The sequence below is a fragment of the Pangasianodon hypophthalmus genome, chromosome 12 (assembly GCF_027358585.1).
Source record: "Pangasianodon hypophthalmus isolate fPanHyp1 chromosome 12, fPanHyp1.pri, whole genome shotgun sequence".
Classification (NCBI taxonomy): domain Eukaryota; kingdom Metazoa; phylum Chordata; class Actinopteri; order Siluriformes; family Pangasiidae; genus Pangasianodon; species Pangasianodon hypophthalmus.
The window spans coordinates 21,825,149-21,930,129 of NC_069721.1; the positions used below are offsets into that span (position 1 = coordinate 21,825,149).

At 38.0% G+C, this 104,981-nt stretch overlaps 6 protein-coding genes across 12 annotated transcripts; 2 read left to right on the top strand and 4 right to left on the bottom strand.

The window, feature by feature from the left end:
* Positions 1-2,644: 2,644 nt before the first annotated feature.
* btbd17a (BTB (POZ) domain containing 17a) lies at positions 2,645-11,853 on the bottom strand. The gene is made up of 3 exons (XM_026915716.3): positions 11,451-11,853; positions 6,681-6,966; positions 2,645-5,176 (listed from the first exon to the last, which is right to left on the bottom strand). Exons 1-3 carry the CDS (start codon positions 11,557-11,559, stop codon positions 4,156-4,158), a joined length of 1,416 nt encoding a protein of 471 aa, XP_026771517.2. The 5' UTR covers positions 11,560-11,853; the 3' UTR covers positions 2,645-4,155.
* Positions 11,854-20,855: 9,002 nt separating this feature from the next.
* Positions 20,856-35,035, bottom strand: synpo2lb (synaptopodin 2-like b). Its single transcript, XM_026914869.3, has 4 exons — positions 34,709-35,035; positions 30,995-31,146; positions 28,989-29,710; positions 20,856-25,286 (listed from the first exon to the last, which is right to left on the bottom strand). The coding sequence occupies exons 1-4, from the start codon at positions 34,808-34,810 to the stop codon at positions 22,645-22,647; spliced, it is 3,618 nt and encodes a 1,205-aa protein (XP_026770670.1). The 5' UTR covers positions 34,811-35,035; the 3' UTR covers positions 20,856-22,644.
* A 3,675-nt stretch (positions 35,036-38,710) lies between these two features.
* On the top strand, positions 38,711-61,537 carry itgb3b (integrin beta 3b). Its single transcript, XM_026914870.3, has 15 exons — positions 38,711-39,091; positions 42,000-42,085; positions 43,866-44,070; positions 44,530-44,782; positions 46,895-47,057; positions 47,155-47,316; positions 47,430-47,525; positions 48,632-48,721; positions 49,625-49,759; positions 51,112-51,538; positions 54,127-54,349; positions 55,922-56,022; positions 56,116-56,235; positions 58,702-58,868; positions 60,325-61,537. Exons 1-15 carry the CDS (start codon positions 39,007-39,009, stop codon positions 60,391-60,393), a joined length of 2,382 nt encoding a protein of 793 aa, XP_026770671.3. The 5' UTR covers positions 38,711-39,006; the 3' UTR covers positions 60,394-61,537.
* A 1,887-nt stretch (positions 61,538-63,424) lies between these two features.
* nat9 (N-acetyltransferase 9 (GCN5-related, putative)) lies at positions 63,425-69,018 on the top strand. 4 transcript variants are annotated; one of them, XM_026914659.3, is made up of 7 exons: positions 63,425-63,481; positions 63,716-63,809; positions 65,195-65,304; positions 66,511-66,651; positions 67,408-67,467; positions 67,557-67,651; positions 68,384-69,018. In XM_026914659.3, the coding sequence occupies exons 2-7, from the start codon at positions 63,733-63,735 to the stop codon at positions 68,555-68,557; spliced, it is 657 nt and encodes a 218-aa protein (XP_026770460.1). In that variant the 5' UTR covers positions 63,425-63,481; positions 63,716-63,732; the 3' UTR covers positions 68,558-69,018. The 4 variants fall into 4 exon arrangements, with proteins under 4 accessions (XP_026770460.1, XP_026770458.1, XP_053094874.1 ...); XM_026914657.3 differs by lacking the exon at positions 63,425-63,481 and adding an exon at positions 63,488-63,636; XM_026914660.3 differs by lacking the exon at positions 63,425-63,481 and adding an exon at positions 63,490-63,554.
* Positions 69,019-70,508: 1,490 nt separating this feature from the next.
* On the bottom strand, positions 70,509-75,547 carry lrrc59 (leucine rich repeat containing 59). Its single transcript, XM_026914734.3, has 8 exons — positions 75,386-75,547; positions 75,054-75,153; positions 74,388-74,447; positions 73,361-73,519; positions 72,075-72,179; positions 71,827-71,899; positions 71,543-71,734; positions 70,509-71,408 (listed from the first exon to the last, which is right to left on the bottom strand). The coding sequence occupies exons 2-8, from the start codon at positions 75,150-75,152 to the stop codon at positions 71,152-71,154; spliced, it is 945 nt and encodes a 314-aa protein (XP_026770535.1). The 5' UTR covers position 75,153; positions 75,386-75,547; the 3' UTR covers positions 70,509-71,151.
* Positions 75,548-76,449: 902 nt separating this feature from the next.
* On the bottom strand, positions 76,450-104,768 carry rnf157 (ring finger protein 157). 4 transcript variants are annotated; one of them, XM_026915514.3, is made up of 20 exons: positions 104,245-104,768; positions 100,289-100,407; positions 95,821-95,909; positions 95,586-95,732; positions 95,148-95,265; positions 94,211-94,277; positions 94,074-94,117; positions 93,908-93,955; positions 92,702-92,773; positions 92,299-92,458; positions 91,973-92,085; positions 90,501-90,736; positions 89,873-89,990; positions 89,350-89,458; positions 89,062-89,243; positions 87,217-87,282; positions 87,066-87,114; positions 83,309-83,428; positions 81,733-81,767; positions 80,390-80,528 (listed from the first exon to the last, which is right to left on the bottom strand). In XM_026915514.3, exons 1-19 carry the CDS (start codon positions 104,330-104,332, stop codon positions 81,733-81,735), a joined length of 1,980 nt encoding a protein of 659 aa, XP_026771315.3. In that variant the 5' UTR covers positions 104,333-104,768; the 3' UTR covers positions 80,390-80,528. The 4 variants fall into 4 exon arrangements, with proteins under 4 accessions (XP_026771314.3, XP_026771316.3, XP_026771315.3 ...); XM_026915513.3 differs by lacking the exon at positions 81,733-81,767 and having other exon boundaries at positions 76,450-80,528; positions 104,245-104,767; XM_026915516.3 differs by lacking the exon at positions 83,309-83,428 and having other exon boundaries at positions 104,245-104,767.
* Positions 104,769-104,981: the final 213 nt, after the last annotated feature.

Genomic DNA, 104,981 nt, shown 5'->3' on the forward strand with positions numbered 1-104,981 from the left:
TGGAGTGGAAGAACTCGAGTGTCCTGCACAGAGCCCTGACCTCAACCCCACTGAACACCTTTGGGATGAACTGGAACACCGACTGAACCTCAGACCTCCTCACCCAACATCAGCGCCTGACCTCACTAATGCTCTTGTAGCTGAATGAACACAAATCCCACAGCCACACTTCAAAATCTACTGGAAAGCCTTCCCCAAAGCGTGGAGCTTATTATAACAGCAAAGGAGGAATAAATCTGGAATGGGATGTTTAAGCACATATGAGTGTGATGGTCAGGTTTCCAGAAACTTAAAGGCCATATAATGTATTTTATCTATAGTGTATAAGTTAACACACACTCTGCAGTGAACTATTTTAAAAACCAAAATTTTTCTGCAGATGTTCATGCACAGTTTCTTTATATGTGATGAACTTAAAAAATAAGAAAAAAAAATGTGCAAAAGTTTGGACACCCTACTACGTCAGTACTTAGTGAAACCCCCTTCGATAGATATCACAGCTTGCAAATGTTTTTTTTTTAGCCAGCTAGGAGTCTATCTACACTTGTTTCTGAGATATTCTTGGGCTGTTTTGCATGCACAGCATGTTTAAAATCTCCCTACATATTTCAATGAAGTTCAAGTCAGGGGACTGTGAGCACCATTCCAAAAGCTTCAGCTTGCATTTCCTGAAGTAGTTCATGGGGGCTTTTGAGGTATGTTTTGGACTATTGTACTGTTATATAAGCCAATCTCTTTTCAGCTTTATTTTCATGACTGCCAGAGTCACATTCTCTTTCAGAATTTGCTGATATTTACTGGAATCCATTCTCCCACCTACCTACGCAGTGTTTCCTGTGGCTACTGGCTATCACATAACCCCAAAGCATAATAGAGCCACTCCCATGTTTAACACTTGGCAATGTGTTCTTTTCATCAAATGCTGCTCCTTTTTTCTCCAAACTTACAGTACCTTTGGTGATTGTGGCCAAAGAGTTCCAGTTTTACTCCATTGGTCCACAGCACTTGTTTCCAAAATGCCTCTAAAAGCTAAAAGCAGAACTAAAAGCAGACATTGAAATTAAGCCAGGTAAAAACCTCCAAAATTCCACAAACCATGCCAATTTCCTTATGCTTAATGTGATTGAGTGGAAAAAGACCTGGATAGGCTTGAGCAGGAGTTCATAAGTTCAAGGCTACAGCAGAGCAAATAGCAGCGTCAAGAGTTGGATAGAAATTCAAAGCAATATCCTGTTTAGATCAGCTAGAGGTCACAACTTGTAGTTCCCAACCTCCAACCAGGAAAAGCCAAAAAAAAATGCCTTCCTACTCTTCAACTTCTTCTCAGCTATGAGTTCTCCACAAACTGGAAAGAACTCATAGTTGAGAAGAAGTTGAAGAGTAGGAATTTCGAGTTGAGAAGGCTTTTTTTTTTGTCTAATCAACATGGCTGCTCACCCCATTAAAAGAAAACAAAACCACACTTCTTTACTTTTAAATGAGTTATACTGTACAGGTATTTGCTTTAGATCAGCCAACATACAGACATATTTACTTGTTAAATCTATAACACTGACTAAATCGATCGCTGTTTAACAACAAACATGGAGGCGTCCATGTTTTTTTTTTTTCACTCCATGTGTCGAATGCAACGAGGTCGAAAATGACATCATTCTGACCCACGATTTACCACTTTAAATCAAATACAGCAAGTCGAATGCAGCAATATAACTGATTGCCATGTGGGTTGGCCTTATAGAATGTTTCCAGTACTTGCAGAAACTTGGGTCTGAGATATAAAACCTATAACAGAACCTGACACGCAAGCCCATCTTATTCCGTGCACCTAAAGAGGATGGAAGGATGGATAGATGGATGAATAATTGAACGGATGGATGGATGAATGGTTGCTGGATTGAACAACTATGTGTCTAGTTGTCCAATCCTGTGTTCTAGTTCTTGGTAGAGTGTTGGGTACTTTTTGAAAATAAACATGGTCAAAAACCACCTACTTTGACAGGAAGGGGAAAAAAAACACCTACTTTCACCAAAGCCAAGTTTACAATATATATCAGACAGTGTGGGTGGAGCATCCATCCATCCATGAATTTGTCCATCCCTCATCTATCCATCCATCAGTCTGGTCCTCTATCCATCCATCCATTAGTTCATCCATCTGTCCAACTATTGATACATGCATCCATCCAACCATCCATCTATCCACCCATCCATCCTTAAATATGGTAAAAATCCACCTACTTTCACTAGAGGCCATGACCTGAGAGCCCCAGTGTACAAAATATACTTTCAGACAATCTGTGGGTGAAGCATCCAATCATCAGCCACCCAATCCATCCATCCATCCATCCATCCATCCATCCATGCATTTATTTAGTTAACAATCCAACCAACCATCCATCCATCCATCCATTCCTTCATCCATCGTTCTATCTATCCATCTGTCCATCCATTCAACAGTCAATCCATCCAGTGTTTCATCCATCCATCCATCCATTTAATTATCTACCCATTAATTCATCAACTGTATCCATCTTGACTAATACTATAATATTAATATGACAGGATGATTGGGAGTTCAGTAGATGAATGGTTTCATCATTCAGTGGGTTTTTTTTCCAGTACATTTATTATGAGCTTACAATGTTTCTAATGTCACTTACATTATGGTATTCTTACAGGGGTTTTCAGCAGTTCTCAAGGGACAAGGAAATATGAAGTTTGTTTGATGTGTTTTAAGTCATTACAGGAAACAAAACAACAACAACAAACACAGGAGGATTTTACATGGCAACAAGCTCAAAAAAGGAAATGTTAAAAGGAAGACTGACAACTTTGCACCTGCTGGCACCTTCCACATCACTTATCCCAGCCATAAAATGGCACCATATTTGTTATCCCTTCATGTGCCAAAGTAAACCAAAAGTCTCCAGCAGGTGTCTCTGTTTTACATCTAACATGTTTACACATATACTGTATAATTACATATTGCACCTACACATGGTGCTAAGTAAATTACGAAGCAGAAGTTCAACTCTCACTGGCTTTATTTTATTAGGAAGTAAACAAAAAAAGCAGAAGATTGGTGAAGTTACAGATTTTCACATTGAAACTGTTTTTTTTTTTTTTAGAGTAAACATTTCTGAAATGCATAATGTACATGATTACCACTACTGCATCAGGAGCGTTAAACCTGTACATTATCCATATGAATCACTGCCATATCACCAGAGATTAGAGATTTTCGCCTTAGAGATTTTCCAATGTATTTATTATACCTTAAATAAGGTATTTAAAGACCTGCATAAATGAGCATTTAGACAACAGATCACTGACAGTACGCTCAGATTACTGCAGATTTATGTCAGAAGTTGTACTAGCCCTACTCCATGGTGTTAACTGACAAGCTGCAAATGCAAACTGAAGTGAATGGAGAGTAGCACAGTGTAAAACAGTGGTAAGTAACTGTATCATTTTGTGTTTAAATATACATTGCTAATATTATTTTTTGGCTACATGTAAGATTGCTTATGGTGTTATTTCTTCTGGAAAAAAAATGTTTATGTTGTTTATGTTAGAATCTCAGGTACACTAATCATGTCGCCAAAGTTTTAAATCTCATTGACATCTGTCACTGTTTATTCTATTGTTTTCAAAGCTGATGCTCAGAAATTTTGTATGTGAACATTTTTTAAAATATTTAATTAATTATTTAATATATTTTGTAATGGCATGAAAAACAAATGTGGTTTGCTCTGTTCTTGTACATAAAGTCAGGTATATCTATGAATTTGCAAGCATAAGAAATTCAAAAATAAAGTAAAAACCCCAGTAGGGCCAATCGACATTCAATTTGTTTTGTCCATTTTATACAATTTATAATCAAAACATTTTATAATCTCAGATTTACGATGTAATTTTCTCAGGAAAATAATGTTTAACTCTCCTAAGACCTTTACAAATTTGCTGAGGTATCTCAAGAGAAACAACATTTCTTATTTGCTGATTATAACATAAAAAATTGGGATTATGAGAAAACTAAAATTAATTAAAATGGGAAAAATTAAAATAAATTAATTGTCATGGGAAAACAGAGTACATAAGAAATGTAAATCCTTCCATCACCTGTATTTCCTGTATTTATAGCAAACCGTGTTTTTATTTTATTTTTGTGGAGATAAGTGTCTGATAGATGGGTTTGATGATAACGTGCAGGTGCAACCAGCCATTCACCAAATACTCAGAAGTGCTCTCATGTAGGTCACCGTCAGTCAGAAAGTCGCCATTCTCTTCTGTGCTTTGGTGGAAGTTGTACACACGGCGTACCACCAGCAGGCCCTGCTGCCTCACACACACGATCACCGTCTTCTGGAAGATGACACCCGCGAAGTCGGGGCTGGAGGAGGCGGGTGTGATTACGATACGTGGGTTACCGTCAGAACGTGAGCGTGGTGAGAACTGTGCATTCCAAATCACACGTTTGCTGGAGTCATGGGCACTCGGGCCCAGCTGTGTGTGGAAGGTAGCCGTGCGGTCATCACGTACTGGGTTGTTAATGAGCCACGCGCTGCCCCACGCTGGTGCTAGGTAGTTGCGTGGGATGAACAGGCTGCAGTTCACATCGAAAAACTTGGCAAGCAGTGGTGGGGGCGCTGCATGGAACTGGTAGGCCATGTACAGGAGATCGCGCACTGACTCGTAGTAGCGCAAGAGCACCTGCGACTCACGTTGCAAGCGGAACAGCTCACGTGGTGGGATCATAGGGTAACGCACTGCACGCAATACATTTTCCACTGTCAGGTTGTCTGGCTCGTTGTGCAACAGCCAGGTCTCGACGGCCTTAAACAGTTCGAGCTCGCTGTGCAGCACCAGGTCAGAGCGCTGCAGTAGCGCCATCAGCAGTTCGGCGCTGACCGACGACCACTGCGAGCTCCACAACACCGACGTCAAGTTCCGCAACAGGAACTGCAGGCAGCTGGCACGAAGGTTAGCATCGCCCTCGGTGGTCGCATACTCGTACCAGCGCACCACGTGGCCACTCAGAGAAGCACTGGCCAGATTTTGGATCATGTATTCCGTCAGGCCATGCTGGAGAACTGAGATACCGTATTTGGTGGCCAGCTCATGCAGAGCGGTGGTTTCATCCAAACGTAAATGCAGTTCACCACAATATAAATACCTGCAGAGAGACAACACTGTGTTTGAGTTAGGAATGTACCAATCACACTTTTTCAGATGAAAAATATGAATATCAGAACTTAGAGGAGCCAAATCGACTCTGCCAGCTTCTATTGCCATATTTACGTGAACCATCAAAGGCTTTAAGACGTGTGTCATAAGACCTTCACCCTATAAAATAGATCATAGATGTCACTGGATCTTAGCGGAACTCACCATCATTTTAGTATGTGTTTATATATTGTTTTTATATCTTGGGGGGACCAAATTTTTCCACAAAGATAGGAATACCTGATAGTTTTGATGTTGTCAGGGACATTTAACTCATCCCTACTAGGGAAACTCATTTGCATGGTTAGGCTAACCTGTAAAAGAGAATGGTTCATATTGTTTTTTAAGCAACGTGAAAGGAAAATTGAACAAAACTGAATAACTTTGTAATCAAACATGTTGTTGTTCCTCTTTGGGCTGCTCCTGTTAGGGGTCGCCACAGCGGATCATTGGTCTACGTATTTGATTTGGCACGATTTTACGCCGGATGCCCTTCCTGATGCAATCCTCCCCAATTTTTATCCAGGCTTGGGACCGGCCCTGAGAGTGCACTGTTGCACGCAACCCCAGTGGCTGGGGTTGGATCCCTGGCCAGGAATCAAGCCCGGGCCGCAGCGGTGAGAGCGCTGTGGCCTAACCACTAGTCCCCCAGGGACCCCCAACTTTGTAATACAAAATAAACATAAACCTAATAAATCAAATCTAAGTTACTTTACTTATCCAGTTTGTTTTATAAAACACAGATTTATATTGTGCTTAATTATTTTTGAATGAATAAAGTATTTGTTTCTAGAAGCTGATTAACATTTTAAACTCTCTAAGACCTGTAAACAGTCCAGATTTGGGATCTCTGGTTTGATCCTGAGTCTGCATGGAGTTTCACATGTTCTCCCAGTGTCTGCGTGGGTTTCCTCTGGGTTCTCCTAAACATTCTGGTAGGTGGACTGACTACTTTAAATAACCTGTAGATATTAATGTGTGTGTGCATAGTGTCCTGTGATGGACCAGCGTCTCATCAAGCATGTATTATCACCTCGCACCTAGTGTTCCCAGGATAGGCTCTGCATCCACCATGACCCTGACCAGGATAAAGAGCTTACTGAAGATGAATGAATGGGTAATTGTCTCTTGCTGGATTATGTGGCTGACCACTAGATGTTTGTTTGTGTGGAAGTAAGAGAATATTCACATCTAACAAGTGAGTTAACACTCAGTAATTTTTCACAAGAATCTACTGTTTGAGTAATTCAAAGAACTACATGGTTTCTTCTGCTGGTTTCAGGGACGCCAGATTCCCATCCTGGATTTTAGCATCATACCTTCTTTAACGTACATGATTCAACCAAGGCTGCAAATGTTTGTAAGGCCCTCCATGACCAAAAATGGATACTCTTAATCTATGTAAAACAGTAAACATGTTATCTGTCCTCTAATCTCAGTTAATAAAATTTCACCTGATAAATTTCTCGAAAACAGCGATGCACTCTGGACTCTCTCTCAGCACCAGCGTACTGCCGTTCCTCTTCTCAAGCAGCTTCTGGAAGGTGCGGCTCTGCAGAGACAAGATGAGCGTGTGGGCTTGGATCACCTTCACCTCATCCCCGCCTTTCGTCTCCACACGCAGAGACACATCGCTGCTGTTCCCATGCAGCAGTAGAGCCTCTAGCTGCGCCTTTAAATGCTCAGAGTGACTGATCACGGAGACGCTGTTGTCCACTTCTTCATCCAACCTCACCAGACCTGCATTGGATAGAGGGAGATATGGAGCATCTGTATCTGTTCCACTCCTACAGAACAGTACAGGTCCATAAATCTGAATCGACCACTGATGCCTGTTTTTCCTCTGTTATGAAAGTAACTTCAATAATATTAAATTAATAAAGCAAACAATGAAGAGCTGTATGGGTAATGCATAATGCATAATACATCCAGGATGCACTAAGAGTCCATAAAGTGTTTGTTATCAGGATTAGACAAAAAAGCATTCACTTGTATTTAGAGTAACCTCTTCCAGCCAACCAGCAAGAAATACATGATGGATTAAAAGTATAGATTGTGAACAGTGTGAGATGAACAAATAAGGAATAAACAAAATAATGCAGCATCTATCATCTATGCTATTACACTGATTAAGATTAATTAAATTAATTCAGCAGCTTAAGTTACTGATTTAAAAGGGAATATGCTACCTCTTCGCTAGACAAAATATTTTAAAAACAGAAATAAAGACATTTTATTACTGAATCCCTTGGAAACTCTTGTTTAACTGTTATTAAGTGAATGTAAATGTGCTGATGGTTTATTGTCAAAATATGTTTTAGCTTGTTATCAGAGTGTCTATCTTATCTTCGCAGGTGAGTATTCTATCAGAGGACGTCCTTCGATTATTGACCCATCCACGATTATTGGGTTGTATTCAGAGTTGAGATAACACAGTGCTAAATCCCGCACAGTGAGGATTTAATTCCAAAATTGTGCACATCGGTACTCAGACATAACTACAGACTTAAACACTGTTTAGAATAGTTACACAAGAATTACGAAGACGGTGTGGAGTTTGTCTAAACGGAGGTGTTTCTCAGTTATGTGCAATTCTGACATTGGATTTAAACCAATTTTTCTTGCACCTTCATGTGATTTGCATAATCTGAATGGCCCAACCAGAAAATCAACTTAAGCAACTGTGCAATATGTATACGTATAACTGAATACGTATAACTCTCCCCATATAAATATTTAGATAACATTTGGACTTTGCATCAGAGTCACCAACTCTGAATATGGTCCATGGTGTCCACAAAAGTCATTTAATAAGTAGGCACCAGACAGCAACATTTGATGGAACGGCATCTCATCCAGGGTGTATTCCCACTTTGCACCTGACCCCAGCTAGGAAAGAGCTTTTACTGAAGATGAATTAATGAATGGATGCATGAATGAACAACGTGAGGGAGGTCATATATAGAGCTACAGCTCTCTAGGAGTCCAGGTTAATACTGCTATTCAAAAACATCAGTACAAAACTATAGCTGTAGCTATAAAACTATAGCTAGCCCACTAGTCACACAAATCTCACACAAATGCGAGCTAATTTACTAGTAGCTAACATAACACTAGTGAAATGTACTTTGACAGGTTTGGCTACTGTTAAATAAAAAATCACTAAGAACATGACAATGCAACCCTAGAGTTATAAAATACTAAAATCTTGCTTGTGTGTGCTACAAATACTAGTGGTTAGCTAGCTGGCTAGGTACGTTAGCTAATATTAGCGATGTTAGGTTTAATATTGCCATAGAGAGCACTAGAGCTTTCAGTAAATTATGTATCATGTTACAGTGTACATCATATACTATACAGTGTGTACAGAGATTATATTACAGAGGGTGCACCAGATGTCACTTTGCATTGTTTGTCTTAATCAGATATATGATATTTAAATCTAAATTGTTGTTAGTGTTTTTTTTTTTACATTATTTGATGTATAATAAGCTTTTAATATATAACAATGAGCCTAAGAGTTTAACATCATAATTATGACACTCACAACAGTATTATGAAGTTGTTGAATGTTCGGTGTGTCACATGCACAAGCTTTTCGATGTGCACATGCAAATGTGGTTTGTAGCGTGAATCCTCTCTGCACTTCCTGATTTTCATTGTTAAAATTACATGCTCAAGTACAGGTTGTCCTCACACTTCCATTTCTAAATGAAACCATACAAGCTTGAGTGAACACGCGTCAGGCTGACAAGATTGATTTCTCTGTGCTGTGCATGAAGTTTCGAAGTTGTGCACTGGGGTGTGTTAATAGAAATTGGCTCTGGCCATGGTGCATTTGCGTGTGTGTGGTACCACACCCATGTGAACAAACCTACGTTTGTCCTAGTTACCATTCGCCTGTTATAAATAACCACATGATCATGACCTATAAAGTGAATCATAAACTAATCAGCAGCAGCAGAAGGCAAACAGGATTAAATAAACGTCCATTTCGCACTTCACAACCCGTTTATCCAAACAAGTAAAAAAAAAATTTCTATAAAAATTTAAAGGAATATATTCTGCTTTAGTATCTTAGACACACTTACACACTACACATTACATGGTAAGAGTAGCAGTGGTTGCTCAGTGGTTAAAAAACAGTCAAAAATGAAAAAACAAAACCAAACAAAACCCATTTGCTTCTTTTTTGCACCATAGCTACAAGTCTAGTGTAGCTAGCAAGTAAGGGGAGCACATAGCTACCAGTTTAGTATTGAGCAAACACCTACACAAGTAGTTTTTTTGTGCTTAAAGGAAAAATCCACCTAAAACAACTTGCATAATTATCTTTATAATTAACATGTGATCTTCAGTGTTGTCCAAGATTTACTTTGTCATGAAATCCTGAGGTGACTTCTTTCACTGAGTATTATCAATTCAGTTAAATGTTTCCTACATTACCCATAATGCCATTCTGATAGTGGTTCAACGAGATTAAGCCCCCTGCTAATCTCTAACTAAAGAGACAGTGCAGCAGTGCTTTAGTCTTTTATTCTGTCCAGCTCACTCACTTCCTCATCTGTACACTTTGCTCAAACAGATCAGCTTCCAAAGCTTCAACTTTCATGCTAATACCACCTGCAGTGCCATCACGCTCCGCTTGTCATCTTATAGATCGCCAATTAGCCGAGTTGAGTCTCTGCCGTAACACAGAGCAGCTGTACCGTGTAGTTGTATGACATTCTGGGACTTTGAGTCCAGCATTTTAACCAACATCTCCACTACTATGCTGGGTTTCTCATTAATATGATGTTGAACATCGCTGGAAATTGATGAGTGAGAGAATAAATAATGTCAACGGGAATCTAATGTCATTGTGCTAAAAATGAAATAAGAAAAACTTTCTGGCTTAGATAATGTGGCTAATTTATTTTCATAGTTTTTCTTGTAAAATAAATCTGTACTGGGGAGCAGGGTGTAAATTATTATTTTTATTTTTTTGTATTTTTGTATTTTTTATTTATTTACTTTTTTTTTAATTAAAAGGGTAAATATTAAATACCACCAGATCAGTCCATAAGCATTCTTTCACAGGTAGATGATTACCATAAAAAAAGTAAATAAGCCACAAGACACATTGGGATCAAAACGTTCCATTAAACTGCCACTACAGACCACCAGAAACTCATTAAAAACCATTAGGAACCACTACAAATCTCTAAAAGTTAATAAATTTTGCAGTAGAGTAGATGAATAAATTGTGGGTGTTACGGTGTACTTCGAGAGGTTTGGCTACTGTTGAAAAAAATCTATAAGAATATGATGCAAATTGAGATGTGGATACTGAAATCTATTTGTGTCTACCTATAAGAAATGCTAGCAGTTAGCTAATGTTAGTGATATTAAGCTATTTAAGATGAAAGATGGTCAACTCGGCGGAAGTTTTAAAAATTGCATATTAATATACTATATTCTTCTTTCTATTAAGGCTAAAAGTGTGGAGATTTTTCTAGGCCATTTTTAGTAGTCTCTTGTATTTATAAAAACATATTAAACAGTTTATTATTCTACTGTGAATAGTTTAATGGTTTACAGTTACATGGTCATGGATACTTTAAATCAAAATGGGGTCTGGTGACCCTCAGGGATCGGTGAAGCATAGCTAGGAGGGCCTTGTTTTTTTTTATTTTTATTTTTATTTTTTTATTTTGTTACAGTCATGCAAAACACAACCAGCTATTATTCAAATTATTATATTTTTTATTGAGGACTTATAGTAGTTATTAGCCTGTTTGACTTGAAACCTTAATACCTCAAAAACAAGCAGGTCTATAAATCAACTTGAAGCTAATAGCAATTTTAATAAATAATGTGTTCCACTGGTAGAAAATTCAGGAATAGAAAGCTCTGGAGCTTTAATAATTAACCAAAATATTATTATACACATTTACATAATGTTCTTGCTATAAGAACAAAATGTGCTAAATATTTGCGAACCCCAGCTTTAAATAAGTAAAAGTAAGTAAGTAACTGTTAAAAGGTTGGAAATATAGTTATTGAAAAAAAAAATCTATTCAAATCCCTGTAGTGCTCTGACATCTCCATGCTTCTTCTTAGAGCTCCTTTCTGAAGACAGCCTCCTCCTCTGACTCTCTCTGCATCTCGGCCAAGTCTGGCAAATCTACCTCCTTTTCTTTGATTGAGAAAATGCCACACAGGAAGTGGTACGATCCTCTTACCTCCGCACAGTGGCCTGATGTAGTGCCACATGGCCATCAGCAGGATCAACAGGTAGACGTGTGAACAGAATCCAGGTCCAAACACACACATCATTCCTCTGTCTTTCATGCAATCTCTTACGTCTTTCACGCAAGCTCTTGTTGTTGCCCTGGTTGGAGGTGTGATGGTCACCAAACAGCACTCTCACTATTGGATGCTCTGGATTAAGTGGGTCAGCCGTTCCCCTTCACCAGTCCAGTGTTTGAGCCTCCATTGATGAGCAGATCTGAAATAGGACGACAGTTACCATAGTGACAGCTCTGATTTGGACTTTTCTGCCTGTCGGCACTGTACAATATCGATCAGTAGAGGCAGCAGCTGTGGAGAGGAAGTAGCACCAGAGGTCACAGTGTGTGTGTGTGTGTGTGTGTATGTGTATAGCATGTGTGCAAACACATGGAACATCAAATTGGCATCAATAGTCAAATGGATTTACATTACCTCCAATGATGTAGTTTCGTCCACACACACACACACACACAAACACAAATCATACAGGATAAGATTTTTTTTTTTTTTTTTTTTTTTTTACAATACTGTGGTATAATAGGAGAAGTTGTTTCTCTGTCTTCTAAAATGTCATTAACCTGTGTTTGGCCCTAGAGGACAAATTTCTCCTCACACACTTCCAGGTGAAAAAAAAATTAAAAGAGTTTGAGTCTGAGTATATCCTACAATCCCCTCCAAAAGTACTGGATTTTCTTTTTTGCTATACACTGAAGACATTTGCGTTTGAGATCAAAAGTTGAATAAGAGCTCATAGATCAGAATTTCAGAGTTCGTTTCCTAATAGTTACAGATGTGTTAAATAACTTAGAACATGGCAGACCACCCAACTTTTAGGTGAACAAAAGTATTGAAACTGATAGTCTTGGAGTAAATTAAAGTAAATAACACTGTATCAAGCTGACGACCCACTGACATCACCAAACTAATGCATTCTTCTTTACAATGCTTTTCCAGGCTTGTACTGCAGTCTTCAGTTGTTGTTTGCTTTGGGGGGTTGATCCCTTCATTCTCCTCTTCAGGAGGTGAAATGCTGCTCAGTTGGGTTAAGGTCTGGTGATTGACATGCTCAGTCTAAAACCTTCCATTTTTTGTCCCTGATGAAGTCCTTTGCTGTGTTGGCAGTGTGTTTTGGGTCATTATCTTGCTGCATGATGAAATTCCTCCCAATTAGATTGGATGCACTTCTCTGTAAATTGGCAAACAGAATGTTTCTGCAGACCATCATGAGTTACATCATCAATAAAGATTAGTGAGCCTGTTCCAGAAGCAGCCATGTAAACCCAAGCCTTGACACTACCTCCACCATGCTTAATCGATCAGCTCGTATGTTTTGGATAATGAGAAGATCCTTTATTTCTCTGGGTCCTTCTATCACTTTGGAAGAATTTAATCATGGGATAATCTTGGGAGAACTTTTGTGGCTCATCTCTGTATTTCAATATGGCTTTGTGATTATTAATGCTGATGAACGGTTGGCATTTTGTGGTTATTGCATTGGGGGAAATTTAGTTACAAAATACAAGATCTAAGATTTTTACAATGTTGTGGTAGATCGGGAAAAGTTGTTTCTCTTTTGTAAATCTACAAGAGCAAAAGTGTGGAAAACTTAACATTTAAAAAAAAAACTTTTAAAACTTTTTTTCTGCCTGAAAAAACAAACTTCCTCTCACCCAGGAGTAATGACACACTTTCCGATAATTTATGCTTATAACCTAAAACTTATCTATCTTAAATCTGGGGTTAAGATAGATAGTTTTTTTTATTCGACATTTTCAGAATTAATAACTCAAAGTCATATGTTACATTCAAATTTATGCAGTTTTATTTTAAAAATATGTGCATTATAACTGTCTGGTAATAGTTATAGCAGACCTTGTTTTTTTTTTTTTTCCACTGTGCCACAACACATGGTGTCCGTCGCTGTGCTATTTTAAGCGTTAAGCTTAAGTGGGCAGGTGGAGCGTCAGAGCTGAGCCAGTGTAATATCCATTTCCCTGGTCTAGTGTACGTAAGGATCTTTAGCTCCTTTTCTTCTAGTCAAGCTGAAAGAGCAGCAGCTGGAGGAAGCCTCTCTCTAGATGTGGAGCTTATGTTACTTGGTTACTGCCAGCTAGAGGATCAGAGACGTGCTGAGTAGAAGACAGCTATGACACACACTGGATAGAGAGAGTGAGAGAGAATAAAAAGTGAAATGCTCTGAGGTAAATTATATCAGACAGATCCTGACTGTCAGACGGAGTCTGGTCCAAATCTAAACAAACAAATTAAGACAACATCCTGTAGTTCCACTAGTCAGCACATGAATATATAAGCATTGATTTGAATTTTACTGACACAGAGTTCAGGCCGAGTTGAGGTCCAGGTTTATATTTGTGTGTGTTTATGTATTTGTGCATGGCAGAATATTAGATTAGATTTACCTCTGTCTGTATACTGTTTATCTCAGCTTATTGCACCATAATTCTTATTTATTTCATTTAACTTAATTGCCATTTGCCTTACTGGTATGCATCATACTGTTTACCTTTACCTGTACACTATCATATTAACTTATTGCACCACAACCTTATTTATTTCAGTAGTGGTAGTGAAGTGACGTGTGGCCAAGTATGGTGACCCATACACGGAATTTGTGCTCTGCATTTAACCCATCCAAGTGCACACACACACACCGTGAACACACACCTGGAGCAGTTCATTTACCTAATTTGCTATTTGCACTACTGGTTGGATGCTAACCTCATTTCATTGTCTCTGTACTTGTACTCTGACAATGACAATAAAGTTGAACCTAACCTAACCTAACCTTAACTTTACTGGAATTGCACAAATTACAAGTACAATGAAATACAGTTTAGCATTGTATATAAAGGGTGAGCTAAATAAAAACCTTAAAAGCATGACATAAATTAGCAACCAGAAGAATATTTTAAGGAACTTGTTAAGTGTTTAAAAACTTGCACTGAACGAAATGGAGATTATGTAGGAAAATGATACACTTTTGTAATACCTATTTGCAATAAACAATGCAAAACAAAAAAAATTATGTTTTCATTTGACTCACCCTTTATATGCAGTATAGGTACAAAAGAAGGTGCACTTTATTTATTTTAGAAAGCTTGCCAGAAACTAGAGGTGTGCATCATAATTGGGATCTCATAACAAAAGGTTATGCATGTGAGAGGATTTTACTTTCAGACATAAGTGAGTGGCCAGAAACTTTGGAACAAACAAAGACCATGTTCATTAAATAAAACAATCAATTGGAAATAAAACAATCAAGATGTGATCAAAGTGTAGACTTTCAGCTTTATTTTAAGAGGTTCCACAAATATATGGCATTTACCATTTAGGAATTACAGCCATTTTAAGCAAAGTACCTCCATTTTCAGGGGCTCAAAGGTATTTGGACAAAGTGACATAATTGTAAATATAACCATAATTTTAATACTTGGATGAAAATCCTTTGCAGAATCCTTTCCTTTGCTGTAAAAAAACAGCAACTAAATAAGAATGCTTGTGTATAATTCAGAAACATATGATTCACTGGTAAAATATGAAGCTACAACTGGATTTGTAATTGGCTCTTTGCAACAAGAAGCAAGTCTCTATGCCAAATAATTTTTGGTCAAAATATTATTGGTCAATATGTAATGTGTGTGTGTGTGTGTGTGTGTGTGTGTGTGTGTGTGTGTGTGTGCTTGAGCTGCACTGCACTAACTTCTCTAAGCATGTTATTCTCAAATTTTGTCATTTAATTGATATTTGACATTGATTTAGTAATTTAACTGCTGAAGTTTTTAATTGATTGTCTCACTATTTCTTTCTTTCTGGTTTCCTCTGGATTTCTGTATCTAATGTATGTAATAATTTAAAAAAAATTATAAATTGTAATTTCGTACAATATGTAAGAATACACAGTATACAATAAGGGTATGTAATAATAATGCTGTGTTTTGCATGCATGTTCCCAATTTTCCTAAAATAATGCAATGTTCCACAAGAGGGCAATGTTTTCCAAGTGAGATTGGGAAATAAAACAGTAACTCAAAAATGCAGAGACTGCTAATCTGGGTACAAAAATCCCTCACTGACCCTTTTAATAATAATAATAATAATAATAATAATAAGAAGAAGAAGAAGAAGAAGAAGAAGAAGAAGAAGAAGAAGAAGAACAACAACAACAACAACAACAACAACAACTTTATTTATTTATTTATTTGCTTATTTGTTTGTTTTTAAATTATATAGACCTATTTATTCATTAAGTGGCACATTTGTTCAGAATTTAACATTGTCACCTCACAGCACCCATCCAGGTCGTATTCCCCCAGAGTGTTCCCGGGATAAGCTCCGGATCCACCGCAACCCTGACAAGGATAAAGTGCTTACTAAAAGTGAGTGAGAGAGTATTAATTAATTAGAGATCATGTTAGTGTTAGTTCAGTATGGTGCAGAGTAGAGTTAAGGCCAGGGCTATAGCCCAGGGCCCTGGATGAAAGAGGGCCCCAAATCAATCAAACCTGCTGGGCTTCACTCCCTCCCTCTGCAGCTGGATCGTGGACTTCCTGACTAAACCACCACACTGTTCGGATCGGATGTGACACTTCCTGCACAGTCACACTGAGCACTGGCACACTGCAGGGCTCCGTGCTCAGCCAGTTGCTGTTCACACTGATGAAGCATGACTGTGTGACTCAAAACGTATCATCAAGTTTGTAGATGATCCCACAGTAGCCAGACTAAGATAAGATACGTAGAGGTTTGATTCGGCTAAGCTGGTGGATTTTTGTAAGGTAAAGTTAGTTTAGGTGGTCAGGTCCAGCTCACTGTTAGTTCAGTGCCTGGGAAGGCTGCTCTTTCTTTTTTTGATGTCTGTCCTCTTTTTCTCCGTGTGCTCTATACTGTTCTTTTGTGAGGACTTCTCTCTCTCTCTCTCTCTCTCTCGCTCTCTCTCTCTCTCACCACTTTCCGCTGTGAATATCAAGTTCATTTTAATCTTTTTTCTAACTGTTTAAATCATTTAATTGTTTTTTTGACATTTGTGTCTTTCCTCTTACTCAATTCCGCGTTCAGTTCCTGCTCTCTCTCTCTATCTTTCTCTCGCTCTCTCTCTCTCGCTCTCACCACCTTTTGCTGTGAATATCAAGTTCATTTAAATTTTTTTTTCTAATTGCTTAAATCATTTAATTTTTTTTATATATTTGTGGTTTTCCTTTCCTCCTATTCAATTCTGCTTTTAGTTCCTGCTCTCTCTCTCTCTCTCTCTCTCTCTCTCTCTTAGTATTATTATTATTATTTAGGAATCATGTTAGTGGTAGTTCAGTATGATGAACAGTAGTGAAAGGCACTATGAGCCCCTTCACACTGTCCAGGATGAGCTCAGTGCACGAGATGTCCTGTCTTTCTTCACGGCTGAATGGCGGGATAACGGAGGAAATAACGAAGAGGAGGAAAAGGAGTGTGAGGATGAAGCTGCACACTGTAACCAGCATGTCCTTCACTCTGGACTGTCTCACTTCACTGTGAGCTGTTGTCACTGGAGCTGGAGGAGACTTCTTCCTCGTCATCTTGCAAGCCCTTCTTTCACGCACGCGCAAATGCGCCCTCTCGCGCGCCGCTTGTTCTGCACCCTCTAGCCGCGTTGCGGTTTCCTCCGCGTGCACGGAGCAGTTCTCATGTAAAGCTAATAATTCCTGAATCTCTGCATTTCTCCTCCTAATGATCTCGTCTCTGTCAGTGAGGGCGTGCTGCACCTCGTGCACGCTACGTTTGGCTGTGAACACCGCTCGCTTGAGATGTTCTAACCTTAACTGCCTGTGTTTTTCAGCTCTTCTGATGTATCTCAGATCCGCGAGCGCGTCCTCGAGACACTCGTTTTCCCTCTCCTCCTCTTTCAAGCGCTCCTTCACTTCCTGCTCTCTCGCGCAGGACTGATGGAGAGCCTCCAGCATAGTGCGCTTCTCTTCTTCAAACTCTGGGACGTCGTTCAGTAAAATCCGCAGACGCTCAGCATGCTTCCTCAGGCCCTTATTCTCCTGGAGCAGCTGCGACTTCATGGAGCGCACATGCAGGTCATGGCCACTGTCTGACTCCGACATGGAGAAGTCCTTAGCACTGTGTGTGTGTTCCATCATCCGAATAATCAGCTAATCTGACAATAATAATAATAATAATAATAATAATAATAATAATGCAGTAATTAAGCTCAAAACAAATACAGCTCGTCGCAGCAAATGAATTCCACTGGACGCGCGTGAGCCGGTCCTTTTCTATCCAGCGTCTGTGACGTCACAATGGTCGCAAAGGTGACATCACACACGCGTTTTTTTTTCTTTTATTTTTTTCTTCTTCTATTATTATTATTATTATTATTATTATTATTATTATTTTACTACTACTACTACTACTACTACTAATAATAATAATAATAATGTCACTTGACATTTAGGGGATGAAGTCACAAGTTTTTAAATCTATTTTTCATTGTTTCTTTCTTTCTCTTCCCCTCTGGATTTCCATTTTAATGTATATGCTATTTAAAAATATTATAATTTGGAATTTCATGCAATCTGTGAGAATATACAGTATACAATAAGGGTATATAATAATAATGCTGTGTTTTGCATGCATGTTCCCAATTTTCCTAAAATAATGCAATATTCCACAAGAGGGCAGTGTTTTCCCAAGTGAGATTGGGAAATAAAACAGTAACTCAAAAATGCAGAGACTGCTAATCTGGGTACAAAAACCTCTCACTGACCCTTTTAATAATAATAATAATAATAATAATAATAATAATAATAAGAATAATAATAATAATAAGAAGAAGAAGAAGAAGAAGAAGAAGAACAACAACAACAACAACAACAACAACAACAACATGAACAAGAACATTTATTTATTTATTTACTTATTTTAAATTCTGTAGGCCAATTTATTCATTAAGTGGCACAGTTCTTCAGAATTTAACATTGTCACCTCACAGCACCCATCCAGGTTGTATTCCCCCAGAGTGTTCCCGGGATAAGCTCCGGATCCACCGCGACCCTGGCAAGGATAAAGCGCTTACTAAAAGTGAGTGAGAGAGTATTAATTAATTAGAGATCATGTTAGTGTTAGTTCAGTATGGTGCAGAGTAGAGTTAAGGCCAGGGCTATAGCACAGGGCCCTGGATGAAAGAGGGCCCCAAATCAATCAAACCTGCTGGGCTTCACTCCCTCCCTCTGCAGCTGGATCGTGGACTTCCTGACTAAACCACCACACTGTTCGGATCGGATGTGACACTTCCTGCACAGTCACACTGAGCACTGGCACACTGCAGGGCTCCGTGCTCAGCCAGTTGCTGTTCACACGTAGAGGTTTGATTCGGCTAAGCTGGTGGATTTTTGTAAGGTAAAGTTAGTTTAGGTGGTCAGGTCCAGCCCACTGTTAGTTCAGTGGCTGGGAAGGCTGCTCTTTCTTTTTTGAAGTCTGTCCTCTTTTTCTCTGTGTGCTCTATACTGTTCTTTGGTAAGGATAATTATTCTTTCTTCTCTGCATCCTTCCTTCTAATGATCTCTCTCTCTCTCTCTCCTCTTGACATTTGTGTTTTGCTTTTCCTTAATCCATCAGATGCTTAATTCATTGTTTTTTTATTATCATGTTCTACATATCTTCCAGGTTATCTGTACAAGTGAGGAATAAAAAATGGACTATTGCATCTTTGATGAAAATAAAACAAAGTTGTATTCTTATGTAGTATTTTTAAAACAAAATTACAGCAACAGTTCCACAGGAAATAGCCATTAAACCCTCTCTGGTGATAGCATGAAGTAAATATTTTCTCTTATGTCTCATGGAATGTGATGACAGTCAATTATTATTGGTTACAATTGATTATAAATCAAATATTATAAATTATAATTGATTATAAATTGATTATTATCGAAAAAGGACTTCATACTTAATTTTTAAACTTATGTGTAAATAATTCAACAAGCTAGCGAGGTGATTTTCCTGTAACTCTTTTAAACACTTTTAATACCTTTAAAATAGTTGTTCCCTGTGTCATCATCATTTGCAAATTAATGGTAGGTCGACCCCTGATTCTGAGCAAAGCTGGTCACATATTGATGGGAGGCTTGTACATTTATTGTATCGTGTCATATCGTAACAAATTCAGTGGTATCATCAAATATCGAATTGTTGCGTAATGAATCTAAATTGGATTGTGTCACCTGAGGTTTACATCCCTAGGTGCCAAACATACACCTGCTGGCTGGATCTGGCCCAAAAACTGTTCTAATCTAGTAACTAATCTAGTCCACCAAATGGATTTATTTAAAATCATGACCATAATTGAATGGAAAGTTCAGCAAAATAAACTCAGCTACTGAAAAAATGTGCTGTAATACTTTTTTAGCAAGGTAAAAATTTGTAATATAGTCAATGAAGTCTATTTCATATGTATATATATATATATATATATATATATATATATATATATATATATATATATATATATATATATATATATACACACACACAAAACCCAGGTTAAGCCTGTTTTTAGTTCCATTTAGAAACATTGCAAAATGTGGAAAAGGTTTTCTGGTAATGAAGTGCAGTCTGTTCCCCTGTTCTGAAGGTGATATATGTTCAATCGATTGTGCATTCAGAATGTACCTCTGAACAATGCTGATAAATGAACACATTTAAGAGGTTGTTGATGTTGATATTGGTCTACAAAATTGATTTTTTTGGTCTGGCCCACCTGACATTGTGGCTCATAACCTAAAAAGGAGTTTGACACCCCTGCTCTACAAGCTAGGTCTGTGATGCTGTCTTACTGGACAAGTAAAATCTTCCCAACATAACTTTGGGATGATGCCAGTGCAGAAAACTGGTGTTCAGTTAATAAAAGTACAGTCTCTCTGAACTTTGGGTCCCTGGAGGGCTAGTGGTTAGGCCTTGGCGCTCTTGCCGCCACGAACCAGGTTCGATTCCCATCCAGGGAACTGACCCCTGCCACTGGGGTTGCACAAGACACTGCACTCCCATTGCGTGTCCCAAGCCTGGATAAACATTGGGGAGGGTTGCGTCAGGAAGGGAATCTGGTATAAAAACTGTGCCAAATCAAACATGCAGACCAGTGATCTGCTGTGGCGACCCCTAATGGGAGCAGCCGACAGAAGGACAACAACAGTCTCTCTGAACTTTGATGCACAAATAGAGATGAGTGTAAAGTTGCTTTTAGATTGCAAATAGATGTGGAGTTTATCCATGAAGATATGATATATGATTGTGTTTGAGGAATGTTCATATGGTGTGGAGACAATGAAGGTGAATGTATCTGTAAACTGACAAGAAACATGTAATTTTTTGTTTTATTTTATTGCTCTGCTATAGTTTTAGTGTCTCATCTAATCAAGAAAGCAGTTGCCATCTGGCCAGACACAGAATACAATATCCAGAGCTTTCGTATTTCTGTTAAACAAGCTACTACCTGTCTTGCTGTGTTTTATTCATAGCGAAAGCTGTTGTTATGTCATTATAACAAAGCAAATATTTACCTTTAATGCATATTTTAAAAGAAAACTAAAGGCAGATAATACAATAGGAAAATTAACATCTTAAAACATCTTATCTTGGATTGTAAGACACAAACACACCATTGTCTGTGCCCTACAAGCCAAAATAAAAAAGGAGGGACTACTACTATGGATACTCTCAACAATATAGCCAACAACCAACTACCAAACCTCAGAGGAGAAATGGCACCAACCACAAAATTTGATTTTAGTTGACTATAGTGCTTGTTATGCTACAGTCTATACAGTCAGACAAAGGTACTAAGCTATACCTATCTATGTCACTGGGGTATGAATACATTACATGGTAATGTCAAAGCACTTTAAAAACCTAACTTTAAAAATGGTTTAAGGCACATATTTGGACCTTAAGGACTACTCTTTTACCTGTAATTATTTTTTAGAGTAAAGATTTAAAGGTACAATACATGCACTATTCCAAGCAAAAGATGTATGCTTGAGGGTACCACCCCAGGGACAAGGAAATGTACAGTTTACTACCTTTTTTCTACAGTTTACTACCTTTTTTCTTCGTATCTACATATATAATTTTTTACACATTTGGACAATTTCAGAAAAACTAAGTTCATTCACACGTGAAAAAAATATTTGAGATGCAAAAATACACACAAGAATAAAAAAGCAAAAGCATGAGCGATAATAAAAGCCAAAGCAGCAAAACTGAAAAAGATGCAACATTCAGTTGGTGTTTAAAAATGACACAATGGTTTTTTTCCCATCTTGTCATGCAATCATCTCAACTCCTCACAGGTGGATTCACATGCATTGCAGATTGTAGAAGAAGGCAGCGACAAGCGATCGGCAGGCTGAATCAGCAACAGACGCAGATGTGCACATGCATCAAGAAGCCACACTGATTTGTATCCAGATATGAGTAACTTTGGTTTGTACCATCTCTCCTGGTGAGGATGTCAATCATGTTTCCACACAGAATCCTTCAAGCATCTTTCCTATATCGCTTTTGTCACAATAACTGTGTCTTGCTGTCCATCACTGCTTCAAATATATCCACATTCTTTATAACATCCGATGACAAGTCCTTGAGTCAGTCACTGACAGTCCACAGCTCTTGACACTGAGAGCTGCACATTTTCATCTGTCTTTATTTTCATCTTCATCTTTCAAAGTTCCATCCCTCTTTTCAAACTATCAGTCTTTTTTTTTCTAGTGCTGCCTTTTTCGACGGCTTAAACAATGTCCCTGGTAGTTCCTTCTCCTGATAGATCCAGTTAATAAAATACCTTTAGAGCATTTTGTTGTTATTTAGCTGAAAAATATCCAAGTATTACCATTATACATAATTTTTTGTGCATCACACATTCATAAATTTAATAACAAGTGAAAGGACAGGAAATTTGCAGATCACAGCTGCAGCTATTTAAAGTGATGTACAAATGTTTGACAAATAAATCATGTTCTGAATAAATCATGTAATCGGTGACTTGCTCCTACTGTTCTGGTAAATGATTCACAACCAAAATGAAGTGTAATACATCCGCTTCAGGCAGGGTCTCTGATGCGGTTGGTGGTGGTTTTTATGACAGTCTATTGCTTAGTAGAGCATGGAGCCTGGCCTCCACACATTGGGCTGCAGCCCCATACTAGAGGTGCTAAAGCGTGGTCTAGGTGCTTGCAGATTTTGGCTACTTGCAGACACTGCCGAGCGCATACCACTTGGGGAGAGGGGACTCAGAGCCGGAGCGCTTTTAAACTGTTTGGCTGCCTGGAAAGGTGCATTGGCTTGCAAGGGAACAGGTCCTGGGATAGGCATTGGATTGGGTACAGGGGCAGTGGAAAGGATGGGAAGTGCTGGTAGGGCCCCTGTAGGGGGAGGAGGTGGTGGGGAGAAGGGTGCAGCAGATCGTGGAGTAACAGGAGGAGGTGAAGCAATGTCAGAACGCCACAGGGGCTCAGCCAGAGTGGTGGCAGAGCGTGGTACAATCACAGTGGGGTTCAGGGCTGTGGGTGCTGACATTGGTGTGGGAGTGGAAAAGCGCTTGATCTCATATATGCGTGGTGCTTTGACAGGCACTTGTTTCGGTGAGTTTAAGGTTGTGCCGACTAGCCCAACTCCATTTGCCATTGATGGCTGCTGCTGCTGTTGTTGATAGGTGGTGATAGTCTGGGGAACTCCTCCACCATAACTGAACAAGGAGGAATTGAGCTGATATGGCTGTCTGCTTAAGAAGTCCAGAGCTTTGATGCCTTGTTTGTGCTGACCAGGGTTTGTCTTTATTCCACTTCTTGCAGCCTCATTGGCCTTACCACCTCGTTGGGCCACTGGGGGGCAGGAGGGGGACAGCAATGGGTTGTAGCTGATAGGTGGAGGGGCACGAACATTGGAGGAATATTTCCAGTGAGCTGGAAGAGATGGAGTGGGCGAGGGATCTCGTGGCTTGGCTGGAGACTTTGGTTGTTTGTCCACCACATAGCGATCCATTCGACTCTGTCGACGAGCAAACAGATCTGCTCCTTTTCCTCCCATCTGGGGGATATCAATTGTACTGTTTGATGGCTTAGGAGCGACCAGGGGAGGTATCTTGCTCCTTTGAGCCTGCATGAAGTTGCAAGCCTCAGCACCCAGGTTGAGGTGATCTTCCTCTGGACCTGACTCAAATCCTGGCTCTGCCCCGGAACGGGACCTCTCATCCAGGTTCTGCACTAGAGACAGCAGTTCAGGGTTGTAGGACACAGGTTTCTTCTCTTCAGTTTTATTGAACATAGGCTTCTTAGTGCCACGGCGGCGGGCTTCCTGCAAGATGCCTGTTCGGACAGCAGGTACAGAGATACGCTGCTCTCGAGAAGAAATTCCTGTACTCGTATTGGAAAGGGGATACTGATGGACTATGGGAGACTCTGTTGTTCCAGATGTTGTGGTTGCCACTGAGATATATGGGTTGAAAGAAACTTTGTGAGGTGATGGTGGTGGTTGCATGTTTGGGCCCTGAGAGGCCGGTGCAGGTACTTGAACAGGGGTTGGGGCTGGGACATGGGGAAGGGATGGGCTAGGGGTATACGTGGATAAATATGACTGTGATGACACAGAGGGTGGTGGTGGAGGTTGAGCCATGACAGGCGATGGGCTAAAGGACATGTTTTGTGTTGGTTGTGAAGAAAAAGACTGGGAACTCATAGCTGGAGCTAAGTTAGATGTTGGAGTAGGGGCAGCTGGAGGAGAGTGATAAGCAGGCATGCCTGAACTCTGTTGTGCAAAAGGTGTAGCATTTAAAGAAGCAGCAGAAAATGGGGCAGAGGCTACAGAGGAGGATGGAGACAAGACAGAGGCGGGGACACTGACAGTGGATGGTCTTAGGGGGATGTACAGGGATGTACTGGCAATTGCTCTCTTCCCATCAGAGCCAATAGGAGAGAAAGAAGCTGGTACTGTTGCCACAGACACTGCTTGGGCCTGAAGTGATGTTTTCTTGGCGGTATTGGGCTTGAAGGCAACTGGGGCTGTTGCAGCTCTTTGGCTGACACAGCCTGGGGCAAAAGGCCTTGCAGTTCTGTTGAGAACTGAGCTTCCAGAGGAAGCATCTGACTGCTCTGGAAAGGCTCCTGACATAGTGGGCATGGGAGTCTGGCCTGGTGAAGACAACACTAAGCTGGTTCTGCTCACCACCACAGGCTCCCCATTCACCATGCTGGTATTGTGGGAGGAGATTGGGGTCATTGGAGTAACAGACGTGTAGGTCAGCATGGTGTCAGGCTGCTGCTGGGGCATGGGGGTCGGTGTAGGAGTAATAGGTGTTGGTATATGTTTCTCAGCCTTCTTCCTCTGCTGCTCAAAGAGCTGTGCCCCTCTCCCTGAAGTGTCACTCAAGCCCAGGCTACCCTCTGCCTCCCCATCAGACAGCACACATGCCGATGTCCTCCTCTCTAAAACGTCCAGGTAGCCACTGTCCCAGGTAGGGTCTGGTGCTGCAGAAAGGCTGTCCTCGTCAATCTCTGACTCACTGCCAAGGAAAAGGCTCTCGTCCTCCGTCTCGCCGTCTGTGTTGCTGCAGGTGTCAGTGTCAACACTGCCAAAGCAGGTGAGTGTGTATTTTTTAGCCCTCTGCCGGCGCTTTTTGAACATAAGCACACCTTTAGAGTGAGGGTTCGGAGCGTCTGTCAGCAAAGACGCAATGGTGCGACACTTGGATCGAGCCTCCTTCACCTGCTTGTCCTGTACGCTCTCACTTCTGTGCAGTTCTAAGGATGAAAGGAGACAGTTAGAGTTCCTACTACAGTCAAAACAAATTATAGGGGATAATAGGTTTTCAATGGTCAAAGAGAGATTTTTTTTCTGATATTTTATATGTCCTGATGTAAAGTGAGATCATTCCCTGAATTTGTAAATGACAGGTGCCTTCCTATAACATCACAAGAATTGGTGAGTTTCAAATGCAAAATATCACTTCGACAGAATATATGGGTTTTGTGAACAGACATACTCATTACTAAGCGCCAGGCTAAAGTTTAATAATTGACCAGATAAATAGACAAAATCCCATTCACTATTTATTTCAAAAATACCTAACATTTTAACTTTTTTAAAGTTTGTTTGAGCTACTGCTGAAAATGATTTTAATATCTAATGTAATAAAAGAGCTGAAATAGGACATTGTAATGTGCTGAGGTAGTTGTTGAAAGCGTGTCTGGCAAAGATATGCCTATGATAAATCTATGAGCTCACTCTTTACTACAAATAGCCCTACACATTCTAACAGTAGGAGAGAGTGACCTCTAAAGAGAAAAACTGACAGTCTTCACAGTCGACAAAACCTAACTATAGATAACAAAGTATTGGCATATGTTGAAACATTTTGTGTTACACTTTCATGTAATGCCTCAAGCTGAAAATGTGTCTTACTGTGTAAGACAGACACTAAATTAATCTATTTCAAAATACAATAAAATGTAATTTACTTATCAAAATTATCAAACATGAATATGAACATATGAATGCGTCTATATCCACTGAGATGTACATAGTGACTATTCAGTAATCAAAACTTCTAACTGTATGAGACATCATTTCCAGTTTTCAAAAAAATGTCTGAAAAAAAAAAGTTTGTCCAAACAGCTCAGTAACCTAAAACTCGGTAGATAAAATATTTCATTGTTTACTTAAGTTCTGTCCAAAATCTTCCTTCCATTTTTTGTTTTGCTTGGGATTAAAAAAATAGGTCCCATCCTAAAGTATGCCAGGATACTCAGAGTTATAAAAGAGCTCAGGTTTTACCTGTGTAGACAGTGGGTGCTACATGCGCAAGCTCGGAAAGTGATGTGAGGTTCTTCATGATGTGTTTGTTCTCCTACCTTCCCAACGTCAGTTTCGAATGGAAGGACACATACACTCACATGCTAGTAGAGAGCAGCCAGGTGGAGACTCTGTCCACATCACCCTCAAATCCTTCTGCCTATAGTCTGGGGTGAGACCTTTTAAAGAGCATTCATCTACCCACAAGATCCTGCCACAGGCCCAATGAAACCCTATTATGTCATTGAAACTATTTCAGTCGGTGAGTAGTGCTGATGAACACTGCCCACCTGTCCAGGCACAAAACTGGGCACTGTCTGCCCTGACTGTTTAGTAATACCCCATTGGCTTTAAGTATTGTTTGATTCACAGAGTTGTGAGGAACAAACTGCTCATGATTGCCATCATCATTCATTACTGTCGTCATCGGTGTCTGTGTTGACACATAACACCATACTGCTATGTGCAATTTCGTGCACCCTGTCTCATGCCTTGTAAACCAGTATGAGACTAGCAATAAGAGAAGGTTGTCTTTGAAAGCAGAAGGCTTAACATTATCTCTTTTCCAAAGCATTTGGTCATGTTGTTATTCTCAGATAGATTAGTCTAATAATAATGCTTCAGATGATCTCCATCTTCACTTGGGACACTACATTTCATTGTACCAACTACCCTAACAAATTCCACCAATGGTATTGATGTTACATGGTCAAATACATCAGCATTATTCCCTATGGCTGTTCCCAAATCACATTCTGGCTATTCACTATTAAATCTGACAACAAAGATCTCCCAAAGCTCCCCAGTTCTCTAATGTTCTCATTTTTTATTTTTTAAAAAGAAAACAAGTATACAAACGAGAATTTGAGAGAACGTGAGTTTGTATAAACCTCTCTGAAATAATCATTGACAGCAAGGTGACCTTCCATGATTGGATATGGGCGCTGTGCCCTGTGCTGAGAGCCGAAACACTTCAGAGATAAGAGTCAGCACCTCATCATCCAAGATACTAGATACGTAGTATTAACCCCCGCGTGTCAGCTACACATAAAAATAGATAAGTAATATATGTATGTATGTATGTATGTATAGCTATATATCTGTTAAAAATAGCTGACTGGCCTTGATTACATTTGTCTTATTAGTTGATTTAAGAAGAATAAGAAGAAGAAAAAGAAAGCTTATTTAACATAGTTTTGACATGTCTTTCATCTAGTTCATGTTTCTAAAATGTTATGGTCAAATCCAATCAAACAGTGACTGCATAAAAACCATTATCTTTCAGGTTGTTTTTCTGAAAATGTTGAATGAAAAAATCTACTCAGTGAATCTATTCAACACACATCAATCATATTCAATCATATTACACTTGCTGGTGTCTACGTTTAGGTCATCTGCTTACACAGTGATCTAAATATACCTCATGCACATTTTACTGTGCCCAGCAAAGGAAATAACAAAACCTTGGGACCAGAAATAGATATAATATAGATAGATAATATGCAAATAAAATATAAAAGTCTGTTCTGTGGGTGTTTAGATAAAAATGAAGGTGGTCCAAAACAGAACAACACATGAAACAAAATCAGTGACAGAGGCAAAGCTCCTAAAACGTGCAACAGACATGGAGCAGCAACTGGACATGCCATTCCAGGCATGCAACTGAAGTACTTGCATTATTAGACTGAGTCAGATGGAAAATATAGCCTCAGGTTCTTCCTCTCTCCCTCCTGCCTTTCCCGTACTGCCTGTCACCATAAAACTAATTCAACAGGACTATAGAAGAACCCCCATTGCCACATATATGAGCTCACCACTCCACCATACTCCAGTTACAAAGTCACAGCGCAGGAACTTATAGAGCAACCACTTCCAAGTACCTATATGTGTACAGATACCATAAACTATATACAACTGAGCATGTTCATATTATTTTTTTTTATGTATTAAGTTTCACTTATAAGTATAGTTATATGTATCTGAAATCTTTTGGGATATATTAATAGTAATGTCATTCATGTCAGCGCTGTTCCATTATTATAGCACCTGACAGCGTTGTGTGGTTAAAGATAAACGCTAGCGATTTAGTCTGAAATTCATGGCACTTTCAATAAGTGGCCACTGGGGGGCAACATGAGAACTGCTTGTTTCTAATTAGAGTGTATAAGGTAAGACAGGAAAAGACCCTAGAGGGAAAAAAAAAGCAGCCATCAGCCCTTTTTAGATATATCTAAAAATTTCAAAAGGATTTGTGGTACAGTAGTTTTGCAAGCCAGACTTCTAGCTTTTACTGAAGAGTCTGGTATGTTTCATAAGTAAATGTGGCCAAGAATTGCCTACATGTACAGGACAAGGCAGGTTCATTGACACTGCAAACATCCAACTACATGTACTGTTGACTGTCTTCAGTCTAGTGACTATATATTTGCCCAAAAAGATCACTTTGTCATGTTTTTTTTTAGAAATTAGTTTTCAGTATACAGAAGTGTAGAGAGACAAGCAGTCTTCAACCTTCAAGATTCTGAAGGTTGTGGCCAGAAAAGTGTACAAAACCTACAGGGCATTTAAGGACTGATATACTGAATAGTGCCACAGTAATGTGTGTATGTATAGCATGTGTACAAGGTGTGTACTGTGGGTTAGGTACTCACTGGCTTCCTTGGCTTTATCCATATATGTCATGGTGAGCTCTTCATCTACAGGGTTATCCACAGGACCCACCATTGGCACCAGCTGTGTGTAGGATTTGCGCATGAGTGCCTCTTTGGCCCGCATTGGGGATACAAGTGGAACTGTAGGGGGTTCCTGGAATCCATTATCCATCTCTACAGCACCTGATGGGTTTTGATCAGAATTCTCAGAAGAGTGCTCAGCCTGAAGAGACCACTCCACCCCGTTTGGCTGGTACACCACCTCTCTTCGTGCCACTCCAGGTAAACTCTTCTGCTGCGGAAGCCCCGCCCCCTCATGTGTGCCATTAGGAATGGCCCAGGATGGAGTCTGGGAGTATGCAGACATATCAGATGTGCTCTCACAGCCACTCATCTCAGAGTTGTCATCCTGAAGGGGTGAGCTTCGGCCAAGGGCTTTGGCTGGGGAGCTGCTGGGACTGCGACGCTTCTGCTTGCGCTGTCTGTCCTGAGCTGCAACATCTGCATCACTGTCCGTCTCACCATAATATGCTTCACTATCAGGAGGGGATCTCAGAAATTCTGGACCATTGGTGGGTGACATGAGTGATCCTCTATGGACAGATGACACTTTCGAGGACACTGGAGGAGATAAAGCTCTGAGTGCTGCTCGGTATTCTTTATCAATGCGAGGAGAGGGGGCTCGATCCAGTAGGACTACTGATGGGAACCCCACAGGGGCCCTGAAATGAAAAATAAAATTGCAAAATTAAATATAGAGCATGGCAGCCATTATACAACACTTAAAAAACTAGCATGATGCAAACTATTCTAATATTGTTGTCACAGTTTGTTATCAGGATTTGTGATCAACTGAGAAATATAGTGTTTGGAAATGTAATGAGTAGTAATTATAGTTTTTTATAGTTCAGATGAAATACAAATGCTTCAAAACCACACTATTAATACACTAATTAAAAAGTAAATGTACTTTGATACTTCCCAGCTCTGCTCACTAGGTTATAATTATATAAACTAGTTTTTATAATCAGATCTTAATAACTATTGTTGTGACTAGCCTTTACTAGAGGGTCTGGTATTTTTCACCAATAAATGTTGCCAAGACTCTCCTTCTGAGAAAAAAATCTTCTGAGAAAAATCTTGGTTGACTGACACTGGAAACATCCAACTATGCATATGCATGAAATGCTGTGCACTTTTGTCAACCTAGTGACTAAATATTCTTCCAAAAAGGAATCATTTTGTCATGTTTTTCAGAAGTTTGTTTTTAAGTATCTGGAAGTGTAGGGAGACAATCAAAAATCACCCTTCAAGATTCTGAAGCTTGTGGCCTGAAAAGTGTACAAAAGTTATCAGAAACTCCGTGAGGCAAAGACAAAACATTTGAGAGCTGATACTGCTTGAAACTGTCTTATAAGTTATATTATATCTGTAGATTATACAAAAATATAGTTTTTGGAAATGTAATGAATGGAAAGTATAGATTTCTTTTTTGAAAGTAAAGATGCTTGAAAACCATACTTTGGTATAATAAATAAGTAATTGCACTTTAATACTTCCCGGGTAGGGTGGTTTGTCACCCTCTAGGGCACATCTTCTGTGTAGAAATTAAGTTATTGTCTATAATTTGACCTTAATGACTATTGTATCTTAAATAAGTAAAGCTGCATTATATTAACTTTTCTGGGCGAAAGGTACTAAAGGTACAAAGAACATTCAAAGGTCAAGTTGATTCTCATGAAAATTTTAATAGAATATTCTTTGTGGGTAGAAAGTTCAGGAATAGCTAGACTAGTGCCAACAAGTAGCCAAAAATCAATCTTTCTTTCTTTTACTTCTTAAATTTATTTATTTATTACTATACAGTTATAGAAGTCCCTGGCTGCAAGAACTTTGATGACCCCCGGATTACAGTGTACCACCACAGTGACAAGAAAGTACAGTTCCGTACCTTTTTTCTGAGAGCGACGTGAACCTTTATCATTGTGTTGCATACAAACTTATACCTTTTAATCCGTAAATGAAGGGTTCCCCGGCCACTGTCGATCAGATTCATGGCCTCAGCATGAGACAGTTCACCACACAGCACATCATTAATCGACACCAGTTCATCAGCCTCCCGAAGACCTGCTCGGCAAGCCTTACTGCGCTTCCTTACCTACACCAGCAGGGGGAGACAATGTCAATACAAATAACATGAATAATAAAACTCTCACACTTTCAGCAACTCATTTCTCTGAGCTCACTCGTGAGGTCACTCATTAACACATATCATCTTAAAAATTATCTAAAACAACAGATATTCACATGAAAGTCAAGTTACTTTGAGTCACATATGTTGCTCAGCTGTTTTCTTCACCATAGCACCATAGGCTATTCATTTGTAAAGCTATAATTAGCAGCTCTCTGTGCAGATATGCTAGAATCAAAATAAATGAATGTCATTTACCACCTAACTGCTCCATCTGTTACCTGAAAACCCATCATTAGACTCTGTCATTCAACAGGGGACTTAGTGAGGATGGAATCAATCCAAGCATACCATAAAGTAATTTCAGCAAGTTGACGCTAATGCTATTGTCAGCTATCAGCTGTATTAGCATTAGCATAAAATAGCATAAAAGCAGTGTCATGTCTTTGAAAGTAGAGAGCTTAAAACCAGCTAAACAGTACATGTTTGAAACATGAACGTTTCTACAGCTATCTAAATTTGTTTATCTACTTTTCTTTCTTTCTTTCTTTATTACTTTCTTTCTTTCTTTTGGACTGTCTGCTCTGTGTAAATTGTGTGACTGCGTAAATCAGCACTAGCTAATGCTTAGGCTTGTGCTCATGCTCACACTTAGCTCCAAAGATATATGTAAATCAAATGATGCAATTATTGGTTTTAAAAGGCTATGATTACAGTTTTCATATAGGTTTCTTTCTTTTTTTTCAGTACTAGCACATCATTAATAGTGGTTATAACATTTACATTTATTTTAACAATAATTTTTAGTAAGTCTTCATTCCAAATCTGAAGAAGTAACAGACATGCCTCAGATATCATTTACATTTGTGATCATTCTAACACAAATGAAATTAGAACTTTTCCCTGAAATATTCCTTCAAATGAGCTTATAAGGCTAATTCTATAACAGTAAACAAGCAATTATAGACTAATTGTCCTAAAGGCAAGGACATACAGTAACCTTGAGATAACAGCTCTTGGCTCTGTGTTCTCGTTTGTCATGATGTGCTAGAATCCACCTGTCAGATAGGAGCATGTTGTTCTATCACCCACTTCACCAGCACATGCCATCTTTATCCACTAGCCCTGATATTAGTATCTGCTTCCAACAGTAGGGATTTTCCTTTTACAAAGTGCAGCAGTGTGGTTGATCATCTATAAATAAGACCCAATTCTTAGTACAGAAGTAATTCTGAATGTTTCTCAAACAAATGTGATGTCCCACAGTATTGTGTATTTAAGAATTGTAAGAATTTGGAAATAAGAATTTGTTCATAATACACACAATACTCCACACAGGCAGTAACCCGAAATCAGGATCAAACCAGGGATACCTACTGTACATATACTCTTACCCGCCACTTTATTAGGTACCCCTGCTGATTCAAACCAATCATGTGGCAGCAGTTCAGTGCATAAAATCATGCAAATATAGGTCAAGAGTTTTGGTTAACATTAACATCAAACATCAGAATAAGGAAAAAATGTGATTTTTTTTTTACTGACCATGGGATTGTTGTTGGTTGGCTTAAGTATTTTAAAAAAGTTTTGATCACCTGAAATTTCCACCCAGAAAAATCTAGAATTTACACAGAAGCGTGTGAAAAACAAAAAACATCCAGTGAGTTGCACTTCTGCGTGCTGAAATGCCATGTTGATGAGAGAGATCAGAGGAAAATGGCCAGACTGATTTGAGCTAGACAGGAAGGCTACAGTAACTCAAATAACCACTCTTTACAACCCTGGTGAGCTGAAAAGCATCTCAGAAAGCACAATACATCAAGCCTTGAAGTGGATGGGCTACAACAGTCAATCAAGTTCTATACCTGTCATACTCACCAAAACCAGACAGATGAAGATTGGCAGAACATTGCCTGGTCTTTTTCCAAATTTTTAACTGTCCAGTGTTTATGAGACTGTGTCCACTGTAGTTTCAGATTCCTTTTTCAACTTTTCCATTCGTGAGCAACTAGCATATAACACTTTATATGAGGTCATTCACATTCCAGTTAAATCATGAACATACACTTAAGCTAAACCTAAGCTAAACGCTTAATCATGATTCACCTTGGCTTGATATTTAGTTTTATCTAATGGGCAAAGAATGTGGACTAAATGAACAACATGCACACCTAGTGCCAGGGCAGCTGTTCCCTCTCTACATGGGGCATGTCATGAATTCACCATGTGTTCCCCATAGAGCCTAAATAAAGTCCTCAGCATTTTGTCAGGAGGTAGTTGTCAATCGGCTACAACAGGTTCTTTTTGACAATGCACTGCAGCTTGTGGTTCGAGTTGAGCCCAGGGACTAACATCAAATCATGAAGTATTTAGGAGCCGACATTGGTTTTGACTAAATGTGGCTCACTGGAACATTTCAAAGACTAAATGTTGTTGTCTGTTTAAATGTCACCAAGGTTGTTCCGCATGTCTATGTTAAAAGAGGCAATCAGGACGGCCGGAGGATCTGAATATCTCATTTGGGAACAATACTAGCAGTGGAAAAAAAGGTCATGTCACAGACAGATAAAACTCCACAGAGGTGACCTTGTTTCTAACAGAAGAGACAAAAAGCAGAATGGGGTAGGGGTTGTTCAAGAAATTGGCTTTTTTTGTAATTGTCATAAAACTGGGATCATAAGAGCATGAGTGCACACTACCATTTATTAACCTACAAGTGCAGACTAGACTATACCCAGCTATGGCTCATCCCTCCAAAATAGCTCCTAGATCAGGGAAAATGTACCACACATCATCTAAGTCATCGTTTAGCAGATGTGCCATGGTGTATAAATATACAAATACAAATATAAATCTGAGGCTGTAATTTTACTCAGTCCTGAGATAACATCCGCATTTAGACAAGCCATTGGAAAGTTTTGGGTTTCAGGGAAAGCCAAATAAAAAGCTGACAATGTGATAAGAGCAAAGAGATATGCTGTAAAGAGCCTGGTTTATCTGGTGCACGCAAACTCTCTGACCTCAGACCAAGACTGAATCAAAAGTGATCAAACACAATGTTGTGGATGGAAATTTGTAAATAAATCTGGTATCACATAAGATATGGTATTATAATAGTAATTGTAGTACTGATAACAGCATAAGATACACTATAATTCTTTCTTTAATAGCTAATCACTGGGTTTTTTTAAATTCCTTATCATAATCATCAGCAAATAAGTGGTAAAATGTTCACAAAATCACAGACATGTGTATAACATTGATGGATCGACTAAAAAATTCCCTCGTCCTCCCTAAAGGTAATACCTAAAACATGTGTTTGAAGATTACACCTGTTGGCTTCATGGATTCATACTAATGGTGTGGGCCCCACTGGTATGGCTCTCACCATCTCTCTCACACGCACACACACGCACGCACACACAAAACCAAATTTAGAATCCTGAAACAAGATCTACGTGCAGTAGAACTGTAAATAGTTTTACAGTAGTGAAAAGGAAATCAGCAATATAAAGCAATACAATCTTACCTTAGACACTTGAAGGGGTTGCTTCTGCTCTATTCCTCCTTGCAGTCGAAACCCCCAAGGGGCTCCACCTGAGAGGGTGACCACTACTTCTTCTGCCACCATTTTGCCAGTATTCGTCTGAATGTGCGCCTCTCTGATCACGCTCAGTCTTCTCGTCCCATCACTGGAACCGTGGCCGTAATCAGTGGCCCTGTGTGCTCTGCTTCTGCCGGTTCACTTCACTATCAGTGTGAGAAGGTTGGGCAGAATGAGAGTGGGGTAATGGAGTGGGGTGGGGGTAATGAAGGATTTCCATGACTGCTCTCTCTCTCTCTCTCTCTGTCTCTCTCTCTCTCTTCTCTGGAATGCCGTGTTGGAGGGTGGGGTGTTGGGGAGCATGGTGTGGATCCAGACCCTCCTTCGTGGCCACACTTGTCCTGTCAATCCTCAACTAGAGGATGCTGATAGACCCTCTAAAGATAGCCTAAAAGCCACCAGTGGGCTTTGAGTTTTGTCTGTGGTAGCCCTGAGTTAGAAATTGTGATAAGGATATGTATTTCAAAAGGCCATGGTGAAAACATGTTTGAACTAATATACAGTTGTAGTCATAAGTTTATATCTGCCTTGCAGAATCTGCAAAATGTTATTATTGCAATATTGTTATTATTTTGTCTTCTGGGAAACTATCTTATGTAGCTTCTGAAGGGCAGTACTGAATGAAAAAAATAAGATCATTAAACAAAATAATAGTAATAATTTACACCAATCACCCTGTTCAAAAGTTTACATCCCCTTGGCGCTTAATGTAATGTGTTGCCTTCTTGAGCATCACTGAATGTTTGCACCTTTTGTAATAGTTTTGTACGAGTCCCTCAGTTGTCCTCAGTGTGAAAAGAGGGATCTCAACATCATATAGCCACTGCTGGAAAGGGGTCAAATATGCAGAAGATGCTGGGAAAGCAAAGAATGTGCAGAACCTTGAGGATTTTTCTGAAGAAGTGGGCAGTTTAACTGCTGAGGACAAATAAGGGACTCATGAACAACTATCACAAAACATAAAAACAGTCACTGATCATCCAGGTAACAACACACATTATTAAGGATTGAGCATGTGTAAACTTTTGAACTGGTTGAACTTTTGAACATCTGCAAACAAAATGCAATTGTTATGATCCCCCTTATTTTTTTTAATTATTAACATATTGCAGATTCTGCAAGGTGTATGTAAACTTATGACACCCAACTGTAATACATATTTTATACAGTTGTTTCTCACATTTTTCTCACTTGTTCAGTTTAACAGCATTTTACAGTGCCTTACATAAGTATTCATCCTCTTGAATATAGAGTTTCTCCCATTTTTTGTGTTATAGCATGGAACTGAATGTACTTAATTAGGATTAAACATCATGAATTTACACAAAATAGCCCATTACATTGAAGTGTGTGTGTGTGGGGGGGGGGGGGGGGTGGATTTTAAATAATATGCAGAAATATTAGCCAGATGGTAGAAGCTGTTCACAGGATAGTCGTAGCCTGGACACTCCACAAAACCAGGCTTTATCGCTTTATTGAGAGGCAAAAAAGAAAGAACTTACTGAAAAAAATCCATATGAAAGCTATAGTTTGAGAATCAGCAAACATCTCATGGTCTGCTTTTTGGCCTTGTCGCAAAGCACTTTGTTTTCTAAAAAAAAAAAAAAAACACTGCTCATCACACTAAGAACACCATCCTCATGGTGAAGCATAGTGGTGGTGGCATAATGTTGTGGGAAAGCTTTTCATTAGCAGCAATTGGGAAACTTGTGAGGGTTGAGGGCAAGATGGATGGAGCCAAGTAGATGGCAATCCTAGAAGAAAACCTATTCCAGTCTGCAAATGACTTGAGACTGGTGCACATGTTCACCTTCCAAAAGATTGACCCTAATCGTATTGCCAAAGCTCCAATGGAGTGGTTCAAAACCAAGAACGTGAATCTGTTAGAATGGCCCAATCAAAGCTCAGACCAGAATCCAGTTGTGAGTCTGTGCCAAGACTCCATCCAATCTGACAGATCATGAACAGTTTTGCCAAGAAGAATGGGCAAAACTATCAACGCCCAGGTATGCAAAGCTGATAGACACAAATCCCATAGGCATACTTATTCAACCAACAAATTTCTCCTTTATTGTATAATTAACCTTTGACAATAAAAAAACATATTTGCATATTGTGTTGTCCATCGATCTCCGTTCCAGGTTGTAACATGACAAAATGTGGAAGTTCAATGGGGGGTGAATACTTATGCAAGTCACTGTAATACTGCTCAAAATTTTGCATACACATAAAAAAGACAAAGAATTTGCATTTCTTAAGTAATAAAAATGGTCAAACAGTGCTAAAATATAGAAATTATGATAAGACATATCAGTTCTAACTATCTGCCTGATTGCTTGGCCAGTTTTTGTCCATTTAATCTTGACACATCTGCTAAACCCCAGATATCACACACTATTTTTAAAAAATATTTATTATGCAATTATTATGCAATCATAACTTTAACATTCCTCCTGCACATGTAATTTTGGGTTGCAAATTTTTAAGATTTAATATTTGAGTGCTGTTAGAGCATGGAAGACACTAAAGTAATACAAGCAGAAAACTCAGCTTAATTTAAAGGTGTAGTTTAAAAATAATTTTAAAAGCTGTTTCAGAACTGTGGTTTGTAATATTACCAGGCAGTGGATCTCGTTAGTTTCTTCATTTCACATCCTGTTTACACTTCTCCAGAAATTAGCTCCGCCCCAGACAAAACAGAGCGACACAACAACTCTTGAGTTTCAAAAGATAGGCAGCACTGGATGACTGGAAAGTAAAAATTCTGTTCAGTGTTTTTATTGCAATTGCAACTCACCACCGGTGCAGCAGAGGGCTCTAAAATTTACAAACTGCTCCTTTAGAATATGAATATGTTGTGAATATTCAGTAACCTGCATATCACAGACATAACTTATATTCAACAAGTAATGATTTGAAAATTATTCATCATTCATTCATTCGTTCATCATCAGTAAGTGCTTTATCCTGGCCAGGTGGATCTGGAGTCTATCCCAGGAACACTGGGAATGAGGCAGGAATACACCCTGGATGGGACGCCAGTCCGTTGCAGGCCACCATGCATACACACATTCACACATTCACTCACACCTAGGTGAAAATTCAATTAGCCAATTCAGTCTGTATTCTGATTTAAACCTGAAGAGGGCATGGTCTTAACATTTTAAAATTATACATGAACCTGGAAACACCGGAAAACATTTTTTTTTTTTTAAAAAAACCCAGATGTAGAAATGCCAGCACTGTCAGTATGGTGTGTGAATCCTGACTCTAACAGTTCCTCAAACTCAGCTACATCACTCTAGGCCATAACTGGTCGCAACTAGAGATGTGCACAGAACTTTTTTTTTGTGCTTGTGCACTTATTATTTATGTTTTGTACATACCTGTGAACCAACAGATTTAGCTAGTTCTATTTCCCAAAATATAACAAGTAGCCTTTAAACCACCGAGACCCTGAGCAGGCAGTTACTAAGGATGCTGTCAATGCATCATGCAATGCAACATGTTCATGGTGGCCTTTCTTTATCCTGCTTCATATCTGAGCTGCATGAAAGTACAAAAATCGCCTGCTTAAAAAAAAAAAAAAAAAAAAAAAAACAGTGGAGTTCCTAATCTTTTTAGAATGCATTAAAAATAATTAGTATTCGAGCTCAGGATCAAGCCTGGGACCCTGGAGCTGTGAGGAGCCAATGACAAATGAATGATCTGTAAAGCATTCAGAAAAGTTAGTTATTAATAATATTTCTTCTGTATGTGAAATTAATTATGCTTATAAATATCTATAATAATAATAATAATAATAATAATAATAATAAAGTATAGTAGTCCTTGTGTGTGCTTTGCCATGACAAGTGGTCACTTATGCCACTAGAGGGAAGAAAATAATGAAAACCACAATGTCAGGCTGAGATGCTCGAGCTGTGCCAATGAAGTAACGTTAGAAAGAAAAAAAAATCCCAGGACAAGTCACTCCCTAATCCTAATCCACACACTTTCTATGTTTCATCCTGAAGCAAGCGGTTGATGGACAGCTGATGGAGTGTGTGTCTCTCTCTGTCTACACACCCCAACTCGAGTTTTCTTGAAAGAAACGACAGCTTTGCTCGACTTTCGAGGTGTTTTTTTTCCCCTGCTGTTCCTCATTGCCTCACTCGCTATCGGTCGGAGGAGCCGCGCGTTCAGGACGCCAGGTGCGGCGATTTTACGCAAAACGGACCAAAATGGCCAAAACGCCGACGTTCCTCGCGTCACATTCACGGATTTATTATCTCCTTTTACTGTATTTGATTTCAGACCAAGTGTTTGGTAAGTCCTTCTTTTATCCCACACTGGGTTATTTCAGCAGCATTTCCACTTATTTTATTTTCAACAGAATGCACTTTTAAAAAAAAAAAAAATAATCACCTGAATATTTTAAAATCATTCATAAAGGTTTTTAAACATGTAGGTTATTTGAATAAAAAGTGACTGGACAAGATGTTCATCATCATGTTCATCATCCTTCCCTACCCATGTCACTCAAGTGCGTTCATGTATATAAAAAGTTGATACAAAGTCACTGCACATGTATACTTGGAAAGGAGTAGACTATAGTATAAGTGTAAGTCAAGTATACTTGTTATTTACTCTAGAAATACTATCATGACTAAAGAAAAATACACTAAGTGCAAGGTAAATTCTGTTTTCTAATGCTGTATGTAATAGCAATAATCCAGTTATGAAAATTATCTTTGTGTATAAGCCTAGTAAGTCTGCACTCTTGTAAAAAGTGTTCCTCAAAGGATCTTTTAAGGGTTTTAGCATGCTACAGAACTTCTGCCTGAAACCCTTTCTAACAGGGAAACACTATATTTGTAGGATTTTACAAAGAACCTTTAATGGTTCCTCCACTGAGACAAGCTGAGCAAGAACAAGCTGAAGAACCCTCAAGGGTGCCATAACTTTTTTTTTTTTTTTTAAATGAATACCCCTATATTAGATCTATGATCATTTATTTATTTGGTTCTTTACTCCAAGCATTACTCCAATATACAGTACATTATGTTCAGATTATATTTTTTTGATGAGCATTTTAAAATTGTATTTGGACGAGAAATTGATGCATGACCTAATGACAACTCTGTACCACAAACTTCAGAATTCATCCAAAACGTTTAAAACCAGTTTGCGAGCCCCCAAGTGTCGATCAGAGCCTGTTAGCTTATGTAGACAGAATCGGTGCGTTCAGCTGTGCCGTGAAGCTGTATGAGCAGCAGTATGAAAAGATGCAGTGGCTTCATGTGTCTCAGATGAAGAACCCTCACACTCCCAGACTGGTAGATTTCACTTAAAGGGTAAAAGGTGTACACTCAAAGCATTCGTTAGAGAATTCATCAGCTTAAATGCACTTTCAAGTTAAATCCGGTCATTAACACATTAATTACACTCACAAATCTGTCATTAATACATTAACTACAGTCATTAATATACTCTTAGAATAAATTTTGAACCCATATGGCGTCATGGGTTTGCCCCACCCTTCTATGAGTGGCTCTATGTAGAACTGTACTGCAGTGTGTTTTCTTATAAGAGATTGTTTAATGTAAAAACACTTTAAAAAATTTAAAATGTACTAAAAACTAAGAAACTACCACAAAAAACTTTGAAGAACTCTTTTTTTTCCATACTGTAACTATGTACTAATAGCTTCAAAGTGTCCTTCAGAGTAAATTTAAAAACATGAAATAAGTTCCCTTATTAGTTCATGTTTAATTTTTGTCCCAATTACGCCTGTAGCAAATAAATACAAATACATGGATATCCTTTCAGTATGCTATCATAGGCTATTTAAAGAATAAAACACTTGGTGTCATGCTGTTGTAGGAAAATAATGAACAATGGGGTGGTGTGATGTGGCTCAATGCTAACTGGAGTTACTGTTACAAACCTAAAGTTGATTATTTTCCAATAACAGCACATCCAAAGTGTTTTATTCCTCTTATACCACAGCAATCCCTATAATATTTTATTTATTAAAGAACATGTAATAATGTAGACATGTTATAATATAAGACTAATATGCGAGACAAGTTAGCTCCTGTCATCACTTACATTATAGCAGCATTACTTTTTTCTCTTTCTTGATGAAGGAAGTAAAATGCACATATTCATGTTACAGAGAAATTTGAAAGTGGCAAGTTCTCCACCATGAACCCTTTCCTGTGTTGGAAATCCTATGTTACTGCTCTACTTCTGACTGTTACAAAGTGCTGACACTGGAGACTCCTTCCAAAAATGTTAAATAAACATCTCCTTGCAGAAAACTTTAGCTCCAAGTCAACAGTTACACACAATTTTTAATCTGGTTATGTCGAGCATTCAACATACAAGTCCCTGTGAATGAGCTGTTCCTATAGAAATGATAACATATTAGAATGAACACATTAATATAAATCTGTGATTTGAATTTCATCCAGGAGCTGCTGTTATCGAAAATTAATCAACAGCTTCAGACCAATCAGATTTGAGCATTCAGAAGAGCTGTGGTAGGAATGTATTTAAATGCACTTACAGTGTATCACACTTGTACTATCTAATACTAAAGCTAAACTGAGAGATGAAGTTTCTCTATTTAATGGTGAAATATTTAAAGATACTTATATGTTAGGGAATTCAAAATGTGTCTCAGCACTGAGTCCATCTAAGGTGAAGATATGCTTAGATGCTTTCATTTGTGGCATTAAGCCAACCTAAAGAAACTGAACAGAAAAGAAGCATCAACATTAAACCATTTACTCAGCCATTTTATTTGATGTAGCTCAGATCTAATTTTACTCCACTCTTTTGTACTTGGACATTTTGGGATACTGCATATTTCCATTCCAAGATCAAATAACCATCAGCAGGTTTAAAGTGGCTATTCACCCTTGTGATAGTTTGGTACCATCACTACCATGATCTGAGGTTTTTTAATCATCAGCCTTATCTCAGTCCTGCTGCTTCTGCTCTGATAAATGCCATGAGAACTTGTACAAAGTGTGTACATAATGAAATGCCATTGGGTTTGTGTGTGCATTTTTTGTCTTTCATCAAATTACTCATATGTCTGGAGAATGTTGTTTGCCATGACATGGTATGTTCCTGGAATATCTCACTCAAAAGTGGTTAAGAGTAGGATATAGATTAAGTCATGCGTAGAACAAACAAACTGCAAATGTTCTTCTGTCTGTTTCAGGCTCTAATATCTGCACCTCTCGGGGAGCTAGCACATGTCAGCAGTGTTTGGCAGTGCACCATTCCTGTGCCTGGTGCTTCCAAGAGGTGTGGTACACACTCACTTTGTTCAATCACAACACAACATCTGACCCTGTGAACCTGGTGATACAATATAAAAGCCAAACAGTAGACACTCTATGTGCAGTGTTTACATTGGTTCTTATCTAGAAAAAAAAGTGATTAAAGATTTAAAACACCAGTAGAGGCTGTGAGCTCAAGGTTCTGTGCTAGTATTAGGAAAGTTATGAGTTCAAATCCCAAAAATGTTGGGCCTGAAGAACCTTCAAGGGTACCATAACCTTTTTTTTAATTTTTTTTATGGATTTACCCATATTAATAAGCTGAAGAACCCTCAAGAGTTCCATAACTTGCTTTGCATAAAATAAAAAATAATACATACAATCAGTTCATGTATAGAAGGTTTGTTGATGCCTGTCCATATTTACTTAGGGCTGTATTCGGAGTTTTGCTATGTTTACATCCCATTGAAAGTTAATTCATAAATGTATTTATAATAAAATTCAGTCTTCAAGAAAGGCATTGTCTCTGATTAAGACACTGTCTCTTCCAATATCCCTTTGTGCATAATAAAGTCCCATTTTCTGGGATTTACTATTTAAGGGATGATACCATTTACTAATTAATAATAATTATACTATTAATAATAGTGTCATATTTATGTCTGTAATATTGGCTAATAAAATGGCATTACATAGTTTTGGAATGAATTTACAGCCCAAAACATGAATTCCAGTGTGACGTATTGTGGTTAAATCGAACTGTCAGACAGTGGTGCAGGACTTAATACTGCTCCTCAATTCACAATTGCAGAATAAAAATGTCAGAATCACACATAACGGAAACATGCCTATGTTTTTGTCACATTCCACCCCACCTGCAATTCTTACTTATTCTAAAATTTCTAAACTTTTAAAATTTTTTGTTACTTCTGAGGTCTGAATGCTGATGTACGCCATTTCTATATTAAATCCTCACTGCACACGCTTAGCTAAACACGAACAGCCCTTCGTGCTGGTTACATACATGTATATCATCTTTATAGTTTTATTTTATTATTATCTGATTAGGCCTTTTTAATAGTTGCCCAAAGATAGACTGGGGATAGCCTTTCTTTCATCCAGGGTGTATTCCTGTCTCGCGTCTCAGTGTTCCTGGGATAGGCTCCGGATCCACCACTACTCTGACCACCATAAAACGTTTACTGAAAATGAATTAACGATAGAAAAATACTTGTTAAATTGCTTTGTGCATTTCAGCTTTGAATGTACTCTTCTTTTATAAATCAGTGCCTTTAAAGGTAGCAATGTTTTCATCAGAAACCACTCTGAGTTACCGTTAAAAATACATTGTTTACTTTCTACTGAATATGTGTGAGAAGATTTACACCAAAATATTGCTTAAAAGGTTAAAAAGACATCTTTGACCTCACTCAGGGTCAAGATTTTATGGCTTAATATCCTAAAATTGCTAAAATTGTAGATTCGAACCTTACATTTCCAAGGTCTTGTTTTTTGGCGAAGTTATTCTGCCAGTAAAATGTGATTCTGTAAAGGGGAAAAATTGATGTGGACCACTAATGTTCAAACAATGAGGACAGGGAGTCGTCTTTACTTTCCTGTCAATCATGTTGCCAATCATTTCAGAGAGCTCTGTCTGTTGCACTAGCATGCAGGTATTCTAGCACCAGGCAGTAGCATGTCTTTTGTGGGTGTGGCTCAAAACATGTGATAATAAGTTTTTTATGACTTAGATAAAGAAATGAATGACTGTAGATCTCAGTGTCTGTGTTTGTGTGACACACCAGGATTTTGGGTTAAATGGGCCAGGAGCATCACGCTGTGACTTAAAGGAGAACCTGATAGAAGCGGGATGCAAAGCAGAAGAACTGGAGTACCCCATCAGCATGATGACTGTTACTGAGGACAAACCTCTTAGTGACAAGGCCTCGGGGTCCACCACTGATGTCACGCAGATCCAACCACAGAAACTGCACATCACTCTAAGACCTGGTGAGTCTTTTACATTTTATAGTGACAACTTGGCTGAGATCTGAACTCACAACCTTCTGATCAGTACCCCAAAGCCTTATACATCAGTCGAATACATTGATTATTAATGTGTGCATAGAGCCAGGCATTAATTAATACAGAACTAATGATAAAGCCTCTGAAATAACTTTATATCCCTTATGGCTTACTCTATATTTGAGTGCAAAAGTTTGCATCCCCTATTATCAGAGCTGTTGCAATAGAAAAGTATAGAAAATTATTCAACACCTTTTGACCAATCAGATTTGAGAATCTTTTAAAATGCACTTTTTTGACCATTTTTGTCAAATGTAATATTGAAAGAACTTTAAATGTCTTGTGGGGTGTGCAAACATTTGCACCTGACTATATATATTTTTGTCATTATAACTCACGGTTAGCAGTTGACTGTTTCTCACGTTAGCTTCCTCCTTTCCATAGATGACTCGCGGACATTCACGCTGCAGGTGAGGCAGGTCGCAGACTACCCTGTGGATCTGTACTATCTGATGGACTTGTCCTACTCCATGAATGATGACCTGACACAGCTGAGGAAGCTGGGAAATGGACTGGCAGAGGAGATGAGCAAAACCACCAGTAACCTGCGTATGGGCTTCGGGGCTTTCGTGGACAAACCTTTATCACCGTATATGTACATCTCCCCACCAGAAGCTGTGAAGAACCCATGCTACTCGTGAGTGAATATCCAGAACCTGGCATAACAAATATAACAGCTGCTACATATACTGTAATAGCTGTCTTGTAAACCTTAATAAGATGATTGTGTGTGTGAGTTGACAATGTTTTGGCTTAACTTTTCTCTGTACTATCCTTTTTGTGGGTGACCATAAATACATCAAACGATGCGTGCCACTACGTAGCATACAAGTAACCATTAAAGTCCTACTTGAACATGGTTATTTAAGGCACGCATGTCAGTCATGACTCAGCGGCTTCATTAAGGGTTCACGGGATGACTTGCACCCTTGCCACAAGTTAGCTGATCTAAATATACTACTCTGTGTTTTTTCCCTGGCAAAACTTGTGCTGACTGTGTCAGGATACACAGTGAGAGGTGTTTAATCTGAGAAAACACAGTCCACAGTCCGAATATAGGCAAAAAAAAACCGATTAAAACTGTTTACCAGATTACCGAGGGCAAGGCAAAAGCAGAAATGGAAGATAAAAAGTGATATAAGTCTGTAGAATAACATGGGAACAACTTTGCAAAGACAAACTTGTAACACTTTCTATGAGTCATATTCCTAAATCAATATAACTGCTTCTAATTCTTTGTGAATTGGTAATGATTACTTGTAAGCATGTTTATTAACTCTAATGATGCCTTATAAAGCTCTAATAATGTACTATCAGTAATTCCTTGATAGCTTATAATCATGTTGTAACGCAAGTGTCGGAACTCGGAATGAAAGCTCTCCAGCTAACATTAGCTATCATGAGATTATGACGTTTTTTATTTTCTTAAAACAGTGAACTATATGGTCAGTTTCATAGATTTAACCACCCAATGTGTCTATGTTGATTGTTCGAAAGGAAATAACCCTGTTTAAAGTAGTGATAATTTATTTACTGCTGACACTGTGAGCCGCCATGTTGACATAACATCATATGCTGAGCGTGGGGTTGAGGTGACTGTCCAGACTTTCCAATAATTATAAAGCCAACTGTATAATAAAATCAGTATGAGAATTTTCTTTCATAACATTAATGGTTCAAGACTTACATTCCGTACTCTTGTAACTACACACCTTTCCTATTAATTTGACTGTAGTTACTAAATAATCCATAGTAGCTACTGAATTATATGCTTGAAGGTAAATAATTGAATAATAATCCAGGAGATTAAGTGGTTAACTGGTCAATCACCCTGTCAAGAACATTGAGCACAACCATAATATCATAATATACCAAACTCCCTAATCAAGGTTAAAAATTCAAAATAAAGGAACTTTTTATGATACGATGGTGGTACAGTGCGAAACGTTTCTGCCTCATAGCTCCGGGGTCCCAAGTTCCATCCTTAGGTTACTGACTGTGTGGAGTTTCACATGTTCTCACCGTTCCTCTGGGTTCTCCGGTTTCCTCCCACCTCTCAAAAACATGCTGATAGGTGCACTGGATTCACAAAATTGCCCCTAGGTGTGAATGAGAGTTGCTGGGATAGACTCTGGATTCACTGCAACCCAGATCAGGATAAGGCATTTACTGAAAATGAACGAATGTCCCATCATGTACCATGGAACAGAAGAGGCGGGGCTTATAGAAGATAAAGGACAGAACTAACATGGCTACAAATGGTGGAGTTTTAGAGTTTGTCTGCATTTGTCTTTCATAGAACTGTAACTTTTAATGAAAATGAAAAACACACATAACACTGAAGATAATCTGGAACTGTTCAGTGAGGTGCATTTTGATTATTTCCCTTAAGTATAAAATGGTTAGCGTTGAAATTTAACAAGCCATAAAAGTGTGTTGATTATCTCATCTTCCAGATTAGTACATAGTGTATACAGTACTTTTAGTACATGGTTTTAAAGACAGCTTGGGATATAACAGCCAAACTGGTCTGAAACTGCAACCTATTTTACCATTAGTCATGTCTGAAAGCATAGTGGAGAATATCCAGTATCCATAGTGTCCAAACAATATATCTTAGGGGATGCATGGCAGCTAAAGTGCACTTTGTAGGGAACAGGAATGGCCTCAAATCCTAAATAGGCATGGCCTCAAGTCCTGAATCAAGTGTAAGACTAAATCTCACCTATTTCTCCTCTAATGGTGACAGGATACCATACAAATGCCAGCCGCAGTTTGGCTACAGACATGTCCTGTCTCTGACGGATGAAGTGAGCCGCTTCACAGAGGAAGTAAAGAAACAGAAAGTATCTCGGAACAGAGATGCCCCTGAAGGAGGCTTTGATGCCATCATCCAGGCAGCCGTATGCAAGGTAGGATAACTCAAAAGCTCCAAAAATACATGACATAATCAAAAATAGCTGCTGTCTGGATTTTCACTACTTTTCTTTTGCATCTTACTCTTGTCAGGAGAAGATCGGTTGGCGCCCGGGTGCTTCTCACCTGCTTGTGTTTACCACAGATGCCAAGACTCACGTAGCGCTGGATGGACGCTTGGCTGGCATCGTGCAGCCTAATGACGGCCAGTGTCACATGGGTCCAGATAATGTATACAACATGTCCACTACAATGGTACTGCCTTATAGCACTTTGATTCTACATAATAGTATTTAGCTTTATGTCAATGTAGAAACTTTGTAAACTGTCTGCATTTTTCATTTTAATATTTTTATATAATCCCACAGGACTACCCATCTCTGGCACTGATCACAGAGAAAATGTCAGAGAACAACATAAATCTCATATTTGCTGTGACCAGACCTGTACTGCCACTTTACAAGGTAGAATTTAAGACTACTAATGTTTTGTGTCATCAAAAAATGTGTTTTAGTGTTCAAAACAGAAACTAGTAATTTCCCAAGTGAGTTTTGGAGTCTAGAAAATTCCTTGCTTTCAAAGGTTTGGATAAGCGACTGACATGACTGGATAGCAACAATAGTTACGTTTTATTTTTCACCATTAAATGATTCATTCATGGCTATAAATAAGAATATTTGAACTTGTTTCACATTACCACTTTTGACTAATGCCACAGACTCTGAACAGATGAGACACCTGTTTTTGATTTGATGTGGTGAGAATAAAAGCATACTTCTCTGTCCATTTGTCATCTTTTAAACATCATGTCGTCAGTTCAAACCAGACAGAGTAAATATAACTTAAAAACAAATGTTCAAAAACTCTTCTCTTCTGACTTAGTGTCTCTAGCCCTGTAGCTACTCTGTGGTCCGATGAGATGCCTTCAGTGATAAATGCATGTGATTGGATAAACCGCATCTGAAGATCTGCTACACGAGCCTCACTGGTTCATATTTAGAAAACTAGAGTCGGCTCTGCTACAGTTTTTTAGGAACTCAGTTTGGTCTGCTGAAATACTTGCTGGGTCCGGATCCAAATCTCGATCCGCCAGTTAATGAGCCCTGGTCCAGAGTAACATCCAGCTGGTGGAAGGGGTTCTTCAGGGATGGGTGATCCCACTGATTTTCTTTTCAATCCAATACCAAGTAATACCAAGAATAGTATCCTGATACATCCTGACTCTTTAAATGATTAAACAGTTGTATGTGATATAAAAAGCACAGGAAAACATAGTAAAATTGGGTCTGCCCAGATCTGCCCATTTGCTGACAAGATAACATGTTTAAAACTAGGGTTTATGAGCTTGTGCCATTTGCTGATTACACAAGGTGCTAAATTAGCCACATCCAACAGCACAAATGGTTGCTGAAACAGCTGCATTTAGCACTTCTGTTAGCACTAGTTGCTTGTAATAGGATTGGTTTATATTTTGTATACAGGACTACAAGAAATTGATGTTCTAATTATACTCTTCATTATGCTCTCTCTCTCTCTCTCTCTCTCTCTGTTTTTATGTTCTTCTTCACAGAATTACAGTGATCTGATACCCGGTACCGTGGTGGGGACTCTGTCTCAGGACTCACACAATGTGATCCAGCTGATCCAAGATGCCTACGCTGTAGGTGCATTATAGTGGTTGCTATAATTGTGTCTGTGTTATCATACATAAGTTTCTACATTTTGAGACCAGGTTGTTCATCCATTTGACTCTAAATGCTCTATTTTTATGCAAGTGCTAGGAAGCGCAGTGGTTTAACACGTACATATTGCCAGTTTGAAGGGTGAAAGACATTTTTTCTGTTGTCACCTATTTTCTACTTTTTGGGAGAGAAATGAACACAGCTATATGGATGTCAGTACAATAGCGTAACATGAAATATAAGAAATGTCCACACAGTGATATTTTTGAGCTCTGTTAGGTCCATACTTGCACTTATCATAAACGCAAAGGCAAAACTCTATTTCTCTGACTTTCTGCCCCAGTTTTAATGATGGACACTTTTTTGCCACCCCATTTTAAAATAAATAAGCTACTTCACCCATATATTATATGGAATACACCTGGATCATTTATTTTATCTGTAAAAATAAGATGAAATAACTCAGTTTTGGCTACTAGATCCAAATAAGATAGTTAGCGTGTCTCTGTATAACTAGTACAACATTATAATGTTTAGCAAAACTAATTAAATATTAAATATTAGATGTATTGCCCTTGTTTGAAAAAAGATAAATTAGCTGATGTAAGCACTGTCATACAATACACAATACACATTTATTAGCTGATTATTTCCTCTACTAATATATTAATGGCAAATATGTAAATGAAATCTGATGTATGTCAATATTTACAAAATTGTCTTATTTGCATTTTCACTTCTGCATATTTGCATTTTGATTTCCGATGACTGACCATGCCCACACTCATTAACACTGTGATCTTGCTCCTTATTTTTGCATTTGATTATATTCATGAACTTAATGCCCATTTACATAAAATCTAATTGTCTTTCACGGACAGAAACTTCGATCTAAGGTTGAGCTTGAGCTCCTGAACGTGCCCGAAGAATTGAGCTTGTCCTTCAATGCCACATGTTTAAATGACGAGTTCATCCCTGGACTCAAGTCTTGCTCTGGGCTCAAGAGAGGAGACCAGGTCAGTACCTTGTTCTCTATGCTCACAGAAATTCCTGCTCATTTTTTCTTTCTCTCATTCTTTCAATCCCTAATGCTTCTCTAATCCTTAGACACTCTATCTCTCTCCCCCCTCTGTATGGCTGGTAATATTTCTTTTTAACGGCTCATTCCAGAAGTACTTTATTACCTCCCATTTCCCCTAAAAAGTTTACTCCTCCTTATTCACTCATTCCACATTGGGGAATTTGTTCTAACATATCCCAAATAAGGAAGAACACAAAAGAACAGGAAAAGGCCTTTCTGATGTGTGCTATCCCTGATAAATGACTTGCAATAAGCTTTGTGGTTCACAGTCCGTTATTTCAGTTGGTGATATTTCAGTCAGACACGTTCGCACGTATGTTTCATACAGGAAGGGTGGGAGGAAGTTGTTACTCATTTTGCTGAATGTCTCTGGCAATCAGAAGTGTCTGTTTCCTTCAATATATCCTGTCCTCATTATGTGAGTCACTGTGTCCAGCATGTTAGCTCAGCTTGTCTGTCAGAACGTCTCATCATGCCCTTCCCCACTCACTCATGTCTGTAAACTGGGGAATAAAATGAGTCACTGACTGCATGCACCTTGATGCATGGTTAATATTTAATTCAATAAAATTTTAACAATGGGCATTGTCACAAAGCAGCTTTACAGCCGTAGATTTGGATCCCTAGGGAATGATTTATTTTTTTTTTTTTACCTTTAGTATAGCCACTTGTTGTAGGGGGCGTGGCCATGCAAGTTAGGTTAGATCATTAGTAGATCGCATGACCATAACAGGCGTGTTAAAGCTTACTCAATAACTTAATAACTTACATAAAATCCCTTGAAACATCGCTTCTCTGAGGAGTCCTTTAAAATTTATTTATTTTTCTATTGCTTTGCATTTTAAACTTGGCCTTTTTTTTTTTCAATTGAAAATAGAAAAGCTCAAGCGCTTCCTGGAGTGTCTATACTGAAGAAAAAGCACAAAACCTCTTTTCCCACTGGATATAAAGGAGTCTTACAAATAACATGTCAATCTAGATGGGATTTTATGTATATTACCTGTGGTTATTTCTGTTGAGTATTTTATGGAACCTAAAACGCTTTCCAGACGCATACAAACACAATCCTTAAAAAAATTCTGATATGACAGATTTGGACAGGATTAAAATCCCAGAGATACTCCCGTAATAATTGCATTTTTCCACCTCCACATGTAAAACTATTCCCATCCAAATAGGGCTTTAGGTACAAATCTACATTATCCAGATGAGATTATCTACTAACACACACAGTTTGTGTATGTAATAAAGCATCACATTATTATTGTGTATTTGCTGCTGTTATAGGTATCTTTCAGTGTTGAGGTACGTGCCAGGGGCTGCCCAAAGGAGAAGACCAAAACTTTCACCATCAAACCCGTGGGCTTCAAAGACACACTCCAGATCACCGTTGACTTCGAGTGTGAGTGCAAGTGCCAGGCTCAGGGGCAGCCCAACAGCCCTATCTGTCACCAAGGCAACGGCACCTACGAGTGTGGCATCTGCCTGTGCCATGCAGGACGACTGGGTCCGAGGTGTGAGTGCGCTGAGGGTGATTACAGCCTGAGTGAGCAGGACACATGCAGCGGCCCTAACAAAGTGATCTGCAGTGGGCGAGGGGACTGTGTATGCGGTCAGTGCGTGTGTCACAACAACGACTTTGGAAAGGTCTGGGGGAAGAGGTGCGAGTGTGACGACTTCAGCTGCCTGCGTTATAAAGGAGAGCTGTGCTCAGGTAAGAGACTTTCATATTCATATCATACTACTACAACAAGATTTCTGCCTGTTCACACTATGACAAACTGTATGCAGGTGTTGCACAGATCATGAGCTCACTAATGTGCTGTAAGCTACACAGGAACTTCTATGGCTTTCAGTTCCACATAAATGGGTCTGCAAAAATGGTTTAAAAGAGTGTAATTATTGTTCCTTTATGTTTTCTGACAAAGAAGAGAGAATTTTGGCAACATGGCAAGCTGCATATTTTTGTCTTATTAACTTCAAGATGAGAACAAAAGAGGGGCTGGTGAGAGAACGACTGTTCATAGCTGCTATAATGTAAGCGATAACAAGATAACAGTGATCTTGTCTTGCGTTCCATAACATTAACTGTAACTATAAATGGATAAAAAGCATGACATGTCTTTCTTTAATTAACCAAAAATGATCATTGTTGGTAAATTACTGCGAAACAAGTGTGCTATTGTTGGAAAATAATCAACTTCAGGATGGAAACATCACCTATTGTTGATCTTTTTCCTATAAGGGTATGCCTTCAAGTGTTTTATTCCTTACTCATCGAATTGCCAGTAGTGGGAAAACTGTAAGAAAAACCTTAAAAACCCATGATGTGTTCAAAAACATTTAACTTTCAGGTTCTTTTTAGGTTTATTTGATGTATTTCAGTATGGATGAAATTTTCACTTATTCTGACAGAGTCTTTCTCAAGTCTCGAAGTTGTCAACTTCTGTTGTAGCTCAGTGTTCTACTGCATTTCATGAAGAGCTCATTGGAGAGGAGTTACTTGGAATAACACAATGGGCATCTCTTTATGTAGCAAACATTTGTAATAAACATTCCATGTGAAAGGGTGTGGACTTGGCAATGTGAGTATGCTGAGCGTGTTTGTGTTATAGGCGGATTGGAGCTGGTCAGCAGTTCATTTAACGTAATGGAACGTCTCAGCAGAGACCACTCACTCAACTGCTGCGTAGAAATATCACTGTCTCATTCTACCACCCGTAACTTAAGCTTTAAATCTCATCTGTCTTTTGGTTTTGTCTATCTGGCTTTCACATTGCAATAGTATTTTTCTATGTTTTCATTATAAACAGGCTTGCTTGCTTGGCCCCATTGTCACTCAGCAATTAAAGCCATATTTACCTTCTTCCCTAAAAGTACAGTGATTATAGTGAACATGCCTTTCTGCATTACTACACGACAGTGATGTCATAGCATTAAAATAGCTGGACACAGTGAGGGAGGTGAGTGGATTTCAGACTTAGCTGGAATGGGATTGAGGTTTTTATGTGGGATGCGTGATTATAGGCCGTGTGGTGTTTCTCATGTGGTACTGACTTTTTTTTTTTTTTTTTTTGTCTACAGTGGTCTTGCCATTGTATTCATTTTTTCCTGTTTTTTTTCCCTCAGGTTGCTCTGAATGTGTTATGCACTTGCCTTAAACATGAACTGGAAAATAACAGACACACTGGAGTGCAAAATTTTGATTCCCCTAAGGTTTCTGATTGGAAATAAGTACATCATTAATGTTACAATAATCCTCACATAATCACAGAATTGATAAAATTTTGTTTTTAAATGTGACATGGTTATGCACCAGATCCAAAAAATAATTTGAAAAAAAAATGCTCTCTCACTCTCCAGACCTGATCTGGAAAAGGCTTTATATAACAATTACAAACATTTAGCTTTTTATAAAAGCAATAAAATAAGGGATAAATAATAAACAGGTGTTCTATGAATAACTCGGATCTCTGTATTTAAGGTTTTAGAGTGATCCAGATCAACTTGTAACAGTTACATCTAGTTTTTTTCTTCCTATAAAATAGAATGACAGGATATTAGAGAATATTTATATCACATATATTCAAAAAAAGGGGTAAGCCACCCTTTGAACTGAGCTCATTTTGTGATTTTTCACTATTAGTGTCTTAACATACACTGATAATGTGAAAATTTCTGTCTTATTCATGTTGTTTTAAGGGTGCACAAACTTTTGAACATAACTTTTGGACATGGATCAATGTGCTTTCAGTTGCAGCATTGCCATCTATTTAAATAAAACATTCAGGATTGTTACAGGGTTGTGACTATGCTTTAGTGTTGTTACTATGCTATGCCTTGCGTGAAATTCCAGAGATTTCATAACATTTCCATTTTTAGAAAACCATGCCATGTATAGTGAGATTAAAGCATTTTGACAGCAGCATCGTTCTTCTGGGATTTCATTCTGTAAACTGTATCCAGCCTGAAAGGACGGCTCGGGCATGAGCTTTATTTCTGTGCATGTGTGGAATGCGCAGCTCGTAACATGATGTATTTTTACAGGCGAACTATTAAATAAACACATCTAAACATTGCGTGCTTTCACAGAAAACATTACAAGGCCGATGTTCTTCGCATGCAATCACTCTGGATATTAGCTGTGCCTTTGGGTATCAGTAAATCTTTAGCAGTTTTAAACCCTTCACACTTTTTCTTTGATTTACTTCAAACATATCCATGATCTCAACTGTTCAGCATCTGGTGATCTGATTCCTGGCTAGCAAGGCTGTGCTGATGTTACGGATTTGCCTTTTACAGGACATGGCACATGCTCGTGTGGTTTCTGCCAGTGTTACCCGGACTGGTCAGGGGAAAACTGTAACTGCTCAACCCGCACAGATACCTGCATGTCCAGCCTGGGGTTGCTGTGCAGCGGCCGTGGTCAGTGTGTGTGTGGAAGCTGTGAGTGTACTCAGCCCGGGGCCTATGGCTCCACCTGTGACAAGTGTCCCACCTGCCCTGACGCCTGCACTATGAAAAAGTGAGTTACCTTGACCTAGTTTAACAATAAAACGATATGAGTCGACTCTTATTGGTGAGCTGAGACAAATAATTTGACTCGCTGAAAAGACCTAGAATTTCATTACGGTAGAGTTGAGGTTAGGACAAGAACTCAAAGACACATTGAGATGCTAAGCAAAAACTTTGGCCTCAGTGCTGCCTCTGTATCTGGCTGGACATACAGCCTGAAATAAATATGGCCTCACTCCTCACTGGGACTAAATAAATAAAAGTGTTTGTTAACTTTTTAACAGCCTCTTATTGCTGCAAATGTCTAATATGAAGCCAACTTCACTGTGGTGAAACGTACCCATAATTTTGAAAACCATTCTCATTATGTTGAAATACTGAAATATAATTTTGAGACTCTTTAATAAAACAATGCTTTTATTTTTTAAAATGGTGAAAACAAGCTTTCGCGAATTTACAACCTGCCCTTCGGTTGTATTATTTGCCACGTACAATCTCTGTTAGTTTTAAATAAATCACACTCAGAGGGTGCCGAATTAATCTATTTGCCTGAACACGGTTATGTTTCATGTTATACAGGTTCTCATAATATGGAAATCAAAGATTTCACATTTAAGCAGAAAAAAATGAACCTGTCACTTCAAACGATTCATAAAGTTGACCACTGAGCTTCATCTCGTCAACATTCACATCTTTTTCCATCTTGTAAAACTGTTCTTATAATAAAGACTCACTGTTTGGTGGAGTTACTTTGGTAAATGAAATTCACAGAGTCAGAATAAAGTGTCTTGCATAAGTATTCACCCCCCCTTGAACTTCTCCAAATACTACCTGAAACTGAAATGGACTTAACTGGGATTTTATGTAATGAATCTACATGAAATAATCCATATTATTGAAATGGTGGGGAAATTAATGTAGTTTGAAAAATTAGTTATGAAGAAAAAAACATAAAAGCTGTGAATGCATTCACCCCTGAAATATTTATGGAATTCACCCTGTTAAATGCTTCTGGTGCAACCAGAAGTGACAGAATTAGATGAATGGAGTTCACCTGTGTGCAAGTAAAGTGTCACTTGTTCTCAGTATATAAATATAGCTGTTCCTAGAAGAACCCAGAGTTTGTGACCTGAAGACTAAGGAGCTATCAAAAAAAAGTCTAGAACAAAGTTCTGGAAAAGTGTCCATCAGGGTTTCCAAAACTTTGAACATTTTGCAGAGCATCATTAAATCAGTTATTTAAAAAAAGAATGTGATACCACGATGACTCGAGGAGACCATCCACCAAATTGGTCAGTGAATGGGTAAAGAAGTGATTAGTCCGAGAAGCAAACAAGATACCAATGGTAACTTTGAAGAAACTGAAGTGATTCGTACTGGTCAAGGGGGGTGAATATTTATGCAAAGCACTGTAAAGAAGCAAATGTTGATGACCGAGTTGATTCATTTTGTTTGAGTAAAGTGGAGAGAATTTGTGTGAATTTGATTTTTTTTTTGTCTGTTCCTGTGTAGTAATGACTTGTAGTGATGTTTTTTTTGGCAAGGTTGGTATGTTGTGTGATTTGCTGTGTGATTTCTACAGGGATTGTGTGGAGTGTAAGCATTTTCAGAGAGGCAGGCTCTTCGACGATGACAGCTGTGCCCGAATTTGCAGAGACGAGATTAGGCTGGTTGATGATCTGGGTAAGAGACAAAACTGTAGTCTGTAACATAAGGCTGATCATACATGTCTTTCAAATGACTTCCTGAGTTTTCTGGTGCTTTCCTGCTCCACAGTTTTGCATGATAAGAACGCTGTGAACTGCACTTACAAGGACGAGGACGATTGTGTCCAGAGGTTTCAGTACTATGAGGACAACAGCGGGAAGTCCATTCTGTCTGTGGTAAAAGAGCCAGGTAACAATCTCAGCACTTTCAGGGCTGTCATTTTACTACAATTTCCTTGGTTTACAAAGAAGAATTGTATAAATGATGTTAAGAGAATAAATAAAGGAAAAAATAATATTTAAAGACAACCTGAAATAAAAATCTGCTTATTTACATAGTTAGCTCATGACCATCGTATATGTTTCATCTGTACTCTTCAGTTCAAAAGACAAAATTCTTCTTTGTGTGTAATTACAGCAACTTCTGACTTCTGACACTTTATCGTAGCGTAGCGATGTGTCTTTCACAAATGAGTCAGCTCTTTGAACCGACTCTTTTAGGTGAAACCTGAGAATCCTACAATTACTATTATAGTTTTAATTTAATAAAAATCCTCCCATGGAAATGTCATATTTCAATGAACTTTCAGGCATATGCCACATGCCATGAATTTTCAGGCATACTCAGGCTAAGAAGAACAATGACCTTGTCCAGTTTAGAAAAAAAAGCTAATTCTTATTGGTGAGCTGAGCCAAGTAATCTGACTCACTGAATAGTGCTGGAAATTCCATCACTGCTCCAGTCAGAGGTGGGACAAACAATATTAACCAAAAGACACGTCATAATACAGAGCACAAACATTGGCCTCAGCTTTTGAGTCACTACCCCCGTTCCCAGCTGCTCGTACAAGCTGAAATAAACAATACATTGCCTCACATCCTTAAGTTAACTTTTAACAGCCTTTTTAAATGTTGTGCTGGGAATATCTAACAGGAAACCAACTCTACTGTAGTAAAATTAAGTCATAAATTCAAAAGACATTCTCATTATTTTGATATACTGAGACATTATTTTCAGAACCTTTAATAAATTAATTATTAGTTATTTTGTCAAATGGTGAAAAATAGCTTCCATAAATTGACTACCTGCCTTCAGTTGGACTAATTTACACACAAATCTCTGTTCCTGTCAGCCAGCATACCTGCGAGTGCTAAATGAATCTGTTTGCATAAACATGGCCCTGAATTTTGCACTTTTGGGCAGAAACGCAACAAAACAGACATGCAAGTTTTGTTCATTTGAAAGACCAATTCCTCCATAGACCCTGTTTAAAAATTAGCTCAGACTTTTTGTAGGTGTTTAAGATTATACATGTTTTAAACTGTTATTAAATCATAGCCTCAAACAGACCCTTAGACACGTATGTGGCAGTGGGTGCTGTGGTTCAATCTCACGAATGAAGAATGTGTAAGTGTGTGCTGTGTGATATTTAAGCTGAGTTCCTCGGGTTGAATATCAGACTGCGGTTTACTACCCAGGGTGTCCAGGTACACGGCGGTGGGTGGATGAGTGCGTGTGTGTCTGAGCCTATGCACATTTCTGCTTCTGAAGCGGCCATGGTGAGGGTGTGGGTCATTAAAACAGCAAATGGCTGGAGCCTGCAGTGAGAGCTGAGCCCCTATACTTTAACAAACCCACATGTGAAACATGGGCTCCATTAAACACTCAAACTCACAGGCCAGGAACACAGAAAGGAGCCCGGTCTAGTAAAGCAAGGCAATAAACAGCATCCGAGCTACTGAGGAACACGCTGACATGGCACAATGTGTACCGTGTAATCACACAGGAAGACACGGACACACATCTACACACACACATCTGATAAAGTATGACGCTGCAAGGAAGTTGATTCAGAGGACCATTCAAGTTATCAGCCTGAAATGTTATCATCAAATAATCTTTAGTTTCAAACCTTTTGACCCCACCCAGTGTATAAAAAAAAATGCTTAATTAATCCCAATATCTCACTCATTATTCGCACAGAAATATCAAATATCATTATACAATTACATTGTGTTTTAAAAATTTTGAAACATTTTGCATCATATTAAAATATTATCATATTTTATTAAAATTGCATTCAAATTCAGGATGACATTATTTATACTTGTTTTTAAGTTAAACCAATTTGATTCACAGTCCAAATAAATGAGTACCTATAATATAACAAAAAAAAAAAAAATAACAGCTGCTACTACTAAAACAACTTTAATAGTCATTAATTATGAGCTAGACCAAAATTCAAATTAAAAATAATAATAAAATTCCAGACATCCTGGCTAAACATCACAAACTAAAAATATATATTTTTTTATTTTACCTGTGGGATTTTCACGTATATTATATGTGTAACAATGAAAAACATCTGAAAATAATCGCACAATTTCACACACTACATTTCTAATGTAAACGTGTGAAAGCAATGTTATTTCTGTAAAGGATGGAAATTTGACACTTTTTACTAACAGACATAAGGAAATGGTATCTTTTGCTTGAAACGTATTTATTTATTTATTGGCCAGTTGCGTTCCAAAATTTTGGTTTAAGTCTTTTATATATGTGTTTTCATACTCAGAGCAACAGTGTTATTTTGACTTCATCCCCTGGTCCATATGGTCTTTTCTGACTTCTGCCCCACTTCCTGCTGTGTCCTAGACTGCCCTAAAGGCCCCGACATCCTGGTCGTTCTCCTCTTCGTTGCTGGAGCTATACTAATCCTGGGTCTCGTCTCCTTGCTCATCTGGAAGCTGCTGGTGACGATTCACGACCGCCGCGAGTTTGCCAAGTTCGAGGAGGAGCGAGCACGAGCCAAGTGGGAAACGGTGAGTCTGGGAAATTAAACAAAAAGCTAATAATCACTCATATTTATACTGCCTTTATACCATTTAACAGGGTTGCATTGACACACGTGGTATGTGGTACAATCAAATGTTATCCTACACATCCTGCCTAGTTTACATTAATGTCAAAATTAGCATTAGTTTTGTTTAAAAGTCATCTGGTAAATGATAGATGTGGGCGGGATGATTTTATTGTCCTTGTGGCATGCTGTTTTCCCTGCAGAACAAAGCAACGCCTCCATTCCCTAAGGCACATTTGGCTTTAAATTATGCCTTGCTAATTAAGCTTTCCTGGTGAGGTCTGTAGGCTCGCACTTACACAACGTTATTCCAACCACATGTGGGATTGCATCTCCTTAAAAACTCTTTACAGCGCTCCCAGTTTCATTACTGCTTAAACACAGGAATGATCAGCTACATTTTCCTTTATATTTATTTATGTATTTCTTACAAGTGATGTAAAATAGAGTGCTAGCATTGTGCTAGTAATGCTCATAGCATTACAAATGCAGCAATCACAGACCAGACATAAGTTTGAGGTACTTGTTAATCATTTAAAAGCTGCATTCAATCTTGACAGCATAATCTGTATGTGAAAGTGTAGTAACTCTTCGTCATTTGTACAACCTGAAGCCGATCAATCGAGAGTAACATATCTCTTTATACATTTATAATATTATATTTGCACAGATTCAAGAGCTCTTGTTGGATAGGAATGTTTTTTCCTGAATTTTCAGATTTTCATGACATCCACATTACTTATTTAAATGTTTCTGCACACAAATTAAGAATAAATTTGTTCATATCCAGCTTGCTAAATTGTCTGTATCCAAAGTGGTGTCTTATTCCCAAAATAAGGCACTAAGCAGTCAGTTGTCACTTTATTAGGCTGTACCTACATAGTATCTACAGCCATGTTATTAGGTAAAAAATTACTGACTGTAGTCCATCTATTTCTACACACAATGTATCAGCTCTCCTTTATGTCTTCAACTAATGAAAAATGACCACCGCTGAGCAGATACTGAGAATTCATTTCCTCATGGTGATGAATTATGAAAGGATTTACATGTGTCCTAATTCATATTTGGTCAAAGCAAACTGTAGACTTTCTGGAGAAATAAAAAATATTTTTTGTTGTTTTGACAATTTGTACAACACTTTTACTGGCTAATGTGTTTGTGCATGTATTATTTTCAGTATTATTTAGTCAACCATTTTGCCCCATTTTCAGTTAAAAGATATATTTTTTAAAAGCTGTTCTTCTGAGTATTTTCTCAAATACTTTGGAAAATGTGGAAAATCTGAATTATCGTTTGTAATTTCTACTTTATGCAACCAAATTTTATTCACTCTCTTAATGAGTGCCAATAATTATGAAGCTATATGGAGCTTAAACTGGAACTGTTACTCTAATTAAGTGCTTTCTTTATTTCAGGGCCACAATCCTCTCTACAAGGGTGCTACTTCTACTTTCATGAACATTACCTATCGAGGAAAGGAGTGATCATCACTGGAGCTACTGGAGATCGAATTCTTTTTGTTTCCTTTGTTATTTTCTTCCAGTTGTAGCATTGTTGTTGCATTTCTTATGTGCAGGATGTACATTTTCTTGTGTGTAAATATAACAATTGTGTGTAGAGATAGCTAATCATCATGACACATGTCGAGACACCTCCTTATTTGACTTCCTGAGGAGAAGAACAAAATTATGATGAAATACTGTTGCTGTGTTTTAAAACCGTTTCTGTCAGATGATGTCTTAACGTTGACCTTTTGAACATTTGGTCAGTGTTAACTGCTGATTCCAGCACTTAAAATGTGGTGTCACTCATGTAGAAAGAGCTTTTTATGTTGTTCAATGTTCTGTAAATACAAATGCATATGGTAAGTATGGAATAAAACACTTATATAGGAAAATAATCAATGATGGGATGGTGTGATGAAGCGGAGTTACTGTTACCACCGTGAAGTTTCCAGAAACAGAATGTCTGTTAGTGTTTTATTCCTCTTATACCACAACAAATTTTAAAAAATAATGTATTAAAGAACAACATGTCATACTTTTTATCTGTTTAGTTGCATTTCCTGTTATCACTTGCATTATAGCGGCTACAAACAGTTGATCCCTCACCAGCCTCTTTTTATTTTCTCATTTTAATAAGACAAAAATTGTGCCTTGATACTGAGCAACTGCAAATCACAACATCCTCTGTCTTAAAGACTTCTCCCTTGTTGGAAAAACTTAAAGAAAACTTAGTTACAGCTTTACCTCTGCCTGTTACAAAGCACTGACACTGGAGACTCCTTCCATAAATAAACATCTCCTTACCTTTGTTCTTCTTTGTTAAATAACATCATGGGTTTTTTTAATCCATTTATTATTATGCTTCGATTATGTGGCGCATCCTGCATACAAGGGTTCTTGTAAAATGAGCTGTTGTTACTATAGAAACGGTAACATATTAGAACGAGCGCATTAATAGAAACCGGTGATTTTCACGGATTATTAACTATGGTGTGGTGACAATTTTAAAACTAGTGTTTTGCAGGAAAAAACATGCTTTACTTATGTTTAAAGCTTTCATGTTGAAATATTGTGTTAAAATAAAAATATACAGCCTCCCTGTATGTTCAAGTTCAAAATATCACTCTTTGTAAGTTATCTTTTTAATATTTATTTTTGGTCATTTTCATGAAGGATGCTGATAATTCTGGTGAAAGACATGAAAGCTGTGAAAACACCCTGTTAATTTTAAAAAAGCTTTGGAAAAAAAATTCTGTGTAAGATCTTTACATTTTGTTCAATACATGTCTTTATAGTGTCCATCAGAATCAACTCAATATTAAATAACAACATTAATCAGCTAAGAAATGTTCAGTGCCTTTAGTTCTGCACTCGAAGTCTGTCTTGTCCAAAATCTTTTCCATAAATCCATGGCAAAATCTTCATATATACTTTGGTTAACATTGATTACATGTTGCATCATCATCATCATCATTGCAGTTTTAATTAAACAATGGTGTACAATGTCATATACAGGTTGTATTACAAAACACATTACGCATACTTATCCATGTATTATCTACCAGCTTTCTGGTAAAATTTCATCATTTGGGGGTGGAGCCTAATGTAACATAATTGGAAAAGTATAATTTCATTTTAAACTTAAATCTAATAACACAATCTACATTTTGATTTTTACAAGGCAATGTATTTAAAAAATAAAAAAACTATGTTAAGATTAAAGCCTGTATTTCTGGTAAAATAGACTTTTATTACAAGTGAACTACATAAGCCTTATAGCATGTGTTAAATGACTGACTACCATTAGGGTAACAGGGTGATTGTGTAAAATTTTTTATTTGCTACAACGTTCCCTTAAATGACCAGTATAAAGTGGTTACAACAGAATGAACAGACATGAATAATATAATTTTAATTTTTTCAATCATTTTAGATTTCATAAACAGTTGACACAAGGTGCAAACAGTGTACTGCAGTTATCAGTGTTGTATGTTACTCTATCCTTAACACTGAACAACGAAGTTATTACTGGATCACTGCACTTTTACTGGGGAGTGACTTGTTGATTATAAGTTTGTATCCCAGAGCCAGGCTTAAATGTAATGGCTGGTTCGCTGTGCCGAGTCATTTATATTCAGTGTTAAGCAAACCACTAATTTAGCAAGATTAGCGTAGGTGTAACTGTCATTTGTCACCACAAAGTGATGATTTATTTATTTGTCTATCTATCTATCTATTTGTCTGTCTGTCTGTCTGTCTATTTATTTATCAAAAAAAATCTCTGAGTGCAATTTCTATTGTTTGAAGTGAAGTGAAGTGAAGTGTGGCCAAGTATGGTGACCCATACTAGGAATTTGTGCTCTGCATTTAACCCATCCAAGTGCACACACACAGTAGTGAACACACACCCGGAGCAGTGGGCAGCCTTTTTTGCTGCGGCACCCGGGGAGCAGTTGGGGGTTCGGTGCCTTGCTCAAGGGTCTCACCTCAGTCATGGTATTGAGGGTGGGAGAGAGCGCTGGTTATTCACTCCCCCCACCTACAATCCCTGCCGGACCTGAGACTTGAACCCACAACCTTCAGGTTCGCTTTCGGGTTGCAAGTCCGACTCTCTATCCATTAGGCCACGACTTTGAAAAATGTTTGGGACAGGGGCTTCCTCAGGCCCAGGTTTAGAAACCTGTGGCTTAGCCTAGTGCGTCTGTCTATCAACTGGACACAATAAAACTATCGTAAAGCATAATTTTATAGTGCAAATAGATATCCTGTGATATGCAGAAATATTTCACGTCTGTAACGGCGCAGATTTCTAAAAATCAGTTAAACATAATTTGAATTGCATCTCCTTTTATCAAGGCAGGCCACAATTTCTTCCACAGGCTTACGGTTGAATGTGTTCCTTTCCAATATGGCGGACGCATTGACGTGAGCTAGCACCCACAGCTAATACGGCGGTTTGCACTGTAATTTATGGTAAGCGAAATTAAAGCGCCCTCGTGTGTTCGCCATAGGTAACTACAACCAAGAGCTGTTTTGGGCGCACCTTGATGACATCAGTGAGAAATTGGTATGCGTGTTTTCCGCCTGGTTTTAAACCGTTTCAGTAGAAACGGTGTTGTTTTTGGTTATTTATATTATGTGTGAGTGTTAAACTGTATAATATAAATTAATTTTAATTTGAATGGTTAATAAGAATCCTTGAAAACACGCCGTTAAAAGCAGGTATGCTAACTTTGTGCTAAAAACAGTTAAAGTAGTGAGCTTGGTCGCGTTGTATGTGTTGTTCTGATTTTTCTTCCAGGATAAAATTTCAGAAAAATGCGGATAAATGAAGACATTTTACTGGAAGGCAGTAAGGTTGTGTTGGTTCCCTACAACACTGAACATGTTCCCAGGTAGCAGCATCTCTCACACAAGCATCAGCATCAGTTTTATTTGCTGTATTACTCATTTTATAGGCTCTAACAGATATGCTTGTACATGTCTAGCTCATGTTAATGTTTGTGTTTATGAGCACAAGCACTGAAAAATAATTGTTAACTAGTCAAATAAATATCTCTTTAAATCTCAAGGTCAGTTCATTTATTATTTCTAAACCCCGTAATGTTAAGTGTTAGCAGTGTTTCCTAAAATCCTAAGTGTCCTGAGATAACTGAGGGTGTGTATATTAATGAACATCACTTGTCTGGTCTCACTGGGGTGCTTTTACTTTTGCAGACCTGCCATGTTTATAGTAATATAATAAATATCTAAATATTTGAAAGTGAGCAGAGCTAGTAGTGCTCTTTATGTGCTTAGCAAGCTGTTAATATTTTCCTAGGCCTCTTTCTGTTGTTCACTGAGATAATACATTATGGCTGTGTGCGAAAGTTTACACACCCTTAGGATAAAATGAAGAAGACAAAATAATTGATTTTATACACATTTAGTGTGAGAGTGAGGTTTTAGAGATGTTAATCCATTATCGCAAGTAATAAAGCAGGTCAAATAGTGAATGGTAAGATATTAATAGGAAAAACAAAACAAAATGATGTCAGTTTAAAGTTTGTAATTATTTTTCAGAATGTAAAATATATTTTACAGAAAGAAGAAATAAATCTATTAATCATAAGTAACACAACTAGTTAAATCATGCATTTTGAGATATCAGAAGTAGAAATAGTAGGAAAAAAATAAATATTGTTCATCTGTTCAAAGTTTTCTAAATTTGATTAGAAATTTCCCTTCTTAAACTCAGATCTGGAGACCAAAAGGGTCACAGCAAAACTTTGACAACTTCTTACAACCTTTGGTTGTTTTTCCTTTTATGTTTTGGATTATTGGATTTCACTTTTTAGAACTTCTTGGTGTTTTTTTTTTCTTTTTTTTTAATTGTAGATAAACTGTAAAACTGAGACACTGTTCACATTTACCCCAGTGAAAAACTACTGGGGATAAAAACTTTTGCACTGTACAATGTTCAGCTATAATTAAATCTATTTGAGCCACGTAAAGGAAAACAAACCTTTGTTTTCCTGTGTAAAGAACTTTGTGCTTTAAAACTAAATGCATTTTGTTCTGTGAGAGGAGGTGGTCTGTCATTTTCAGTATTAATGCAACTGATGTCATATATTAAACGTCAAGTAAACTGCAAGACTGCTGTAGTTGTGAATCTGTACTGGTAACCATATGTATTCAGTTCAGGTATTAGGGATAAAAAAAAAAAAAGGCAAATACTGAAAATAAAAGCAAGTTAAAAAACGCGCATGGAGCTGAATGAATCTGATCTATAATCATACAGGTATCACCAGTGGATGACGTCAGCCGAGCTGCAGAAACTCACTGCGTCTGAACCTTTAACCCTGGAGCAGGAATATGACATGCAGAGAAGCTGGCGAGAAGATGAGGATAGTGAGGTTTCTTCCTCTCTTCCTCCACACACACACAGACACACACACACACACACACACACACATACACACACAAATGTTAAATGTCATCATGGTGTTTAATCAGATGTGTGTAGCTTAAGGCTGTTTTTTAGCAATTTGCAGCAATTACAATTTTTATTTGGACATGTACATTTTATCTTTTTATAGATACATTTAATTGTGGAACATCCATAAAAGAGCTGGAAACAGTCACTCATGAACATGAACTTTCTCATGAACATCATAAGACTTTCATAAACTATCTTTTTGAAGAGTGGTGTTTTAATCCCTTCCTATAGGATTACACAGTTTCTGTACATGTAACCCTGAAGGAACAGGACAGTGGCCACATTTAAAAAATAAAAATAAAAAAACATTGTTTTTGGTCACAGTGGAGGTTCTAAAGTAGAGTTGGGCAATATGACAAAAATATCACATCCTATGTGATTCATAAAGACATTTCTATGATATTTATCTTGATATATAGATTTGCTTACAATTTCCCACCAGTCCAGTAGCGTTGCATTTATTTAAAAATTGTTCAATGCTTTGTTTAATGTCTACAAATATATCTTTCATTTAATTTTCTAACACTGAAAGTAGAAAAAAACTTCTGTAAAAAATTAAGTACAACGTTTTAAAATCAGCTGCTTCCAGTCAATTTGTAATTATTTAAAAAAGAATAATAATAAATAGTGCCATAAAATGATATCGCGACATCTGAGAAAAGTATATTGTGGCATAATTTATCACAGTATTGCTTTTACTTCATCTTATGGCCCAGCAACCAAAAAAGGTGTTACAAAAGTACCATATGACATCAAGAACTTTTTCACTTGTAGGACAAAGTGTCTGTGAAAAAATTAATCTTGTTACTGAGCAAATATTAAGAGATTTATATGCTGAATCCAAAATATTTCAAAGTTGCAATGTAACTAAAAGCCAGCAAGCTAGGTTAGTTAGGTAGTCGATAGTTGTTAGTTAGTGAACACTATCTGGGACTGGTAGGTGCGTTGTTATGGTTACAGTGTGTTTCCATACCAGCACAAATGGTGCTTTGGTCAGCACTTTTTCTGTAAAAGAGTGAAAGCAGTCTTTACAGGTCATATGGCATAAGGTGATGATTTGATGGCAGCACACCGTGAAGTGCAGTCCATTAATGGACATGTTACATCTGTAAATGCAGAGTGCACATTTATCGTCCTGGACAAGCAGCGATGGACAGATCCGAGCATCTCAGAGGAAGATTGCATGGTGGGAGACGTCAACCTCTTCCTGACTGACCCCAGTGACCCGTCACTGGCTGAGCTGGAGATCATGATAGCAGGTGATAGTCCTGATGATTCACTGATTCATTATGATTCAAGTAGAGATCCTGCTGATTCCCTGATTCATTATGATTCAGGTAGAGGTCCTGATGATTCACTGATTCATTATGATTCAGGTAGAGGTCCTGATGATTCATGTATTCATTATAATTCAGGTAGAGGTCCTGCTGATTTACTGATTCATTATGATTCAGGTAGAGGTCCTAATGATTCCCTGATTCATTATGATTCAAGTAGAGATCCTGCTGATTCACTGATTCTCTATGATTCAGGCTGAGGTCCTGATGATTCACTGATTCATTATGATTCAGGCTGAGGTCCTGCTGATTTACTGATTCATTATGATTCAGGTAGAGAACCTAATGATTCCCTGATTCATTATGATTCAAGTAGAGATCCTGCTGATTCCCTGTTTCATTATGATTCAAGTAGAGATCCTGCTGATTCACTGATTCATTATGATTCAGGTAGAGGTCCTGATGATTCACTGATTCATTATGATTCAGGTAGAGGTCCTGATGATTTGCTGATTCATTATGATTCAGTTAGAGGTCCTAATGATTCCCTGATTCATTATGATTCAAGTAGAGATCATGCTGATTCAATGATTCTCTATGATTCAGGTAGAGGTCTTAATGATTCACTGTGAGCTACGGTGGAAATTTTGAGCTCAGCTTTATTCCCTTAACTGTATTTAAACCACTTAAAGGAAATGGAATATTTCAATAATTTAAATCATGTCTTGCTTTCCACAGAGCCCAACTACAGAGGCAGAGGATTTGGCAAAGAAGTGACATACATGATGATGCGTTACGGTGAGCTGGAGATGAGAAAAAAAAAATCAGAAAATTTCAAACTGTATGGATTTGATGTTTTAGTCTGCAACTGTAATCAACCTCCACAGGCATCACCAAACTCGGCATCAAGAAATTCGAAGTGAAGATCGGTTTGGAAAACAGGATCAGCATAGATATGTTCAAGAAGCTCCAGTTTCAAGAGGTACGAATTAATTTTAAAATAATAAAATCAAAGTGTGAGAAGGTGCTGATAAATTTTCTATAACAGCAGCTCTGACAGTAGTGCAGCTGTAATTCAAATCACGGGTGTATATTAATGTGTATTAATATTAATGTGTAATTAATAAAATTATCATTTCTATAGTAAAAGCTCATTCACAGGGACTTATATGGTGGATGCTACCCATAATCGAAGACGTATAATAAACAGATTAAAAACAAACAAACAAAAAAGCATATAGTCATTGATGGTGAAGTTTTCTGTTATTTAACATTTTTGGAAGGAGTCTCCAGTGTCAGCACTTTTTTCAGCATAGGAAAGAACTTGTTCATGGACTTTCTACAACATGAGTGTAACTATAAATGGATAAAACTTATGATGTGTCATTCTGTAATTATTAAAAATTGAAATCGTTGGCAAATTGATGTTGAAAAGAGAAATTAAAAAAAGTGCTGTTATTAGAATTTAATCAACTTCTGGGTGGTAAAAGTGGCTTGACTTTGTGTCAAGACGCATCACACCATCCCTTCTTGATTATACATCTCCAAGTGTTTTATTCTTTAGTTATCGTATTTAATGACCTGTCGCTTTATCTTCATGTCTGCTGCTGCTGTTTAGTTTTGAATGTAGGGCTGGATATTTTCTTCCTCATTCAACACACAGGGACTGCCAGTAAACCCCAACCTGACCTGATCTTTCCTCTCTCCTCCCCAGCTCTCCATCAGCGAGGTGTTTCAGGAAGTGACTCTTGGCCTGACTGTGAGTGAGGCATCATGGGAAGAGTTGCTGGGCAGCACGGATATCGCACAGGAGAGAGAGTATGGAAAAACACGGGACTCTAGGCACAGAGAAAAACATTCTTTAACCACCGGAGCTGATGGGAACTGAGAAGAGAGACGGTTTTAATGAGAGCCAGAGAGTAAACGGAGAAAAGGTTCACACAGGAGTATCAGCAGATATCTAAACATCATTTATTTTGCTGCTAAAAGCAACTCTGATTTGTTATATTGCACTTTTAACACAGCCTTTGTGTTCTGTCCAGGCCAAAATGATTCACTTACAGCGGAACAAAACTACAAATGATTTTTCCACCTTTAGGCATTTTAAGTGCGTGGCTCAGTTAGCTCAAAATGAACATTTTCGTTTCTTATAATCAGTGTTTTAATATTTCAATATTATCTGCTTTTAAGAAGCAAGTTTACACCATTGACATGGATATTGTTTTAGGAGCAGGGAGGAATCAATTCTTAGATACATCTCTATTGATTTCCCAAAAGTGTTACAATCTGATCATTTTGTCTTGTCATCGCATGTAAAATGACCGGTTTGTGTAAATTATGAAACACAAAGTCACCTTCCCTCTGTCTCTTCTTTACAAACCTGCCTCTGCGTGCGCGCACACACACACACACACACACACACACACACACACACACACACAGGCCCTTCCCAAGTGTTTCAAGTGCTTGTTTGTATGCCTTCACAGCTGAGTGGTGGAGGCATTAGGTTTCCGGGTTGTACGTACGTCCGTCCTTGCAAGATTCTCATTAGCATGATATCTCAAGAACAAGTGGTTGAATGTTTGTAGGATTTATATGGAATTATCATCGTAACCAGCAGATGAACTAATTAGATTTTGAAATTGAGTAACCAGGGTCAAGGTCATAGCAAGGTCAAATGTCTGAGTTTTATTTCAGTAGAGTCCTTCCTGTTTGAAGTATATTTTAAGGGTATTTCTGGCATACAGATTAGTAACACGAAGAACTAGACATGTCAGGGGGTGTTGGCGTTGAGTTCGGCTTCTTTTTTGTAAGTCTTTATGCACTTACAGGGCATTTTATCAGGTACAACTACCACATGGGTCACTCTATAGGTACACAATTGCTGACTGCGTTGTCTGTTTCTGTACACTGTGTGTCAGACCACTTCTACCACACCTATCAGTGGAAAAAGTCATCAAACATCACTGACCAGATGGTATTTGAGTCATGGATCATTCTCAGCACAGCTAATAATTTTCTAACTGTAAACCTGCAAAGTAGCTCCATGATACCATTTTACTGTAAATGTTACAATTACGTCACCGTAAAATCAGCCTGAGTGAGTAGAACATAACTACGGAATTAAACACTTGGAGGTGTGCTGTTATAGGAAAATAATCAACGACGTGGTAGTGTGATGCAGCCCAGTGTGAAGTACAGTTAATCTTACTACCCCAAAGTTGATTATTTGCCTATAACAGCATGTCCTGAAGTATTTTATTCAATTTACTGCAATTTGCCAGTGATTTATTATCCTTTTTATCCATTAATAGTTAAGGTTATTAATTAATTATGTTGTGGAGGAACATCCACGAAACAAGTTTGTTCCTGTTGTTACTTACATTATAGCAGCTATAAACAGTCATTCCTTCAGCAACGTCTCTCAAAGTTAATAAGACAAAACAAAACACAGCTTACTTACTGATTGTTACACAGTGCTGACACTGGAGACTCCTTCCATAAATTAATTAACTTTCCGAAAGTGTCTCCATATCACCGCTTATATGATTTTCTTTGTTAAATAACACATTCTTTAATCTGTTTTTTTTTTTTTTATTAATCTTAGGTTATTTAGAGAATTAGCCATTCAAGGCCCTGTGAATGAGGTGTTACTGTAGAAACGACAACATATTAGAACGAATGCACTAATATAAACCTGTGACTTGCAGCTGCACTACTGTCAGAGCTGCTGTTCCAGAAGATTAATCAACACCTTATGATTAATCATAATCAAAAATTCAACAGTGCTATGGTACACAAAATTGCAATATTGCAACATAAAGGAACATGGACGCAGATTTGCAATATGGTGACATTTATTCATGCCTTTAATCTCCCTGACTTATCAGAGTAAGATTTAAAATCCATTTTTAAAAAAATTACAAATGTATACAAATCCATACTTTTAGTACATGTACAGCGGTGTGGAAGACGGTCGGCGTGTAACCGTACTTCCTGTCGCTCATGTTCACAGCACAGATGTGTCTTAGACAAGAAAATTAAAGACATAAGCAGGGAGATTTTTTAAATTTTTTTATCTGCATTGTATTGGGAGAGAAAATGGTAGAGTTTGTACATCCCATGTGTGTTTTTTTCCCTACATGATTATAAATATGCACGCATGCTCCCAATTCAGCAGCTGTTTGCTTCAATAAGACATTTATGAACAGTACATAAGGCGCTAAAAGGTCACATTTGAAGGCAAGCCTCTTTGTTCAGTAGCTCGAAAGCAGCCATAAAGACCCAGAGTCCACTTTCCCCTGTTTCTGTTGTGGAAATCTGAGCATTTTTTCCCCTATACAGCCATGCCATGGTTTTAAAATGAGACACCGAAACAGGGGAACAACATTCCTTGTAGTGTCCCAGTACACTTATTTTCCTCTCCAGACTGAACCCTGGGGCAAGATGGACGCCGTCTCGTCAGTCTGAGCCAGTGAGTTGTCATTGTTGAAGGTCAGAGATTTTCTGAATGACTTGCTGCACCACGTCCAGGCCTCGAACCCAGCTCAGCGCCTCATCTGTGTACAGATTTACAGGAGCACAAAACGCCTCCTTCTTCAGCTCAGTGACCCGACAAGCGCCGATCACTGCTGCAGCTCCGATGATGAGAAGGAGCAGAATCCTCAGGAGCAGAGAGAAGAGCCGAGCGCACACAGAGCGCCTGGACTGAGGCACGCCACCGGAGGCCTTCTTTTTATCTGCAGGAAGGAGAAATACAGGATTATTTTACTGGTACAGTGTCATGCTACATGTCCACATGGTTTTATAATTTAGTTATGGTACCCTCTTATTCATGGGCTCCACCTTCTCACACAGATGATGCGTAACCCACCTTGATTTTGGCTGACTCTCTTTTTCTTCTCCTCTTTCTTCTTCTTCTGTTGTTCCTGTGCAGCCTGAGCAGCCATCTGTGCTTCATATTCCTTCCTTTTCCTCTCCTTCTCCTCAGCCTTTTTCTTTTTTTGTGCTTCTCTCTCCCGGGCCTCTCTCTCCCTCTGCTTCGCTTCTCTCTTCTTTTCTTGCTCTAGAAGACAGAGAAAATGATAAATGATAAATGATCATGCATATTCGCATTTTGTATTTGTAAAGAGGTGCACCTGGGGAGTGCTTATCTACCTTTCTCCTTCAGCAGCCGGCGTTCCCGCTCCTTATCTGCTTCTTCTTGGAGAAACTTCATGTGCTGGAGAACCTGGAGCAGAACGATATGGAAGACACCTTGTTCTCAACCGTAAGTCACTACTTTGGATAAAAGTGCTAGACGACTAAATGGAAATATAATTTGTGAACTGTTACAGGGTCTTAAGCACATTCCAGCATAAATTAAAACATCTTGCGTGCAGAAGCACATGTGCATGCTCTCTCACCCTTCCTGCGCACTGCTTGCACTGTTTCTCATTCAGACAGTCTCCTGCAGCTTTGGCCAGCGTCGGCTCCAGAGGGTTGTCTTTAAGATCCAGCCATCTCAGACTCTACAAACACAGACATTCACAAAAATAGCACTAAAACTGATGATCTGTTACATGAGATGCCACAATGGACCTCATTTATCAGTCAGTTAGTAAAGTTTAGATGTGTAGATGTTTTCCTGGGCTAAACCAAAAAATCCCCCCCATTATTGCAAACGTTTTGGAGATGCTGATTTTTTTTTCTCTTCATACTCACGTGCATATATTGATAATCTGGGCCAATCGGGTATAAATTACAGAGCACATTTATGGCACGGCTGATTTACATTTAGCCACGCCCACAAAACGCCATAAAAGGAAAACTCACAGAGAGGTAAAAAAGAAAAAAATGGCAACTGTACAGTGAAAGAGCACCTCCTTTCTCAACAGGATTTTCAAATCATCCCTCATTTGTTGTGTAAATGCTCCTGCATATGATTTATGAATAAATTTGTTCATATCCAGCTTGATAAATGAGGTATTTTATTAGTATTGTGGACAGAATGTAGGACTGTGTTTGTGCCCCTGAGATGTTCAGAAGTCAAAAGTAATCAGATATGAACGTGACCATCAGATTTTATGCAATTTTCTGAATCACAAATCCAAAATCAGATTTGCAAAACATATTTCATAAGTACAAGCCTCATATTACAACTACGACTCCTAATATACTAATTTACATCACCTGTCATAATTGATACATTTACAACTTCCATGCTACATTCATGAATCTGCAGTAGATTTATTCCTAGACAGACATTATACATTCACAGTATGAATGCCATGTTTATGAATACACAAACCACATGGTACAAAACCTTAAGGGTATTGGCTGAAATATTCTACGATTGTAACCTTTTGAGGGGCGGAGCTTTTAATGAATTGCGTCCAAGTGGAAACAAAACTAAAATAATAATCTGTAAAACTATAAACGTGATTATAAATTTGTGATTTATAAATTTACTAAATTGATTTGTGATTCATAACGATTTCGGCGCTGCACTCACATCCGAATTCCTCAGACAGGAAACGCACTGTTGCCTTTTTAGACGGCAGAATAATATTTCTGATTTTAAAGTTAACATTTTAGTCTTGAATATTTTAGTAATATCATAATCCATGATGAAAAAAACTGACAGTTATGTCCATGCTATGAAATGACGCAGATACGACACTACGTAAAGGTAGCGAGCTCTTGAACTGACCCTGAGCTGGCAGAAGCTGAGAGGCAGCATGGTCAGCTTGTTGTTGTACAGATCCAGATGCTGCAGGCTGTACAGATGCCCGATTTCCTCCGGCAGGCTCACCAGCTGATTCTTGCTCAGGTCGACTTTAACCAGGTGAGTCAGTGTACAGAACTCAGGCTAGAGAAAGGAAGAAGAGAGAGTGAAGTCAGTGACTGACGTGTTACAGCCTCTTCAAATTCATCTTCTGAACAGAAGAGGAATCTTCTTAATAGGACACAATTAGCTAGTTAAGGAGTTAATATCAATTAGGGATGCACCAATCCCACAAACTGGAATACATATTAACACTGAGAAGATACGGACATTCTCTTAGTAATATAGTCAACTTTCTATAAACTTTGGACAAGCAACAGCTCGAAGAAGAAAAAAAAAAAAAAAAGAGCTATATGTCTACTGTCACTTTCCTCTACTGATGGTAATGATAAAAATTAAAAAAAAAAAAAAAAAGAGAGAGAGAGAGGGAAAAAAAACCTGAAAAAATGTCAAATAGGACACTGCATCCCATATCTGATATCAGGTTCAGTTTCTTTCTGGCATGCTTAGTTTTAATGAGTTATATCACAATAAGGACTAAAAAGTGAGGAATAAACCACTTGGGGTGTGCTATTATAGAAAAATAATCCACAGCAGAGTGCTGCGATGCAGCCAGAAATGAAGCAGAGTTACTGTTCCAACCCCAAATTTTGCAATAACAGCACATCCTGAAGCACATCCTGGAAAACTTAACAAAGCATTGAACTGGAGACTCCTTCTAGAAATGTTTAATAAACGTCTCCTTATAGAAAACTCCACCAAAACAATTTCACACAATTTCACTTTTTAATCTGGAGCATCCAAAATACAAGTCCTGGTAAATGAGCTGTTGCTATAGAAACGACAATGTATTAGAATGAAGTATTGTACCGGTTCTGATTGTGACCAGTCAGATTCGAGAATTAAACACTGTGGTGGTGAAACGGCGTATAATTCAGTTATTAAAGCTTACAGTTAGAGTTGTGAGATTGTTACAGGAAAGGTCCAGGACTGTGGCTTTAGGAACAGCAGCCTGAAAAACACAATCATTAGACAGAAATTTTACACTCTGGTGAGTAACATATTAAAAACAAGTGGTAGTGATGCTGATCAGTGACGCCATGTAGCATTTGCTTAAATGAGCATAAGCAGATGATTTTACAAGACTCTATAGACATGTTCTTCTGTGGTAGTGTGGATTTACATTAGCTTCTCAGCATCTTTATTATACTGACACTTAGAAGCATTTTTCTTTACTATAGTGACATTTAGAAGCATTTTTCTTTAATTCAATGACATTGAGAAGCACTTTTCTTTATTGTAGTGGCATGTAAAAGCATTTTTCTTTATTGTAGTGACATTTAAAAGCATTTTCCTTTATTATAGTGTCACTTAGAAGCATTTTTCTTTACTATAGTGACATTTAGAAGCACTTTTCTTTACTCTAGTGTCACTTAGAAGCATTTTTCTTTAATATACTGACACTTGGATGCATCTTTCTTTACTATAGTGACATTTAGAAGCATTTTTCTTTAATATAGTGACACTTTGATGAATCTTTCTTTACTATAGTGATGCCTCTTTCTTTATTATATTGCAATATTACTGCATCTTTACTATAATGCATACTGACACTTACAAGCTCCTTCACTGGGACATCTGTAAGGTTACACAGGCTGAGATCCAGCTCATTTCCCTCCACCTTGTCTCGAAGACTCTCAACTTTGGCTTTATTCATTCTGTCAAAATGTAAATTAAAAAAGAGAAAAGGTTAAAGAAGGTTGAAGAAGGTTGCAGTGGTAATAAAGCGTAATATACAGAGCTCTACAGTGATTAGCTAACATTCATTACTGTACAGCTTCAGTGCCACTTAACTGTCTCAATTACAAAGTTAGCAAACTAGCTCACTTAGCTAGCTAGCAAATAATGTTTACTAACACCACTATGCACCAAACGTGAACTGAAACTTACGCTTTGCTGCGGTGACAACACAATATTCAGCCAGTACGAAGAGCAACACTCAGACCTGCACTCAGCTCAAAGTTGAAATTTAAGTGATTGAAAATCCACGTCATTCATTCACCGTACTGCTGGTTGAGCTGGCAGCCAGAGGTCCAATATGGCCGTATCCCAAATGGCTCTACACACCCTACACAAGCGCACTACATTACAGTGTCAACTACAGCGCGTGCACGCTGACGTAGTGCACTTCGCATTCAACAGGGACCTGTTTGGATTTCAGCCCACGTCACTGCGCGACCTCGACTTTCATTGCGCATGCGCAACATTTTCACGCTGCCGCTGTCAGTTACATTGAACTGAAATGGCATATAGCGCCATCTGTCGGTTAGGAGAAGCCTCTTTTGCTCCAGTAATAACTTGTAAAAAATATGTAAATATATATAATATATAATGTATAATATCTTGTAAATATATTTATAATATATAATACAAAAATATATGGAAGTCCATTCTAAGAAGTTTATATATATATATATAAACACACAGTATAGACGTCACTAGGATTTTATTACACCATTTTACAATTATTGTTACTTATTTGTAAGTTGTATAAATTGTTGAAATTATAAATTATAAACTAAATGTTTTTACGAACTATATATCATTGCTATTATGTATTATATATCACAACTGTTCCACTCTGTGTAATGCACCCTGAACTGCATCCAGCTGCTATTTCTACCTCCACTGTAACTTAAATTACAGTTACCATGAGCCTACCATTTCCCCTTAGGGTGCAATATTTGTATATTAAGATGGTAGTTGTGCTGTGTTGTCTGAGTGATGTGTGTTTCTTATACATGTAAAAGTATATGTCGAATAAAATGATTCTGATGAGTGTAGCAGTGATAGGAGAAGCTATGAAGAGTGATCACTAAACACAGTGGTTCTGTGTATAGGAAGAACACGAGTGGACCGAGATCCGAACCCTGGGGAACTCCTGTAGCAAGGTGCTGAAACTGAACCTCATTTAGTTTCACAAATGCAAAAAGAAGTCAAAGACAAAAGCGAGGTATATTTGTTAGAAAGCCATGTTTATTGTTTTTGTAGGTTTCATTTTTATAAAAGTGATCAGTGTATAGACTCAGTTCATCTCTTCTACTGTGGATCACAGTAATTGCTCCGATGGGTGCAAAGTGACAATAAGACAGAACAAAAGTCTAAATGAATCATTGCTTCGTATGTGTTTAAGATGGAAGCCGTCTCTAACACAATGCAACGTCTGGAGTGTTCTCGGAGACCAAACCTCTATTCGACAGATATAACTTCACTGCACAGCTACACGTCTATTGCATTCAAGGACAAATTCGGCTAAACCCGTAGACCTGCGTCATCTGTGTGACCTTCTGTACTGATGTTGCAGGGGCTACTGTAAACTGTAAATATCTACCGCAAATGTACACTTCTTTAAATAACACATGTAGACCACCAGGCTAGTGTTACATGCACCACAGATTTGTGGTCTAAGGAAAACAAACAAACAAATGGACGTAAAAGCTTATTTTGTAGAAATGATTTTTATAACATCACATCGTTATTAATATTCCATTGAACACATCTGACACAACTGAGTTGCTAGTTTATTAGTTACTAGATTGATATCGGTAATAAACTGGCGACCTAGCATTTCACAACGATAACAAGTGCTAACTAATATAAAATCAAAACGGGACATTTTTTTTTTCTCAAAGAGAGATCATAAATATGATTAAATTCAAAATCCTGTCCAGAGTTGTTGTTGACAATGGGCTCAGATATTAGATTATGGGTCATTTACATTTATTCATTTGGCAAATCCAAAGTGTGTCCCTAGCTAAGAAAGTGAGAGGCTAAAGTTTAACATTTTATCACCAGACGGTATGACACAGCACAGTATCCTTTCTAATCTCATTCCAAATGTACCTTTAGTGTGTATCTTTTACCTAGAAAAGTGCATGGAGTGTATATTTAAAGCTTTTTAAATATCCAATTATGTACCTTAAATCCTTTAAAGGTATATATTATTCAAATAGCCAGGTGATATGTGAATAATATGTACCTTTAGAGGATTTTTTTTTTTTTTAAAGATGTATTCTTGAGTGACAAGGACATATTCAGTTTAGTAGTTTTCCTGAGAGTGTGTTCAGAACGCTTGTGAAGTACCTCCGCCCAACAGGACCTAGAAGGGATGTAACCAAATACGAATACATTATTCTGAATGAACAGATCATTTGTTCTAAACAGATACAAATAAAAGAGATAAAAAAGAGGGGCACTATTAGTTTTTATTTTTTTAGAAAGCTTGCCAGAAAGCTATGCAGGGCATCTGGTTGAGACTAGATTTTCATGCGAGTGGACAAATATGAAGCTTGCGGGAAAAAGAAAGACCACATTCATTAATGTGAACGTGAACAATACATTTACAACGATGCATTTACTGCAGTTTAAATTACGCTTCTAGTTTGTTCATATTTTGGAAAATACAGCCAACTTAATATGTTAGAAAATGTCAAAAAACTTTTAGAAACAAGGAAAAAAAAACTTCTGGTTTAGGCCACACCCACTTCAGGTTTAAATCCGAATACAGATACAGATACGGATATTTTGAGCCCTAAATAGATACCGATACAGATAGTGGCATTGTATTATGGTGCATCCCTAGTACCTACGAAAGTAAATGGAGTTTTCTGAAGTTTGTGAACTTTAAGGACTGATTTACGTTTTACTCAGCGTTTGGTTTACGTGAAGAAACCTAAAGCAGCCAAACAAACTTTCCGGATTTCCATTATACTCATTGAGAATGTAATCAGATCTCTATCATCCAAAACATTACTCCGCTATATACAAAGTAAGAAATCATGATGTAATTTTTTTTGGAATACTATTTAGCATGCTGAACTTAAGTGACAAATTATGACTATGATTACATTTGAGCCAATCAAAGGCCTGCACTATAACTAGCTCCAAACATATGACCCTGTTGAGCACTTTTAGTACCTTGGTAAGACGGGGAACCTTATTTAGCACTGGTACCTAATTATAGTACAGGTCATTTGGTTATGGAGATACTGACAAAATGTAGGATCACAGATTTGTTACTGCACTGAGCCGTAACAAGAGGTTTGGGATTTGAACCCATAACCTTCCAGTGACCCAGTTAAGGATTACTGAACAAGTCATAGCTAATTCAGCAGAAAAAAAAAGATGGAAGTCAATTCTGTTTGAAAAATACAATAGAAAATGTAAGTCTGAATTGTCTATCTAACACTGACAAGCGTGTGGCACATTTTTATTTTCTGAATCAGTAAACACTTCTTTAGGATCTTATATAGTACAGTGCACCCATTGTCATGTGGAATGCAAAAAAAACATCATATGACCTGGCATGCCAAAGTCACACTGGCACTTTTGCTTGGCAAATCCCTCGTGCAGTTTTCTACAATCTGCTCCCTGTAATATGTGAAATGTAGCCATCCAGAAACAAGCTAACGCTTAATCAGTAAACAGATATGATTGTACCGTTGTGATATTCAAAGCGTTATCTCTGTGATATATGATGGTGGTGGCAGATTTCTTCTCCACTGGCACTGATTTGTTCAGTCGGATGTAGACGTCAGGTGAGGCAGCTTTGTAGCTTTAGGTGATTTTGTGGCTTTGTAACATGCACGATGGTAAGAGCAGCTCAGTGAGGATGTGTTATTGCTCTAAAGTCCAGTTTCTGATGTGAACGAGCAAGCGAATTGGATTGTAAAATCCACCTTCTGTTTGCTACACCTGTCGCAGTGATAAAGGAAGTGCAAACTTTGATACTGACATTCAAACACTGAATACTCTGGAGTGCAAGTGGATTAAGAAAGGATTATCTGTGCATGCAAACGTTTAGTTAGTTCACGTATTCGTGTTTTTTTTTTTTTAAATGTGGTTTAGCCTTAGATCTTCCAGGTGCTTCGACTAAAAAAACAGTGTAAGTGACAATAGACGCATTTCCATACTACAGAAAAAAGTTATATATTAGGATTAAAGCAGCAGTTTGTAATTTTTACAGCCCTCTGCTGAATGTAAGGTGTATTGCTTTTACAATGACAACACTCATAAGCCTTTCCCTCTCCTGAAAATATACTGAGTTGCCTTTTAAGGAAAAGGGGGGTATACCTGAGCAGCTCTGTTGCAGCTGAGGGCGGAGCTCATTTCTGGGCTGGAAAAATGTAAATAGAACCCCGAAAGTTAAAAAAAAAGAAAAGAAAAGAAAATCGGATTCATTGCATGAAAATATTGCAAATGACAGTTTTTCTATTGTGTCTTTGAAATTATGTGTATATTATAGGGATACAAACACTTTTTAAAATTACAAACTGCACCTTTAGGGTGGTGTGTGTAGCAGGCCACTGGAAGCATGTACAAAATATATTACTGTAATTCCTGCAATTTTTTTGACTCAACAGACTCAACTTAACCACTCTGATGTTTTAGTAATTGTAAATTTTTGAGTGAATTGGTTATTCACAGAACAACAATTACATTAAACACTGTCCAATAGTCTACTAATTAAGACTTTGTGATGCTTTCTGGTCCAAGTATGGAAATAGCTCCAGGAACAAAAAACGTTCTTGGAACTAAAATCCAGCCCAGGACTTCATTTGCTCTTGCTTGCTCTGGTGGAAATGCGCCTAAAGTGACTAAGTTCCTGTGGTTTAAACACTAATTAATACTTAACCGGAAAGTCAGAACTCCTATTTGAGTCAGACATTCATGAGGCCATTTTAATCAAACCCACTGGTCTGTTCATCAGGAGTGTTTCTCCACATGCATTGGTAAAGGAGCAGAGTGAAGGTTGAAGAGAAAGCCACTGCTGAATAGCACTCTTATTTGAGATTTGAGAAACAAACTGTTCTGGTTTTTTTAGATCAGAGGGTGAGATGAGGAGTTGGCATGGGAGTCAGATGCTGGAGGGATGCCTTTTACACAGCTAGCGGTCCGTGGCATGTTTTTGGTGTGTTTTTCGGGCTCGTCCCCATGTTGGTGACACTCTTCTCATCCAGATTGATGTTGCTGTTAGAGGCATGCTGAAGCAGAGACTCCTGGGAATGCCAGTTGGCTTCCAGGTAGAGCAGCTCTGTGGATCACACAGATCAGAGAGTATGAATGTTAGAGAGACTGCTTAGTGTTATGCAGAGAAAAGCCAGAAAATGGAAAACATGGATTCCTTAATATGGTTTCCTGATTTTCAGCTGATATTGGCGCAGATTTGACAAGTGATACAGTACAATCCGGTTTATGATGTTCATAAGGCTGCACGATACCTAAATGTATATAAGTCCCTCATGACAACTTTCATAATGTACAAATGGATGACAAATTAAAGGAAAAACCAACATAAAGTGTGTTAGTAAGGTGTTGGGCCACTACAAGCTTTCAAAACATCTCCAATGGCATCAGTTCTGCAAGTCTTTGGAACTGTACTGGAGCAATGAACACCATTCTTCCAAATAATTGCCCTCAGTTGATGTTTTGACGATGGTGGTGGAGATCTAACACATCACCCTGTGGTTCAAATGGGTTGAGATATGGTGAGTGTGAAAGCCATAGCATATAAGTTACATCATTTTCATCCTCATCAAACCATTCAGTGAGCTCTCATGCCCAGTGGAGGGGGGGGTGGAGTCATCCTGGAAGAGACCACGCTCATCAAATGTTTCATCATAGGATAAAGGTGATCAGTCAGAAGAACTGCAGTGTTGATTTGCAGTAATGATTCATGCTAAGTGGAACCAAACCATGGCAGCAAAATAAATAAATGCCCCCCACAGAATAACTGTTTAGAACCACAATTTTTCCTTTAATTTGTCACTGTGTGTTGGTTTAATGAAACACTGCTCTTAGGTAAAAATGTTACCAAAGTTTTTAATGCAGACAAATTCTTCTTTTCATGCAAAGTAGACCATTATTTCCATCTTACGCCCATCATGTAAATGGTGCGTCCTTACCGAATGATTTTTTTAAAAGACTTTGAAAAAAATATTTGCTAATGGTTCAGTATCAGGGATCAGCCCATACTCAGAGTTTTAATAACAGTATTGTATCAAAAATGTTAATAAAACCAGCTCCACTTCAACCCTAATTGGGCCAGTAAAAGGAAACTGTCTGATATTGTTTTTGTCACACTGAAGGACCCTTTTGACCTCCTAGGTTTGCTAGACCTCAGTGAGCAGTCTCTTTGCTAACTATCTCATGTAATACATATACATTAAGAAAACCTATTGTGTCTAATGACTAATGTGACTATTTTGCAAATTCGGTCCCTTGCCATGAGCCCATACCTATTCCTCAACGTGAACAGGACACGAGTCCTCATCTGTCCATTCCATAGACATCCAGGAAGATAGAGAGCGAGAGAGAGAGAGAGATGGGGTGATGGAAGGAAAAATGTAAACACACAAAGAAAGAAAGAACATATTTACAGCACAACAGGAATTTCAATCAGACATTCACACACAAAAAGAAGCCGGACTAAGAGAGAGAGAGGCTGAAATGTACAGAGATGACAAAAGACTTTGTGCATGGGGTGGACTGTAAGTGATACTCTATGAAGTTATTCCCAGATCATAAAGAAATATTAAGGCATTAAATAAGACTTATACCACAGGGCTGTTGATAGGTCAGAAGGTGTTGATTAATTATCTATAACAGCAGCTCTGACAGTAGTTCCTGTAAATCACAGGTTTATATTAATGCACTGGTTCTAATATGTTATACAGTACTTTTTATAGTAACACCTAATACATAGGGACCTGTATGATGGACACACCACATAAATGGTTTAGATAACCATGTGTAATTGTTTATATGGTGAAGTTTTCTGTAAGGAAACATTTATTTAGCATTTATGTAAGGAGTCTCCAGTGTCAGGACTGGTAACGTGCTGGTTTAAGTGCTCAGCCACAAAAAATCGTGATAACAAGGTGCATTGCTTTTGTATTAACTTCAAGAGAGACCAAAAAGAGAGACTGGTGAGGGAACAAATGTTTATAACTGCTATAATGTGATTATTAGAATTAACTTAACTAAATGTAAATATAAAATAACTAACTAAATGTAGCTATTAATGATGTAGTTATAAATAACCCTTACATATTACATTATCAGCAAAAATTATTTGTTTGATTTTAAATGTTGCACTTGAACAATTTTACTTTGTGAATGTTGTTGGAATAATATACAGTATGTTGACAGTCAACATTTGTTGTTTTTTCATATTAATGTATTGCAAAAGGATCTGTCTTATGTGCAGCCTCATATTTAATGCCACAGTTACTGTTACTGTTCATAAATCTGACAATCTGCATTTACTTTAAATATTCCTTAGGGGTGCCAGTAGTTTTGTCACGTATCTTTTTAAGATAAAACTGTGTTATTGTACAAATGGGTTTTTGTTAGAGGAAATGTACTGTACGTAGCTGTTTGAGTGGGTAATCAGAGTTTTTATATGTAATATTTATACTCTGCAATCACCTTTACAGAAGGGGCGCCAATACTTTTTGCAGTTGCTGGATTAGATCAGTATCTCAGCCATTTTTTTCCCTCAGATTTTTTCCAGTAAAATATACTGTAATGTCACAAATATTTCTTAATTCATTAATCGTGTGTTTACAACGAGCTCACTGCTTGAAATTGTTAAACGTTAAAAAAAAAGTTTAGTAGTGTTAGTAGTTTCTCAGTGAAGTGTGTATTATGAACTTGGAAAGACAAAGGCTGATGAAATAGAGAAATGAAATGCAAAGCACACAGGAACTGGCACATGATGGATTGATGATCTCCTGCCTGTCCTTTTTGAAATGGCATATTCAGTAAGAAGAGCTTACTCAAGCCTCTCCTGTCACGAACGTTGCCACTCACCAGCGAATTGGCCATCAGGAGCCTGTTCATTGTCCAGGCCTGTCACACAGTGGGTGTCAGACCGCCCCTGATTGTTATTGTCAAACTCTGGACAAGGCACCTCACTCCTCCTGCGCCCACCTGCAAGCGAGGTCAGAGGTCAAACAGAGCAGCCAGAGGCACAGCGGAGCACAGCAGAGTGTAAGGTAGGGATGGTGATGGGGATAAAGCAACAACATGCAGGATGCTAGGGTGTGATAAGACATGACTCACAGGTCGCTGTTTTCATAGTCTCACAATATTAGATATGATCTCTAACAAGAAAGGGTGCCTAGTGAGGATTTACATCGTATCACATTTGACAGCAAAAACAAATTCTACTTCTTTCTTCAGTCTGCATTTTCTTTTCTTGTTTTTTCAGACTTAAAGTGTTAAAAGGTGGTGGTCTAGATGCTATTAAGAAACCCCATCACAGACACGTCTAGTCAAGAAAAATCTGGCAACCTAGCAGATGTTAACTAAACATTTACATTTACGGCATTTCGCAGACGCCCTTATCCAGAGCGACTTACAATTATCTCATTTATACAACTGAGCAGTTGAGGGTTAAGGGCCCTTAAAAGATCTGAACTCTCAACCTTCCAATCAGAAGTCCAACGTCTTAACAACTGAGCTACCACTTTCCACAGGTTACAGGTTAAACACAGGTTACTTGTATAATTTTAATGATATGCCGATATAATCCACTTAAGCACCTGTGTAACCCAACCCTGAATATGAGGAACTTTCCCTGTGTACACATTGATGTAACTTTTGGACTTAAGTCACCATCTTTGAATACAGCCCCTGGAAACAGCAGTGAAAAAGTTTGGCTTAAAAAAGTTTGGGTGGGAACTTAAGACAATCCAAAGTAAGAATGGCGACTGAAAAGGAATGCTCGTCCAACTGACAACAACTATACAGTACCACAGAGCGGGATTTGGAGAGAAAGTTTGTGTACACGGTATTCTTTGTGCTCAAATTTACCGCAAGCACAAAAAGGGCAAAAGGTCACAGCATTATATTTTCTTTACATTTTCATGACTAGTGGCACAAATTATAATCTTGCAAAGAGGATAATAATTATAAAAATGAGCAAGGCTAAAATGAATACAGCAAAAGTAGCTCATCTAAAGTTCAGTTCAGTGACAGTTCTGTTTTGACGCTATCCTCAAAGTAAAGCATGGTGATGGTAGCATCATTTTGAAAATTACACTTCGCCTCTTGGTAGATTTTACAATGATATTTTACTGGTTGAAATAACCACCTTAATGGTTATTGATAACCATTTTCTGTCTTATGCTTATGCTTTTATTAACTGTATGTTCCATGAGGAATGACAGTAACTGTTTGATTCACATTCACTATCTGAGTCATTTGTTCTCACTTCTTATTTTTCTTTAGTTATGCAGCCTGTAGTCATAACATGAAGTCACCCAATTATGTTGAAGTGGGATGATGAATGGGCCATAATCTTTAAAGCTTTCTTTGAATTCATTAAAATTCTATACTGGCATTGTGTTGGTAGTATTAAATTATATAGTAAAAAAAATATATAAATTAGTAGGTTTTTGAAAAAAAAAATTCCCCACAGTCCATTCATTTGTGACCACAAAATCAGCAACTGAGTGCAAATGGGGAAAATTGGCTTATACCCAACCAAATTAGCAAGCGTTACTCAAGCAATGGCAATAATACACCTGAACAAAATTGTGATGTGTCAGTCAGGCATGCATACATAAAATTAGCATGTAAATGATGCTATTGCAGCACATGCAGTTCCTCGGGTATCACATATCAATTCAGAAATCCATATTAAGATTAAAATTATCACATATGCATGCAATAATAGAAATGCCACAAATAAGAGACAGACAGAAAGCAAGCAGAGTAATATTCAAAGCCACATCATGCAATTTAGGCCACATTGCCTTTTCATTGGCTCCCAACTGATACAACAGTAAAAATGTTTGTCTTATAGTCGAGAGATTGTGAGCTCGAATCCCAATGATGCCACAACCTTGAGGCCAGGAGGCCAAGAGTACATAATTGGCCAGGCTCTCTGCGTAAGAGGGATGGTGTTACTCTCTCTTCCCTGTCACAGCAACTCTAGCCAATCATGGGCTTGTCTGAGCTCATGTATGCAGAAGAAGCCTTTAACCACTTTTCTCTTATTGTTGTTGGCTTTTCAGTGATGTTGCATGAGCAGCAGTACGAAAAGTTGCGGTGGCAGAGCTGCACACCTCCGAACAATGGTTACTGCCTCAGCATACTTCATGTTGCAAGGCAGCTGGGGGCGTTGCGCGAAGACAAAACCCCCTTTTGCAAGCTTACAATTTCACATGCTCTCTCAGGTTTTGTATTGACCATCACATATAAGTGCTCCAGTTCTGCAGGTGGCACTATTAAAACGTCATGACAATTTCCACAACTACAGGAAGAAGATTACAACTCTGCAAAAATATCTGTCTTGGAATAAATTTCCTTGGGCACGCCTTATTTGTAATGACCAATCACAGGCTTGGTCACGTAGTGCGTTCGTTCACAGAGTTTACCCAGCTATCCTGTGCACGACACAGCAAGTGAAGGCTCTGCATTTCCATTTGCTCCACAATTACATAAAAATATTTTTCATGGAATCTATCCGATGTATGACAAGGCCATTAGTCCTCACTCTGGTAGATAGCTGTGTAGTGCGTTACGGGAGAGATAACTAGTGGGTGGGAACTAGTAATGACCAAAACTGGGAGAAGACTGGGTAAAATAAAAGACAATCTGAGAGACAATCAGCTACAGCATATTTTTTTTTCTAGTAATTGATACTTTTTAAAATCCAGAGAACACAATGATTTATATGGAGATCTGTAATAGCAAGGAGATCTAAGGGACCATCTACAAATTACGTTACATTTTACATTAAGCTGAAGGTACTCAATGTAATGAACAGTACAATAGGAATCGTTAGAGCGTTAGATCATTAATTAGATATTTGCCATGATATAATAAGATATACAGTATTTGCGGAAGCCAACTCAAGGCAAAATTATACCATTTATGCAGTCTTAATATTGAGGAAAATTTTGTCTTTGTATCTCAAAATGATCAGAACATTCTCTAAAGTAATGACTTTACTGCAGTAAACTTGGTTTTACATTAGATTATTTTCTCTGATGCCAAAAGCACTTAAATTTTGTTGTTTTTTTGGAGAGTGTTTTGATGGATCTTATCACCCATCTTCTGTTACATTTAAGTTTCACTTTCACTCTTCTGGGAGTCTCTGTGAGATCTGAGCTACAGAGAACAATTAGTGCATGCAAAAATCTCATTTACACACGGTTTCTCTCCCAACTTTGCACATGACATTTTCACACACATCATGCAATTATTCTTCGTAAATGATCTGCTACACCCCACATTTTGCATGCACAATTTGTCCTATCTCTCACACAAATTAATGCATGTAAATCAGCACAAGTGTGTAAATAAAAACCATCAGCATGTGCTGAAGTGATGAACACGTGCAACACGTGCAGTGAATCACACAGAGGGGTGATTAAGCTCTTATCACAAGCCACATCTCTAAATTTTCAGTGAGTGCACAATAAACTGTGTGTTATGAAGAATGTGCCACCAAGATGATGCTCTCTCTCTCTCTCTCTCTCTCTCTCTCTCCATCATTATGCACAACTGGATCTTGACTCATGAATATAAATCAGTCTCAAGCAGTGGTTAGGTTTACCCTGCTCTTTAGTAGGAGATGCACAGTCCTCCTCAGTGACATCGTTTCCCTGAGGAAGATAAATAAACTGTTAAATTCAGAGCTGATGATAAATTTGTGTCCTATAAACTGTATGATATAACTGTATGATGAGATGAAATTTGGACCTCACCTCTGAATCCTGCTCTTCAACTACTGCTACCATGAATCTGTGGTCATGCAACTCGCTGGGGGTTTTCTGCCCGTGAAATGGAAATAAAATTATTTCTGTTTAATGAACAATTGTTTTCAAAGCCTTTTCCTTTATGTATATACAGTCCCCTCCGAAAGTATTGGAACGGCAAGGACAATTCTTTTGTTTTTGCTATACACTGAAGACATTAGTGTTTGAGATCAAAAGATGAGTATGATATGATAGATCAGAATTTCAATTTTAATTTCAATTTGGTTTTTAGCTGTGATTTTATTTATTTACTTTATGTTTTATTTACTACTTATTTTATTTGATGCTGTAAAGCACATTGGTCAGCTGCTGCTGTTGTAAATGGTGCTATATAAATAAATTAAACTTGAAACCTGAAACTTTCAGCACTCATTTCCTGACATTTAAAACTAGATGTGTTAAACAGCTTAGCACATTGTACCTTTTGTTTGAACCCAGCCATTTTTCAAGTGTTCAAAATAATGGAACGAATATTGTGACTGACAGATGTTTCTTGTTGCCCAGGTATACCCTGTTAGTTTGATTGCTTAAACCATAAACAGCTATAAATGTCTACTCTTGGTTTGAGCCCTGGGTTTCGCCTGTGAAGACTATTTGTTGCATTTGTTGTTAGAAAGGATAAACCAACATGAAGACCAGAGAGCTGTCTACAGGAGAAAAGCAAGCCATTTTGAAGCTGGGAAAAGAGGGAAAATCGATCAGAGCCATTGCACAAGCATTGGGCATAGCTAATACAACAATTTGGAATGTCCTGAAAAAGAAAGGAACCACTGGTATACTAACAACCAGACATCAAACAGGTTGGCCAAGGAAACCAACAGCAGTTTATAACAGAAACATTGTGAGAGCTGTGAAAAACCCCAAAAACAACAGTCAGTGACATCACCAACAACCACCAAAGGTGCCATGTTCTAAGTTGTTTAACACATCTAGATGTAAATATCAGGAAATGAAAGCTGAAATTCTGATGTCATCAGTGGCTTTCCTGTTCCAATACTTTCAGAGGGGACTGTATGTATTAACAATTTTGGTGAACTGAGAAAAGTTTGTAACTGTATTTTATTGGGGAAAAAAAATGTGTGTGTCGAACACAGCATATACACCCCTGCCAACCTTCCCACATTGTGCACAGGAACTCTGCATTTATCATCAGAGTCTGCTGCTCATAGTAATCACATGATGAGCCAATCTACATTTGAATCTGAAATGACTGACTGAATCTGAAATGAATCAGAATGAATGGTTGTTTTGAACTCTCTGATATTAACTGACCCTCTCTGGAAACCCCGCCCCCTTCCTCTATTTCACATTAGTAATCTTTTGGCTGTGCACTTGTGTCGACTCGCTTTTCTTGCTTGAAAGATGTGCTGATGCGGTGCTCTTGCCTTCTAGGTCAAGGATATTTTGAGTTCATTAATATGAAATAAACTCTATCATTGCATGTTCTACTTAGATAACATTTTTGGCCAAAAGAGAAAAAAGGCCAAAAATTTAACACATTGGTGGCCTAATGATAATTAGAAACAAATAGTGTTTGTTTGCTTTGCATTCAAACAGTACTGGGAGTGTGGATCCATTAGACGGTTTCTGTGTGGAACATGTAGACAAGCATTTTGTAAAAGGAATGAAAAGTCCTATATCGACCATGTACTGTTTTAAGTATATGCTGTTTGCTGTATTTTTATTCTCCCCTCCACTGGGACTAGGTATTATTCCTCTTCAGAGTTGGCAGGTCTGCATGCAGATGCTGTCTTCTGATAAATGATGTCAGCGAGCCTGATTTTGCAGTCTCACCTCACCCTCCTGCTGGGAGGCTGGCCGGCTCTCGGGTGTGTTCTGGTGGTGTTCGTCCCCCTCGGCTCCCGGCAGGTAGGAGCCGGACATGGAGGAGAGCGTGTCGGTGCTGATGCGAGAGTTCTGACTCTGTGAAGACGCCATGGACATGACAGACTGAGCCAAACTGCTGCTCACTGGGTCTGCAGGAGAAAGCAGAGGTGGTGTTAGGGTCAGTGGAGTTCAGCGTGTGTGTGTGTGTGTAACATTATTTATTGTGTAGCAGATCTGAGCTCTGTTTGATCTTACCTTCAGGTGAGGTGATGGTGGAGGACAGTGGGGTGCCGCTACACGAGGACTGCTCTATCGCTCCGCATGAGGACAGGGTGAGATTGTCGCTTTCAGGGGTCATGCCACACTGAAGTAAAAAAATAACACAGCACAGCAAAACGTTGTTAAGACAGAAGTGTAACACTGATGAAACTGTGTTCTAACTGATTCACTCTTTTTTATTTGGGGTACCTTTTTTTTTTCATAGTTTCCCGGAATGTGAAAGTTGAACCAGTGATCTTAATTTATTGTGCAGTCTATACTTTTTTATATTATGTTGCACACAACTTGAGCATGTACAGCTTAATTTCTGTGCTTTTTCACAAAAGATAATTAAAGAATAAAACACTGGGGGCATGCTGTTATATGAAAATAATCAACGAAGGGGTGGTGTGATGCCTCTTGACATGAAGCATGATTACTTTTACCCCCCATATCATGTCAGTGTTTACAAGGAAAGTGAAAAGTGTCTCAGTCCTCTTATATCACAGCAGTTTTGTACCTCTTGCTGGTTCACAGGCAGTTTCCTCCTGCACACCTGAGCCTCTGACTCACTGCATGACTTCTCATCCTCCTCCTCAGGCAGCACTGAGGAGTTCTGGGAATTCTGGGAGAGAGACCTAGAGGAGCACCGGATTGATAATAAGATCAACAGATAGACAGACAGACAGACAGAATCACATACACAGACAGACAGAAAAACAGAGCAGATAAATGGATAAACAGATGGACAAAAATGATAGATAGATAGATAGATAGATAGATAGACAGACAGTGGGTAAACAGACAGACAGAAAACCAGAGGGTAGACAGACAGAAAAACAGAGCAGACATACAAATAGAAAAACAGAGAGTAAACAGATAGATAGATAAACAGTGGGTAAACAGACAGACAGAAAACCAGAGGGTAGACAGACAGAGAGAAAAACAGAGTAGACTGCACAGCAGAAAGACAAACAGAGAGCAGACATCAGACAAACATCTGGACAGACAGACAGATAGACAGATAGACATACAAATAGAAAAAACAGACAGTAAACAGACAGACAAAAAGACAGCATGATAGATAGATAGATAGATAGATAGATAGATAGATAGATAGATAGATAGATGGTCAGTGTGTCACTCACTTGGAGCTGCTCTTCTTGACCTTGAGGCCTTGGCTGGAGGTGATGGAGTGCTCTAAGTGAGAAAGCGAGTGTGTGGCTGTGTGATGACTCGCAGTGCCGTACGCAGGCAGAGGTCCAGAGACGTGAGCTTTTGTCAGGCCGTGCAGTGCAGGAGCGCATGGTGAGGGGTTCAGCGGGCCGTTTAGAGCCTCTAAAAGAGACACGGCCTCGAATCCCTGGGGAATGTGTTCAGCCGCCTGAAACAGAGGAACATCAGCAGCAGCTGTGATATACACAACACCCACCACAGGTACTACATGTACTCTTTACTGTAATGGATATCCCATTGACCACAACATCATTTCAGATATATATTTAGGTTTATTTACAGGTTTAACATGTGTTTTTAAATATATTATCTTCATTATTACCAACGCAAACAGTATTTTAAGGAAATAAGGCACACAAAAGTTCTCGTGCATGATCATCCTCCTGATAGCATAGGTGGTGGTGTAACTAATAGAGAGAAAAAATTTTCGTTTCCTATTTGAAAATATCATCATGGATAAACTGTTCATTAGAGAATTGTTTAGAATTGATCCTCTTATACTGAAAAATAAAATGCACCCAAAATAGATCTTAGTCAGAAGCTTAAAAATTATTATAAGAGCAGTACATTACATTTACATACTTACTCTAGGTAGCCCTGCTACTGACTAAGGTTAGCTCTTAATGAATAACATCAGCAAGACAAGCATGTAACATGCACCACAAAATGTGTCTGCACACAGAGTCCACTCCAGAATTATTGGCACCCTTCATGAAAATCATAACAGTGAGTGATATTCTGACTTTAAACATATGTGGACCCTGCATGGTTTATTTGAATACAATATCTTTTCAACATACAATGGTGTCTTGAGTAGTGCAGTTTCTTCTGCAGAACAGTGGTTGAAAAAGTATTGGCATGCCACAGTGTTAATATTTGATGATGTCTCCGCTAGAGAGAAACACAACACTGCGCCTCTTCCTGTAATGTCCAGCAAGGTTACCCACTTCTCCATGTACAACATTACAAGCTCCTTTAGTCACACCCAACCACAACAAATATAAAACGTTATACACATAAATTATGAATTCAAGTTATAGTTACAATCATGCTTGGTGATGTTCAGATGATGTATTTTTTGCGCTCTCAGGAAGGGTTTTTTCTGCCATCTATTCCAGACAGCTTGATGGAAACTAATTGCTGTCCCCTTTTCATGGAGGATTATTATTGCAGATTCTCTTGGGTGCCAATAATTCTGGACTGACCTTGTAGAGCAGACTGCTGTAAAATGAAACTGTGTCTCCGAGTGAATGAATCAGTGAGCGTATTTAGGTAACAGCATTAGCTGGGGTTTGAAATGATGCAGAGCGGATGGCTAGAGTTTATTTTGTGATTCAGTATAGAGAAAGGCTTTCAGTGATAAAGTGCAGGTTTGCTCCATTACCGAATGCTCCTCAGAGTCTGAGGACTGGGAGGTGATGGCTGGATTGAAGCCGGTAGTGGAAATGGGACTTAGCTTCCTCCTCAAGGCTCGGATCTGCAGCAGAGCTCGAAATGCTGCAGAAAGCATCAAGTAACAAAATGCACTTGAGTGAATAAAAGTGAATTTAAGCTCAATTATGGTAGGTCTGGTAAGATTTATACTCTATGTCCCTAAAGAATGGCTAGTTTAGAGGTTTAGAGTCAATGTTAAGAGCCACTGTGTTTAATTTAATGTATTTTTGCAAAGTATTGCACTGAAGAGTAAACGTGAAGAAGACGTGTCCTTACGCAGGCGGCAGATCGGGCAGCAGTTGGCTTGGTAGCGCAGAGTGTCTGCGCAGGCGTTGCACAAGCACAGGTGTCTGCAGGGAAGGATGAGTGTGTCGCGCACATCAGACAGACACACTACACACTCCGCACTGTTGTCGCTGATCTCATCATCAGCCACCTGTTGGACCACAGTCCACATTTTACTATCTAACTAGCGGATAGACATTTTGATATTCATATGATAAAATAAAAGACTGAGACAAGTAGGGAAAATATAAAAATAAAATTAAAAGGTAGAAAAAGAAATGAGAACATATTTATTGGAAACAACAATGTATTGAAAATACCAGACATGGTTTATCTAACAGTGTTTATATAAAATAAGTTTCTCATTGATCCATTTTCCAAACGAATGACTTACTTTAGATTCCTGGCTGTTGTATTTGTTTTCTATGCCATAAATCTCCTGAAGTAGGTAACTAACACCATCCACCTGAAACACCATCAAAACATTTCTATCAGAACTTAAAAACTGATGCCTAATTCACATATTTTCAGGATTATAAGTTGGGTGTAAAAATGCAGAAATTCCTGTACAAGTTACATTAATGAGAACGTGGCATAGATTTCATATTAATAAATACATTATCACGAACATTATTAAGATGTTAAACAGAGGGATTTATTTGTTGTCATTTCTTAATTTATACAAGAAAAATGAATTAATTGATCATTGATAAATCATGACTCCTTAGTTGGCAAGCTATGTTACTTGCTTATACATGCACTATATGGCCAAAAGTTTGTGGACACCCGACCATCGCATTCATATGTACTTGTTAAACATCTCATTTCAGATTTATTCCCCCTTTGCTGTTATAATCAGCTCCACTCTTCTGGGAAGGCTTTCCAGTAGATTTTGAAGTGTGGCTGTGGGGATTTGTGTTCATTCAGCTACAAGAGCATTAGTGAGATCAGGCGCTGATGTTGGGTGAGGAGGTCTGGGGTGCAGTCGGTGTTCCAGTTCATCCCAAAGGTGTTCAGTGGGGTTGAGGAAGAGCCACAAGAACCACATCTGGGTGTGATGGTCAGGGGCCCACAATCTTTTGGCCATATAGTGTAGTTTATAGTTTATTATTTATTGCAGTTTTGTAGTTCAATATTAATGTTTTTTTTTTTTACCACTGATTGAAATTAAAATGGCTTTGAGTGTGACTTTATCTAGGATGAAACCAACTTTGCCACAGTGATATTAAGTCATCATTTTAAGAATTTTTTCATCATTTTGAAGTACTCAGCCAAAAAAATTAAAACCTAGTGAACAGTGTAATGGCGGAAACACTTTCAGTATGGCTTTGGTATCTTCTAATTGTTGTCATAATATTCACTGTCATGATATTCAATAGATTGAACAGATTCATCATTGTAAATAATTGTTGGTGACTCCTGTATTTCTGGTTTTGCAATCTTTGCAATTGTTGAAGTGCATGATTTTTATGACATCTATCAGTAGTTTTTATGTTTCATAAAAAAATAAGCAGCCAGTTGCATTAGGCTAGTGAAAAAAAATCACAACATACTGTATATGCTGTATATGTAAATGTCTAGGATAATTACACAGTCTTACCACTTGCTTCTGCTTCAGAGGTTTCACACAGTAGCTGCCATCCATGTGCTATAAAAAGATGGAAGGTACAAGTGATACATTGCACATGCTTTCGTATTTGTAGTTGTGTTTAATTTATGATGAACTATTTCATTCTGCAAACACTAACGTTACACATCACACATACCTTCTCAAAGGTGGCGAGAAGAATGTGAGCATGGCCTAAATGTTCTGTAGAAAAATGAATGAACATACAAAAGAAAGTAGATTGGTGTGCAAATGTGAGTCATTAATGTAAAGATAATCAGCAGTGACTCGACTCACCATCTCCTTCATCCACCACCGCCTGAACCACCATGGGGAATACTTCTTTATCCATCTCGAATAAAAGCTGCAAGAAAACACACTCACATCACTAAACTCTCTTTGTGTGTGTGTGAGTGTATTGAAAAGCTCTGTGCTTTGATTAGATTCTGCAAACCGAATAAATATAAATGTGAACGTGAAAGCCAGAAGGCACACACTCCTTAGCAATCAAACTGACTCATTTTGGAATTGATTCTCCCAGTAGTTTTTATTAGCCTATTTCCGTAATCTCATACTGAAAAAATAAAAAAAATAAAACTGAAAACAACTTCCTGAACTGAATTTAACTAACAATGAATTGCATAATTACATCAAGTGCAAAGTAGAAATCAATATGTAAATTTGATATTTGTGTGTATTATTTTCTTCCTTTACTACAGTGCTGTTGAATTCTTGATTCTGATTGGTCAGATTAACTTTCTATAACAGCAGCTCTGACAATAGTGCTGGCTACAAGCCAAATCACAGGTTTACACAGTATTAATGTTATTGAGCTAATATGTTATCGTTTCTATAGTAACAACTCATTCATAGAGACTTGTATGGCGGATGATCCACATAATCTAAGACTAATAATAAGCACATTTTTTAAAATGTGCTGTAATTTAACAAAGAAAAACATCTACAGTAATTGTCGTTTCTATCATATGGTGAAGTTTTCTGTAAGGAGATGTTTATTTAACTTTTATGGAAGGAGTCTCCAGTGTCAGCACTTTGGAACAGTCAATAAATTTTCCACCACTGGAGTAAAGTGCCAAGTTGAAGCAAATATATTTTTGATTCCACACTTGAGGAGACGTAATGAAGTCAGTACAAAGGGACACGGATCCAAGTGTGAAAATGTCCCCTCACACATAAATGCACTTTCGCACAAGTATTCTTGATAAAACCTTACCTCCTCGTCTGACCACTCGGACAAGTTGACAGAATGCGAGGGCAAGCAGAACTGCTGGCAGACGCCTCTCTTAAAATGCACCGTCTCTGATTTCAGAGAGCTGTCCTGTGGCAGGTATCTGTCAATATACAGCAAGCAGAGAGCCGGACCATCACCCATCAGCCTATTATTAGACCGAATCCTTTTGACATCTGAGCATCAGTGAACAGCACATAAATTAAAGTGCTGAAAATGTGTAACATGCGCTTTAGACGTTCTTAGGGCCATTAAAACTGCTAGACAGTCTGTTGTCTCAGTGGTATTTGTGTTATGTAACAGTATTTCCCTTCATAAATGTGTTATTAATGCTCAACCATGCTTTATATCATGTCCAGGTTTGTATATTTTTGGTAAATATTTGTTTGCACTTAATTTTTACCCTCTACTCATTTCACTCACACTGGCACACCATTGTGGAATTCCTCAATGGCTTGGTAGTAAATAGTGATGGCAACTTGTGTATCAGCATCGAAGGTGAACTCAATGTTGTAGCAACTACGGCTCTTTCCGATCTCATGCCCGGGCAACTTCATGTCTTCGCTACATCTGTAAATAGAATCTCAGTGTTTTTAACTCACCAAAAGAGGTTAACGTAACGACTGCATAAAACATGTTGTCTGGTTGGAGGTCTCACCTGACTAGTCGGAGAGTATCTTTTCGAATGTTAACGAGACTTCGGAGGGTCTTCACTGGCTCGTGAGGTGGTGGGGCGGTATATGGGAACTAAAGACAAGTGGAAAGAAAATATTAAAACAGAATAGGAAGTGCTTCAGTATCCTAACAGAATTAAAGAAAGGCTACTGTCCAATGACTAGTCTACTACTATCTCTTTGCTCTTTATATAGTAGGGGTTGCATATACTAGTCAACTAATACATTCACTTGTCGCCACCATGGAGATGTCAGCTAAGCTCAGAGATAAAGAACTGTAGGCAAACAGTAAATAAAGCTCCTTTAAGCCCACTTCTGCCTGTTCCCAAAGGAATTCCTGCTGCGGTTATTTTCGTTGTCCTTTAAACTAAATTTAAATAAAATTTAAATAGATTTAAATAAATTTGTTCTGTGTCATAGTGAAGTCTGTCATGAACTGTGCTGTGTGAAAGATTTCATTCAGTGCTGTGGGTTGCACATCGCTAGCACATGCTAGCTGACAGAGGCCAATCCAGATTCATTTTCAAATTCTACTGAGGCCAGTTCAACTCCTGGGTCTCTGGAAAAACTTCCCAGACACTGCTGTAGACATCGCATCCTCCATCTTAGGAGCGCTGCTCTATAAAGAGGGCTATGTTATTGGACACAAGCTTCCATGCTGCGCGCTCTCAGTTCAACAATTTCAGTGAGCCATGTCCACCAGATCATCCATAGAAGTGCATTTTAAGAATCAGTAACTCCTTAAGTAGGGTAAAATGATACACAGATTTACAACTGTGCACTTTTTTATATAGAATTTTGCACATTAATGCACATAAATTTATTATTACAGTGTAGTTTGAAAAAGCACTGAAGCTGGAAATGTTGCCTGTGCGTGGCAGTTCATTGACGCTGGAAGATTGACATTTAACTGCACTAACAAAATAGCCTGAAAATAGCTTTGTCAATCAGATTTTGATTTAACCATGAAAAAGATAACTAGTCAGTTAGAAGATATTTTTGATTTGGTCGACTAGTGAATATGAATAGTCATGCAACCCCTACTACCTATTTGTTACTGTTTAAAGGAGCAGTTTGTTACTTTTATCCTCTACTGCCTGAAACGTGAATTGCAGTTGCAGTGACAACACTGACAAGCTTTCCCATTTCCCATGTCTTATAATTGCCTTTTAAGCAAAAGGGGAAAAGATCCGAACAGTTCCATTATGGCTGGGGGTGGAGCTAATTTATGTGCTTGTAAAATTCATATTTATTTGCTACAAATCCCTTGCATGCCTATACTGTATGTCATAATTTTTGTAAAGTATTATAGTAATTATATGCTTACGATAGCTCTAGAAATACTTTTAAACTTTACAAATAGCAGTTTTAATATAGTCTGTAACATTTCAGCATGTCATTTTGTCACAAAATCTTTGTGTCTAGGACTTATTTTTCTCCAGCTCCTGCTCCAGTTCCGTCTTGGCCACATGCCTGGATCCTTGCTTAGACCTCTGTCTTGTTATACTGTTAGCACACTTAGTGTATACAGTGATAATCTCTATGCATGTAATGTTTCTTCACAAAGTCTCGCTCGTGTTTAAACTGCAATCATAAGGTTACTTTCTCATGTTCCTCTATTCTGTGGCCCTAGTGACTCAGTTCTGTTTTCCCCCTCTCATTTCCAAAGTCTTACTTCTGTTTTTTTATGTTTTTATACAAGTTTGTGTGCTCTCATTATGGATCAACCTGTGTTGACCTGTACTGACTGTGACAACCTTTTTAGAAATGCACTGTGTTTCCACCTTGTAGCCTGTAGTTTTAAATATCATACACACATTGCATGCATATTTTCATCCATCTTCTGTGTTTAAACAGAAGAACTGAGTAATGAAGATCTGATTCATCTGATGAATTGTGGAATTGTTTTGTACATTCATATGATTTATGACACAGCTTATCTATGTGTGTGCTTGTGTTTTGTTTTGGAAAACCACATTTGACAGATTTGATGGATAGGCAGTGAGCTTGTGTGTACTTTTAGGTCAGGAGCGGTCATGTCTCCCCCCCTGTCCCCACCCCCCTGAAAGCACAGATTGAATGCGACTCTTGTGCATTACCCACGTTAAGCTGCCGCTTAAATCCACAACATCACCAGGCTGTCTACTTAGAGAACGGATAAGCTGTTAACACACACTACAGCCATACAGTATGCACCCACAAAGACCCATAGATAGCACGTTTAGTCCATACTATGCAAGTAATGCAAATCACACATTCCGACCCCACGTGAGCAACAAACTGTATAAATTATATGTCAGTGTGTATATTTAATATGACATTGGGAGCAAGTACAATCTAGTACCAGCCTGAGCTAGAAAATTTTGCATCTAAGGATTACTCTCATGTGTATTTCAGTTTACAATATGCTAAGCTCAGATCTGGGCAGTAACCTCACATATCAAGGTCAAGCAGGTTGGATTATACAAATAAATTCTTCCTTTACATCCCATAGTATATATTTCATTTATAAACATACCTCAAGGCAAAAAAAGACAGCCAGATCTTTAAAAAAATGGCTTTAATTCCGCATGTAGTAATGAATACACAGTGTAAACTATGAATATGAAATGCAGTGGGTGTGTCTTTTACTGGAACTGTAGCAGGTGTTGTAGTGCAAATCAGTTATTACAGTGCTAATTGCTTAGCTTATATCAGGAACTATATTATTTTAGTAATTTAGCAAGTGTTGTAGTGTAAATTTATTTATAAAGTGCTACTTGCTTTGGTTATATTAGTAATTCCATTATATTAGTATTTCAGCAGGTATTGTTGTGCAAAATAGTAATCAGTTATTATAACACAACTCATAGCCATATAATATATTGTATCCATAATTAGCTACCTTATAATATAAAAATTGTAGTGCAAATATGTTATTATAGTGGAATTATCCTACATTATATTCATACCTACCTTATAAAAGGAATTTAGCTGGTATTGTGCAAATCAGTTGTTATCAGTCTGTGGATTTTGATTTGCAGAAAAACAGAAGACAGGAAATATGCTGCTCTTCTCCAAAATGTTGGTTTGACTGCATGACCATGGCTCTAATTTTCCTCGGTAAACTGACATCACACAGCCCACAGTGTTGCACAATATAGTATATTGTTAAAAATGTTTGCAGTACATCCCCTTTAACTTCACATCGAACTAATTATTCCGAAATTATTGGTAAACTTGATAAAATTGAGAAACAAAAGACTAATATAAGATTAACTATAACTATATTCAAATATTCCAGTCGTTATTAATAATTCTGTATAACCAGAAATACTTTTTCCACTGTATGTAATTGAGGAAAGCATTTAAAAAAATATATACATTTTCCACATAGCTCAGTTGTCATTTAAAGGCTTTGTATGAACTACCGTAAAGGGCTGGTTTCCCTCACAATGAGTAAGCCTATTCCTAGAATAAAAAGACATTTGAATAGTGAATCACTAGTGCCAATTTAATTTAAGTGTAATCTTAATCCACATCCAGGAAACTGTACCAGAGTTGCAGATATTTTCAGATCTGGCCTGTGGGACTGATTAAATTATCACCTGCTCGGATCATTTGTCATGGTCCACAAAACATCCCATCTTTCCCATCTAGTATTGTGCTAATACTAATAGTATTTTTGTATATATACGAAATATGTTATATTTGTTATTTAGCAAATACTGCAAATGAGTTATTATGTTAGATATGCAGTAATAAGACAAAAATGAAAACTGAGGACACAATAATCATCATGCACAGCCATTTAATTTTTTATTTCTGAATGTAATGAACTGATATAATGAAATCCCAATCTAGGTGCTTTCAGATAGCAGACATAACCAGTGGTAGGTTGATGCCAAAAAAATAAATAAATCATATGTAATTACATTAGTTTGAAATAATTTGATTACTTTTTGACATAAATGAATTATGGATTATTGATTCCTAATTTATAGTGTGTACCTATAAACCACCTAATTACTGTTACTATGACTGAGAAAGCATCAGCTGCATTTTCTCAACTGGATTGTTGGAGTAAATCTAGTATTCCCAATTAATTGTACATGGCCGTGGGACCACTATGTCAACATAAATCTAAGTAGTTGAGACTAGATCACATTACTGAACTTCAGTCATTTAATCTGTAAACAGTACTGACTCACATTTCCACAACAATCTACTGATATTAATAATAAAATACTGAAGCAAGAATGTGCAGAAAAACAGGTGATGAAATCCTGCACATGGCGAAACATTTCCACTCGCATGAATGTGAAATATTGCAATGTATTGCGATTTTTATTCTGATTAAACTGTATTAAACTGTATTAAACTGCCTTCGTCTGTTCATTAGCATTTTATAGCTTTTGGAGATGAACCGCCTGCTGTGCTGCATCTTGTTTAAGTTATTATGAAGCATCTTACTGTAACTGGTCTGTTTCCCAGGAAGTTAAGGTCTGTGTTCTCTCCAAACAAGTAGCCCTCAGGATGCGTCGAATCAAACTTTTCTCCTCCCATGATGAAATGGCTGGCAAAGTAGCTTCCTGCACAACAAAAAACACAGCAGACCCATAAAAAAAACACCACCAGGCCAAAGTAAGCAAGTGATTTTTCAAAAACTCATTTAAATAAAGTCAATTTGCTCACAACCAACAAAATACAGCAACAATACATTTTCCCAAACACAATCTTTGTTTAAAGTGATGTAATTTTATTTAATATAAGAAAAAGCTTCATCCTCGTGCTGATAACAGTCTCTTATTTTGACTAGTTTTAAATTATTTACAAACTCAGTTACAAACTTAATACACATTTTATAGTTATAACAGCCTGAGGGACATCTGAATGTTTGAGCCTGGTGTATGCGATAAGAGGTGTACTAAAACTCATTATGAATTATGAATGGATATTAAAAATATTGCATTAAATATATTATCTGTATTTTTATCACAGTTTATCTAAGCCAGGGTTTCTAAACAGTTTTTAGTCCCCATTTGTGGATAGTAAATATTACTGCAGCCCCTCTGTGTAGACTGTCTGATTGGCACTGCAGACTGGACTGATAGCCACTGATCTTAAGAACAATGGCATAATATTGAAATAAAACACACTGAATACTATTTGAACTGAACAAATGTTTAAAAAGAATGAGAACAAACAAAGAAACAAACAAACAAATTGAAAAAAAATCAAAATCACAAGGTAGCTACAAATACACAACTATAAACTTTATATATAACTATGGACTATATATTTGGATGAAATGTAATATATACGTTCAGTAATGTATAACATACGATGAGAAGCAGGAGACAAGTGTACGCTTTATTGGGGTGAATCCACTGATCATAGTCAAGATCAATGTCCAATGCAAGAGTCAAAGTAAACAAGGGTAATCCATAATCTGTGTCAAAACATGTAATGGTCAAAAGCAGGAAGTACAATGGCACAAAATTGGGAAAGCAAAGCTTGGATCTAAAGTAACAACAATACATGATAAGACTTTGTGACGTTGCAAATAAATAGCATGGTATTCCTAGACAAACTAATCAAAGAGTAACACAGAACAGGTGAACACAAACAGGTAACAAACATAATGACAGCACATTGGTGGAGACAGTACTAAGTCGACTACTATATGTCGGTTTTAGGAAACAACATACTGTACAGAAAAACAAACCAGGCCTAAATGGTGAAAGTCAGATGATAAGCAGGGTTTTTTTGTACTAGCATTGTTTACAGTTTGCACACTGTGATACTAAACTTGATCTCTGTATCAAAACTTTGATATGGTGACAACTTTAAAACGAGGGCTGCACAATATATCACGAATATATATATATATATATATATATATATATATATATATTCGTGATATATTGTGCAGCCCTCGTTTTAAAAACGAAAAACGATATCACGATATGCATATTGTAAGGGCTTGCGATAACTGAATGATTTTAATACTTCAAAAGTTACTACAAGTCAAAGTTTTAGGGCAACGCAAATAGCAGAGAATGCTTTCTGCGTTTACACAATTGAGTTTACACATTTATAGCATTATCGTATTATTTAACAAGTTATCCCATATCACGCTTTTCTTCAATATCATGCAGCCCTACTTAATACTTTGCTCCTACTGTATTTGATGGCTAACTCCCCTGACTAAATATTTGTGTATATTGAAACTGATAATATTGATACATGTGCAAAATGCATAACACTGAGATATGAGAATGATAAAGCTTGACAGATTTATTGACACTGCAGGCGGTGCTTATGTCTAGCCTTAATCTCTGTGTGACAGTATTTGCTGAAGAAACAAAACCATGTGTATGAAATCAAAAGGGAATATCCTGATAGGATTATTCAGAGCAGGTATTTCTGTTTCACCATCTGCTAATACTGACACTGTTATTCTACATCTGTTTCAAAGATGACAGCGAGTTTTGCAATGTAAAAAAAACTGACTTGTGTGCACATAGGCACATTCCTCAATACTGAACGAATACCATTACAGATATTTTATGCCATAGTTAGCACGTATTATAAAGATTTAACAGCATTAACCTGGGGAAAAAAATGGTCCTACATTTTCTATACATTTATCCTGATTGTTATATATAGATCATTTTTTTAAAAAATCAGCCGCAGTGAAGCTGAAGACGGAAATGCGATAGATAAATGATAAAGAATGAACTGCCATGGAGAACAAAGAGATGGATGACTGAGCAGGTAAAATGGATCACGCCCCAGTGGAGCATGTCTGGAAGTTTAATACACACAACTGCCTGACATTACAATTAATATCATGTGAGAGGCCAGTAATTGCTGCTGAAAATAGTTAACAGCATACAGGACAGATCCTTTTATTTAATTTATGTAAATCACAGTATGCGCTAACCATGCAAGCTCTAACAGCATGTGAGCTAAAGGTCTATGAGTTACACACACCAATGTGATTCAATCATGACCTGAAATCACACTGAGCATTGACATGTGACATGACACACCACACTGCTCTCATAATAATGAAGAACAGTAATTACATGAAATCAGTAGTGTGGTGACACTAGCGTTTATATGAAGCGTGCTACAGTTGAAGGTAAAGTGGTAAAGCGCACACACCACCACTGCGCTGGCTCTTACTACTGAATATCTGCATGGTTTCTAAGGGACTGAATGAGTCCCATCAGAAGCAGCTGGTATAGGCCTGTCTGCATCAACTGTGACAACCCGCCTGAGTGTGGAGCGGTGCGGTGCGGTGCGGTGCGGTGAGGTGGTGGCATACGGGGAAAATAACTTCCATCTGATTATCTCTGGTGTGAGGCTATCAATTACCAGAATAGGAACTGAACAAACACACATCAGCATCATTCCTTTGTTCTTGAGCTACAGTTATAACAACAATAATAATAATAATAATAATAATAATAATAATAATAATAATAATAATAATAATAATATTAGAGATTTTTGGAAGAAATGGTGCATCAGTTATGCCACATAGTACAGTATACACCAATATAAATCATTTATACTAAATCTGTATTAATATATTAATAATGATAAAACAGTATAAAAATATTTTGTCAAAAAGTAGTCATATTTTTAATAATGAATATACATTTTACTATTATTTTTAGTAGTAGTAGAACTAAGTGTACTACTACTACTACTAATAATAATAATAATAATAGTTTTCTATTATTTGCATAGAGATTATTTTATTGCTGTTTTAAACATTTTTTATGTTTATCAAAATGATTTAAAAAGGTTTTAAGGTATTTGATGTAATAAATTATGTAATAAGCTACTTGAAATATATTACTATTCACATCGCATATTACGCATATGTTCTTTAAATATCTCTATCTATCTATCTATCTATCTATCTATATATATCCAAGATATTCAAGACTCAAGGTCTTTATTGTCACATGTACTTTGGTACAATGAAATTCTTTGTTTTTTGATTTTCTTTGTAATTTATTGTTTGTTGCCCTTCTACTGCATCTTTCTCGTGAGGAAAAAACAAAATAAGAATTTCACTGTACCAGAGTACATATGACAATAAAGATTTTGAATCTTGATATATATATGTATATACACACACACACACACATATATATATATATATGTATGTATATATATATATATATATATATATATATATATATATATATATATACATATATATACATATGTGTGTGTGTGTGTGTGTATGTGTGTATATATATATATATATATATATATATATATATATATATATATATATATATATATATATATAATGTTGCCATGTTATAAGTAAATATAAACACATCCTTCCATCACAGCTCCTCCAGTCATTCAGAGAGAAGACAGAGTGTGTGTTTGCTCACCGCTCTTGGGTGGATATCTGTACACGGAGTTGGATGGGATGTCCACCTCCTCCACTCCAGCATTCTGTCTGCTGGTTAAAGCTCCCATTTCTCGGCAGCGTGCTGCAGATGAACATTCAGAGGGAAGCCAAGCCGCAGTTTGCTGCTCTCTTCTCCCTTCAGAAAGAAAAGCTACACTTGTGAAGGCTTGCGGTTTGTGTTCATGGGACTGGAGTCGTCCTGAGCGCTTCCTCTCCAGTCTCCAGCCCCTTGTTCGGGTCCTGTCCCAAACCCCTGCGCTGCTCTTCTCTCTCCTGGCCTGGAGCTACCTCTCGGCTGGCAGCGGCATGGTTCAGCTAACAGGGACGGGGTTCCCGGGATCAGCCCGTGATCAGCCCGTGATCCTGTGCATGGTGTCCGCTCCGGACTGCGCCGTGATGCTGAGGCTTTTATCCGCGCGCTGCTTCCGAGCCCTAATGGCCGCTTCTCCTTCTGACGTCACACCGTAGAGCCGACCTTCCCAAATCTGTAGAGCACTGCAGTGCAGCCAAGCCACCACACACACACACACACACACACACACACACACACACACAGAGTCATCTCTTCATTATTACACTGTCCCCATTTTCACTACTGATCAGCCACATTGCATCACTTCTTACAGCTGTAAATACTTTTCCCCTCATATAGCTCAGTATTTTATCATAATGGACATCCAGCATTCCCAAAGTGTAGTATACATTACAATATACAGC

Excerpts from the sequence above, each read along its gene's own strand:
- btbd17a (XM_026915716.3), bottom strand. The coding sequence starts at position 11,559 with ATGAAAGACAGAGGAATGATGTGTGTGTTTGGACCTGGATTCTGTTCA. Across the intron at positions 6,967-11,450 it reads CATCAGGCCACTGTGCGGAG|GTCTGGTGAGGTTGGATGAA; the intron begins GTAAGAGGATCG and ends TATCCAATGCAG. Across the intron at positions 5,177-6,680 it reads GTTTTCGAGAAATTTATCAG|GTATTTATATTGTGGTGAAC; the intron begins GTGAAATTTTAT and ends GTCTCTCTGCAG.
- synpo2lb (XM_026914869.3), bottom strand. The coding sequence starts at position 34,810 with ATGGTGGCAGAAGAAGTAGTGGTCACCCTCTCAGGTGGAGCCCCTTGG. Across the intron at positions 29,711-30,994 it reads CTTCATTTACGGATTAAAAG|GGCCCCTGTGGGGTTCCCAT; the intron begins GTATAAGTTTGT and ends TTTTCATTTCAG. Across the intron at positions 25,287-28,988 it reads GGATAAAGCCAAGGAAGCCA|AACTGCACAGAAGTGAGAGC; the intron begins GTGAGTACCTAA and ends TTTCATCCTTAG.
- itgb3b (XM_026914870.3), top strand. The coding sequence starts at position 39,007 with ATGGCCAAAACGCCGACGTTCCTCGCGTCACATTCACGGATTTATTAT. Across the intron at positions 47,526-48,631 it reads CTGTACTGCCACTTTACAAG|AATTACAGTGATCTGATACC; the intron begins GTAGAATTTAAG and ends TCTTCTTCACAG. Across the intron at positions 56,023-56,115 it reads TAGGCTGGTTGATGATCTGG|TTTTGCATGATAAGAACGCT; the intron begins GTAAGAGACAAA and ends CCTGCTCCACAG.
- nat9 (XM_026914659.3), top strand. The coding sequence starts at position 63,733 with ATGCGGATAAATGAAGACATTTTACTGGAAGGCAGTAAGGTTGTGTTG. Across the intron at positions 63,810-65,194 it reads AACACTGAACATGTTCCCAG|GTATCACCAGTGGATGACGT; the intron begins GTAGCAGCATCT and ends ATAATCATACAG. Across the intron at positions 67,652-68,383 it reads AGAAGCTCCAGTTTCAAGAG|CTCTCCATCAGCGAGGTGTT; the intron begins GTACGAATTAAT and ends TCTCCTCCCCAG.
- lrrc59 (XM_026914734.3), bottom strand. The coding sequence starts at position 75,152 with ATGAATAAAGCCAAAGTTGAGAGTCTTCGAGACAAGGTGGAGGGAAAT. Across the intron at positions 72,180-73,360 it reads TCAGCTTCTGCCAGCTCAGG|AGTCTGAGATGGCTGGATCT; the intron begins GTCAGTTCAAGA and ends CTGTGTTTGTAG. Across the intron at positions 71,735-71,826 it reads CCGGCTGCTGAAGGAGAAAG|AGCAAGAAAAGAAGAGAGAA; the intron begins GTAGATAAGCAC and ends TCTGTCTTCTAG.
- rnf157 (XM_026915513.3), bottom strand. The coding sequence starts at position 104,332 with ATGGGAGCTTTAACCAGCAGACAGAATGCTGGAGTGGAGGAGGTGGAC. Across the intron at positions 95,266-95,585 it reads TTCCACAATGGTGTGCCAGT|ATACCTGCCACAGGACAGCT; the intron begins GTGAGTGAAATG and ends GTATATTGACAG. Across the intron at positions 80,529-83,308 it reads TCCTGATGGCCAATTCGCTG|AGCTGCTCTACCTGGAAGCC; the intron begins GTGAGTGGCAAC and ends TGTGATCCACAG.